The sequence below is a fragment of the Emys orbicularis genome, chromosome 8 (genome assembly GCF_028017835.1).
Source record: "Emys orbicularis isolate rEmyOrb1 chromosome 8, rEmyOrb1.hap1, whole genome shotgun sequence".
In the NCBI taxonomy this organism is placed as follows: Eukaryota; Metazoa; Chordata; order Testudines; family Emydidae; genus Emys; species Emys orbicularis.
The window spans coordinates 88,075,306-88,219,484 of record NC_088690.1 but is presented as its reverse complement, the minus strand read 5'-3'; the positions used below and the strand labels follow the sequence as shown (position 1 = coordinate 88,219,484).

At 43.0% G+C, this 144,179-nt stretch overlaps 4 protein-coding genes across 4 annotated transcripts in view; 3 read left to right on the top strand and 1 right to left on the bottom strand.

Annotated features, from left to right (window-relative positions):
* The first annotated feature begins 51,849 nt into the window (after positions 1 to 51,849).
* Positions 51,850 to 61,123, top strand: CCNG1 (cyclin G1). Its single transcript, XM_065409173.1, has 7 exons — positions 51,850 to 51,935; positions 53,083 to 53,346; positions 54,842 to 55,095; positions 56,157 to 56,235; positions 56,329 to 56,427; positions 57,541 to 57,735; positions 59,334 to 61,123. The coding sequence occupies exons 2-6, from the start codon at positions 53,083 to 53,085 to the stop codon at positions 57,730 to 57,732; spliced, it is 888 nt and encodes a 295-aa protein (XP_065265245.1). The 5' UTR covers positions 51,850 to 51,935; the 3' UTR covers positions 57,733 to 57,735; positions 59,334 to 61,123.
* Positions 61,124 to 63,457: 2,334 nt separating this feature from the next.
* NUDCD2 (NudC domain containing 2) lies at positions 63,458 to 73,275 on the bottom strand. Its single transcript, XM_065409636.1, has 4 exons — positions 73,033 to 73,275; positions 69,987 to 70,035; positions 65,626 to 65,777; positions 63,458 to 64,500 (listed from the first exon to the last, which is right to left on the bottom strand). The coding sequence occupies exons 1-4, from the start codon at positions 73,219 to 73,221 to the stop codon at positions 64,417 to 64,419; spliced, it is 474 nt and encodes a 157-aa protein (XP_065265708.1). The 5' UTR covers positions 73,222 to 73,275; the 3' UTR covers positions 63,458 to 64,416.
* A 282-nt stretch (positions 73,276 to 73,557) lies between these two features.
* HMMR (hyaluronan mediated motility receptor) lies at positions 73,558 to 100,172 on the top strand. Its single transcript, XM_065409575.1, has 18 exons — positions 73,558 to 73,603; positions 77,613 to 77,735; positions 78,577 to 78,665; positions 79,509 to 79,559; positions 80,190 to 80,378; positions 81,653 to 81,739; positions 86,958 to 87,058; positions 88,900 to 88,974; positions 90,218 to 90,396; positions 91,115 to 91,263; positions 91,538 to 91,752; positions 93,409 to 93,525; positions 96,382 to 96,540; positions 98,021 to 98,173; positions 98,313 to 98,412; positions 98,730 to 98,906; positions 99,471 to 99,633; positions 100,153 to 100,172. Exons 1-18 carry the CDS (start codon positions 73,558 to 73,560, stop codon positions 100,170 to 100,172), a joined length of 2,193 nt encoding a protein of 730 aa, XP_065265647.1.
* Positions 100,173 to 130,272: 30,100 nt separating this feature from the next.
* MAT2B (methionine adenosyltransferase 2 non-catalytic beta subunit) overlaps positions 130,273 to 144,179 on the top strand; it is an 18,395-nt gene continuing 4,488 nt past the window's right edge. Inside the window, exons 1-5 of the mRNA XM_065408959.1 lie at positions 130,273 to 130,413; positions 135,852 to 136,046; positions 137,005 to 137,119; positions 137,538 to 137,690; positions 143,210 to 143,403. Of these exons, the coding sequence (XP_065265031.1) occupies positions 130,351 to 130,413; positions 135,852 to 136,046; positions 137,005 to 137,119; positions 137,538 to 137,690; positions 143,210 to 143,403 (720 nt within the window). The 5' untranslated portion in view covers positions 130,273 to 130,350. The remainder of the gene's footprint in view (positions 130,414 to 135,851; positions 136,047 to 137,004; positions 137,120 to 137,537; positions 137,691 to 143,209; positions 143,404 to 144,179) is intronic.

The following is a 144,179-nucleotide window of genomic DNA, read 5'->3' as shown; positions in this document are numbered from 1 at the left end:
ACTTCCCTTAATGGGAGCTGGCATGACAGAGGGCTGGCTCAGCAGTCCCAGCCTGGCACCTTGTCACAGTACCCCTATCTGGACATGGATTTTGATAAGACAGGAAAACATCAGGTAAGGTACTGGTCCAGCAGGGAAAGGGTTACATTCTGTGTTTATGAATCTTGACAAAGTCTCTTGAAATAAAAGAAATCAAAAGTAAAAAACCATTCTGAACTTACAATGCAGATTTGCCAACTCTACTTGTCCAGTGAGCTGTTGTACTTCCTTGGAATTTGAAAATCTTTTTAGTGGATGGTTAAAGTGAAAGTCTTTTTTATAAAAATATCTTCCTTCACCGTCTTTTCTGGTTCTTTTGTCAGCCCTGGTATTATATGTAAAAATAATTTTGCAACACATTCTCTGAAATGCCTAATATAAATATACTGAAACTCTCAGTCTTTAATGAGTGCTACATTCAATATGAAAAAAGATAATATAAGTCCTGTACCAACAGTGCCCCCATTTGGAAAAACTTTAAATCTGAATCTAGCATTTTCCTCTTGCTTTTTAAATTAAAAAGTTTGTTTTTTGCTTCTTATTTTGGTGCTATCTCAATATTCTGACACTTGCAATATAGTCAGTCATGTGTGATTTCAACAGCTAACTGAGATCACAACTCAAGAGGTGCATTCAACTTATTCTTTATGAGACGTCACTTTGACAGATAAAAAGGAATTGAATTAGTGGTTACTTAGGTGCAAGTGAGCACAACTTGATTACATTTCTTGTGTGCAAACACAATAAAGTCCAAACCAGTAAAGTATGACTTAGAAACTATTAGCTTAAAACTGCCAGTTTTACAAAGCTGAAAACAATTATAAGCTGTAAGAAAGAATTTAAAAAGAAAAATGTGAATTATAACTGGGAGCTGTTTAAGAATATTTTACCAGATGCCCAAAAAACTACAGTCCCACAATCAAAAAGAAAGGCTATGCACGTTAAAAAGCCAGCTTGGCTTAGAGGAGAATTAAACACTGTTATCAAAATAAAACCATATATAGCAAATAGAAGGAAGTGGAAGATTGTAGTGATGAATATAAATAAGAAGCTAGGAATTGTATATAATTGATAAAGGAAGTAAAAGGGACACAAAGAGGAATCTATGGCCAGCGGAGCCAAGGACAATAAGGAGTTTAAATATATTAGGAATACAGGAATCCCAACAGTAGTACTGGTTCATTACTAGACAGAGATGGTAAAATTGTCAATAATAATGCGAAAATCACAGAAGTATTCAGTATTTCTATTCATCTGTTTTTTTTCCAAATAGAGATGATGTCATCTTATCCTATGATGAAATACTTTTCATTTCAACAGTAACACAAGAAGATGTTAAACAGCAGCTACCAAGTCCGACATTTTTAAATCAGCAGGTGTATATAACTTGCATTTGAGAGTTTTAAAAAGGAGCTAGCCAAGAAGATCTCTGGAGCATTAATGTTGATTTTCAAGGAGCTTTGCAATACTGGAAAAAAGCTAATGTTGTGCCAATATTTTAAAAGGGTAAATGGAATGACTCAGGTGAGTATAGGCCTGTCACCATGGCATCAGTAAAATAAATCAAATGGCTGGTACAGGATTCAATTAATAAAGAATTAAAGAAGGGTATTATAATTAATGTCGAACAATATGATTTTGGAAAATAGATTTTGTCAGACTAACAATATCTTTTTGACGAGATTACAGGTTAGGTTGATAAAGGCAATAGTGTTGATGCAATATACTTCTGGAAGGCATTGGACTTGGTGCCACACATTCTGATTAATAACCCTCCTAGAATGATACACAATCAACATGGCAGCCATTAAATTGATTAAAACCTGGTTAACTGGCACATCTCCAAAAAGAATAGTAAATGGGAAATCATCATCAAACTGTTGGGTTTCTACTGAGGTCCCGCAAGGACTGGTTCTGGCCCAGTTGGCCTATTTAACATTTTTTCAGTGACCTGGCAGAAAACATGAAATCATCACAGATAATGTTGTGGGTGACACAAAAATTGGAGGGGAAAAGTGGTAAATAATGTAGAGGACAGGTCAGCAACACAGAGGAATCTGAATCTGCTGGTAAACTGGAAACAAGCAAACACCATGTGTTTCAATACAGCTAAAGGTAAAGGTATACATCTAGGAACAAAGAATGCAGGCCATATTTATAGGATGGGAAACTCTATCATAGGAAGCAGTGAGTCTGAAAAGGACTTGGCAGTCTTAGTGGATAGTCAGCCGAACATGAGCTCCCAGTGCGACGCTGTGGCCAAAAGGGCCAATGCTATCCTTGAATGTATAAACAGGGGAATGTCAAGTAGGAGTACAGAGGTTACATTACCTCTGTATTTAGCACTGGTATGACTGCTCCTGGAATAGTGTGTCCATAATTCAAGAAGGATGTTTAAAAATTGGAGAGAGTTCACAGAACAGCCACAAGAATCATTAAAGGATTGGAATACGTGCTTTCTAATGGAAAAACTCAAGGAGCAAAATCAGTTTAGCTTATCCAAGAGAAGGTTAAAGGGTCACTTGAGCACACTCTGTAGATACTTACATAGGGAAGAGAAAACTGATAACAGCAATCTGGCAAACAAAGATGTAGCAAGATGCAATGGCTGGAAATTGAAGTTACACAAATTCACACCAAATATAAGACAATTTTTTTAATAGGGAGGGTGGTTAATCATTGGAGCAACTTACCAAAGATCATGGTAGATACTCCATCACTAGCAATTTTTAAAATCATGATTGGATTTTTTTTCCCTATAAGATATGTCCTATTTCTAACGGGAATTAATTCAAGGAAGTCCTATGGCCTGTATTATATAGAAGGTCAGCCTAGATAGTCACAATTATCCCTTCTGGACTTTAAATCTATGAATCTATGGTAATACACTCATTTTTTAAAAAGCAAAATTTCCAATATTAAAATTTCCAATTTTTGTCAGAACAATATGAGTAACAGCCCAGAATCTAGGTGAGTTATCTGAAAACTCAAAGTTATTGTATGGGTGATGACTAAGGCTACAATTTTGGTGTGGAGGTCACTGTGTTAGTGGTAATCATGAACTTAAATAAAGTTCAGGACCCTCTCAACAGTGGCTCCTTTCTCTTCCAGGCGTTAGGACCTGGCTCATGTGGTCCCAGCACCCCTCAGGTTTGTCACATCTGCCCCTCTGTAGATGGAGACAGAGCAGTGGAGGGCCAAATTGGATAACTACTGTGACCTCGCGTGCTGGGTCACAACGCCACTCAGGTTTGGCACGTCTGCCTCTCCGTCTCCATCTACAGATGGGCAGATGCACCAAATCTGAGTGGCATTGCAACCACATGGGGCAGGTCGTAATGCCTAGAGTGGGGAACCAGGCCCACAAGACAGGAGCTGCCACTGCTGGGTTAGTCCTGGGTGAGCTTGCTGTCCACCAGCCCATTTCCCTACAGGCCCTCTGCTTTCCCTCTTTCTGTGGCATATCCTTGTATTCCCACACCTCGGTCATGAAATTTATTGAATTTTTCCATGAAAAAAATCATAGCCTTAGTGATGACCTGCAAACAATATTAAAGAAGTAGGGTACAAGTGTTCACTGTTTTCTACAACTGTAACATTATCATACAACTAAAGAACACCTTTCCCTTGCTGGAATTTTCTATCTCCTCTTCTGTGTGTGGGAGGAGGAGTCTTCCCCCCTCCCCACCCCCTCTTTTTAAAAGGGGTATCAGATAAATTTACAAAATTTAGAGTCCTTGAAAGTGAAGAGTTGGTAGCCATAGAACAAGAAGACATGTGCATCATATGGATGCACTCTACAAAGCTCCTTACGCCCTTCTAACAATGCACCTGAATCCTGACTCTGCTGCTCCAGTCCTGGGCTTCTCCTGAGCACAGACTGCCAGTTGCACCAAATTATGTTGCATTTTTCAAGACATGGTCAAGTATCAACTCAATTTTCCTCCCAATAGGGGAAAACAAAAGGGATCGAATATCAGCTCTGCTGCATCATTGCCACTTACTTGTGGACACTCCACTGATTGGACCGTATGGGAAACAGCTCCATGAGATTCATAGGAAGAAAAAAAAAAAACAGCCAATGTGTGTCACAGATTCTAAAGCAAGAATCCAATCAGCATTAACACCTGTTTGGCCCTTCCATAACTGCTATTCCACAGTAGTGGGGAGATTCCACCAATAGCTCCCTGTGGAACCATATCACCAAGGGGAAAGTGAGATGACAGACCAGCTCAGAGGAGTCAGCCATCCTTGATGACAAAAAGTTGCTTCTACCTGAGAAGAAAATTACTTGGCAATGCTGCAAGGGGAACCTCAGATTCCTAGCTCCTTTATTATAATCCCTTACTCCCCACCCTGAACAACAAAGCTTGGAACTACAGAGGTGAATTTTAACTAGTTTCATACAAATATTGTCCATAATTTTGCTTTGCTAGAATTTCTACAGGATTGGTGGTTAAAACGATCCTTGTGACAGTTGCATTCTCTCACAGCAGAACCTGGCATCTTTGGCCAGCTGTACTCATGCATTAGGGAATTGCAGGGCATCTACAATACCATGTAATTATTCAGTGCTTCTGTGGTTATTTGTACCTAAATTAAGTGATATCAAAGAGGCCAGTGACAAGAAAGCTTTGAACTTTGAATACTATAATTTGAGAAAATTGTGCCAAAAATAAGCAGAAACATTTCTAGAGCTGAGGTGTGGGAGGGAAGGGGGATTTTCATGAAACATTTTGGTTTGCCAATTTTCAGAGGTGCCTTAAGTGTTTCTTAAGTAATTACAGCACACAAACCCTATATCTCTTCTCTCTGGAATCTGTGGTATAATTATGTACCATGCACATGAACAGTGTAAACAGGGCTACGGTTTACCTGGGGGACTGTATTGTCACTTAGGTTACATTCGCCTGGCCTTTTACATTCACACATTAGAAGATGACTATTTCTGGACTGCAAAATACTAACTGAAGGACAGAGAGATTATATAGTATGCATTCTAAAGTGGCAGGTTGCTATGGTTTCCTACTGCAGGAACAAAATTATCTTCATTAGGTTATCTAAAATCTGTTGTATTGCACCAAAATGGCCAGTCAGGGAAACAGACTGTCCTTTAATCACAGCTCTGCCTGGTCAAAAACTGCCCATTTTCCTCACAAAACAGATTTTAAAAAGGAGAAATAGGTGGCTTTGCAAGAACTGTTTATTTAATGGGCTGAGATGTTTCAGTGCTTCACATAAGAAAACCTGTGCACTTCCAGCAATGGCTGGATTCCGTTGACAGCTTGGGCAGTAACTGGTTTACAGACTGCAATTCTTGGAGTTAATGGTTTTGATCAAAACAACTTAGCTTTCTCTTAATTTAAAATAATGACTACCGGGCTGTTGACCCATCCATTCTGCCACGTACATTCACAGCTACAGGCACCTAATGGATTATTTTCTTGAATACAGGACACATTCAGAAAGTGAACTACTCTGTTCTATTCAGGTCCTTATATCTCGCCCATCTGTGTTTGATCTGGGCAGTGAAGTGTTCCAGTGCCATTTGAAGAAATGTACTCTATACACCCAGCAGATTATACTGGGGATGTTTTACACGGTGATGTCTGAAGTTTGCTTTTCAGTGGAGTGGCACAAGGGTAATTGAGGGCAGAATTTGGCTTGCTGTGGACCTGATTTTGCAGAGTGCTGGGCACTCTCAGTTCCCATTGAAGACAGAGGCACTCAGCCCCTTGCAAGATCAAGACAAAAATTGTTTAATGAGACTAAATGTTGAGATTCAAAAAGTTAAAGCTTTGTAACAATTAACACACATTGCAAATATCACATGTCAAAATATGCAAAATAAATATTCTTAAATTAAACTCTAATAAGTTATCAAGCAGAATTTCTTACTTTGCCTATCTATACATTTTGCTTATTATTAATGGAAATATTTTTAATCAGTTTGCATGTGTATGGTGAAATTGACATTTACCAACAAAAATCTAATCCTGCCAAGCCTATTTATACAATAGGAGTAGAGCTGGTTGTGAATTTTCCCCATCAAATTTATTTTTAATGGAAAATGCAGTTTCTGCAATATTGAAATTTTCTGCAGGAAAATTTTGATTTTGCCAAAAAATTTCAATTTTCCATCAGTTCAACTCAAATCAAATATTTTGGTTTGTTGAATTGACCCAATGTATTTCATTGAACCATTTCAACATTAAACTGCATTTCCTTGTGGGGCCACACTGTCACATGGAAGTTCTACTTTGGGTGGCCCATGCCCCCATTCTTTTCTATGAGCCAAGTTCTGTCATCAGACTCCATATCCCAGGATGCAACATGGTCTCTCCCTGACGGAGCTGTGTGATTCATCATGGGATTCTCATGAATCCTGGCCCATAGAAGATAATGCAGGTATCAGGTACCTGAACTACAATTCCCATGAAGTAAAGCAGATTCACACAACAACACAGTTTAACGTGGAACTGACTTGAAACAAAATGTTTCAGGTCTTTTCAACAAACCAAAAACATTTTGATTTTGCAATATCAAAATGTTTCAATCAGAAGTGCCAAGAATGTTGCCATTTTTTAAAAAAATTGTAAAAAAAACACTTTGTTCTGTGAAAAATTTCAACTTTTCATCCTACTTTTGGACAAAAATTGTAAAATGCCAGTATTTCCCACAGGATTTAAATTCCAATATTTGCTAAGCTCTAAGTAGACAAAATAGCCTATAGATTACTTCTGCACTATGCACATGAGAGTTGCACAGTGAGCCTGTGAGCAAGTTTCTGTACTCAAGAACGCCCCTGCAAATTCTCTATATCTGTGAGTTGCAGGACCATAACCAAACACAAGAATTTGTCCTTATATCCATACTGCATACCTATGCAATCATTCTTCACAAGTGATATCAGAATGACTGGTTTGCCAAAGAAAATAAAATAAATAGTCTTTTCTCTTCAATCCACAAAATCATCAAATTAGTGCTCAGGATTCCATTACCAGATAGGGTTACTTCATAACAACTGGTTATTTTAACAAACCTGGTCCTCAGAATTACACCACACCAGTGTCCTTATATGTTTATGAAACCAGTATTATGCATATTCTCCTCAGTAGAAGAGGGAGACTTTTTTTCTTCTCTTCTACTGAGGAGAAGAAAAAAATTCTCCCTCTTCTATTTGTAGCAGCTGTATGTGGTTTAAAATCCAATTGACTCTGAAAGTGACTAAAAATATCATGGAGTTCCTTGGTTACTCTGTCTGACTTAAAAATCTAAAGGAGTTCAGTTTGCAAGCAAAACCATAGTCTGACCATCCTGCCAACTCAACTTGAGTTGCTAAACTCAATCTGGGTTCTTTCTAATTTATGCAGCATCACCAGTAAGAGTCTGAAGGCTAAATGTTGCTATCACATTCACCTCTGCAATTCCACTGTTCTAAGAGTCTGACCTCAGTAGCACCTGTGAAATCCCATTATCTTCAGTGAAGTTGTTTGGAATTTTGACCCCAATCCTGCAAACGTATGCTTAAGAATTAATTTTGTGGCTAATGCACAAGACAAAAAAAAAAAGTGAATCCAGGTCCCTTTCCCATAGCTGTGTTGTCTCTGCAGTACTTGGGGGAAAACGCAAAAAGTAGTAAAACATTTTAAATATGCACGGGGAACAGATCTATTGGGTATGAATGTGCCATTTGTACACAGCCATTCTCAGAACAGAATTGTGCTTTAACTCTGGAAAGCACCTTGGAATACAGGCTGTAAAAAAGACACCATTAAATAAAATTATAGTCCAGCATTTTAGAGTAGTACTATAGTAACACAGCTTCCTGTAGTGTCATATTTGGGCTCTTACTACAATCTACTGTAGTAATTGGGGCCAATATAAAAACAGTTTTTTGATAAGCGAAGAATTTTTTTAAATCTTGTGTATAGAATCTGAAACCCTACTATCAATGTACAAAGTAGAAATTGATGAGTTCAAAGGCATAAGTGACTTTTTCATCATTCAGGGCTCATGTCTTCTTGAAGTCAACCTCTAAATGGTTTCACCTTGAGACTACTTTCAAAAATAAGACAAAAGGCAATTGCATAGAACCATCAGAGCCACAAAACTGTAACTATGTGGAGTACAATACACAGATTGCCTTTTCTCTAAGATGTAGGCAACTCTATAGATGTCTGAGAATATTTCATTTACTTTTCCAAATCTACGTTCACCTAGGGCTGATCTGGTAAGGTAACATTTGTAGTGCAAGCATTGACAGGTGAGCTATTAATTTGCAATTAACAGAGAAATGTGTTCCTGGTGAGTAATACAACAAAATAAATCCAATTTACTATTTTCCCCACACAGATTACCCATCACTCAGTTATTTCAGATTCCAACTTAATTAGTGGTCCAATTAATTACCCCATCACATTCAGAAGCTAATGATTAAGTATTTCACTGATTATAAGTTATTTCTCCTCTCCTGTTGAGAAACAATGACTTGCGGGTTTTTAATCAGTTCTGGCTGGTGGGGGAGGAAGCTAAGATTATTTGAAATGTTAGAAGGTCTGTGTCTTAATAAAAAAAATTACTTAATTCAGAAATGTGGAACTGACAACAGCTGCTGGGCAAGTCAAAGAAGGGGCAGATGTTATTCCAGCAAAGGTCTTTTGGCTCATAGAAATACAGAAGTGGAACGCTCCCTTTAGGAAAGATACATGTGTAACTTTATACCAAATTTAGCTGTAAATTTAAGTATGTACATTTTAAAAATCATTTAATCTGAGACAGGTTTTGACCTCAGATGAGTACCCAGGATTCCTGGTGAAAACAGTGGGCCAGATCCACAGTTGTCCTTTGGACCCTGTGTGACAGTACCAGAGGTAGAGGTCATCTACACACCACCAGGGAGTGGTGCAGAGGGCTCATGGAGTATGCATGTAGCTGGTTCCACCTGCTCTGACCCACTGCTGCAGCAACACCTAGTGCAGGAGCATGTTGGGACAGAGATGAGGTAAGCTAGAAGAGGAGGGAGCAGGAAGGAGTGACTAGGGTGGCCCATCAGACTCCCTAGCCTACTCTAGGAAGCTAACAGGCAGCTGAGTAGAAGTGCAAGCTGCCTGAGCTCTGCAGTAGTACAGGAATGAATCTGGGAGCTACAGAGGCTCTCCACCGCTGAAAGTCAGGCCATGTGTGTGGATGCCTAAATATGCATTTAGGTATCAAAAAGTCAAACATTTTTTGCCTTAATCTCTCTTCCTCAGTTTCTCCAACTGTAAAAAAGTGTCATTTACCCATAGTTCCACATACTGTGTTTTGGTGCTTCAGCGTTCAGATTGTTACTGTGATGGCACTCATGAAACAGCATAGGGACTGTGCAAGATATTCCCTGGAATAAGTGGGTGACCCTTGGGAAAAGCAACATTTTGTTGCCTATAGCAGTGTTTACTACACTATCCCTTCAGTTATCCAGTACCCCTATACCCAGCCCCCTCCCTCACAGCTAGAGGGTTTAACGTTTCCCCATGTAAGCAACCTGCTGTGTGCTGTTGAACAGTTGTGAAGCAAGTGGTAGTGAGTGTGAGCCTGTCCTTTTTTAGTGCAGCTGTATCAGGGAAAATTTTAAGGAGTTGTGTCACTTATCTTTTGATGTCTGATAACCAGGGCCGTCCTTAGCCATAGGCAGAACAGGCAGCCGCCTAGGGCACCACGCTACCTGGGGGCACCGCTCTGCCCGGAGCCCGGACAGACGAGAAGCAGTGGAGCATGTAAGAGCAGGGCTGCTGGGTCCTAGAGAGAGCCGAATGCAGCAGAGTCTGAGGGAGGGGTTTGGCTGCTGGGGTCTCTGGGAAGGGTACGGGTACGGGTGGGGGAAGGAACTCACCTGTGAGTGTGACTTTCCCCCAGTGTGAGCGGCTCTGGCACCAGTATCCTTTGTTATCCCCCATAACGTCCATTCTTCTCCCCCCCCCCACCCCCCAGATAGCATGTGCGAAAAATCAGGACGGGGGTTGGGGTAGGGTGAGCAGATGTCCCACTTTTATAGGGACAGTCCCAAGTTTTGGGTCTTTTTCTTATATAGGCTCCTATTACCCCCCCACCCCCTGTCCTGATTTTTCACACTTGCTGTTTGGTGACCCTAGGTGGGAGTAATTGGTGCCTATATAAGACAAAGCCCCAAATATCGGGACTGGGCCTATAAAATCAGGACATCTGGTCACCCTAGCTGGGGAGCGCGTCTCTCCCCTGGGCTGGCAGCGATCCATCTCATCCGGGGGGAGCTGCACAGGGCAGGATGAGCTGCTGTGGCTCCATGTGTGCCCCGTCCCTGAGATCAGATGCTGGGCTAACTTCACCATAGTCCATTGGGCTGGCGATGGTGCCCATTGGCGTGTGATCGGACCTGAGGGTTTTCTGCTGCTGTTGCTACTATGCACCCCAAGAGGTGGATTTTGGGGTCCTGCAGTTTTCCACCTATCTCCTCCTCTACTGCAGCTGTTGGACCAGCAGGCTGGGGGGTGAGCCAAGCATGAAAGCAGGACTGTGTTGCCATTTAGATTGTCATTTAACAACTTTGTTTGCCAAAAATGCTTGCTAACAATCCTGAATTCAATTTCAATATTTTTTTTAAAAAAAATCAATATCTTAGCCAAAACCAGAAAATTAAGTTGTTGACAATTATTTGTGACAAGTTTGGTTTGGGGCAGGGAGTGGGCCAATTTTCATCAGAGAAACAAAAAATGTTGACTGACTTTCCTATAGCCCTGTTACTGCTAAATAGAGCCCTCCAATAACTGTAATATGCTCATCTCCTTACTAGTGTATAGAGCAGGGGTCGGCAACCTACGGCATACGTGCCAAAGGTGGCATGTGAGCTGATTTTTGATGGCACGCAGCGGCGGGCTGAGTGGCTCAGCCCACCTCTGCTCTGGGGTTCCGGCTGCTGCCCCATTGCCAGCCGGGGTCCCAGCCGCCGGCCCCACTCAGCGCCCGCTGCTGGCCTGGGGACCCCCAAGGAACCCCAGGCTGTCAGCGGGCTGAGCAGGCCGGCGGCTGAGACCCCGGCTGAGCCACTCAACCCACTGCCGGCCTGGGGTTCCATTCACTCAGCCGGCAGCGGGCTGAGCAGGGCTGGTGGGGGGCTGAGCGGGGCCGGTGGGGGGTTGAGCGGGGCCAGCGGCTGGGACCCCGACTGGCAAGGGGCCAGCAGGCGGAATCCCAGAGCGGCAGCAGGCTGAGTGCTGCCGGCACCCCAGACTGGCAACGGACTGAGCCACTCAGCCCCCCCGCCGGCCCTGCTCAGTCCCCCGCCGGCTGAGTGAATGGAATCCCAGACCAGCAGTGGGCTGAGCGGGGCTGGTGGCTGGAACCCCAGACTAGCAGTGGGCTGAGCGGGGCTGGTGGCTGGAACCCCAGACAAGGATCCCAGGCAAGGATCACACTAAATTGATAAGATCTGCATTTTAATTTTATTTTAAATGAAGCTTAAATATTTTAAAAACCTTATTTACTTTAAATACAACAATAGTTTATTTATATAATATAGACATAGAGAGAGACCTTCTACAAACGTTAAAATGTATTACTGGCATGGGAAACCTTAAATTACAGTGAACTTGGCACACCACTTCTGAAAGGTTGCCGACCCCTGGTAGAGAGTGACCATATGTTGTACTAAGATTCTCTTGCTTTTTTTCCCAGTGAGTCAGTATAGCTTTTGCCAGCCCAGAGGTTGGGCAGCCAATGTCTTACGTTTTCACAATGTTTTGTCCAACTTTCATAAAGTAAATACATGGTTAATATGAGTTTAAAAGGCCAGGGACACTTCCTTGTGAAGAATCTGTGCAGCAGATCATGCTAAAGCTGTGAAAATGTCAGTTTCTGATGGAACTTTAGAGGCAGTGATTTATCATGTATTTCTGGCAGTGCCCAAAATGTGCTGCTATTGCTAATGTCTTTCCAAACAAAAATAAGGCACAATAGGATTTCTGTAACATTTCTGTGCTACCTTAATCTAGAAGAGATGATTCTGTGCTGACTTCATTTTGGTCACTTTGTGCTTTACCTAGGAGTAAAACTAGGGTTATATTTTCCCACTGCTTGGAAACCCAGCTTATTAAACTTGATAATGCCATTGATCTATTTACAGTATAAGGTTGATATAGAGTTGTAACTAACATTAAGACTGATGCCCACTATACATTTAAAACTAAAAAGTGGCTTTGTAAAAATGACATGGGTTTCCAACTCTACTGTGTCTCAGTCAGGGCAGAGAGCCTTGTGAGGTGTCTTCACAATAGCTCAAGGTCACAGTGCAAGAACCTAGAGAGCCTCCTGAAGCATGGTGATACTTTTGATTTAAATGGACTTGAACTGAATGAAGAATTGAATACACTGTCACCAATGTTGCCACATGCAAAATCGGTGATGGACATTGTACAGTTTATTCATACCACCAAACTTGTTGACATGTATCCTAATGTGTACATTGCCACTCGTATTCTACTGACAATTCCTGTAACAGTAGCATCAGGAGAACGGAGTTTCTCAAAACTAAAGCTCATTAAAAACTATCTCCGCTCTACAATGAGTCAGGAACGCTTGACTGGTCTTGCTATTCTTGCAATCGAACAAGACATCACTTTGTTTTTGTCATGCAATGACATTATTACTGATTTTACAGCCAAAAAATCCAGAAAGATTGCTTTTAATTAAAACCAAATCCTTGTTTCAATACCTCTTCATATAAATTTCCAATAAAATGTTGACAAATTAAAAAAATTATATTATTTGCATAATTCTGTCAAATCAGAATTTTTTCTATAGCACTACTTCTTTAGTGCTAGTCCATCAGCATTACAGTGTGCTTAATTAAGTTAAACTGGGTTTAATAACGTGCATGTGGCAAGTTTTCCAATACTGTAAGCTTATGTTTGTGTTGCTAAGAGCAAGTCAGGCATAGGGGCACCAGTTTAATAATCCCGCCTAGGGCACCATAAATCCTAAGGACGGCCCTGCTGATAACCCCCTTCAATCTAACAACGGTTGTCTGCTTTTTTTATCAGTGACCTCGACTGGGGTACCCTTGAAGCCCATCTTTTCTACACATGCAGAGAAACTGATCATGATAAGGAAGAAAAAAGAAACAGGCAAGGGAAGATATGGTCTCAGAACTGGTTAAAACTACCAAGTCAGGGGCCCATGAGACCAGGGAATTGAGCAAGGACAGAAGGACCAAGTGGCAAGACAAAAGGATTGAAAGGAGCACCAAGATATCATGCAGTTCATTAGACAATGAACTCAGATGCATTATGGAGCAAAACACCCAGAGGCCTAAATCCCAGCAGCCATTACACTGTATGGACATAATTCCTTCTTCCCAGAGCCAAGATCATATACCCTCCTCCTCTTCAAGGCAACAGTATTCTACTAAACTCAGTGAACAGTAAGGAAAATTTCTATACATACTCTACATTGGCTGTGATGCAGCCCAGAGTAAACAGCACCTGGCACTTTCTTTTTTTATCAGTGAATGTGTTGTATTACTGCATAATAAAGTTCTATTTTTTTAAAAGTATGATTTATTTTCTTTGTCTCAAAATAGAGATGCAACCCTCCAAGTCGTTAACACCCCCCCCCCCCCCCCATCAGTTCATAACAATTTATAAGCCAGCTAAGTACAATATATTCACTAAGCAACACAAAACAACACGCTGTCTGGCTATGGTAAACTATTAAAGTGTGCCCTCAAGGCTTCTCTCAATTGCACAGCTCTTCCAAGGGTTCTTGTGTCAGCAGACAGCCTGTACCTGTCTCCCTCCCCCATCCCAGTACTAATTCCTCATTGGCCTCATAGATATGTGAGCAGAGTCAGGATGAGCTCTACCCTGACATCTGGTGGTGAATTGTGGCAAGTTGTGGAAAAGAACTTCAGGGGCTGATCTTGTTTGCATAGGCACACCCACCCCACCTAGCATGAGCCCACAGCAGCCCAAATGGTCACTTTGAGCTGCTATGGCATCCCCAGTTTCTCTGTTATTGGGTCAGGAAGAATAAAGTGTTGTTACCCTGATTATGTGAATCAAGTACAGTGGAACTGTTTTATGACAGAGGGACTCGCCATCAACTAAGTAGCACTCGCTAGACCAGGGACATGGGTTCCACAACCCAGTGAATAGAGAGAGACTGGGGACAGGTATTTGCATCTGATGATATGGGCCCCTTTTGAGGGTCTGAAACATCAACTGTACCCCTTTCTCCCTCTCCCCTACCACTGTGGAATATCAGAGCTAATTTTGATTCAATTAGTTACAGCCTGCTGAACTGAATTCACTTTGGGCCAATGGTACACCAGCACTGAGGCTTCCCTACTACAAGCTGAAATCACTGAGTGCTGTGTTAAGTAGTGGGGGAGGGGCTGAAGATATATTGTGGAGCAGCTGGCAGAGCAATTTGTGGGATGACTGGTAGAGCGGAGTAGCTGGCGGAACAGAGCAGTTTGTGGAATGGCTGGAGCGGCTCACGGGACGGCGGAGTGGCTTGCGGTGAAGGCTGCAGCAGAACCCCATGGAGAGGTGGGGCAGTTGGCCTTGGACCATGTAAGGTGCCCCCTTCCCCATTGACACCAGGCTGGGAGGTAAAACTCTGCAGATAAACTTTTGAACTCTGGGGCTGCATCTGACAAAGTGGGTATTCACCCACGAAAGTTTATGCTCCAATACATCTGTTAGTCTATAAGGTGCCACAGGACTCTTTGTCGCTTTTTATAGATCCAGACTAACACGGCTACCCCTCTGATTCTTGACCAGGGACAGAGACTTTTGGGTTGTTGGACTTACTTAAGACCCTGAGGGGAAAAGGTCATTGCCAAACTTACTCAGGGATGGGTCTTTTGCTTGTGGTTTGTGTTATGAATCCTGTTTGTGGTGTTTTCCCCAACATAATGCCGCATTGTTTCCCTCCTTCATTAGGGATTTTGCTACACTCAGACTCCGTGCTTGCGAGAGGGGAAGTATTGCCTCTTAGAGGCGCCCGGGGGGGTGATATGTAATTGTCCTAGGTCACTGGGTGGGGGCTCGAGCCGGTTTTGCATTGTGTTATTGAAATGGAACTCCTAGATACTGAACCCGGCCCTTGCTGCTGCCAACTCAGACGGGCAAAAGGGTTACAGATATTATCCAAAAAACCCACAACATGCAGCAACAATAAGAACATTTGGCTCATTGAGCTCAAGCCTGGTCATACAACATCTCCACCAGCACCTTAATCTGCCAGAAACACATTCCACGGTCATCCTGCACTTGCTCAGGTGATGGCTAAATCAGTCTTTGCTGCTGTCCAGGTGCCTGATATATGGCTTCATGAGCCAGGAAAACAAAGGGGAGGCTGGGTCCCAGAGAATAATAGTTGGCATTACAACCTTACCAACATGACGTCTAACATAGTGAATGCCAGTGAAAATGAGGTAGGATCAGAGTCTAAAATAGAGAAAGAACAAGTCAAAAATTACTTAGACAAGTTAGATGTCTTCAAATCACCAGAGCCTGATGAAATGCATCCTAGAATACTCAAGGAGCTGACTGAGGAGATATCTGAGCCATTAGCAATTATTTCTGAAAAGTCATGGAAGATGGGAGACATTCCAGAAGACTGGAAAAGGGCAAATATAGTGCCCATCTATAAAAAGGGAAATAAGGACAACCCGGGGAATTACAGACCAGTCAGCTTAACTTCTGTACTCGGAAAGCTAATGGAGCAAATAATTAAGCAATCAATTTGCAAACACATAGAAGATGATAATAAGGTGATAAATAACAGTCAGCATGGATTTGTCAAGAACAAATCATGTCAAACCAACCTGATAGCTTTCTTTGACAGGGTAACAAGCCTTGTGGCTGGGGGGAAGCAGTAGATGTGGTATATCTTGACTTTAGTAAGGCTTTTGATACTCTCTCATAAACAAACTAGGGAAATACAACCTAGATGGAGCTACTATAAGGTGAGTGCATAACTGGTTGGAAAATCGTTCCCAGAGAGTAGTTATCAGTGGTTCACAGTCATGCTGGAAGGGCATAACGAGTGGGGTCCCACAGGGATCGGTTCTGGGTCCAGTTCTGTTCAATATCTTCATCAATGATTTAGATAATGGCATAGAGAGTACACTTATAAAGTTTGCGGACGATACCAATCTGGGAGGGGTTGCAAGTGCTCTGGAAGATAGGATTAAAATTCAAAATGATCTGGACAAACTGGAGAAATGGTCTAAAGTAAATAGGATGAAATTCAATAAGGACAATTGCAAAGTACTCCACTTAGGAAGGAACAATCAGTTGCACACATACAAAATGGGAAATGACTGCCTAGGAGGGAGTACTGCAGAAATGGATCTGGGGGTCATAGTGGACCACAAGCTAAATATGAGTCAACAGTACAACGCTGTTGCAAAAAAAGCAAACATCATTCTGGGATGTATTAGCAGGAGTATTGTAAGCAAGACATGAGAAGTAATTCTTCCGCTCTACTCTGTGCTGATTAGGCCTCAACTGGAGTATTGTGTCCACTTCTGGGCACTTCATTTCAGGAAAGATGTGGACAAATTGGAGAAAGTCCAGAGAAGAACAACAAAAATGATTAAAGGTCTAGAAAACATGACCTATGAGGGAAGATTGAAAAAATTGGGTTTGTTTAGTCTGGAGAAGAGAAGACTGAGGGGGGACATGATAAGTTTTCAAGTACATAAAAGGTTGTTACAAGGAGGAGGGAGAAAAAATATTCTTCTTAACCTCTTAGGATAGGACAAGAAGCAATGGGCTTAAATTGCAGCAAGGGCAGTTTAGGTTGGACATTAGGAAAAACTTCCTGTCAGAGTGGTTAAACACTGGAATAAATTGCCTAGGGAGGTTGTGGAATCTCCATCATTGGGGATTTTTAAGAGCAGGTTGGACAAACACCAGGAGGGATGGTCTCTAGATAATACTTAGTCCTGCCATAAGTGCAGGGGACTGGACTAGATGACCTCTCGAGGTCCCTTCCAGTTCTATGATTCTATGAATATGTCACTCTCAATCCCTGATTGCAGCTTGTCAAAAAGTCCTGTATTGATAGAGAAGTTGCACTGTGAGGAAGAATATTATTCCAATTCAAATAGCTGAAATAATAGCAAAGGCAATTCAGAAAAAGGCTGGACAGGTACATTTCTTTTCTGGATACTGCAAGTGTTCTCTGATTGAAAACTTGTTCCAATTGAATAATTACTCTTTAAACTAAATAATCCAGATAAACCAAACAGAACAACTTCCTGATAACCAACTTCCTTTTTCCTTGAGGTGTATTACATGCACAAACATTACATGATTTTATATGTTTAGAGTACATGGGCTTAATCTTGCATAATACACATTCAGAGACAAGATGCTGTCCTGTGATTTGATTGCACTCGATAGGTTATACAATGAAAAGGGGCACAATTTTAAAACTGATGCAATTTCTTCTTGATGGACCCCACAACACTACCACCATTCTTTTAAGAAACACCTCCCTCCCTTTTTTAAAAAAAAAGTCAGTGAAAATGTGGATGGGTGTTTGCAGAGGATCAAGTTTAGAACAATACAACACAATGACTATAAGATGAGTGCATAACTAATTGGAAGCCCACACTCAAAGAGTAGTTAGCAATGGTTTGCTGTCAAATTGGGGGATGCATCTAGTGGGGATCCTGGGTCTGGTAACATTCAACTTTTTCGTTAATGACTTGGACAATAGCATAGAAAATATGTTTATAGAACTTACAGAGGACACAAAGCTGTGAGCAGTTGCAAGCACTTTGGAGGACAGGATTAGAATTCAAAAAGCCCTTAATAATTTGAAGAATTGGTCTGAATTCAACAAGATGAAATTCAATAAAGACGAATGCAAAGTACTACCCTTAGGAAGGAAAAATTATCAAATGCACAACTACAAAATGGGGAATAACTGGCTAGACAGCACTACTGCTGAAAAGGATCTGGGAGTTATAGTGGATCAGAAATCAAAGTATGAAACAATGTGATACAGTTTCAAAAAAGGGCTAATATCAAGCTGGGGTGTATGAACAGGAGTGTCATATGTAAGACACGGGAGGCAATTGTCCCACTCTACTCAACATTGGTGAGGACTCAGCTAGATACTGTGTCTAATTCTGGGCACCACCACTTTAAGAAAAATGTGGAGGAGAGCAATTAGTCACAGTGGATGGAAATTTCGGTGTGTTCCTAACTAAATGTGTCATACGGTAAATTAAATTTAAGAAGTTTTTTTGCAGTCTATTCAAATCTCTCTCTAATAATCACTCAGTGATGACTCCATATTAGAGCAGCCTGGATGCTTTTGGCCAGGATTGAAGTATATTGATGGGGTGTGCAGAATGACAAGAACAATGCCTATTCACATGAGATGAAATGCACATTACCTATGTAGAAAGCCAGCACGAGGCCTATGTGACACTGGTCTCACTTAAGACCACTACCTTGTCCCTGCTCAACATTTTAAAACCAGCTCTTTTACTGATTATGATTATCAAATACCAATGTTTCACTTGTCAACTAAACCCTAAGCCAACCTCTGACAATATTTCAAGAAGGATTTTTAACAGCTTTTACTCAAAACTATATAACAAGTTTTTCTGACACATTTGCATTTGCTGTAATGCTGCTCTGGTTTTCTGGGTAGCTAACATTTATTCAAGGATATTCTATGAAATCAGCTTTATGTACAAACAATGAATTATCCAGTTAGACAAGTTTACAAGCAGTCACAGCAGCTGGAATGACAATCACAGTCTCTTTGCTACTTTTGATTTCTGAAGATTGTTTCCTCTATAAAACTAGAAGGATCTCATTCTCATGTGAATTGTTTTTTTCTTAGGATTTTCCATGGAAGAATAGTCCTGGAATCAATGAACAAAAACCATGATGGGTCAGATCTTCAGGTTGTGACTTCAATGGAGGTTCACTGATTTACACCAACTGAAAATCTGGCCTACTGCTTTATTTAGAGCTTCCTCAGTCTATTCTTAACTGTGGTTTTAAAGGACTAAAAGATATTTAAAACAAGGAACATTAAAAAGAAAACATCATTTGCCTCAGATTATTATGTGCACAGTAATGGCAGAAAGACTTTATTGCATGATGTTTTCCCAACTATTCAAATAAAAAAAAAAAACAGTAAAGAACACTTCCTTTACAATATATGATTTTATATTTAATGTAGATAATTCAGATTTACTAGCAAGTATTTCTAAAGAGAATAAAATGCATATTCATGAGGTTTGATTTACTGTAATAATTATTTCTGATTGTCTGCATCTGTTAATACGTTAAGTATTGAGTTCATATTCGCAGGAAATTATATAGGAATCTCAAAGAAGCAACAGATTGATTTATAGTTATGAGAGTTTTGCAGTTGAGAAAGTGAGTTTATTTTTATTGTTAGATGGGCTGCGGCCTCAGATTTGAGACTGACCTTTTTCCTCTTTCAAGTGTACACAAGCACTCAAAGTAGTCACAGTGACTGGTCAAAATGGCACCTGGTAATGTCATATCAATGGTTGGTGGAAATATAAGAAGGAAGAATTCAGGAAAGAGACCAAGTGAATATACAAGTATAGAACAGAAAGAGTTAGAATTGACATGGAGAGAGAAAAATGGAGTTTTTAAAAAAACTGCACCATGGCATTTCAATCATTCCCATCCCTGGTAGAGGGCTCTCTCCAAGTCTCCTGCACTGTGTTCCATTGAATATCCTGAAACCATGTGACTACTCTAGGTAAGACAGTACACTTTCAAACCTCTTCACCATCCTATCAATCTTCTCTTTAGGATCCACTAGTAAGATAAAGAAAGGGATAATAAACTATACCTCTTCATAGCATAAAAATGTTCTCTAATAACTGAACTTCATTGAAGTTTAAAAGGTAAACCTTCAGGAGAGCAGGAAGAACAAATTAATTGATAGCACAGAAATGGAGAAGAAAGCAAGATGAAAGCACACACAGGGAACAAATCTTGCCCTCGGATATGCCTGCAGGCAATCTCATTGATTTCAACTGGAACTGTGTTTACAAATTCAAAGACAGAATTTGCACCAGTATTGGGCTAATTCTTTCATACATCAGCCAATTTTACTTACATAATCAACAGCCACTGAAATCCAGATATTTGCTATTGGTGTAATGCTGCATTCTGGCAGTGAACAAACAGCCCACTTAGGTCTAGGATAAGGAGGATAAAATTTGTTATTTTTCCCTATAAAATAGTTGAGGGAATGTATTATTAAGAGGCTTTAAATAAATCTTTTTTAAGTATGGAATGTACCTATTTGCTATATCCCAGACCATGGTAACCTACATTTTCATGTTGATGTAAAAGGGTTGTAAAAACCCATAAGATCAGTGTCAGTAATTGGATATGGAATTTTAATGTTTTACTGTTTCTTTTGTACCTTGAGACCTATGTGATATTCCAAGACACCACCTAAATTACAGTTTATTTCTTGTTCACTGGCTTTTTTTTTAACACAGAAAAAGCATAGATCGATTCATAACCATGTAATTTAGATAGCTTCCCCCCAGCCCTTCCAGTTCCTCTAACAAAAGCGAAGCAGAGCCGACAATCCCATTATAACAACACAGTGTTGCCAATATCGACTGAAGAAAAGCTACTTCACACATTTAATATCAGCTCAATGGTGGTCAAGGTACAAATGAATTGTGCTGCCTCTGTTTTTGTTCTGTAATCACAATGTCAGTGTCTGCTAATCACACAGCTTTGGGCTATTTGAAAGAACACTGCAGTCTGGGTCATTGACAGAAACTTCAGAAATGGTCAGATTTTCTCCTGTGGCCAACCTCCTATTGGCTAGTTATGGTCGGATTCTGGCCCCTTTGAATGGCTTAATGAGACTGATCTCAGAGACTCAGGCCAGAGAGTTCCCTTCCCTCCTTCCCCTCTCCTCACACCTATATATAAAATTCAATTCTTCTAAATAAAAATATTCTTAACACCAAAATATAGGTCCTATCTCACAACCATTTACTATTAGGCATAATACTGTAAGGCCCAGATTCTACTACCCTTCCATCGAGTAGTACCTTACCATTTAAGTAGTCCCACTGAAATCTATAGGTCTACTTGCAGGTTCAGACTCTATAATCTTTCAGTGCTCTCTCTTGCTCGCTCTCTCTAAGTAATTGTGCTGCTACAGGAGTCAGCACTGGAAAAATTTCAATGGTAGGCACTATACTGTGTGGTTGAGTCCCAAACAAGCACATTGCATTTTCCCTTCCAATAATTTTATTTGTTTTAAACAGAGTCTGAACCAGGATAAGATTGCCCTTTCCAAGCTGTGTTTGGGATGTTGCAAAAGAGTAATATACTAGAGCAGTTGCTGTTAAGGAGTTGTGAAGGCAAGCCTTCCAGAGATCATGCTGAAATTCAGTGGAAAGATAGATTCAATGTTTCCTTTAAGACAGGCATCAAGCCTTATCACCAAACATATACCACATTCTGTTCTGTGAGCCATTTCATGAATTCTGCAATCTGTAAGTTTCTTGACCACTCCCTTTACTGGTGCCATGTTTCCCCAACACAGCTATAACATGTTCTAGAAAGTAAATAATATATCATGGGTGACATCCAAGCCCACTTCAAGTCAATAGGAATTTTGCTATTGACTTCAATGGAGCCTGGATTTCACCCCTCATCTGAGGCAAAACTTGGCTTAAAATTCTGGTGTCACACAAGAGATATGTAAGGGGAAATAACTGACTCAAAATATCTGACTTTGCAGTCACTTATTCACTTATCCATTTAAAGTGCCTTTAATGCCTTCCTGACATTTTCCCCCACCTAAAAAGACCGGTTTCCATTTGTGGGGGCGGGGGAAATATCTAACAACTAGCAGGTTCCTGTGAATGGAGGTCAGTGCAACATGTTTCACATGGTAACAAAGATGAAGACAAAAAGACATAAGATAATCACAGTAATTCATATTGTATGAGGAGCAAAAACCACAGTTGTGACAGTTGGGTATCTATTTGGACTCGGGTTTATGTCTTAGACTTCCCTAATATATTTAAGTAACTGCTTACTACTGTGATGCTTTGGATTAATCCAATTCTATTGTAACTCATCATAATGTTACCACTGCCTCTGGCCTACAGAGTAGCAACAAACAAAAATACAATAAGTCATCTTAGTTATTAGGATTTTTTTAAATTACATATAGCACTCACAGGCCCCAATCAGGCTTGTGCTGGAACCTGTAAAAACAAACAAAACAAAACAGTCCCTGCCTCATGGAATTTACAATCTAAACAATCCCTTAAAACTGTTGTTCCTAGCTTCTAAGATAAGGGGCTAAATAAGAAATACAGAACAGACTGCTGCAATTAGTCTTAAATTCCCCATTTAATTCTGTTGGGGTCTACATGGGAATAGTGTGATAACCATCTAATTATTGGTACTTCAGTGCTGAAGTACACCAAATCCCTAAGATACCAGTAGTATGCCAGGTGTATCGCAACTCAGAGGCAACCATTGTAGGTGCTTCAGCAGGTAGGCCTTGTAGATGCTAGCCCTGATGGGTTCCAATAATCACTCAAACACATGGCTAAGGGAAAGGGCTGGCAAGAAACGGAAAGGTTGCAAATATCCTAGGTACAGAGGCTTAATGGTTACGGTTCAAAGTAAACAATATCAGTAATCATTTGGGTCCCAGGGGCAATCCAATCAAGTGTCAGGGCCCTTCAAGTCTAGTGCCTGGAGTGACCACTTCAGTCCAGGCTCCATTCAAGGAAATAGGAGCTTTTGGGTTTCCAGGCCAGGCTCAGTTAGTGTCTCTCATTGGTCCTCCTCTGCACTGGCTCCCTGCCCAGTCACTGATGCTCCCCCATAAGTTCAACACAGATCTGCACACAGCTGTTATGTCCAGTAGTCACAGCCTGCCCCACACACAGCTCTGTCCACACAGTTCCTGTGGATGACACTCTGCATCTGGCTTTGCAACTCCAAGCTAACCATGAGGGTAATGTTTCCAACAGAGACCAGCCTCTTTCTAGTTCAGGGCCCTTTGCCTTACTTGGACAAGGGAAAGGGAAGTGCAGTGGGGAGGGAGCAGATGGGAAATATAGTGCCTGCTTAGCCAGAAGAAAGGGGGCTGATGGGGCTTGTGAGGGATCTGCTTAGCAGATCTGTCACACGACTACAGTAATGTCTATACCTGAAAAACATCAAGATAAATAGTCAGGTCTTCAGCTAATCATAGATGCTGGAACTAGAAGTCCGGGGGGGATGGGGGGGCTGCTGCATCCCCTGGATTGAAGTGGTTTCCATCATATACAGGGTTTACAATTTGGTTCAATGGATCTCAGCACCCCTGCTATACAAATTGTTCCAGCACCCATGCAGCTGTTATTTGGTTCCTGTCCCCACCTCACCCTGCCACAGGGCCACACTACCTCTTCCCCTTTATTTAAGCAATACTGCATTATTAATTTACTTCCCACAAAGTCCTAAAATTAGCTGAATACATTTGTATTAAGTTACATAAACTCATAATCACAGGGAAAGAGTCAGAGACAAACAAACAACAACAAAAACAACCCATCTTTCCGCATGGAACATTCACAGCATTCTACCTCTTCAGAAATAAATATGCACAGACCAGAGGGAGGAAACAAAAACATGAGGACTTTTTGGTAGTGTCCTCCTAAGAGATGCACTTTAAAGAAGTTGCATCTTTTCATCTGCAGCACAAATATTGATTGGCCTGTTTTCTGCTAGGTACTGCAGGCTTCAGGGTTTTCACAGAAAGGGGAATTCTCCAAGGAGATACCAAAGCAAGTAAAGTAGGTTATGCTGAGAACACGAATGGTAAGGAAGAAAGATACTGCAGTGTGTTTGTCTTGCTCTGAATTCTTGACAGTACACTATGAGACTAATTTACCTCTTCCCCTCAATTATTACATTTACTGCCCTTGGTCTGTGTGCTTTGTCAGGAAAATTGATGCTTTTTAAACAATACATTTAGATAACACAGGTGGGCTGGAAATAGCCATACCCATGTGCTCAAATGTGTGGTGTTACTCATGTTTAAAAAAACACACACACACCAAACCACACAGAAATTCCATGAACAAAAGGAAATAAGTGAAGCAGTATTAAACCCAAAGAGGAAGTAGAATTCTCTCCCTCACCCCCATCCCCCCACCCCATATATTCCCTGGGTTTGATCCTGCTCCAGCTGTACTTAAAAGTAAACCTCTTCTTCATTGGTCCATTGTTTGAAATTCCCTTATAGAAATATATCAAAGAAATTGTCCCAAATACTGCAGCATTCAGTAATGTTGCTGGAATGTTTTGGACCATTAGAACACTGATGAACATCTTAAATAAACACACACACACGCACACACCAGCAGCTGACATCTCTGTAAATCTTGTTACACCTGGGCCTTTGGAGAGGATATTTGATTTCATAATTTCCACCTTACTTGAATGATCCAGTATTTAATCTAGACTAGAATCCTGCCTCTGACAGTGACCAATGCCCAGTGCTTCAGAGAAGGACATAAAATTCAACGTAGTGCACCTAAATTCTACAGTATTAGGCACTTCATATGGCATACTGAGAGTATCTACTATTTTGCATTGGCAAATAAGAGTAGAACAAATAATTTCCAAAAATGGAATTTTCATTATTTATGGTATCTATTAAGTTAATTAGTTACCTCTATTATTTTGTGTACCAAAGATACTGTAGCTCCAAAATGCTGTAAATTCTTTCAGTACCTTGGGATACACAATATTAGCCAAGCATCCCAAGCAAGAGCACTTACAGGGCCTTCTGAAATCTACCAGATGTCAACAATCCATTAGTAATAATGGAAACACCTTAAAAATTAATGGACTCAAGAGTCAGGAAATGATTTGCCAATGGATTAATTAAAGCCCTGCCATATGCCTTTAGATCCCATCTTAAAAGTTTCTGATGCTGCTATTGCCACAATTTATGGAATAACTCCAAAGAAGTAGATGTCAAATCTGTACGTGGGCTAGAAAAGTACAAGAGAGCAAGCTTTGTTAAACTCTTCTGCTGAATTTAGATTGATTTCTCACAGCACTAGCAACAATCTGAATGCTGGAACAAGGCTGCCATCTACAGTTAGAATGACAAATGCCACGGAGAAGTTGTATGCAGTATAGTTGTAGCTGTGTGGCTCCCAGGATATTAGAGAGACAAGGTAGTCACAGGCCAGGACATTTCAACTCAAAGCAGCACCAAACCCTGACAGAACAACAGATGCATAACCTGCAACATATCTTCACTGCTACAATGATCAACACACTGACAACACACCTTTCAAGATCATGCCTATGACAACACGTGGTCCAGTGCACTAAATGCCCCAATAACTATGTGGGTACAATCAGACAATCACTATGCTCTCTAATGAACTTACACAGGAAAATGATAAAAGACAGAATACTCTATGACCTGTGGGTGAACACTTTTCACAAAGAGGTTAGATATAGAGTGATCGATGAGTCCACATCTTCAAAGGAAACCTGCACACTTTCAAAATATGAGCCTGGAGCTTAAATTCATTACTCTACTAAATACTAAAAATCATGGACTGAACAGAGATACTAGATTTATGGCTTATTACAACAGTCTGTTACCCACTAACCCTCTTATTTTGTCCCATGACTGCAGAGGTATTAACAGGCCACTCTACCTTGAATGATCCCTTACTATATGTCCTAACTACTTATGCTAAACAATCTGTTCCAGCTTGCATTTTGCTGTGAAACTAGGAGTATCTTTCCCAGGCCTGAAGAAGAGCTCTGTGTGGCTCAAAAGCTTGTTTCTCTAGCCAAACAGAATTTGGTCCAATAAAAGAGATTACCTCACCCACCTTGCCTCTCTAAGGAGAAGTTACAAAGGCAAATATTTTAAACCCAAGAAAGGTAATTTTCTATTATTTTCAATAAGGAGGAAGTTCAGAAATTCCTGCTCCTGAGACTTTTTAACATTCTGCATAAACATTTCAGTGAATAATAGTTTGCAGTTGGATAATAGGTTTCATGGGAGCATCTCAGCATGCTTTACAAACATTAAACCTCACAACACCCTGTGAGGTAGGTAAATACTAGTAAACATATTTATAGAAACAGAGGCATGGAGCAGTCCCTGATTTGTTCAATGCTTGTGGCATGATCAATTCAAGTGTGGTTCATGAAAATGATTCAAAGTGCTTTTAGTTTAGTAATTGTGACCAAAAACATTTCAGACAACCTTTGTTCTGAACCTACATATAGTATCCAGCACTGGCGAGAGCAGGATACCTATATTAGCAAGTGGTTCTGGCAAAACTCCCATTAACAAGAACTATATGATTAACCCCCTGAGTGCTGCTCTGAAAGTTCACCCCAACATGTGATCCATGCGACAGACACTTTGATACAGACAAGATTTTATTGGGAAGATGAGTTATAGAAAGAGAACTCTGAGAGATGTTTACTGATTTCAAACCTCTTTGTTCTCATGGCAACACAGTGACACTTGGGTATGTGTTGCCCATGAAAGCATCACCCTCTTTCCCAATGAAACAATGAATGCTGCTGAGTCATCACTAGAGAAAAATGAAAAGACAAAATTCTGGGTTGATAGGAGAGTCGCCACTTTTCCCATGGCCTTTAGAAACTTCTTAAACTTGAATTTGCTTGGGAATTTTTAGTCAGCATTATGTAACTATATCTAGAAGACTTCATAGCTACCTGTAGTGTTTTTGGCTTCTGATGCAAGCTATCAAGAATAATCTTGGATGACTGGGGGGCATTGTTACTGCCCCAGTAGCCAATAAGAGTGCTTCAGGGCCTAACCAAGATAAGTGATCACTTCTTCCACCAATAAAACTGCTTATTTATTCTTTAGCACTTGTTTAGCTTTCACACAATAGGTTCCTCCTATCGATGCATGATATGATTGCCAGATAGTAATGACATTGGGTGTGGACATGAACTGATGCTTTAGAGATTAAGGGTGCCAATCATGACACACCACATGACACTAATAAAATGCCAACTAGATACTAGGATATCATTTCATTATTTTGTTGATTGTATGTTCATCTTGTTACAGCCCCTATGTTATCCCTGAGCAGTTTTTTAATACAGGGGGGAAAGTGTTTCTTTACATTTAAAGGAAATGTGGGGGATGCCATGGACTCGCTACTTCATGTATCTGACACAGCGAGAAAGAACTCAGCATGGGAAAGTGCTGACAACATTTGATAAGTGTCCTCTCTTACATGGACTCATTGACATAATCGGAGAGCGAGGAAACAGAAATAGAAGCAGCTATTGGGACAGAATTTTAAAACATTTCAAAACTGGGAAAAGTGCATTTTTAAAGCCACATGCTTCAGCACAGCAGGCACCTGAGTGCACTAGGCCTGCTTCCCTTCCACCCATATAGTCTCAGCAGGCAATCCCAACATGGGAAATACAGGTAGGCTTTACTTCCAAGAATGAAGCAATGCAAGCTTCACTAGGTCTGAATGTCCAGGCATTGGATTCAAAGACAGAAATTATTAAGGTAATGAGAATGCTTAATATTCTTGAAGCAATGAAGCAGCTGCTGTAGGGTGAATCAGTTTGACAAAAGTAATGGTGGAGGTCACGGTAGGGGTAAAAATATGTCAGGAAAGAACTTAGGCAAATAGCTGAATTGAACAGTTTAAGAACCAAGTTGAAGGCAAAAGGTTAGACTAGTTTTAGGAGTCACAGAGCGAAGTTATTTGAATAAATCGGAAGACTTAGTGGAACAAAGAACTCATGTGCAGTTGGGCTGATGAAAGAAGGCCATTTGCAGTGAGGTGTTACTAATCCCAAAGAATAGGTGTAAGTATAGCTGTGTGCCTCAGGCCTGGTCTACACCAGTGGTTTTCAAACTGTGGGTCACGACCCAATACTGGTCACGGAATGTAAGGCACTGGGTCACGGCGGCTCTGGTCAGCACTGCCGACCAGGCTGTTAAAAGTCCCGTCGGGGGTGCTGCCCAGCTAAGGCAGGCTAGTCCCTACCTTTTCCCACACCGCGCTGCACCATGGAAGCAGCCAGGAGCAGGTCCGGCTCCTAGGTGGGGGGTCCACAGGGCTCCTCGCGCTGCCCCTGCTCCAAGCACCGGCTCCGTACTCCGGAAACCGGCCAATGGGAGCTGGGGGGACACTGCCTGCAGGCGAGAGCCATACGGAGCCACTTGCGTGACTCTGCTTACGAGCCAGACCTGCTGCTGACTGCTTCTGGGGCGCAGCACAGTCCGCGGTGCCAGGACAGGCAGGAAGCCTGCCTTAGCACCCCCACTGTGCCGCTGACTGGGAGCCACCCGAGGTAACCCCGTGCCCCATCCCCATGCCCAAATCCCCTGCCCCAGCCTGAGCCCCCCCAAACCTGGAGCCCTTTCCTGCACCCCAAACCCCTCATCCCCGGCCCCACCCCAGAGCCTGCACCCCCCAGCCCAGAGCCCTGACCCCCTCCTGCATCCCAACCCCCTGCCCCAGTCCAGAGCCCCCTCCCTTATCCTGAACCCCTCATTCCCAGCCCCACCCTGCAGCCCTCACTCCCACACCCCAACCCTCTGCCCCAGCCCTGAGCCCCTCCCACACCCAAAACCCCTTGTCCCCAGCTCCGTTGGGTCATGGACATCGAAAATTTTCTTCAACTGGGTCGCCATAAAAAAAGTTTGAAAACCACTGGTCTACACTACACAGTTAGGTCGATGAAAGGCAGTTTACACCAACCTAGCTGTGGCTGTGTCTTCACTTAAATTTGGATTCTGCTAACATAAGTCCCCCGCTACACTGACTAAATAACACCACCTCCCCAAGCAGCGTTGAGTCACGGTCAATGTAGTTAGGTCAACACAGTGAGAGCCATTACTAGCCTCCAGCAGCTGTCCCACAATGCCTCACGCTGATCACTCTAGTCACCGTTGTGAACTCTACTGCCCACATAGACAGGAAGCCTCCCCCCCCTTTAAAGCCCTGCACATTTTTGAAATTCCTTTTTCTGGTTTCCCAGCTTGGTGTGCACACCTAGTAACTCTCCATTGTTGAGTGTAACTGCCCAGCTAACCATGCCGGCTACGTGCTCCAGAAGCGCTACTTCCCAGAGTAGACAGGAGATATAGGATCTCCTGTGCCTGTGAGGAGAAGAGGCTGTGCAGGCACAGCTTCAATGCAGCTGTAGAAATGTGAACATTTACAAGCAGATTGCTCAGGGGATGCAGGAGAAGGGCTACAACAGGGACCAGCAGCAGCGCCACGTGAAAGCCAAGGAGCTGCATCAGGCATACCAGAAGGCCAGGGAGGCCAACAATCAATCCAGTGCCAAGGCACAGATCTGCTGCTTTTATAAAGAGCTGCAAGCCGTCCTCAGCACAGACCCTACTAGCACCCTCAAGAGCACAACAGATACTTCCAAGGAGCCAGAGCCACAGGCCCCTACCAGGAACAGTGAGAAGGAGGAGGTGGTGGCTGAGGAAGAAAAGGAGGGGTATGGAACAATATTCATCTTTATTATTTCACAACATATGTTGGCTGGTGCAGAGCAGGTCTGACAGTGACCAGTTACCTGTTACTGCACTCTATCACACAACCCATAACATCATTTACAAACAATATTAATTGGAGCATGGACAATGTTATATTCCTACATACACAGCAATCACTGCAAGATTCCCACTGGGCTGCAAAAGGGCAAGGCCAGGAGGGCACACTACAGCAACACTATTCTAGCTCACTATTAAAATGGTCTTTCAAAGCCTCTCTGAACTGTATAGCTCCGTGTTGAGCTCTTCTAATAGCCCTTGTATCTGGCTGTTCAAATTCACCAGATAGCCGCTCCACCTCCGCCCTCCACCTTGGCAGAAACTTTTCCCCCTTTGCTTCACAGATATTATGCAGGATCCAGCAGGCTGCTATAACCATTGGGATATTTTTCTCACTGAGGTCCAATCTTGTAAGTAAACAACGCCAGCAATCGTTCAAATGAACAAAGGCACGTTGAACTGTCATTCCACCCTTGCTGAGCCTCAGTCTGTAGTTGAAGCACTCCTTGGTGCTGTCAAGGTGCCCGGTGTACGGCTTTAGGAGTCTAAGGCCTGGTCTACACTAGGAGTTTATGTCGAATTTAGCACCATTACATCGAATTAACTCTGCACCCGTCCACACCACGAAGCTATTTAGTTCGACATAGAGGTATCTTAAATTCGACTTCTGTACTCCTCCCCAACGAGGGGAGTAGCGCTAAATTCGACATGGCCATGTCGAATTAGGCTAGGTGTGGATGGAAATCGACGGTAATAGCTCCGGGAGCTATCCCACAGTGCACCACTCTGTTGATGCTCTGGACAGCAGTCCGAGCTCGGATGCTCTGACCAGCCACACAGGAAAAGCCCCGGGAAAATTTGAATTCCTTTTCCTGTCTGGGCAGTTTGAATCTCATTTCCTGTTTGGACATGGTGGCGAGCTCAGCAGCACTGGCAACAATGCAGAGCTCTCCAGCAGAGATGGCCATGCAATCTCAGAATAGAAAGAGGGCCCCAGCATGGACTGATCGGGAAGTCTTGGATCTGATTGCTCTGTGGGGCGATGAGTCCGTGCTTTCCGAGCTGCGATCGAAAAGACGGAATGCAAAGATCTACGAGAAGATCTCTAAAGCCATGGCAGAGAGAGGATACAGCCGGGATGCAACGCAGTGCCGCGTGAAAATCAAGGAGCTGAGACAAGGCTACCAGAAGACCAAAGAGGCAAACGGACGCTCCGGATCACAGCCCCACACATCCCGTTTCTACGAGGCACTGCATTCCATCCTAGGTGCGGCCGCCACCACTACCCCACCACTGACCGTGGACTCTGAGGATGGGATATTGTCGACAGCCGCTTCCTCGGACATGTTAGCGGACGGGGAAGATGAGGAAGGAGATGAGGAGGACGAGGCAGTCGACAGCGCTTACAACGCTGATTTCCCCGACAGCCAGGATCTCTTCATCACCCTTACAGAGATCCCCTACCAACCGTCCCCAGGCATTAACCCGGACACAGAATCAGGGGAAGGATCAGTCAGTAAGTGTTTTAAACATGTAAACATTTATTTTTAACAGAACAGGAATATTAACAATATTAACAATGGGTTTTTCATGATTACTTTGCCCTAGGCGCTTAACGTTTCAGTCCTTGGCAGTGCAACTACTGAAAAAAAATCTAACAATGTCAGGTTTAGCATGATTGTTTTGCCCTAGGCACTCTACTGTTTAGTCCCTGCCAGTGCAGCTACAGTAAAATCCGGTCTATATGTCCGGGGATAGAGCAGAAATCCTCCTGGGACATCTCTACGAAGCTCTCCTGGAGGTAATTGGAAAGCCTTTGCATCAGGTTCCTGGGGAGAGCGGCCTTATTGGGTCCTCCGTGGTAGGAAACGTTTCCGCGCCAGGAGACAAGCAAGTACTCGGGGATCATCGCCTTGCAGAGCATGGCGGCATCCGGCCCTGGTCTTTGCAGGCTTTCCCGAAGCATCCGTTCTTTCTCCGTCTCTGAAATCCTCATCAGAGTGATGTCGCTCATGGTGACCTGCTTTGAATTAGGTAGGGGAATGTTAGTATTGGGACTGCTTGCCTGTTCCTTTACAGAACTGTAACCGGCGGTTTAGAGCCATGCGGTGGAGGCGGGAGAGGAGCAGCATACAGGGATCTTTCCCTGGGACAGCCACGAGAGGGTGGGACAGGGGCAGAGTTCATGCTTGCCGGATTGCTGGCAGCAGGGACTGGCATTGCTTTGAACGTGAAAGGAGGCCAGTGTTATTATTAAAGTTTTAAGCAGCCACAAGTCTACGGCTTACCATGTCAGCCTGTTACCCAAATTCCGTTGTCCTGTCCCGCTTGTCTGATCTGCACTGCAAGACCCCAGGCACTGAATGCAAAGGCCGAAAATTCGACCTTGTCCTGAGTGCGCATGTGATAGGTGCTGTGCATGGTCTTGTTCACAGAGAAAGACTATGTTCTTTGTTCACCCAAAAATTTATCTTTTCTGAGGAATTCACTCCCTTTTTCCCATCCCACAGCTGTGACTGCCTCCCGAACTACCCTGGCATCACACTCCCAGAGGCTAGCGCAGATTAGGCGTAGGAAGAAGAGGACACGGGAGGACATGTTCTCGGAACTTATGGGCTGCTCCCGAGCCCAGGCAGCCCAGCAGACCCAGTGGAGGGAGAACTTGTCCCAAATGCACCGATCACACATGGAATGGGAGGAGAGGTGGCGGCAGGAAGACCAGCAGGCGACTCAAACGCTGCTTGGACTAATGAGGGAGCAAACGGACATGCTCCGGCGCCTTGTGGATGTTCTGCAGGACCGGAGGCAGGAGGACAGAGCCCCGCTGCAGTCTATCTCTAACCGCCCTCCCCCGCCACAAAGTCCCATACCCCCCTCACCCAAAGTCCCAAGAAGGAGGGGCGGCAGAGTCCGTGAAAACTCTCACTCCACCCCTGCAGACTGCTCAAGTACCAGAAGGCTCTCATTCCCCAAAATTTGATAAGTCCTTTCCTTCCCACCTCACCCAAGCCCCCGTCCCAGTTTCATCCCCCAGTTTCATGTGTAGTTGCTAATAAAAAATACGTTTCTGTTAATTACTGTTTCCATCATGTTCTTTTAGAGGAGAGTCTGTTTGAAGGGGGAGGGAAGGGGGTTGGTAATTGGACAGGACAGTAACCTTTACCAGGGTACAGACACGGGGGCAGGTTCAGCAGCAGGGCACACACACATTGCATTCACTAGTTACCCTGGTCAGTCTGGGAGGTGGTTTTCATGTTCTGGGGGGGGGGGCTATGTGACTCTGTGGCGGGGGAGGGCGGTTAGAGATCTTATGCAGCAGTCCTTATCCTGGATCACAGAGCCACGCAGCAGGGGATCTGTAACCGTCCTCCCCCTGCCACAAAGTCACATAGCCCCCACACACAGAGTCCCGAACAGGAGGGTGGCAGGCTCCGTTGAAACAACCAGTCCACCAGTGCGGAGCCTGTCATTCCTGGAGTTTAGAAGCGTCCTTTGCATCACTACACTACACCCGCTCCCCACCACAGTCTGCGTCCCAGGTTCAACACTTTCCCGCGAAAAGAGTAATAAAGAAAACGGTGTTCATTAACAAATTTCAAGTGATTTTATTTTTAAACGTGTGTTGGAAGGGGTGAACGGGGTATGTAACTGCAGAGAATAGTGAACATTTACTGGGTAAAGAAACGGGGGCAGGTTCAGCTTCTCTGTAAACAAACTTAATAGTCACAGGTTACCCTGCTCACTCAGGAACCTAGCTTTCAAAGCCTCCCGGATGCACAGCGCGTTCCGCTGGGCTCTTCTAATCGCCCGGCTGTCTGGCTGGGCGTAATCAGCAGCCAGGCTATTTGCCTCAACCTCCCACCCCGCCATAAAGGTCTCCCCCTTGCTCTCACACAGATTGTGGAGCACACAGCAAGCTGCAATAACAATGGGGATATTGGTTTCGCTGAGATCAGAGCGAGTCAGTAAGGTTCTCCATCTCCCCTTGAGACGGCCAAAAGCACACTCCACCACCATTCTGCACTTGCTCAGCCGGTAGTTGAAGAGTTCTTTTTCAGTGTCCAGGGCGCCTGTATAGGGCTTCATGAGCCAGGGCATTAGTGGGTAGGCTGGGTCCCCGAGGATGACTATAGGCATCTCCACATCCCCAACAGTTATTTTGTGGTCCGGGAAGTAAATACCTTCCTGCAGCCGTCTAAACAGACCAGAGTTCCTGAAAACACGGGCGTCATGAACTTTGCCCGCCCATCCGACGTTGATGTTTGTAAAACGTCCCCTATGGTCCACCAGTGCTTGCAGCACCATTGAAAAGTAGCCCTTTCGGTTAATGTACTGGCTGGCCTGGTGCTCCGGTCCCAGGATAGGGATGTGAGTTCCATCTATAGCCCCACTGCAGTTTGGGAATCCCATTGCGGCGAAGACATCTATGATGACCTCCACGTTTCCCAGGGTCACTACCTTTGAGAGCAGTAGCTCAACGATTGCGTTGGCTACTTGCATCACAACAACCCCCACGGTAGATTTGCCCATGCCAAAGTGGTTCGCGACTGACCGGTAGCTGTCCGGCGTTGCAAGCTTCCAGAGGGCTATGGCCACTCGCTTCTGGACAGTCAGGGCTGCTCGCATCCGGGTGTCCTTGCGCTTCAGGGCAGGGGACAGCAACTCACAAAGTTCAAGGAAAGTTCCCTTACGCATGCGAAAGTTTCGCAGCCACTGTGATTCATCCCAGACCTGAAGCACTATGCGGTCCCACCAGTCCGTGCTTGTTTCCCGGGCCCAGAATCGCCGTTCCACAACATCAACATGACCCATTGCCACCATGATGTCCTCGGCGCGGGGTCCCGTGCTTTGTGACACGTCTGTGCCACTCTCAGACTTCAGGTCCTCACCGCGCTGCCGTAGCCTCCTCGCCCGATGTCTCAGCATCTGCCTCTGGGAAAGGTGGATGATAAGCTGCGAGGTGTTGACAACGGCCATAACTGCAGCGATGGTCGCAGCGGGCTCCATGCTCGCAGTGCTGTGGCGTCCGCGCTGTCACTGACCAGAAAAGTGCGCTAACTGATTTCCCGCCGGCGCTTTCAGGGAGGGAGGGCGGGAGTGACGGTTGTATGACGACAGTTACCCAAAACCACCCTCGACACATTTTTTCCCCAGAAGGCATTGGGGGCTCGACCCAGAATTCCAATGGGCAGCGGGGACTGCGGGAACTGTGGGATAGCTGCCCACAGTGCACCGCTTCCAATGTCGACGCTTGTCCCGTTAGTGTGGACTCACAAAGTCGAATTACTGTCCTTAGTGTGGACACACACGTTCGACTTTGTAATATCGATTCCACATATTCGATTTAAGTAAAATCGAACTACTCTCGTAGTGTAGACATACCCTAAGTGGGCACAAGTTGTCTTTTACATTGCCTTCGTACAGTGTCTAGCACAACAGGATCAAGAGTGAAGCCTTCCATGTGTGACTATAATACAAATAATAAAGGATAACCTCAAGGTGAATATTTCAGTAGATTCCAATGCACGTGTCTGATATTCTTATCTCACAGTTGCACACACAGACTCTGTAAGTCTGTCTGAATTATTATTGTTTGTAATGTTGGTGTAGCCATGTTGAGTTCCAGGATATTAGAGAGACTGGTGGGTGAGGTAATATCTTCTATTGGACCAACATATATTGATGAAAGAGAGATGCTTTCGAGCTACACAGAGCTGTTTCTCTTCAGATTTGTGCTTGAAAGTTTGTCTCTTTCATCAACAGATGTTGGTCCAATAAACTATATATTACCTCACCCAGCTTGTCTCAACCGTTCTTGCTCCTTCACTGCTCTTCTTAGAGAAGGGATAAATTTTGAAATGAGTACATACATGGAAATACATAGTATAGGGCAGCATGTAGGTAAATTAAAATAAAGTACAAGTAGTGCTTAATAAAACTGAGAATTTTTATAAGATACTGGTGTTAGTAAAGATGACAGAATTACACATAGGACAGAGAGAGAGCAGTTGATCCTATACACAAAGTCCTGTACTAAATCAGTTGTAAAAGAACAGACATTTTCCTATCTGTACCTGTGGATAGTAGGTTTCATTAGTGCTCTACTACAGCATGTAGTCAGTTATGGCTAAGGCTGTGAGTCTTTCACGGAGGTCATGGAAGTCTCAGATTCCGTAACTTTCCGGGACCTTCATGAATTCTGCAGCTGCAGTGGCTGGTGCAGCTGGCCATGATTTTTTGGTTATAGCCCATGACCTGTCCATGACTTTTACTAAAAATATCCGTGACTAAATCGTAGCCTTAGTTATGGCTGGTGAAGCAATTGGATTTCTGGCTTCTCTAGTGCTGGAACAAAAATGGCTTCTTCTGCAGTTGCAAACCATTGGTGTGGCATAGCTCATTCAGCATGGGGCTAGGAGAGGCAGCGACTTGTGTTACAATCTTAGCTGTGATACTGGCTCACTTTGTTGCCTTGAGCAAGTCATTTGGGCCCAAGTTTACATGATCCTCTAATGCTGGATACCTAAAATTGTTGGATGCTCACCTTGAGATACTTTATTTCAGAGGTGCTAAGCACCCACACATCTATAACTGAAGTCTATGGGGCTTGCGGGTGCTCAGCCACACTGACAAGTGGGGCCTAGGTTTTGGAGTTTGGCACCCCAAAATGGAGTCTCTGGCCAGGAGGGATTTTATAGTATTGTACACAGGAGGGCTGTTGCCCTTCCCTTTATAGTTATGACAAGGGTATTTTGATATAAAATTTCTTGACATCATTACTTTTAAACCTTTCACCACTCATTCAATGACTGTTACTTTGAAGCAGCTTAAAGGTGTTCAGTTGAACTCAGAACAACAAATAATTCTGTCCAAGCTTAAGCAACTCTATGAATTTGAAAGATGTGACGTTCATTGTACTGCTAAGTAGAAAGTATCTGTCTCTTAAAGCTTCTACAGAGATAGATTTTAGTTTAAAAGCAGACAGGAGATTTAATGGAATGCATAGAAAAGGAAAGTTTGCTCCTCAGATATGTAATTTGATTATGCACAAATCATTCTCTGCATTAAATCAATTCCACCTCCTCAAAAGACTTACATGAAATAAGTAATAATTTCAAAAATTCCCTGTGGGGCTTTGCGCTTTAAAAATATTCTTTATAATGACTCAATTGTACTAGGCTCCATAAGACTACCACACATCTCCTACCAAGATGGAATAGATGGCTTCTTTGGGAGACCATCAGCACCTGACATAATAGCTTGCTGACGGGGAAAATTTACACTTTCCTCTGAAGTATGGTCTGATTAGACACGGGAATGCCTATCAATTTTTAAGGCAGAAAGACAGATAGGATTCTCTGGACATCCATGTGCTGTTTCTGCCAGCAAGCTACAGATTTTCTAGAACAAGGAGTAACAGAGTGTTAAAAAAGACATGTGAAATAGGTATTCAGAGCAGACAGAAGCAAGAAATAAAGTCATACCTGACCAACAAACTTCTAAAAACCGTCAAGACCTGATAGCTTTGTCTAAGGAACAATGCCACCAGGCTGGATCTGATCAGCTAGACACACATAATTAAGAAAAAGTGCAAAACTCATCTGTGGGATTTTGAGACTGTTTCAAGAGTTCTGGTTTTACCAAAACATCACAAATTTGGCAAGACTCTCTGGCTTTGGTCCTTCTATATAGTTTGTCAGGAAACTCCAACACAAATTATACAAACAGAGCAGTCCTTATAACTCCCCAAGTTCCTGTCCAGGCTTCTGGTAGTAACCCACACCCATCCATCGCTCTCAAGTGAAAGTGAAAGTGAATCATCCCCTCTTTAAGGCACTTTGCCTAATTAGGCTCAGTTGCACTTAATCCACTCCTAGCTGGGAGTGCCTCCTTGACCCAATTCTGAACCTTCCTGGGAAAATTTCATTTAAGAATAAAAGTGTTTAGACTGAAAGTATGTTATGGTCTTTTCTATATGGAAGCATAATCTCAAATTAGAGGTTGTACCCCATTAACTCAGTAATAACTATATCCTGGACTAAGAATTAGGGTTTCAGCCTTAGAATTTATGTTCTATAAAAACCTTGACCTTTAGCAGTGGAGTTTGTTTATTTACTTGAAAAACAGGGAGCACCCTCAAATTCATATTTAAGTAACTGTTGTCATCCAAATCACTGTGTTCTGATTGGCTAACTGCAGACTAAAGGCAGTCCTCATACTTATCACACAATTGGTTCCTTACAATTGCGTCGGAACTCGGAATGTCGGAACTCGGAACCGCAATCTATTCCATTGTGGGACTGAGCATCGTAAACTCGAAACCTATAGTCGTAAGTCGAATCAGGGTGTCAATGTAGAAGCGTCATAAGTGCCGTTCGTCACAACTCGAATGTCGTAAAGTTGAGGACTGCCTGTAAAAGAATTTGCATTAATAACTATAGTTATTATGAAAATCAGCCCCACTTAACCAAGGAGAATTGCATAACTGAAAAATAAGCAAATAACTGAACAAAAGCCTTGTACTTTCATTAGGTGAGAAAGTTCATCTTCAGTATAGTTATTAGTTACTTGAGTAAGTCAAAATTTTAAAAACAATTTAAGATTTATACTCATCTGCCAAAACTAAAAGGTAAGATACACAAACTCAAAGAAGTTCAGAAATAAAGGCCGGTTACCACCAACTATAGTACATAGGGCACAATCATCATTTGCCACACTACTTGACATTAATTTTACTAGTACCATTTTACAGCCTTTTATAATCTAGTCCTAGATGGAATCTTGTTAATATATGCATGATGTTTATCTTAACTCTAAAAAATTCTAAAATATTTGTAAAGAGTGTTCAATCTCAGCCATTAAGGAAGAGAAAACATAAAAAAAATACTTACCAGCTGGGAAAAAATAAGAAACATAATCAGCAACTGCTAGCTATAAAATGAGCTTTTTGTGATGAAAGTTGCTTGGCTCTACCAAGTTTAAAGTCAGCCCTCCCACCCCACTCCCAACATAAGGCATGCTGGGGAGAGGGGGGAATAAGATCCTCTAAAAAAGGCAACACTGTGCTACAAACAGTTAGAGCTAGGAACTCACCAAAGAAAATGTTATTGTAGTATGGGCTGTTTTAGGAGTGTGTCACCACTAATTATGCTTTCATAAGTAAAGCAATAGAAATGCAATTACATTCGTTTAGTTTTGTTCTGGTTTTGCATGTATATCAATGTGTTTCCAAGTTATGAATAGATCACACTATAGCACTTACATACAAAAATGTTTCCCTTCATACAATTAAGGGGGGGGGGAAGGCCTTCCTAATTTTCTCCACTCTCCCTTCTTCCCTTTCCCTCTCTTTCCATCATAGGTGCTGGAACTAGGGGTGCTGGCAGTGCTGCCGCACCCCATGGCTTCAAGTGGTTTCTATTATATACAGGGTTTACAGTTTGGTTTAATGGGTCTCAGAACCCCCCACTATACAAATTGTTCCTGCACCTCTGATTTCCATATTTGTTTCCCTTCTCCTCTTGCTCCCTTTTTTAATTTCCTTTTCCAATTCCCTCTCTTATCTTTGTTTCTATTCCCTGTTTCCTCTCCTCTTCTCTCTCCTTTCTCTTCCCTTCCTCCTTCTGTCCCCTTCATCTCCCTTTCTTTCTCTTCTTCCCCTTGGCTATTTTCTGTCTCTTGCTTAAAAAATTAAGTCCCACTTTCTCACATAGCTTGGAAAGATGCTGAATCAATGGAAGAAGGGGCCAGTGAGCTAGTGGCAGCAGAATTTGCAGTAGAAAGATCTTAAAAATACACCACAGATATGAATTTACCTCTCACTGAGTTGAACAACTGTGTGCCCCAAAGGGGACTGCACTGGTGTGGGGGGGGTGGTCTATAATCCTTAAACAACACAATTGGAGAATAAAAATCCTTCTTTGGAATAAAGGAAGCAAAACTTTTCTTCCCCTATGGTATTGCTTAAGCTTCCAGGAAGGGAGCACACTCCTCTTGGTGAAGAAAATGGGTTGACTAAGGGAACAATGGGTTGAGCCAGAGGGAACAATTTTCTCCCACAGGAACAACATTTTATCTGTTGACTAAAGCATCTTCCATTCAGCTTGTGATAACAGTGAATGCCAGTGAAAATGAAGTAGGATCAGAGGCTAAAATAGGGAAAGAACAAGTTAAAAATTACTTAGACAGGTTAGATGTCTTCAAGTCACCAGGGCCTGATAAAATACACCCTAATACTCAAGGAGCTGACTGAGAAGATATCTAAGCCATTAGCAATTATCTTTGAAAAGTCGTGGAAGACAGGAGAGATTCTAGAGGACTAGAAAAGAGAAAATATAGTGCCAATCTATAAAAAGGGAAATAAGGACAACCCTGGGAATTACAGACGAGTCAGCTTAACTTCTATAACCGGAAAGATAATGGAGCACATAATTAAGCAACCAATTTGCAAACTAGAAGATAATAAAGTGATAAGTAACAGTCAGCATGGATTTGTCAAGACAACTCATTTCAAACCAACCTAATTGTGGATGGGGGGAAGAGGTAGATGTGGTATATTTTGACTTTAGTAAAGATTTTGATACTGTCTCGCATGACCGTCTCATAAACAAATTAGGGAAATACAACCTAGATGGAGCTACTATAAGGTGGGTACAAAACTGATTGGAAAACCGTTCCCAAAGAGTAATTATCAGTGGTTCACAGTCAAGCTGGAAGGGCATATCAAGTGGGGTCCCGCAGGGATCAGTTCTGGGTCTGATTCTGTTCAATAGCTTCATCACTTATTTAGATATTGGCATAGAGATACACTTATAAAGTTTGTGGATGATACCAAGCTGGGAGAGGTTGCAAGTGCTTTGTAGGATAGGATTAAAATTCAAAATGATCTGGACAAACTGGAGAAATGGTCTAAAGTAAATAGGATGAAATTCAACAAAGACAAATGCAAAGTACTCCACTTAGGAAGGAACAATCAGTTGCATGCATACAAAATGGGAAATGACTGCCTAGGAAGGAGTACTGCAGAAAGCGATCTGGGGGTCATAGTGGATCACAAGCCAAATATGAGTCTTGAGTCAACAGTGTAACAGTGCAAAAAAAGCAAACATATTTCTGGTATGTATTAGTAGGAGTGTTGTAGGCAAGACACAAGAAGTAATTCTTCAACTCTACTCCATGCTGATACAGCCTCAACTGGAGTATTGTGTCCAGTTCTGGGCACCACATTTCAGCAAAGATGTGGACAAATTGGAGAAAGTCAAGAGAAGAGCAACAAAAATGATTAAAGGTCTAGAAAACATGACCCATGAGGGAAAATTGAAAAAAAATGGGTTTGCTTAGTCTAGAGAAGAAAAGACTGAGGAGGGACATGATAACAGTTTTCAAGTGCATAAAAGGTTGCTACAAGGAGGAGGGAGAAAAATTGTTCTCCTTAGTCTCTGAGGTTAGGACAAGAAGCAATGGGCTTAAATTGCAGCAAGGGCAGTTTAGGTTGGACATTAGGAAAAACTTCCTAACTGTTAAGCACTGGAATTAATTCCCTAGGGAGGTTGTGGAATCTCCTTCACTGGAGATTTTTAAGAGCAGGTTAGACAAACACCTGTCAGGAGATTGGACTAGATGACCTCTCGAGGTCCCCTTCAGTCCTACGATTCTATGATAAATATTGTCTGGGAGTTCCCTCAGGGATCCTGCAAGGTCCTGAGTACCTTACATTCCTCTTGATTTCAGTGGAGGTTAGAGGTGTCCAACCCCTTTCAGGAGGCAAACAGCACCTCAAAGGATCTTAAAGTACAGGCTCTAACCCTTTCTCCATTTGCAAATGATTTAATACAGTCAGCTACTCTGATATCTGTGTATCTATCTTCAGTTTTTTATGACATGGTTATTATCTGCTTTCTGCAAAGCCACTGCATGTGATAATCAGATACTACAGCTGGATTCAGACTATATGTTGATTTTCATGTTTTAAAAATTAAGCTTTATTAAGGTCAGTGTTTTCTGTATGTATGCTTGTCATTGTAAGAAGACTAGACTGCTTTTTGCTGACACAAGCTCTTTAGATAAAATGTAGAGAGACAAAGTTTAGATCCAAACTTCCAGGAACCCTAAGGGTATGTCTACACTACGAGGGTAGTTCGATTTCTCTTAAATCGAAAATGTAGAATCGATATTGCAAAGTTGAACGTGTGTGTCCACACTAAGGACAGTAATTCGACTTTGTGAGTCCACACTAACGGGGAAAGCGTCGACATTGGAAGCGGTGCACTGTGGGCAGCTATCCCACAGTTCCCGCAGTCCCCGCTGCCCATTGGAATTCTGGGTCGAGCCGCCAATGCCTTCTGGGTAAAAAAAAAGGGTCGAGGGTGCTTTTGGGTAATTGTCGTCATCCGTCCGTCACTACCGCCCTCCCTCCCTCCCTGAAAGCGCCGGCGGGAAATCAGTTCGCGCAATTTTCCGGTCAGTGCCAGCGCGGACGCCACAGCACTGCGAGCATGGAGCCCGCTGCGACCATCGCTGCAGTTGTGGCCGTTGTCAACGCCTCGCAGGTTATCATCCACCTTTACCAGAGGCAGATGCAGATAAACCAGGCGAGGAGGCTACGGCACCGCGGTGAGGGCCTGAAGTCTGAGAGTAGCACAGGCCTGTCAGAAAGCACGGGACCCAGCGCCGAGGACATCACGGTGACAATGGGTCATGTGGATGTTGTGGAACGGCGATTCTGGGCACGGGAAACAAGCACGGACTGGTGGGACCGCATAGCGTTGCAGGTCTGGGACGAATCCCAGTGGCTGCGAAACTTTCGCATGCGGAAGGGGACTTTCCTTGAACTTTGTGAGTTGCTGTCCCCTGCCCTGAAGCGCAAGGACACCCGGATGCGAGCAGCCCTGACTGTCCAGAAGCGAGTGGCCATAGCCCTCTGGAAGCTTGCAACGCCGGACAGCTACCGGTCTGTCGCGAACCACTTTGGCGTGGGCAAATCTACCGTGAGGGTTGTTGTGATGCAAGTAGCCAACGGAATCGTTAAGGTACTGCTCTCAAAGGTAGTGACCCTGGGAAACGTGGAGGTCATCATAGATGGCTTCGCCGCGATGGGATTCCCAAACTGCGGTGGGGCTATAGATGGAACTCACATCCCTATCCTGGGACCGGAGCACCAGGCCAGCCAGTACATTAACCGAAAGGGCTACTTTTCAATGGTGCTGCAAGCACTGGTGGACCATCGGGGACGTTTTACAAACATCAACGTCGGATGGCCGGGCAAGGTTCATGACGCTCGCGTGTTCAGGAACTCTGGTCTGTTTAGACGGCTGCAGGAAGGTATTTACTTCCCGGACCACAAAATAAGTCTTGGGGATGTGGAGATGCCTACAGTGATGCTTGGGGACCCAGCCTACCCGCTAATGCCCTGGCTCATGAAGCCCTATACTGGCGCCCTGGACACTGAAAAAAAACTCTTCAACTACCGGCTGAGCAAGTGCAGAATGGTTGTGGAGTGTGCTTTTGGCCGTCTCAAGGGGAGATGGAGAAGCTTACTGACTCGCTGTGATCTCAGTGAAACCAATATCCCCATTGTTATAGCAGCTTGCTGTGTGCTCCACAATCTGTGTGAGAGCAAGGGGGAGACCTTTATGGCGGGGTGGGAGGTTGAGGCAAATAGCTTGGCATCTGATTACGCCCAGCCAGACAGCCGGGCGATTAGAAGAGCCCAGCGGGACGTGCTGTGCATCTGGGAGGCTTTGAAAGCTAGGTTCCACAGTGAGCAGGGTAACCAGTGACTTTTAAGTTTCTGTACAGAGAAGCTGAACCTGCCCCCGTTTCTTTACCCAGTTAATGTTGACTATCCTCTCCAGTTACAGACCCCCTCCACCCCCTTCCAAAAAAATAAAATCAGTTTTATTTTCTTAATGAACACCGTTGTCTTTATTACTGTTTTCGCGGGAATGTTTTAAACCTGGGACGCAGACTGTGGTGGGGAGCGGGTGTAGTGTACTGATGCAAATGATCATTCTAAACTCCAGGAATGACAGGATTCGCAGTGGCGGACTGGTTGTTTCAACGGACCCTGCCAGCCCTCCTGAGCGGGACTGCGTGTATGTGGGGGCTATGTGACTTTATGGCAGGGGGAGGAGGGTTACAGATCCCCTGCTGCGTGGCTCTGTGATCCAGGACAAGGACCGCTGCATAAGATCTGTAACTGCCCTCCCCCGCCACAAAGTCACAGAGCAACCCGCCCCCCCCACGCACAGAACATGAAAACCACCTCCCAGACTGACCAGGGTAACTAGTCACTGCACTGTGTATGTGCCCTGCTGCTGGACCTGCCCCCGCCTCTGTACCCTGCTAAAGGTGACTGTCCTGTCCAATTACCAAGCCCCTTCCCCCCCTTCAGACAGACTGTCCCACAAAAGAACATGATTGAAACAGTAATGAACAGAAACGTATTTTTTATTAACAACCACACATCAAACTGGGGGGTGAAACTTGGACGGGGGCTTGGGTGAGGCGGGCAGGAAAGGACTTTTCAAATTTTGGGGAATGACAGCCTTCTGGTGCTTGAGCAGTCTGCAGGGGTCGAGTGAGAGTTTTCACGGACTCTGCCGCCCCTCCTTCTTTGGACTTTGGGTGAGGGGGGTATGGGACTTGGTGGCGGGGGAGTGCGGTTACTGATAGACTGCAGCGGGGCTCTGTCCTCCTGCCTCCGTTCCTGCAGAACATCAACAAGGCGCCGGAGCGTGTCCGTTTGCTCCCTCAGAAGTCCAAGCAGTGTTTGAGTCGCCTGCTGGTCTTCCTGCCGCCACCTCTCCTCACGTTCCATGTGTGTCCGGTGCATTTGGGACAAATTCTCCCTCCAATGGTTCTGCTGCGCTGCCTGGGCTCGGGAGCAGCCCATTAGTTCTGAGAACATGTCCTCTCTCGTCTTCTTCTTCCTCCGCCTAATGTGCGCTAGCCTCTGGGAGTGTGATGCCAGGCTGGGTTGGGAGACAGTCGCAGATGTGGCTGTGGGAATGAGAAAAAGGTAGTGAATTCCTCCGAAACATAAATGTAGTTGTGAACAAAGAACATAGTCTTTCTCTGTGAACAAGACCATGCACCGCACCTATCACATGCGCACTCAGGACAAGGTCGAATATTCGGACCTCGCCTTCAGTGCATGGGGTCTTGCACTGCCGATCTGGGAAGCGGGGCAGGACACCGGAATTTCTGTAGCATGCAGACATGGTAAGCCGTAGACTTGTGGCTGCTTAAAACTTTAGTAGTACCACTGGCCTCCTTTCACATTGAAAGCAATGCCAGTCTCTGCTGCCAGCAATCGTCCAAGCATGAACTCTGGCCCTGTACCACCCCCTCGCAGATGTCCCAGGGAAAGATCCATGTATGCTGCCCCTCTCCCGCCTCCACCGCGTGGCTGTAAACCAGCGGTTACAATTCTGTAAAGGAACTTGCAAGCAGTCCCAATACTAACAGTCCCCTACCTAATTCAAAGCAGGTCATCATGAGCGACATAACAATAATGAGGATCTCGGACAGCGATAAGGAAAGGATGCTTTGGGAAAGCCTGCAAAGACCAGGGCCCTATGCCGCCATGCTGTGCAAGGCAATGATTCCGGAGTACTTGAGGATCTCCTGGCGCGGGAACGTCTCGTACTTCGGAGGACCCACTAAGGCCGCTCTCCCCAGGAACCTGATGAACAGGCTTTCCCATTACCTCCAGGAGAGCTTCGTCGAGATGTCCCTGGAGGATTTCAGCTCCATCCCCGGTCATATAGACCGCATTTTAATATAGCTGCAGTGGCAGGGACTAAAGAGTGGAGCAGCTTGGGCAGCAGAAGCATGCACAACCGGACACTGTTAGATTTTTTTTAAATAGTTGGAACTGAATACTTAAGCGCCCAGGGTAAAGAAATCATGAAAAACACATTGTTCTTATTGTTAATATTACAGTTCTGTTAAAAATAAATGTTTACATGTTTCAAACACTTACTGCTTGATCCTTCCCCTGACTCTGTGTCCGGGTTAAATGCTGGGGAGGGTTGGTAGGGGATCTCTGTAAGGGTGATGAAGAGCTCCTGGCTGTCGGGGAAATCAGCTTGGTAAGCGCTGTCGACTGCCTCGTCCTCCTCATCTCCTTCCTCATCTTCCCCGTCCGCTACCATGTCCGAGGAACCGGCCGTGGACAATATCCCATCCTCAGAGTCCACGGTCAGTGGTGGGGTAGTGGTGGCGGCCGCACCTAGGATGGAATGCAGTGCCTCGTAGAAACGGGATGTGTGGGGCTGGGATCCGGATCGTCCGTTTGCCTCTTTGGTCTTCTGGTAGCCTTGTCTCAGCTCCTTGATTTTCACGCGGCACTGCGTTGCATCCCGGCTGTATCCTCTCTCTGCCATGGCTTTAGAGATCTTCTCATAGATCTTTGCATTCCGTCTTTTGGAGCACAGCTCGGAAAGCACGGACCCACACAGAGATCAGATCCAAGACTTCCCGATCAGTCCATGCTGGGGCCCTCTTTCTATTCTGGGATTGCACGGCCATCTCTGCTGGAGAGCTCTGCATCATTGCCAGTGCTGCTGAGCTCGCCACGATGTCCAAACAGGAAATGAGATTCAAACTGCCCAGACAGGAAAAGGAATTCAAATTTTCCCGGGGCTTTTCCTGTGTGGCTGGTGAGAGCATCCGAGCTCGGACTGCTGTCCAGAGCGTCAACAGAGTGGTGCACTGTGGGATAGCTCCCGGAGCTATTAGCGTCGATTTCCATCCACACCAAGCCTAATTCGATATGGCCATGTCGAATTTAGCGCTACTCCCCTCGTTGGGGAGGAATACAGAAGTCGAATTTAAGAGACCTCTATGTCGAACTAAATAGCCTCGTGGTGTGGACGGGTGCAGGGTTAATTCGATGTAACGGCGCTAAATTCGACATAAAAGCCTAGTGTAGACCAGGCCTAACAAAACCCAAAGTTTTCTTTGGAAAAGGTGAAGATACATTAAAGGACTGTATTTGCACACACAATTTAGGACGAACACTTCCTAATGCACATTTTAGTTCCTTTGTAGTTAAGGAAAACAATTTATCAGTTTATGATCCACTATGACCCCCTGATCCTTTTCTGCAGTATTCCTTCTTGGGTAGTCATTTCCCATTTTGTATCTGTGCAATTGATTATTCCTTCCTAAATTAGTACTTTATATTTGTCCTTATTGAATTTCATCCTATTTATTTCAGACCATTTCTCCAGTTTGTCAAGATCATTTTGAATTCTAAGCCTCTCCTCCAAAGCGCTTTCAATCCCTCCCATCTTGGTATCATCCACAAACTTTATAAGTGTAAGTTCTATGACATTATCCAAATAATGTATGAAACATATTTATTAGCATAACGTATATTGGGCCAAATTCTGCAGCTCTCAATTGTGTAAAATTCCTGTTGAAGTCAATAGGAGTTTTACACAATTAGGAACTTCAAAATTTGGCCCATAGTTTGTAAAATAATTTGGGGGTCCTTCAATATGATACGCCCATAGTGGAACAGTGCCATAAATGTACATGAGTCTAAGAATTATATCTAGTGGAATGGAGGGACTGCAGGAGCCATACAGACAGCTGACTGGACCAAAAGAAGGTGTGGAATAGGAGAAGGATGTGCTCTAATACAGACTTTTAAATAGTACATCACAGATAGGGCATGGATACCTATCAAAAATGATATCATTAGAAGAATTGTTACAGCTGCCTTGTATAAATGAAAAATATTGTTATTAGTGAAAGAAAGTGATAAGTAACATAAATTGGAATCAACTTGGTTTCTATTCCAATTTTGTTAATGTTAGTAATAATAAATAATAATTTGCACTTATAGTGCTTGTCACCCAAAGATCTCAAAATACTTCTCAACAAATTAATCAATCTAAATAACAATCCTTTGAGGCAGATAAATATTATTAAACCACTAAGAAACATTGTACACAAAAGTAATGTTTGCCAAATATAAAAGAACAATCTGTAGGAAGAGACATTTTGTTTTCTAGGGCAGTTTTACAAACAATGGACATTAAAGCAAATACACTACAAAAATATAGCTGCCAGTTTTCTTCTGAAGGAGAAGGTCGGCAAGGGATTGTTTGTCATTTGTTTATATTGCATGTGAGTTGGTTTGTCTGCTGTGTGTCTAACAGCCAGTTGTAGTCACTTTTTAAATATTCTAAAAGGCAATGTGTAAACACTGATTAACAAATGAAATAAATCCTGAAGGTTATAACTTCACTATGGAACCTCTTTTCATGGTAGATCAATCTGTTTGCCAAACAGCTTTAACTGTGTCTTAGGGCAGAGTTGGGACATAAAAAATTGTGTCAATATAAATATTTGCTTTCAAAATGATATTGCACTATATATACTTTGCAGTTTACAAGTCCATAATTTGCAACTGTAATGACCTAGTGTGGTAAGAACTTTCAGTGACAGCTCTTTGAATGACAGCTAAATAATTAACTAAAATTAAGTCCTGTAATATAAATAACATTTGGCCCTGGGGTGAATAGGTTTCTGAATTCACTCTATCTCAGCTGTCACTCATAAACCTGTTCATGAGGTTGTTCTTGTATACTCTTCAGTATAACTGGTAAGGAAAGATCACTGAATGAATTAACAAATATTTTTGTGACCTTTTTTTCCTCATGCAGGTAACTTTAAAAGGGCTCAGCAGTGAAACTTCAAATGAGAAATGTGTTTATTTATTCCTGCAAAGGTTTCCAACAAAGGAAATTTCAGTGGTACTACTTGTTTTCCAACACATGTAAGTAGTCCCATTGAACAGGTGTGAGCCAGATGGATCTGCTGATGTAATGCCTTAGGGACTATGTAACCCATCTGTGGGATAGACCATAGTAATGAAACAGGACCCTGAAAAGGCTCACCTCAATTGCCCAGTACGTCTGTGTGCCTCGAATAAACATCAAACATGAGCAACATATGTAAGAAATGTGGAGGGAGGGAGAAAGAGTATGCCCAATTAATCAGTCCAATTGGTGCTTTATCCCTAAATTCAAAATTACAATTGGATCAGTCAAAATCATACCTATACCCAAATTTGTTGAACCATTGGTAATACAAAGTCAACCAAGCTTTGGTTCTAAGCCAATTCAGTTTCTCCCTAACTATATAGTACCTAGGCTATTGCTAAATTAAACGTATACCTAAAATCTTTGTTAAAATGAAATATAAATAATTTCTTTCCTATGTGAAAAAAACTGAATACAGTAAATAATCAAATAGACCTGGTGGGATCTAATAAATACAGTTGGGAACATATGGTTGCAGTATTCAGTTTTAAGATATTGTTATGGATACAAGTGTTAATAATTATAGCAATGCTTATAATGTTTTGTAAAATATAGTTTATATTAAAAGACTGGTAAAAAAGGCAAGAAAGAAAACAGGCATTGGAACACACCACCATACTCCACCATGTAAAATAAGTGACACCTTCAAAAATATTGTATTTCCAAGAGTGCCAAAGGAAGGAGTGCTGGGGAATATTGAAACACCATGGCCCTAAACTGAATAAGCACCTCAAAATTCAATAGGCAAAATTGCTGACAGAGCTTTTTATGATTTACAAACATGGTGTGAAAGCTTGCGCAAAATTCACTTGAAAATCCATGTTTAGAAAAGATAAGAATGCACAGGCACTAGGACATGTTGTTCTACATAACTTTGCTATTCAAATAAGAAAAATAAAAGTTATGTAAATGAATAATTTAGGAAGATACACATGCACTGAACTATTATATTAAAATATTACAAAAATTGCTGACTGGTTAGTTTAATGTTAAGACTTTCTGAGAAGGTGTGTTGAATGGTAAGAGGATAGCTGATGTAAAATTATCCAGCAAATTTTTTAATATTATTCCATAACACCAAAAGTCCAATGCCCAGAGTCATCTCTCAGTGTCTTTTTTAAATGCTCAGCTCTCATATCCGTACAAGAGTGTTGATCATATGTTGCATTTCAGCAATCTAGTGCAGATGTGTAGTTTTCACTTTTGACAACACAAGACCTTGAAAATTGTTGAATACATCTTTTGCAAGGGGTATCTTTCTGATTTTTTTGTTCTATCCTACATCTGATGTTATTAGACACCCTAAAAAGGGAAACTACTCACCACTTGACCATCAAGATAAAGGTGCTACCTACCTTGTCCATTGCTAAATTTACTTATTTTTATCCTTTTTGTCTTTCTGACGTTAATTGTCATTCCATATTTCTTGCACTGTCAGCAAACCCCTCTACCTCCCAACCCTCAAGTAACATAGTGCGCACCTCGTAACATAGTGCTGTTTGGACATAGCCAAGCCAGGCTTGGAAGAATTAGATCTTTGTTGATAAATGTTGGTAAACATTGATTGCATAATATGCACACAGACCAATGAAAATTTTTTCCATCGATAATAACAGAAATGTACAGATAGATAAAGTAAGAAAAATGCAGCTTGAGAATTTATAAGAGTTAAAATCAAGTGATTTAGACTTTCAGATTAGGCTTGTTACCAATGAAATAACAAATAAATAGTAAAAATAGGTATGATTTGTTGATTTAAGGATATTTACTTTGTATATTTTGATGTGTAATTGACTATTTGTCTTTTAATGGTTTATAAAGCTTTAACTTTTGAATCTCAGTGTCTACTGTCATTAAATAACTGTCTGATCCCCCCCATAATTTCCTACAACTGTGAAAATTTAAATTGATAAAAATAGAAAAAAATGCTTAAAACACTCATGATTTTCACAAATATGAAAATTTAAATAGATAAAAATCTAAAAAAAAATTAAAAATAAATATCAGTATTATCCTTTTAATTTATTTTTTTAAAATGTATTCTGCCAAGCCTACTCATAATACAATATTGCTTAGATGTAGCCAGGTGAGGTTGGGGCTGTGTTGCCCACATTAGTGATTTCAGCCTGAATCTCTCATTATTTGATAGGTTTCAGAGTAGCAGCCGTGTTAGTCTGTATCCGCAAAAATAACAGGAGTACTTGTGGCACCTTAGAGACTAACAAATTTATTAGAGCATAAGCTTTCGTGGGCTACAACCCACTTCTTCGGATGAAGTGGGTTGTAGCCCACGAAAGCTTATGCTCTAATAAATTTGTTAGTCTCTAAGGTGCCACAAGTACTCCTGTTATTTTTTCATTATTTGATGTTTTTCTTAAAGTCCCAGCTCCTAGAGCTATATAATTAGGTGAGAAACTCAGCTTTCATTAAAAGATAAAGTAAGCTTCAACTCAGATGTTATTTCTACCTTGACATACAGATGTGCAAGCTGGAAATCCACCAAAGTTATAGGCAGCTGTCTAAATGCCTTCAAAAGCAAGGAACATAAATGTATAAATTTATAAATTTAAAACAAAATAGTGTGAGTTCAACAATTTAGCTCTTAAGTTTTCTAGAAGAGAAGACAGAAACATCAAGGACCCTACTATATGAATGAAGCAAGAGCATCAGCTTTTGCGTAGCTGGAGAAACATGTAAAAGGTGCCAACTGAAATAATCCCTCTGTCAAATGGTATCTAGATTGGGGAAAGTTTATGAGACTTAAAGCACGCAAAGAGGAGCCAGCATAAGTAGGTATGGTGCTGACTTATTTGGTGGTGCCGGAAAGATTCAGACTCTAGCTCTCCAGGGCCCATGATGGCTCATGGGCCATTTGACCCCCGGCACAGCCCTAGCAGAAAAGCGCCCAGAAGCCAGGGCCTCTGGGCAGGAGGGAAGCAAGGTGCCTTTGGTGACTTCATCAGGTGCATCTAGGCATGAGCCTGACAGTTCTATGGTGCAAGGAGCTGCCTCTGCCCCTGCTGACCAAAGCAGGCGGCGCCTCGGGTCAGTGACTCCGCCCCTACCCGACCTCCGAGGCTACATCTGAAGCCGGTAAACGCCAGCCTCGGCCTCCCTCTCAGTCAGCGTCTTGATTGGCCAACTGGCTGGTCGATCAGCCCCATAAGCAGCCAACCGGAGGCGACTATGGGCGGCACGCGTCCTCCCCTCTCTACATAAGGGCTGGGGGCGCGAGCCGGTGGGGGCCGGAGGGTGGTAGGGGCAGGCGTCGCCGCGGTGGGGTCCCGGGCAGTCTCGGGGCGGCGACGCGCGGTTATTTATTTTTAAACACGCTGGGGTTTTAAGTAACGTTTTATAAGTATTTATCTGTGAGGTGCCCGCGGCCCCGAGCAGGACCCGGCGCCTGCCCCCGATCGCACGGTAAGGGCTCGGCGGGGGACTATCGTGCGGGGGTTTGGCTGGGGGGCTCCAGGTTGGGTAAGGTGGGAGGATGGATCGTTTATGGGTTTGGGCTGGGGGCGGGGGGGGACGATCCATCGCGTGAGGGTTTGGGGGACCAGAGGCTGCAGGCTGGGCGGTCGGTTCTCTGCCCCACGCCCAGCCGGTCTGTGGAGTTACAGCTTGGGGCTGTCAGGGGTCAAACTGTAATTGCTGGGAGGAGGATTTGAACCCCCCTCCCCCCCACTAAGATTATGTCTCGGGGTCTATAAGCCCGAGTCCCCTCTCTCCCGAGCGGGGCGGACAAGCCCAGGCATGTCACTGTGGAGGGGGAGGTGCTGAGTGACTGGAGGGACTCGGGCAGCTGACGTTGTGCAATGTGTCTGTGCTCTTCAGTCAGCGCTACAGCTCCGCTGTCTGCAAATGCTGACCTCTCTCTTGGAGGAATACTTCTGAACTTGAGGTTGGGTTCCTTGCATACAGAAAATGCCAGCACAGATTCCTGTATAATGTGGGCGTTTCAGGGTGTATACTAAAGGGGAAGGCTGCTTGCTGGCCATAACACACCAACTGAAGGCCATCCAAATCCGTAAATAATAAAATCTTCTGTACAATGTGTACTATAAAATCAAAAGTCTAAGTTCAGAAATATAACGGCAGAAAATGTCTGACTAGAACAGTGGTTCTCCAACTTTTGTACTTGTGACCTCTTTCACATAGCAAGCCTCTAAGTGTGACCCCCTTATAAATTAAAAACACTCTTTAAAATATATTTAACACCATTATAAATGCTGGAAGCAAAGCAGGGTTTGGGGTGGAGGCTGACAGCTCATGACCCTCCCCCTGCCCCCCGTAATAACCTTGTGACCCTGAGGGGTCCTGACCCCCAGTTTAAGAACCCCTGGACTAGAACAATAGAGAGGGAGTCATTATAAATCTAAGTAGAGCTAGCTAATGTTATGATGTAATTCTATCCTCCTGGGGAAGGTTGAAGCGCTTTCATGTGCTTTGAAGAGCATCTTTGCCACTGATTGATGTTGGGGCAAATGTAACTCCCCAGCATATCATAAAGGCATTTTGGGACTCTTTTTAGTAGCTTCTTGCATTAAGTATTTGTGTCTCATTACAGATGATTGAAATGCTTGTAACAACTGAAGCTCAGGAATTGCTATATCAGCTCAATGCTCTGTTGGAACAAGAGTTAAGATATCAGCCAAAGGCTTCTGGCCTGAGACTAATTGAAACTGCTCATGACAATGGCCTCCGAATGACTGCAAGGTTGCGAGACTTTGAAGTAAAAGATCTCCTCAGCTTAACTCAATTCTTTGGCTTCAATACAGAAACGTTTTCTTTAGCTGTGAATTTCTTAGACCGGTTTCTGTCAAAAATGAAGGTATGTTTTGGAAACATAAGCTCTAATGCACTAACTTTCTATGGCCTTGCCTTCACTTAATTAAGGGGGGGGGGAAATGTTAGCTATGCTTCATAGCCTTTAACGTAACCTCCTAACTTATTGAAGACAAGCACTATAGTTTTCACATCAGATTTTAACTCTAGTTAAGAACACCTTTATTCCAAGTGAAGATACAGCCTATGGGCTTGTCTACACTTGGAGTGCTATAATGGCACAGCTGTGCTGCTATAGCACTTCATTGTAAACATACCTATGCTAACAGGTCAGGGTCTCCCATCTGTGCAGGTAATACACATCCCCCCAGAAGTGGTAGCTAGGTTGACTTAAGAATTCTGTTGACCTAGTGATGTCTAAACCAGGGTTAGGTCAGTTCAACTATGGGTTGTTTTGTTTTGTTTTTTGGTGTGTGGTGTTTTGTTTTGTTTTGTTCGGGGGGGGGGGTGGATTTTTCACACCCCTTAGCAATGTAGTTAAGCCTACTTAATTTTCTAGTGTAGATGATGCCTATATCTCAATTTGTGCAGACACGTCAGAGTTTCACTAGTCTTAAACAGCAAACTACTCTTGCTCTCCTGTACGCATGCTTTCTCTTACTCTTTGCAATATAAGATGTACATGTACATTCCTGTAAGCTACTTTTTATTTTACTACTCTAGATCTGTAAGGTTCTTGTCCAAAATGCCAGGTGCTCAACAGACTTCAGATGTTGGTCAGCACTGAGTACTTCAATAGTTTTGGGGAAGGAGGGATTTGGGGACTGAAGAGTACTCCTATAATTGCACAGAGTGACCAGAGGATCTCATTATACCATTGTGTATGCTATCAGAAATAAAAGTTCTCAAAGATACTTGTATAATAATCAAAAGTAAGCAATTCAAAATCTTCCAACTCAGTCTTAAGGCAACTTAAGCATACCACAGTCAGAGACCATGCATATTCCTAAATGGGGGGTGGGGTGGGAGTGGAAAATTACTGAATCCAAAAAATATGCTTTAGAAAATTTTAAAGCTAACCCCATCAGATTAAAAAAGGACTAGACACACTTACTTCTGAGCACATGCCAGTTTCTTTCAGTGTTTTGGAAGAAATGTCCACTAGTTTAAATTATTCATTAATTCTCCTCCAAGGAACTTCTTGTACCTCACTAACTCTCCAATAGGATATTGGATTAGTGACCCTGATCTAACCTGGTATAGCAATGGCTAGATTTCTAATACAATAAGGAAAGCTCAGTATAAGAGAAGGGAATCTCCCAAATGCCCCTATTTGTAGAAAGCAGAGTGAAGTAATTTTGGGCATCTGACATCGTGGTGTATGGATGCGGATGGTCGAGTTACAGTATGCAAAATGATTGCTACCTGCAGAGCTTGGCTTAAAAAGAGAGCCCAACATCTATTTTAGCTGAATACATGTTTATTTTTCTGACTTACTATAAAATGCTTTCATTATAATAAGGAATTTAACTCTCTTTTAGGTGCAGCCTAAACACTTAGGCTGTGTTGGACTAAGCTGCTTCTACCTGGCTGTGAAAGCAACAGAAGAGGAAAGAAACGTTCCCTTAGCCACTGACTTAATTCGAATAAGCCAGTATAGGTTCACTGTATCTGACATGATGAGAATGGAGAAAATTGTGTTAGAGAAGCTATACTGGAGAGTCAAAGCTACAACTGCCTTTCAGTTTCTACAACTCTATCACTTGCTCATCCATGAGAATTTACCTTGTGAAAGGTAAAACAACTATTTCACCATGACTTTGAAGCTTCACTGCCCACTGGAAAGGGCTGGTGGGGGGGAAATCGCTCAAGTAATCTACTTTAATGTATACAATTTAAATCAAAAGTGAGAATGCAAACAGTTACGAACAGGTAAACAGTGGCTGATATGAATCCCTGTGGATTGATACTGTGCTGTAATGAACAGAGCTTTCTCCTACTTCAGGGACAATGTTGTTTACAGCTAAAATAAAAATGACTCTGAGCATAGTTTTAGATCAGGGAAACCGCCTTGCTGAACAGGTGCAGGTTAATGCATTGCTGATCAAGCAGCAGTAGTGTCTGACAGATAGTCTTTCAAAATGTCGTCTCTGAAAAGACAACTGGTTCATGAATATCCTTAGTTACTTCAAGATCAAAACTTGCTTGGTCAACAAATATTGTAAGCACATCAAACCTGTCATACCCCTTAGCTGGGTAAGAACAACTGGGGATATAAAGTCAAAACTGCTTTTACTTTACCATGTTGCCAGTTTTGCAAATGTATATAGAAAAATATCTATGTATAAAACGCAGCTTAATGTGCTATTGCTTTATCACTTAATTTTATAGTACAGAAACTGAGTCCTAAGGTTAGTCTACAATGGGAACTTACATTGGCATACCTACATCTCTCTGGTGTGAAAAATCTCCACCCTGAATGTAGCTATGCCAACCTAACCCCTGGTGTAGACAGCAGAAGTGGGGAGGTGGATTACCTATGCTGACAGGAGAACCCCTGCCACTGACATAGGTTACTGTATACACTGAATTGCGGCAGCAGCACTGCTGTAGCGGTTTAAGTGTAGACATACCCAACACCTCTGAACTTAAAAGAAGCCTGTCATTCTTCTTTCACAAACACTTCTGGAACTGATGGAGCCCTTAAACCGTATCTAAGAGAATGTCTGAGTAATTTTGTATTAAACGCTCAGCAAATTTCTAAGGCTTTTGCAATCTTGATCTGATTTATATACCGAAAAAGAAAATTACATGCTCTCTACAACTAACTAAACTCTTAATCCCATTCTCTTACAGGAGAAAGCATCTTAATTTTGAGAGACTTGAAGCCCAGCTTAAGGCATGTCACTGCAGAATCATGTTCTCTAAAGCCAAGGTAAGTGGTTTCTAATACCATAAGCACACTGAGTTTACTGAAGCTTAACAGTCTCAGCTGTCAGTATTAACGTTTACTTTCTGTTTCCCTTAGCCTTCTGTTTTGGCATTATCTATATTGGCACTGGAGATCGAAGAAAAGAAACTGCTAGAGTTGAAAGAGGCGATAGAATGCCTTCAAATACATTCCAAGGTAGGTCATGGGGAGGGAGGGGGGGAAATGACCCTAACAACAGTGAAGGGTAGAGTCTCTGAACAAGTTTAACATTAGGTTGTTGAACATAATTCTGCTTGTCTTGAAGGCTCCTCCAAAGAAAGGATTCTAGTTTGCTACCGTTAAAAATGGAATAATTCTTTACTTGATCTGACAAATGGGAGTTGACTTTTTTCTCCTGAGATGGAGAGATTTGAAAAACTTGCTTGTAACTTTTTTGCAGCATTCATGTGACTGGCTCATAGGGGATGAAAGCGCACAACAGTCCTTCAAAGTATCCATGATGTAAATCAGGGATTGGCAACCTTTGGCACGCAGCCAGTTAGGGAAATACGCTGCTGGGCCGGTTTGTTTACCTGCAGCGTCCGCAGGTTCGGCCAGTCGCAGCTCCCACTGGCTGCAGTCTCCTATTCCAGGCCAATGGGGGCCGCAGGAAGCGGCGTGGGATGTGCTGGCTGCTGCTTCCCGCAGCCCCATTGGCCTGGAACGGCGAACCGCAGCCAGTGGGAGCTGATGTAAATAAACTGCGAAGGAAAACCAACAAATCAGGTTTCCGCTCAACTTGACTATTACTATCATCCACAACTTATATGGCATCATTCTGTGGAACTATTGTGAAACTTGTTCACAAAGGAACTAGTCCTTTCTGTTGGAGGTGCCCGGTAAAGTAAGTCACAAAAATAATGTGAAGTATTTTGTCCAAGCTCTTGCTCTTTGTAGTTAAAAAAAAAAAAACCTACAATTTTTCAACTTAAATAGTTGCAGAGGCTGCAATAGCTTAGTAAATGAAGGCTGGTTCTGGTTGACGCTTGATTGAGGATAAAGAAACTCATACATGCTGGGGTACAGTGATACTAGTCTCCAGGTCAGGGGTGGCATGGGGGGAGCAGCAAGGCTCCTTTAGTGGAAGTGGGGGGAACCTCTTAATAACTAAGGGCCTTCAGCAGTCTATTGGCACCTAAGCTTGTCCCCTTCACACCTCCCACAATTGGCATGTGGTACAAGGCTTTTCTTAATTTAGCTTGCTTGAGGGTAGATTAAAACAACTGGGAAATGGGTGCTTAATTCTAGCTTCAACCTTTCTTCATTCAGACAAATAGCAGAGACCTAACTTTCTGGAAGGAACTGGTATTAAAGTGCCTTGCAGAATACTCATCAAACAAGTGTTCAAAACCAAATGTTCAGAAGCTGAAGTGGATTGTGTCAGGACGTACAGCACGGCAGCTGAAGCATAGCTACTATAGAATCTCACACCTCCCCACAATCCCAGAGACTGGCTCATAACAGGTAACTTTCTTTAGCTGCTTTCAACTTAGATTTGTGCACAAACAGGAATCCTTAAACAACTAAAACTTTCTTCATGCTTACTAGACTGGAGGAGGTTTCTTCAGCCCCCTAGGCACAGCCTAGATATTCAATTTAGCTGTCAAACAAAGCAACTCATCCATTTAATCAACACATTCCAAGTGGCCTGTCAATTCTTGGACACATTCTGCTGACCTTTAGGTGCATCAACACTAATATCTGAGTCTTAAAATACAAACTGGCAACCCTCCTAATGTCTCCTGTAGCAGAGTACCAGTTCTTTCCCATACTGTGGTGTCCGCCACTTGAATCTCACTCACTGAAGTCCGGAGCACAGCTAGGTGAGCAGAGCAAGTGGTGGAATGTGACAGATGCCAGGTTGTTAACCTGCTTCACATTCTGGTGCTTACAAGGAAAAAGAGGAGAGGAAGAGGAGTGTCTATACTTGAGCAGCAGGTCCAATGTATCAATCAGTGCACCAAAATTTATAGTGAAGGTTGGTTAGCTCATCCTCCAGACACCAAGTTACTGAAATTGGCTTGCCTGTAACAAGTTTCTGGTTGTCCTAGGACTTCAGGACAAATGTTCCTAACATGCGTACAGGCTATGCAATAATGATTCTGAGATAATTGTCATAGAAAAGTCTACAAAGCTGATGTCAGACAATGATTTTCCTACAAAAATACATACTTTGACAGGGTATTTAATGCATTAAGACATTGCTTCCCCTCACACTTCCAAAGGCTCTACAGTAGAAATTCAGTTACAAACACCAGAGTTAAAAACTGACCGGTCAACCACACACTTCATTTGGACCTGAAAGTATGCAGTCAGGCAGCAGAGATTGGGAAAAAAAGCAAATTCTGTACAGTACAGAATTGTGTTAAATGTAAACTGCTAAAAATTAGTGTTTAAAAAAAAAAAAGGTAAGGAAACTGTTTCTGTGCTTGTTTCACTTATTAAGATGGTTAAAAGCAGCATTTTTCTTCTGCATAAAGTTTCAAAGTTGTATTAAATACATGTTCAGTTGTGAACTCTTGAAAGAACAACCATAACGTTTTGTTCAGAGTTACAAACACTTCAGAGTTATTAACAACCTCCATTCCTGAGGTTGTAACTCTGAGGTTCTGCTGTAGCTACATAGTTTAAACATGGTTAAGCTTAATCTGGCAAAACTAGCCTCTAACTGTCCGGTGCACTGACTAGACAAGCTGTTTTCCAACATTTTATTGGAACACTGCTTGTATCTAACTAATGTATGATAAACCATTCTTGCTGAAACAAACTTAAAGGCCTGAAATAAACTTCAGGGGTGGGGAGTCTAAGCAGGACATAAATTAATTGTTTTAGCCTATTATCCAACTAACTTTCACTGCTGAGTTGCTACTTAAAAAAAAAAAAAAAAAAAAATTAAATGACCACCATTAACTGTCTTCCCTGGAGTATCGTTTCCCCCTCCCCCATCCTCTTCCTACTTTCAGGGGCAGAAATTGTCTTGCTGCACTACAGCTGTACAGCACGTAGCCATTTGTAGTAACAGCTGTTTAGTTGACTTAATGTCTCTTATACTGTCTGCACAGGAATCTTAAAATGGAAAGAGGACTATCCTGACGGCTGGTTTACAGAATTCAGCTGTGGAATTGAAAACTCAAGCCTAAAACATGACAGCTGTTCCAGCATCTGAAGTTCAACTCTTGGAAAACTAAAACATCCAGGTTTCTTTAGTAGACCTTTCCAGCAAATGCAGTTGTATTGGTGCTGACTACAGGAGTAATAAGTAGTAAAAAGTTCCTAAAGGATGAATGACTAAAACCTGTCTGAATATTGAAATATGCATATGTAACAGTGAAGCATCATAATGCTGTTTTATAGTAGTGAATAGCCTTAGATAACTTGGTAGTTAACTGATAGAACAGCTAGTGTAGTTTAACCTTGGTTACTGCAACTGTGGCTGTTTAGTTGGATTACTTAACTTCATGCAATTTGATTCTCCACCTCCTAAAACTTTTGTACTTGAAACATAGGGGGCATAATGTGCTTCAGGACTGCTGAGGCTACCAAATAGTCTCAGACAAATCTCCGATACTGTACTGGACAGATAAGAGACTAAGTCAAATGTTTTGTATTCAGTGTCATGTTTTGAGTAGCCATGTCCTCCTGCACAAGGCATTGGTCCTTTGATGCAGTGCAGTCCACTTACTTCACCTCCAGTGCAGAGTTGACAACTCTAGCTAAGATGATAAAATACAAATCAGACAGACACTATGCTGGGAAAGCCTGCAGTTGTTACTCTGCATCATTACTTAACTTAGCCATCCTTCTACCCATATTTTTGTGAAAAGTATAATTTTGTGAACTTTGGTGGAGATTGAAAGCATGGCTTTAACAAGCAAACTGCACCCTATATCAGTTTGCAATGTCAGTAAAACTGCTACTTTGCTATTTCTGTCTAGGTCAGTTGCAGAGCCTGACAATAGTTTTTTCCCTAAGTTCACTTATAGACAAGGGGACAAATTCTGATTATTATGCAGGTGCAGTTTGCATGCCCTCAATAGAAATTGTACCAGTACCACCCTAATGTAAGATGACCATCAGCTTTTGTTGCCCAAATAGGAAACTGCATCTATACCTCTAATAGTTTGAGTTCTGAATCAACTCTGCTACTTCGAACAAATACAACTTCAGTCCTGGTTTGTCACTAAAAGATCTAAACCCTATGTGTCAATGCTAGCTCTTCAGCAATAGAGGAAGGTCAAACATATGAGAGAGTACGCTCTAAAGATGTTCATAAATGGGATGCCTAAGAGCAAGTAAAGCTGCAGTGGTGTTGTAGGCCATGAAATGAATGGCTGAAGCTGGGCTGTAGGCAGTGACTTCTGAATGCTCCACATCACATTGCATGAGAACCTCTTACTGGTCAATCATTAATAACTCCTGCATGCATTCTTAACTTATTTGGGCAATGAGAGAAAAGAACTGTGAATAGTTAAATAAAATGTGGGGCTGGTACACCAACATCTACTTTTTAAAGTCGAACATTGATTTTGGGGAAACGCTCCTCACCTTCCTTCTAATGTAGTAAAAGCATAGTCAAACTTCCTACAGAGCACTTTAAACTAAAGGGGGGGAAAATTCTACTATGAACTTATAGATGAACGTTGTTGCTAGCCTTGCCCATGCAGATAGGTATGCTGTATGTAGTTACCACTGCTAACTGCTGACCGGTGAAAGGGGCAAGGGAAGCAAAGGATAGTACATGCTATGCAAGTTGAATGCAACTGCTGAAGATGCACTGTGCCATTCTTAGCAGAAGTAACATGGTCTCAATTTCATTAAAGAATGTACCTTTCAATAAAACTTATTGAAATGCGGGTATTGGTAATTGTCCTTTTGACACTCTTCCCACTACCTATTACAAAACTCTATCGGTTTCTTTACTATTCTGTGAACAGTAATTAAACTTCCCAAATAAATGCTCTTATGAAAGTAAACTTAAACGGTAGGTGCTAAGAGTCATTGTAGAGATCTCATTGTCATCTGTCTTAAAACAGCGGTCAACTTATTGTTTAAGGGAAAAGATTTTTTTTATATGTGACACCTAAGACTAAACAAACCTAGCAAGATTTATTTAATGTATAGATGAGTAGGGTTGGTTTTCACTTCCTCTCTAGTTTGACTTTAAATGTCAAAGCAGGAGACATATCTGAAATAGACTATCCTGACTTTTTCTAAAGGATTGCTCTGCCTGAAATGTAGGGTATAGTAAAGTCCACAGTGGTTGCAACACCACAGTATTTACTAGTAGGCTACATGTTCCTACACTTTGTGGGGTGTGTGTGTGGTGTGTTTTTTTTTTTTTTTTTTTTTAGAGAGACCTTAGATACCTTCTATGTGTATACTCAGATTTTGAACAGGAGGCTTGAAAACTATCCTCCCCAGGAACTGGGAGTTTGGTATTGGCACCAGTTTCTATAGCAAATAAAATTAGTGTAGGAGGGCTTCAGAACAGCTGTGAGGAGAGCTTTATTGTAGCCCTAAACAAAGTATTATAGTGGCCTTCTTACATAAGCAATTCTTGAGAAAGGACTCCTAAGGGTCTATTACATACCTTTGCTAATGCTTTTACAATTGATTTTGAAGGGTTGACTAAGCAGTTACTTCTCCCTCAGCTGCAGGGGTGATTTCTTGACTGGAGCTGTACAACATGAAAACCTAAATGAAGCTGTTAGATAACTATGCTCCTATCCAGAAAGCTCACATTACCTCTTGGCTTTATGTCTGAGGCATCTGGAGAGAGCGAAAGGGATTTGAACTCAAGTGAAATCATATCCTACATGCACCACTCCATCTCCTCCTTATGAACCCTAGACAGTGTCTTGTATGGATCTGACTACAGTAGAAACCACTTTTAGGCAATAACTGGAAGTGGATGGTAACAGGGCCTCCTTCCACTACATTAAAAAAAAAAAAAAAAGTCTTGTTCCCTAACTTCAAGATACATAATCACAGCTAACTGGCTTTTTCCTCCTCTGTGTTTGGTACAATTCTAAACAGTTGCAGCTTAGATGTAGGTTTGCTGAAAGTTTTGCCATCTCCCATTTATATTGCAGTAAGATGCTCATCTTGGCCTGTCTTTGCAGAACTCTCCCAAAGCATCACAGGGCACCAAATCCAGAGCCTGGACTGCATAGAAATGTTTTCTGTAAGGGTACAAGTTGTCAAACTGAGGCTGTGGAGAATACAGAATTCTATTTTTAATGATGGTCCAGGCTATAAAATTATCATAGTACCCAGGCATCCTACTTAGTACCACTGCTATAAATAGGCAGTTTGCACAAACTCTTTACATATTAACTAAACTTTCGGTTAACTTATTTGTACAGTTCCCCATTGTGGAATTCATTATCACTTGCTGGCACAAAATGTTCACCTCACAGCCCAGATACTTTTTGCCCTTCAGTTTGCCTCCTTTCCCATCCTCTCTTTCCTTGCCCTGGATTTGTCCATACAGCCATACTCAATTTTCATCCTCATGCTATTTGTCAGAAATAAGAACTTGTTATCTGGACATTTTTAGAGTCTCAGCCTTTGGATTAATGCACTAGTGAAATTAGTGGGAATGTGAGATATCTACCCTCTTCTCTGTAATAATGGCTCAGAAGTCTGAACCTCTTCTATAAAAGGAAAAAGATTCTACAGAAAATGAATGCTATCCCAGCACAGGGGATCAGGTAACAGCTGATCTATGTACTGGGAGGTTTGATATGGTTTCAGGGAGTGTTACAAGAATGTAGCTTTACTATATTTGCTCCTAGGTGTAATGGAAGGTATTGACAGTATTTTACAAATGGATTAGGTTCTTGCACCCTACAACAGCTATGGGGGTAGAGAGGAAGAAGTGAGTGATCAGCTGACAGTCTTAATTAAGCCTTAGATTTTAGTGGACTGGTGGCTACTGGCAGATCATTGTCAATGAAGAGACCTCTATTCCGGAATTCACAGCTGGAACTGGTCTATCTGTAAACATGCATAACACAGTGCAAAGCATTCTGCAGGCTTCTTACTCTTTTAGATTGGGAGATGATTTGGCTTTTGTAATTGTATTTGTTGGACATATACTCAGTCTCTGCTGGCTACATTAAGAATTAAAATAGGAAAGTCTTAGAATATGTAACTTTCATATAAAGCACATAATACTAAGTCAAGCACAAGCCAAAACCTGTAATTAAAATTTATATTTTCTTAAATTCAAACTGTACACTAAGTAGGGACAATAGAAATGCATAACTGCACATTTATTTTCTTGCACAATGGTATGTAAGTCAACATTTTGTTCAGTGTGTTAGTCAGGAAGAGGTACAATATGGTAGCTCTCACATGGGAACAGTTTTTTAAATTCTAAAAGGAGTTTTAACTTCTAAGTACACAGAATTGCATCCTACAGGCAAAGTATTCCACCCTTTCAGAAACCAAAACCTCTTCTCCTCCCACAAAGAATATTAAATTACTATACTGTAAGTAGACCTACAAGTACTAGAACCCAGGCTTCAACCTAAACCTTTTGACTTTCTGCTACCACGCTGTTTGTCCTTCAGCAACATTTGGCACAACACTAAAATGTCAAACCTTATTTTCTGCACCTAAGAGTAATAATCTTGTTTCTGCCACTGCGTTTTAAAATTGAATTTACTAACACATCAGAAGGCTGCTAACCAAGTGAGAGCTACAAAAGTACATTTTTAAAATTTAGAAAATATAGGTCTTTCAAAGTTAAGGATAATGGTAGGTGGCTTGCCTGTAGGATTAATTCTCCACAAGAGGATGAGTGCTAACATTTATGTAACATTCTATAACTGTGCCTCTATTTCACTTCATTGTGGAATATTTCCACAAATCCGTACGGCTTAAAAACAGTCATGACACCTTTAAAGTACATTTATCATGTGTGCATATTTTCCATTAATATCAAAGTTAGCACACTTAAAAATGAGCCTCTAACTGCTGTTTGTCTTGATCCTACTGAAAGGAATCCTCTAAACTATCCACGGAGACAGTATTTGATATTCATTCTGTAGACAGGTGAAGTCTTTTTAGCAATGACATATTCCACTCCTTCAGTTTAAACAGACTTTCTCTCTGGTTCTTTGGAACACAGCTGAAAGTTTATTTTTCAAGTTTGGAAAAGTCTGGTCCCCCTTTGCTGTAGTTCCCAGAAATTTCTGCCCCACTGAAGTCAAAGCCAGGATTCTGTACAGAGATAAAAGAAAGATTCATATAAAGGTTAATATTCAATATATCACTGTATAAATCAAAGTTTAACGCTTTCCCAAACTGATAAAAGCACACACCTTCTGCTTGTTATGTTCCTGGGAATTGGCACAGTTGAAATTCTCCAGGGAGAGTGAAAAAATTTTTGCACACATGCATCAGCAATTACACACAAAGGGAGATTGGGATTCTGGTTGGTGGCTTGCCCAGCTACAGAAGTGAGTTTGCAGGCTGTTGCCATCCCAAGTTTAGGAGGCAGCTAGATTTCCATATCAAGAAAATCTTTAAAATGTTATTAGGGAGCGGGGTTAAATATTACAGCTGTTGACTTTTACAATGTCCCTTTAAATTGTTATCTGAAAGGGGAAGTTCCTGCAGTACTGGACAGCTAGTTTTTATAAAAATGCTGCTGTTTTTTGTTAAACAAAAAAATTGTGCTGATTCAGCACTTGCTAACTGTTAAACTCTATTCCCACAGCTCTGCTGAATTACTAATGCTAGTACACAAAGATGGTGAAGTGCTATAAGTAGTAGTCACAGCACTGGGAAACAAGTTTAGCATGAAATCTACTCAAAATAGAGGGAGAAATTATTTGCCCAGTGAGTTTACTCTCCTTTGTCTTCAAAACAAAGTTTTGACTGTGTGTTCTGTATAAATGTACTCAAGGAGACATGATTTTGAAAAATAAACTTTAAATACAGATATGTAATCATTCAGAGAGACTGCCATATACAGGTCCTCTTTCAAGGCTCAATTCTCCTGCTGTTGGGTACTTGCAACTTTCAGTGAAGTCAAATGCCAAGATTCTAAATGAACTATGCATTACTTTCCAAAACTAATGCCTTTTTTCAATTTTAAAAGAAGAGTTTTAGGTTCTCTCATATTACAGAATGGCATCCTATAGGCAAAGTTTGGTATCCTAATGAAGATTCAACCCATTGAGTGACAAATCAACCAGAATGGGTTAAAATAAAATAGTAAAAATGGGTTAACTTTCTGTATCTCTGATGAATGTAAAAGAATTTTTCTCAGTTTCATGGCCATAACCTGTGCATAATATGTATAAATAAGAAACAAACGGTAATTAGCGTCCTCTGACTTGCCTCTCGTTGGAATCTCTCCAGTGTAAGTTTCCTCTGCATCTGGTCCTGTACCCAAGGATCAGCAGCATACTCATTTTCTAACAGAGAGGTCCAACAATTTCCAGCATCTCTATTTGTCTTCATTAGAACAATACGTATCAATTTTCTGTCTTCTTCATAAGAGAAATAGAAATAACAATTGGACTTCTTAAGTGCTATACTCTTTTTCAACCAAATTCAACATTAATATTTCAGTGAATTTTCTGGTGAAACTTCATTCTTAAAGGCTATGCAAAAAGATATTTCATTCACTGAAAATGAAGACAAACTCAGACGTCCTGACCAATGTGCAACAAGAAAACTAAGGAAAAGAAGATCCCTTTATTCATATGTTTAAAACATTGTACATACATATTTCCTCCCTCCAAACTAAGTGGACCCTTTCTAGAGGGACTGACTGATGAAGAAAGATTAATTATATTAATACAGTAACTCCTCACTTAACGTCCTCCAGGTTAACGTTTTGTCGTTACGTCGCTGTTCTATTAGAGAACACGCTCGTTTAAAGTTGCGCAATGTTCCCTTATAACATTTGGCCGCCCGCTTTGTCTACTGCTTGCAGGATTCTCTGGAAGAGCAGCCGGTCCTCATGGGGGCTCGGAACCATGGTGGGTCGGCAGCCCCCACCATCAGCTCCCCTCCACCTCACCAGTGCCTCCCACCCATGGATCAGCACCTCCCTCTCTCTGCCTCCCCGCACCTCCTGCCCCCTGCAATCAGCTGTTTTGCAGGAGTCTGGGGGGAAATGGGGAGGAGTGAGGACACAGCCTGCTTGGGGGAGGGGGTGGAGCGGGAGCAGGCAGAGGCGGGGTGGGGCCTTGGGGGAAGGAGTGGAGTGAGGGCGGGCCTGGGGCGGAGCCAGGGGTTGAGCACCCCTGGGCAAAGTTGGCGCCTGTGCTTGTACCTGAGTTGCAAAGGGGGAATCTGCCGCTGCTGCTACTCAAGGCGCTTCCTAGCCTAACGTGGCACCTTCAGCCTCCTTGCCCACCTCATTGTCTACAGCGGGCTGTGCCTGTGTGGGTAAGGCAGGGGCCCCTCCCTATTACTGTATGTTTGTAAACACACTCTGCGTGCACACTACCCCCCAGTGATTCATCATCGCTTTACGGCCCAACCACCGCCCTCCTCCCTGCTTGGGAATAGGGCGCTACGCCAAGTGCTTGCGGAAGCTCCGCCTGAGGCCATCAGCCACCTGCAAACTCTTCCTTGCTGTCTTGCGCCTGAATACACAACATTCCATTCGCTTCTTCCCCCCCGCTTTTGAAGGAAGGGGGTAAGAACACAGGGTGACAGCTGACCCAAAGCAAGCTAATAGCGTTCCAGCGCCTGCTTCACTCTAGCAAGGGGGAGAAGCTCCGTAGGGATGCACAGAGCCTGGCCCTACTCCCATAAAAATCTGTGAAATCCATGGGAGATTTGCCATTCATTTAAATGCCAGCTGCATCTCTCTGCCCCTGCATGCACACAGCAGGGAGGGGCGCAGCCCTGCAGCAGAGGTTATTTTCCTCCTCTTACAACAGTCACAGCTACATTGGCTGCAGTGCTGCCCTGGTGCTGAGTGCATGGTTACTATAGGAGGTACAGCAGGGCCAGTTTTTCCAGAGCACCCTGGAAGACAGGTCTTTGGTTCTTCCAGCAGGGCTCCTGTGAAAGTAAGAACCTGCAATGAAACTGACTCCATAACTAGTCCTAGCCTAAACCCACAGGGCTTCCAGTAGGGGAGCAGATTACCATGGAGAATGACATGGGTTTTCCAAATTCTTTCCCTTTCAATAGCTGATTGATGCTGCATGACCCCAACCACTCCAGGCTGAAGGGAACAAAGAGTAGCACATGCATGCACCATCCAGAGGAGTATCACCCAGCATCATGAGTCAAAAACGTTCAGCAAGTGATAGTGGAGTGCCTAGCAATACCACTAGCAGTAAGCAAACCAGGAAAACCATTAGTCTGGGTACTAAATTAGATACTTTAAAGCATTTTGATGCAGGCGAGCATGCGGTAGACATTGGCATCGCTCTAGGTCTTACTCCAACCACCGTGAGAACAATACGGAGTAATGCCGACAAGACTAGGGCTAGTGCTCGGTGTGTAACACCACTTAGTGCTACTACAATAAGTCGATCAAGAAGTAGTTTGCTGGAAAATAATGGAGTGTCTTCTCTCAATGTGGATAGAGGACCAAAACTAAGTTTGCTAGTAATACAAGCTAAGGCAAAAAAGTTTGTATGACAATTTGAAGAGAGAGACCAAGGTGAAGGATCACAGACAGAGATGTTCATGGCAAGTCGAGGATGGTTTGATTGGTTCAAGAGGCGCTTCCACCTGCATAACATCACAATGTCTGGTGAGGCAGCTAGTGCCGATACTGCAGCAACTAAAAAATTCCCGGACTATCTCAAGAAAATAATTGAAGAAGGCGGCTATTCCCCTAAGCAAGTCTTCAATGTCGATGAAACGGGCCTCTACTGGAAGAGAATGCCTAAGCTGACTTACATTTCCCGAGAGGAGAAGACAGCGCCCGGATTTAAAGCAGCTAAAGACCGCATAACCTTGCTTTTAGGTGGTAATGCTGCCAGAGATATGAACATGAAACCGCTGACAGTATACCAATCCAAAACACCACGAGCTCTCAAGGGATTTTCAAAGGAACACCTTCCGGTCATTTGGAAATCCAATAAGAAGGCATGGATAACTGGAGCTATTTTTTCAGAATGGCTGATTCTCTATGCTGTCCCTGCATGGAAGGAATACTGTGCCAAGGAAAATCTTGATTTCAAGTTTTTATTACTTATTGATAATGCACCGGCTCATCCAATCAACCTGTACGACCTATGCAAAAACGTCAAAGTTGTCTTTCTGCCACCTAACACCACATCACGCATCCAAACTCATGGACCAAGGAGCCATCACTGCATTTAAGGCGTATTACTCAGGCCATACTTTCGACCAGCTCATCAGAGGCACCGATGGGGAAGGCAAACCTACGATTCAGGAATATTGGCGTGACTACAACATCCTCAAGTGCTTCAATAACATCGGTGAGTCCTGGGCCTAAGTTACTCAGGCATGCATGAATAGTGTGTGGGGGAAGTTGTAGCCCGAATGTTTCAATGACTTAAAAGGATTTAAAGATGTTGTCCCCGCTATCCTCAGCTTGGCCGAGAAAGCAGGTTTTGATGAGGTGGAAGACGCCGATGTTACACAACTTCTGCTCACACAGAGAAGAGCTAAACAACGAAGATCTAATGCAACTAGAGGTGATGAGAGCAATGGAAGAAGAGGGCCAAGAAGTAAAAGAAGAACCAATCCATCAAAGTTTGACTGCCAAACATCCTTCTGAAGCTTTCCAAATGATTGAAGCTGGCTTGCAAATCCTTAGTGATAACGATCCTGACAGGGAATGCAGCTCTAAAGTGATTAGTAATGACTTGCTATAAAGAAATTTACCAAGAAAAAAATAAAAAAGGAAAGCAAAACAACAATCTCTAAATGTGCATTTTCGAGTTGGAAAAGTTCAGCAAGAACAGCAGCCAGACGATCCACCCTCTTACTCGACCACCTCAACCAAGCGTCACAATCATCATTGCTAAGTATAGTATTAAATTGCTTGTTAAAAATAGTTTAAAATTTATACTGTATGTGTATATAATGTCTTTTGTCTAGCAAAAAAAATTTCCCTGGAACCTAACGCCTCCCTATTTACATTAATTCTTATGGGGAAATTGGATTTGCTTAAAGTCGCATTTTTCAGGAACATAACTAGAATTTTAAGTGAGGAGTTACTGTATGTGCATCTTGGCTAAGGGAAAACAATGAAGCTGAGGTCATGGTAACAACTTTCAAAATGGTCAACACTAACGAGGGCAAGTAATTACTTTGGACAGCATACTGAGATATAACAAAGTAATGGGATGAAATTAAGAAAAGGAAAATTTATGCTGAATGTCAAGGGGGAAAAAATCTGGACAACAGTCTTTCAGTGAGGCCTGTTGGCTCACGACTTTTACAACTAGATGAATGGAACCAGCACTCTAAAGTATACTAATGGGAACAATCCTGCATTGGCAGGAAATGGACTAGGTGACTTAATACAGTATTTTCCTTTCATCTCTAATTCTCACTAAAAAAAACAAAGACGTCATTAGGCTGTTTTTGTATTGTGATCCAAGAACTGTATGTTTGAAGAAAGCAGATCATGACACAATTATAGTACACTCTGGTTCTTAAAAAGAAATGAAATGTAATGTGGAGAGAGATTTGAACACACACAGACATTTAACTGTCTTTCAAAATTTCATTTAAAAGAAGCAGATAGTTACCTAACGTCCATGTCCCTTCATCAGCTATTGTGCAGTCAAAGAGTTTACCCTGAAAAAGACATTTACAAAGTTATGTAAAATGGAAGTTTCTCAAAATCTGATTGATATTGAATCTCAAAACATTACTCCCAGTTTATACAGAAGTTTGAAAACTTCCTATGGTTTAAAAAGTAACTATGGGCAACCTGGCACTGAAAAGCTCCAATGATTATTATACCTAAGAAAGTAAGTAAAAATAATTATTAAAAATAATTGCTTAATACAATAAAAATACCTGTCACTGTTTCAGTATCTCCATTCAATGAAAGGGACTGTCTTTCTCAGTGGGGGGATAGGGGGGTTCCCATTTTAATGTGACTTCCCATCAAGGTTCCAGTATGTCTGTAAAGTGCCATGCACACCTATGGCACAATATAAATAAATTATAATGATGCAAAGAATTGCTAATTACCAGCGCCAATGGGAAAGCAAATGGGCTTTCCAATGAGAAAGGAAAGAAAGTCAGAAAGTTTTGAAGTACTAAGATAAATCCTACAGTGTACGCATCTTTTAACTATTGAAACAAAAACTTTTAGACATATACCATAGAATTTGCACTGCAACAACTTTGAAAACTCTCTCATTTCTAATATTTTTTAATTAGAAAGCTGATTCTTTCATTCCTATGGATACTCTACAATGCATCATCATTAAATGTGTTTTACTGTTTGCTAATGCAATACATTAAAGACAAACTTTGTAATATACTGTTTGTAATTAGACACAGTAACTTAAAAATATTAAAGGGACAGTGCCAAGACAAATAAATTTTTAAAAGTCATTACCTATGTTACCAATACATTATTTTTATTATTTATTTGTACAGCACCTTGTACTGAAGGGGAAATGTAAGGTCTCCATCTTCAAATGCTTAAAATCAAATGAAGTCAATTATGCTAATTTGAGGAGTGAAGGAGTGGACCCCTGTGCTTCTATTTCTACTCAAAAAGAACAAGGAGTACTTGTGGCACCTTAGAGACTCAGTTTCACTTAGGTTCTCACTTACTAGTAGAATACTACAGTTTGCATTTCAAGCACTGCAAGGAAGTATTATAATTCCCTCAAAACTGTTTTAACTGCCCCCCCCCCCCCCCCCCAAAAAAAGCAAAACCAAACAAGAAACATGCTAGGAGGTTTTGTAAAAAACCTGTTGCACTAGCAGGTTTTGTAAAAAAGAAAAAAAAATCAAGACCCTGGGCATAAAGTTACTTACTATCTCTCTCTTAAATGGAAAATAATCAACCTCACATTTTGAGAAATGAGGCAATATTCTGAATTTTTTTACAGTGTTGCTGTGGCCGTGTCAGTCCCAGAATGTAGAGAAACAAGGAGGGTGAAGTAATATCTTTTAAGGGTCCAGCTTCTGCTAGTGAAAAGACAAACTTGCGAGCTTACACAGGCCTAGACCAGAAGAGCTGTGTACGGTCAAAAGCTTGTCTCTATATTGCCTCACCCACCTTATCAGTCTAGTATTCTCAATGTTAAACAGCCTACTCCCATTTACCTTGTTTGAAGACTCTGGCAGGTTTGTACAGTAACTCCTCACTTAACGTCCTCCAGCTTCACCTTGCTTCAAAGTTACATCACTGCTCCATTAGGGAAGATACTCGTTTAAAGTTGTGCAATGCTCCCTTATAACGTCGTTGTTTGGCTGACTTTACAAGGGAGCATTGCACAAGTTGCTCTTCTCCGCCTCCTCCCCCTCCGTTCCTCCCTCCCAGCACTTCCGCTGCTGCCAAACAACTGTTTGGCGGCGCTTAGGACTTTCTGGGAGGGAGGGGGAAGCTTCCCCCCCCTCCCCCGAGAGGCAGGGCCACCTGGAACGCAGGGGCTTTAGGGGCTGCAGGGCCCTAGGCTAAGGGGGCCCCGGGGCCCTGGCCTGCAACTCTAAAGCCCCTCTTGGAATGCGGCCCTGCGAGCACGGGCCAGAGGACTCAGGAGGAGCGGGGCAGCCAGCGGCCGGAGAGAAGCGCCGCTTTCCCCTTCAAATCACCGCTTCTCTCCGGCCGGCTTTGAAGGGGAAAGCGCGGCTTCTTTCCGGCCGCTGGCTGCCCCTGCTCCTCCCAAGTCCTCCGGCCCGTGCTCGCATTCCGAAAGCGGCTTTAGAGTTGCAGGCCAGGGCCCTGCAGCCCCTAAATCCCCTGCGTTCCGGGTGGCCCCGCCTGCCGGGGGTGTGGCAGCTCCCAGAATCGCGGCCCTGGGTGCAGTGCCACGCTGAGCCACCTGCACACCCCCTGCACCAAACAGGAGCTGCCCCAGGTAAGTGCTCTGCACCTCCTGCCTGCCCCAGCCCTGAGCCTCCTCTTGCACCCCCACCCTGAACACCCTCCCACCCCTAACTCCCTCCAAGACCCTGCACCCCCAGCCCTGAGCCCCAGGGGTAAGCCAGGGGCACCTCCCCACCACAGTACAGTATATAATGCCTTTTGTCAGCCCCCCCCCAAAATTTCCTTGGAACCTAACCCCCCGCATTTACATTAAATCTAATGGGAAAATTGGATTAATTTAACATTGTTTCACTTAAAGTTGCATTTTTCAGGAACATAACTACAACTTTAAGTGAGGAGTTACTGTATGGAACTTTACAACAAACATAGCGTTTAAATCTGAAATGCCAAACTCTTTACTAACACAGGAGACGGGTCGAAAATGTTCACAGCTCCCTGCAGGAGCTACACCCCAACCACCAGACGCTCTATAGGCAAAGGAGATACCACTCCAAGGGCCACGTCAACGGCACATGGGCCCTCAGCCCCCCGAATCTAATACCACGGCGCTAGAAGCAGCGTCTCCCCCAAGGCTCCCCAGCAGTGCGAGCAAGGGCAGGAAGAAGTTACACGTTCCCTACTGAAGTAAGGATCAAGTGTCAGCGAACCAGCGCCAGAGCAAACGCACCCCGCCGGTCTTGACTGTCTGCAACAACTGCTGCCCCCGCAGCTCTGCGGCCTAAGCCGGGCCCTGCCCCACTGGCAGCCTACTCGGCCAGCCTGCCCCTTCCCAGCGCTACCTTGAGCACCTCCTGCCCGCGCACGGCCAGCGCCAGGTGCCGGCTCTGCAGGCTGCACTGGATGTCCTTCGCCCGGGTGCCCGGCGGGACCTGCACCTCGATGAAGACCTCTTCCAGAGTTTGGTACCAGCATCCCCACGGAGTCGCGCAGGGCACCACCCCGCTCCGCTCCTCAAAGGGGCCCGACATAGGACTCACGGGCCCCACACCGTTCAGCTAACAGCACGCTTCTGCCTTCCGCTCCGAAAACAGCGCGGTACGCATGCGCCGTCGCGGGCTAGGCAGGTTTTGCGCACGCGCCCCGCAGCCCCTCTTTTCCGCTCATGCGCTGGCATCGCTTGTTTCCCGTGGGATCTGGTGCGCATACTCTCGGCAGAGGCGGTGATTGGCTGGGTGGCTCTACAGGCTTGCAGGCGGTGTTCTGTGATTGGCTGTCAGGGTGTGTTAAGAAGGCGGTTGGCAGTTTGAATCTGAAGCTGGTTCTAGGGAGCGTGAGTGGCCATTGGGACCGAGAGCTGTGCAGCTATGGCCTTCCCCAAGGCCCCTCTCAAGCGCTTTAATGAGGCTACTGGTGAGCGTGCGTGCGTGCGTGGGGCCCGTGCCCTGGGCAACTTGAGGGCGGACCTGGCCGTATGCAGTCCCTATCCCTGGGCAGCCATGGGCATTTAGTGGCTCTTACGGGGGAGGGGCTGTGGGAGTGGGGGGGTTAAGAGTGCTCTGTGGCCTTGCAAGGGAGGCCATTTGGGGCAGGGCGGCTGGGCTTGAAGGTGTCCCTGAAGCCTCCCCTTAGGTCCTGTTGCAGCTGCTCGGCTGGGCTGGTGCTCACTGGTCATAGCACCCGGTTGAGTGATGCTGAGTTAAGGTTTCTCTCGTCCCTGAGGCGCCCATAGGCTCCCAGGTTTGCCTGCCTTGATTAACTAGCCTACTGCTAACTCCTGAAGGCTGGCGTTGGTGTAGCGCTGGAAGAAATGGGGTGCTAAGACCCCTGAGTGCTAGCATCCAGGCGGGCAGCTGTCCATGGCCTACAGCCCTTGATCAAAGCTTGTTCTGGCTGTGTGCGATGCTAAAACGTCTGCTCAAAGGGGTCTTAGGTCAACAGTGCTATTCTTGCCAAGTATCAGAGGGGTAGCTGTGTTAGTCTGGAGCTGTAAAAAGCGACAGAGTCCTGTGACACCTTATAGACTAACAGATGTATTGGAGCATAAGCTTTTGTGGGTGAATACCCACTTCGTCAGATGCATGTGGTGGAAATTTCCAGGGGCAGGTATAAATATGCAGGCAAGAATCAGTCTAGAGATAATGAAGTTAGTTCAATCAGGGAGGATGAGGCCCTCTTCTAGCAGTTGAGCTGTGAACACCAAGGGAGGAGAAGCTGCTTTTGTAGTTGGCTAGCCATTCACAGTCTGTTTAATCCTGAGCTGATGGTGTCAAATTTGCAAATGAACTTAAGTTCAGCAGTTTCTTTTTGGAGTCTGGTCCTGAAGTTTTTTTGCTGCAGGATGGCTACCTTTAAATCTGCTATTGTGTGTCCGGGGAGGTTGAAGTGTTCTCCTACAGGTTTTTGTATATTGCCATTCCTAATATCTGACTTGTGTCCATTTATCCTTTTACGTAGGGTTTGGCCAGTTTGGCCAATATACATAGCAAAGGGGCATTGCTGGCACATGATGGCGTATATTACATTAGTGGACGTGCAGGTGAATGGACGGGTGATGATGTGGCTGATCTGGTTAGGTCCTGTGATGGTGTTGCTGGTGTAAATATGTGGGCAGACTTGGATTTTTGTCACCATTAATAGTGTCAGCAGACTTATTTCAGTAAGGTAGCAAGCTCATGCTTATGGATTAAGGTGCACCTCCTTACCCACATCCTCTGTGGACTATGAGCGATGAAATTGCATGCATTGGGACTTGGCCTAACTGTTCAACTTTTTCTAGGGCTGCTCTGTTGTCTTCACTGGAATATAAATGGCCCTATTTATGCCTGGTACAGGGTACTCAGATAGTGTACTATGTGAGTATGTCACCAGGGTTTTGGAGCGGAGCCCAGAGCTGGAGCGCAGAGCAGCTCCGGAGCAGTGGGGCTGCAGGTTTTTGCCTGGAGCGGAGCTGGAGCACAGCTCCAAAGCCCTGTCACAAGTGTACTTGACAGGGACTTCTGTATTACACTGTAAATATTGTGTGTCACTACCACTTGATGCACTGAAAGCTTCATCTTCCTTGTCTGTGGCGTTCCAGTGAGTTGTGAAACTCTGAAAAGATGATGCTGCTTCTATTGAGCTCTGCTTGTGATCTTTCTAAAAATATATGCTTTAATCTGGTTTCTGGGATAAATTCTATGGCCTGTATGTTGGGAGGGGTGGCGGGGGAGGTGTTATTGGATGGCCTTAGTGGTCCCTTCTTGGCCTTGAAATCTGAATCTATGAATCCCCTTTTCATCCACCTCATGGAGAGAACCGGATTTCTTCCCTTGGCCTCAGTAGGCTCCTAACACTTGCAGCTCTACTAATCAACTTTCATGCTTCAGCCGGTTTCCTGCAGGGATCAGGAGAGAATTTTTCCCTACTGTATAACTGGCAACAGGGTTTTTTTTTTTTTGCCTTCTTCTGAGGCATCATCGATTTGTCTGGTGTCCTGTGGCCAGAATAAACTGGTACTCTGAGACAGTACAAATAATTATTTCTTAGATGCCTGGCTGGTATGTCTTGCTCATGTGCTCAAGGTCTGACTGATCAGGAGATCAGTCAAGAAAGAATCTTCTCCCAAGTCAGGTAGGAACGTTTTGGCCTGGATGTCTTCCTCTGCACTTCGGGGCATGGATTGGCAGCTAGGATCATCTGAGCATGTCTCTCCTAATCAATTTCCAGGCATTAGTGTATCTCTGTCTTTTGTTCTCTTCATGTGGCACACAACTGTGTTGTCTCCTGAGGACTAAATTGCTTTGGTCTAACTAAAGTCATTAGACTTAGTATAGGAGTATCTGAAGTGTTATGTCTTGAGATAAAACAAGAGGTAAAACAGATGATCTATGGTCCCTTCTGGCCTTAATCGCTATGAAACAGACTAATAAATCCTAAATTTTAGGACATAACATAACAGTTCCCTCTAACTGGCTGATACATCTAGCCTTGTGGGTAGGATTCGTAGAGTTCTACAGTGGCATTAGCGTCTTGTGAAAACTTTATTCTGATCTTTCCACCAATTAAATTGCATCCTTTTCAATATCCAGATACTCCATGTGTTCTTCATGTATATCTGTGGTTCCCAAACTGTTCCTTGAATCAGCTGGCAAGTCACATGGTGGTGGCTTTTTTTTTTTTTAAGCTGCTAAAATGCCCTTCCATCTCCTGTAGGCAGCTGTTACAGTTGCCACAAATGTTATAACGTGGGCGAGGAGGTGGTCCAAACTATGGAAATAATTTAAGAACTTGTTTTGTAGATCATGCCCATCCAAGGACAGCAGTCCTTCCGTCTCTACTTTTTGGCTTTTTAGTACTTGATGTCCTGAAGCAGTAATGTGTCATTAGCACTGAATATTACTGACTAAAATTTTTCTGTTCAACCAAAGGTCACTGTAACTGTCCAATCCTCCTCTTAGCGTGGAATCTCATTTCTTCTTGAAATGGAAGGCCACCCCCTCACTAATAAAGGGGCACCTAGTTAGATGTGGGTGTGGTTTTTTGTTTTGTTTTTTTTTTAAAACTTTAATACAAGATCTAAGAAAGCAAAGATTATATCCACAAAATCCTAACCGGTGACAGTTTAATGCAGAGCTTTAAGAAATTCACTGTCTAAGATCTGCCTTTCAGAATAGGTCTTGGTGACTGCATCTGTATACAGTCCCACCAACGTATATTTGGAGAGGTCAGAGGGTGGCAATTCATATCCATTCAATCCCTGATCTGTGTCAGTAAATCAGCCTTGGAAACTGAAACAAGTTGACAGACTCGTTTAAAGTAGCTCGCCATACTCTGAGACCACCGAGGGCGGGATATTGCCAGCTGTAAGTGTAAGAGCAATGATGAATCTGTGCCAGTGTGTTCTCCTGTCTTTCCTGTTTCCCTTCAAGGACACTTTTGCAAGCAGTTTTTTAAAATTACACACTTGGAAAAATGGCAGAGTTCAAATGCGCCTCCCTCTTAAAGTGGAAGGACTAACTTTTAAAAGTTTGTGCCATTCAAAGTGCCAACAAAGGTGCTGAAATAGGGCTGATTGTCTTCTAATTGCTCATGTGTTTCCAATAACTACTTGAATAGACTTTAATGCACTAATTTTAAGTCTTTCCATGGTATGAAGGACAGACCACAAATCTAGTTTATGTTGGTGATCCATACACAAACAGGTAAGAATGCTCTGCTATGGGCATAACTTTACTGCTGGTATGATCTGCAGGATGTTTGGACAAGCGATGTCTGTCTTCTGCGCGTTTATTTGGATATCTCTTGTGCAGATTAAAAACTAGGAGATGCAGTATAGGTCTGAACTGCTTGGTGGCAATCAATCCATAAATATAACTCCTCTTTCAGATTCTCATAACTAGTGTTCTCTCCTGTGCTGAACATCTCATTCCCTCATTTCTAGTTTATGCCCCATCCCCGGGGTCCTATGAAGTCAAATCTTCAGAGGCATTGAAGGGACCTGTGTCCTTTGACAAATCCCAACGCTTTAGAAAGCAGAAATCCCGACAGTTTAGAAAGCAGAAAGGTAAGTAGTCCTACAGCTTGACAAACTTGCAAATTACAAAGCTTCAAAGGGCTTGCAATGCTGAAACTATCACTTGGTCTAATACTTAAAAATTAGATCAACCTAGCTACATTGTTCAGGGCTGCTGAAAAATGTTGCATCCTAAGCATCATAGTAAGGTCAACCTAACCTTGTGTAGATGCAAAATAATTCTTCTGTTGACCTAGCTTCCACCTCTCAAAGAGGTGGATTAACTACATACACAGAAAACTTCTTCCATCAGCACAGCTATAGCCCTTTTGCTGCTGTACTATAAACATGGCCTTGGTGCTGATACGGTGCTGCTTTGGCTTGCTTTCTCAGTGCTTGAGATTATGGTCTGTGCTTTGCTTTTGCTTCACATTGGTTCATTGACCACCTGCTTCTATTTTAAGATGGACAGCAATTTGAAAAGTATGCTTATCTGAATTTCCCTCCTCCAGTAATACTGCATTATTTTTATTGAAACATTAGGGACTTCTTTTTTTCACTTCATGCATTCTGTCCACCTACCTACCTAGTCAGTTTCTCCTTCACACTGCAATTGAGGAGCTACTGTAAAGTGGCAATAATATTTCATTTCCTGAGTGTATGTCTCAGGACAGGTGGTAAGTTCAATGGAAGCTGAATAGACCAATTGATTGGTGTCCATCTAACTCTTGTACAGTGCCAGGTATAGAAGATAGTTATATTTTTATCAAACCTTCAGATTTGAGGTGGGCATTCTAACAAAGATCAAAGACTCTATTAAATGTAGTCTTTCTACAAAAACAGTCACTTAACCTTGACCCATTAGTATGGTGAAACTTTGTTGTCTCCACAGGGGAAATGGGAAGTCAACAGAATTTGAATAGTGAAACGAATGACTGCTTGCCCAAAACTGCAAGAAGACTTAAATCTCTGGGATCAACAGTAAGACTCTTCTTGTCTCTGGTATAGCTATGGCCATACTGTTAATTCTTGGCAAACCTATAATTTAGTCTACTCTGAATTTGGGTCTTTAAAACAATGCATTCTCCAAATTTTGAACCATTTGATAGAATGGGCCTTGAAATAAACCCAATTATCCTTATGCCCATCCTGTAGGGACTAAGAAATAAGTCCTTTTTCTTTCCTTGGAATATAGCTTAGTCAGACCTGGAATAATCCACTTGCTCAGGGGCAATAGAAACTCTGCCTGTGGCAGGAGAAGAGAGAGAGAGACAGACTGACTGACTATTGAGTCTCTGCTGCCTTCCCCATAGAATAAAGTGAAAAGCAGAAAGCCCCGATACGGGGACATAAGAGGGTGAGGGCCCCAAATGCTAAGGATGCTTGGGTAGGGAGCAACCCCTGCCCTCTCAATGGAGTCCTGTGAAGAGAAGGGGTAGAACCACTTAGTGTGTGAAAGTCAATTAAATATTTTGTAGTTTTGAGGGAAGAGGGGGTTCGGTGCTGGGTTGTGGGTTTTTTTTTGTTAGTTTGTTTTTAAACAACTTACTAGCCCATGGGATTTTTTTTTAAGTGCTTGTGAAGTGGTAGGAAGTTTTGCTACTTCAGTGTTAGGTTTTCAGTATTATATTATGTAAATCGATATAAAATTCCTTATGATTAGCATACTAGTTCAAATAGCCCAATATCATGGGTCTCATAGTGGCAGTTTATTTGGTCAGTAATTTTTCAAAAAACCCTGCAATGGAAGTACTTAGTACTTAGGTTTTGTGCTCTCAGGTATGAAAATATGTAACCCTTACATGCTTTTTCTCCTATCTAAAGGATACAACCATCATGAAAGAGCTGAAAAAACAAAAGATGCTTGAGAAAGAGGTATGAACAGATTTCTTTTTGGCTTTTTTAAATAATGTGACCACTATTGCCTTGAATATGAATGAGAGAATGAATATGAGAGAAACTGCTTTTTCTTGTCAAATGGTGGGGTATTGTTCTATGTAATAATCACCTGCTGAAGCTGTAGCTTTGGAATTAAGATACAAATTTCAAGTCTGGGCATGTTAAACTTCTCCCTTTTGCCACTAAAACTATATTTTGGCTTCTTGTAAAAATCTCTCAGATGTTAAGGGTGTGGTGTTGACATAAGTGTCTTTCCACCCCTCAATCCAGAGGGCCAGTTTTGCCCACATGGCAAATTAGAGAAACCATGAGATTATTCTGACTTGCACCCCAGTTGAAATAAACTGAGTAGGGCAAAGTAGCCAGATGAAATGCTAAGGATACAAAAGCCACTAAGCCTAATTGCAGGTAAAGATTTTCTGTAGTAACACTCAGAAAAAGGGAAAGGACATCTAACAGCTGAAAGTTGTTATAACAAAGGATAATCTGTCTTCACAGGAGAACAATGGGCATCACTCAAACTGAACTTGTGTTTTTTTTGGGGGGGGGGGGGGGGTTAGAAATTTGAGAAGTGTAATAAATATTCAAACAACTTGTTTCCTCTAGATTCGTGCATTAGTGAGAGAACGTGGTGAGCAGGATAAAAGACTCCAGGCTCTAGAGGAGGATTTCATGAAGTCTGAAGCAAAACTAACTGCAGCAGTCAGGGAGAAAACATCTCTCTCAGCGAATGTTGCTTCCCTGGAAAAACAGCTTCTTGAATTAACAAGAACTAATGAATTTCTAAAATCAAAGGTATTTGTCTGGACCTGGATCCATTTAATCAAATTAGCAGAGACTTGCTATGGTTTTTGTCACTTTCTGTGCAGGTGACATCCTCAAGCTTGTTCACAAGCAACAAAGTTAATGTTTTTAGTCTTCTACAGTTAAGAAAAAAGGTGGGACCTGATCCCTTAGATTGGGGTTAGTAGGTAGACCAGTTGACCAGTAGGGCTAATGCTCAGGCTTGTGTGAATAGAGTACTAGGCTATACTTGTAAATTATATGGCAACTTAAACTTTAATTGTACTGTTGTCTTTCACACTTACTTTGATCCAAATTACAGTGAGAATGTTATAACAAAGTTGAAGTAATACTACCGGGTAGACAGGGATGCTTGGTGTTACCGTCTGCAAAACATCCTCTCATCTTGTGCTTGTGTGGGCTGTACCAAGACAGTGCATAAGAGAGAAGAGGTAAACTTCCTGCTAAACTATCAACCAAGATGCTGTGCAAGGAAAGCTTTGCTTTGGAGGACACTGACAAAGAGCTCATAGGTGGAAGAAGATTAAAGATAATGGGTGAAATTCTGTCCCCATTGAAGTCTATGGAAACTTTGCCACTGACTTCAGTGGGGCCAGGATTTTACCTACTAGCTTTGATTATCTTGACCTAAGCAATTGAGGCATATCCTACCCTCACAATAAAGTCTCATATCAAGTGTGTACTTGTGTGGCTGAGTTCTTTTGATCAAACTTGTTCAACTTGACATGTGGCAAGTTGAAATCTGCTGTTAATCCTAAAGTGCGACTAGAATTTACGCATAGGCAAATGGTAAACTTTCAGTGGAAATGATTAGTGGCTTGTGTAGGAACATTTTTGTTTCTAGAGCTCTAGCTTCATCCCTTCAGGTTCCTGCCCTCACCAGCAATGGGACCTATTATACTGTGTTAAATACATAAAACTGATTCCGTTAAATAAAGTAAAACTTCTCCCAAGCTACATTGCAACACTTCAATGGTAGATACTGTAGAACTTTATAATTTAAGAATATAAAGCCACAAATATGCCTTTTTAATGTACATTTGCCTTGGCTTGTGCACTTTGCAGTTTAAGCAAAGTCAGTTTACAAGTACTTTTTCCCCCTAAGTCTGGTAAGAAATGCAGATATCTTCTTTTGGAGGCAGGATTAAGTGGTGGGAGGGAGGAAATTAATAAGGGTCGTGGAAGGCCCTTATTAAATGAATGTGAGCTGTTCTTCTGTGTACAGCTAATTCTGTGTTAACCAGAAAGTGTTTTATCTCTCCAAGTTTTCTGAAGATGGTACACAGAAAAAAATGAGCAGTCTATGCATGGAGTTAATGAAACTCAGGAACAAGATGGAGGCAAAGAGTAAAGTAAGTTACTGTACTGAAATTGCTCATATGACAGGAACTTGGATCTCCTCCAGAACTAGAAGCAGGGTACTAGCATTTCTACATGGTAGCTTGCAATTGAAATGCCTTTAATTACAAATCAACTTGCAAATAATGGGTTCTTCCAACTCCACTGTCAGAAGTAGCTATTCCAACCTTCTGTTAAATGGGAAGAGTGAGCCAAAAGGCTCAAATGACTTCAAGTTTGCACCGCAAGTCTACAGCAGAGACGAGCAGAACCCAGATAATGAGGCGTCTAGAAATCCTTAGATGTCACAATATCCATGTGTCTGGGATGGACCACACTGAGAATGCCACACTTGAGGCAGACTGCAAGAGACAGGGCAGACATTTCCCCAAATCCATATCAAAAGAGCTTCTGTAGCACCACACTGGCTACCAAGAAGCCAAACACAGTCCCTCTTAGGCATTCCAGCCATTGGTTTCCATCCAGACAAACAAGTCTAGTATAGTGAGAGGTTACTGAAAAACCCAATTCATTATATGCGAGGTTCTACTAATTCCAAAGGATCAGACACTTACATATTGACCTGGGTTATCTCAGATCTTACCCAGATATCAAACTGTCAGTTTACTAAGGATTGGCTAACTAAAGATTTTTATTAAGAAGAGTTACTAAATGGCTAAAGAATCCTATACATACAAGTGATTTTCAGTGTTCATAGATCAGGATCATAGCAGTGATGGAATAGACTGCAGGCTTGCAAAAGTCTCTCTGGTAACTTCCAAAAGATTGGAAGGTCCACAGTCCATAGCTAAAAATACTCATTTTAGTTGTAAACCTATAGTCCAGAGAACTGGAGCAAGAATGAGGCAAAATGGAGATGGCTCTGGCAGTGTTCCCTCAAATTTTTCCCATGCATGTGCAGAATGAATTTTGTTGTCACATATGTGCACCAATATGGAGGAGATGACAAAATTCATGTGGCGGGGGTGGGACCGAGGGGTTTGCAGTGTGGGAGGGAGCAGAGGGTTGGGGATGAGGGGCTCAGGGACAGAGGGTTGGGGGGGGGGGGGGTGAGGGCTCCAGCTGAGGGTGTGGGCTCTGGGGTAGGACCGGGGATGAGGGGTTGGGGGTGCAGGTTGCCCTGGGCTACAGCAGGAAGAGGACCCCCCCTTTCCCACAGTAGCACCTGGGTTTGGGGGGGGGGAAGAGGAGCCTCTCCCTGCTGCAGCAACTCTAGGGTTGGGGGAGGGGCACCTCTTCATCACATGTCCTTACATGATTTGCAAAAACACAGGGTGGCCATAGCCTCCTGGCTGTCTGAGGCATCCACACAGGGGTTGGCAAACTGCAGGCCGGATACCGCTCACCAGCCGTTGTAATCCAGTTCTCAAGCTCCTGCTGGGGAGCAGGGTCAGGGGCTGCCCCACCCAGCTCCCAGAAGCAGGGACATGGCTCCCCAGCAGCTCCTATGTGTAGGGGCAGCCAGGTGGCTTGGCTCTGCATGCTGCTCCTGCCCCAAGCGCCATCCCCGCAGCTCCATTGGCCAGGAACCACGGCCAATGGGAGCTGCAGGTGTGGTGCCTGCGGACAGTGCAGAGCTGCCTGGCCATGCCTCTGTATAGGAGCTGGAGAAGGGACATGCCGCTGCTTCCGGGAGCTGCTTGAGGTGGGAGCTGCTTGAGGTAAGCGCTGCCTGAAGCCTGCACCCCTGAGCCTTCCCCCCCCATCCTCTGCCCCAGCCCTGATCTTCTCTGTCCCTCCCCCTGCCCTCCAAACCCCTCAATCTCCACCCAGAGCACTCTCCAAACTCTCATCGCTGGCTCCACCCCAGAGCCCGCACCCCCAACCTCCCACTCTCTAAACCCCTTGGTCACAGAGCACCCTCCTGCCCCCCAGCCCAGAGCCCTCTCCCGCATCCTGAACTCCTCACTTCTGGCTGCACCCCTAACCACAGCCCTCACCCCCTTCCGCACGCCAACCCCAATTTTGTGAGTATTCATGGCCCGCCATACAACTTCTATTCCCAGATGTGGCCCTCGGGCCACAAAGTTTGCCTATCCCTGCATCCACAGGAAAGGCCTGCCTCTTCAATGGCCCATTGTGAGAGTAGTGTCCTTAATGGGCCACCAACACATAGTTGGCTAGCCCTGATATCAATCTAGCTCTGAGGTATTGTATGCCTGGGTGACACATGTTTGAGATACAGATCTATATCCAATGTTTGTAACTTCAGATACAGTGATGCATGGATTTAACCAGGATAATCATACCTGACAAATTGTAACTTTTTCCATTGACACCTTACATGATACACTTTTTATAAGATTTGTTCCAATTGTATAACAGCAATACAAATGGTCATCTTCAATCATACAGCATCACAATCCAATTATGTATTTAGACCACACTGCCTCTAGAAAGCAAACCAAATAGTGTCCTTTAATTCTGTGAAAATCACTGCCATTAATATACCTTCCTGATATACTTTCTCACGTCATATTCATCTCGAATTCCAAAGTCCTAACACTGCTCTACAGCCAAAATGCTTCTGAAATAATTGTAGTCAAACTTTACTAATTCTGGGTCACTGAGAATGAAAATGATGCTTAAAATTGTTGTTTGGCTCTAGTTTTCAAGATATGCTATTGGGTCAGTATATACGACCCTTGACTTGGGAATGGCGGAGGATAAGTGAGTTATAAAGGGAAGGGATCTCAATTTAAACCAGAAATGACTAAAATACATCTTTGACTGGATCTATGACTAAATCTATGACTGGGTTTGGACAGTACTTGCTTTTTAGGCAAAACAATGAATGATGCAATCTGAAGCTGGTATTGCATCATACATGATACGATGCAATTCATGTTATTCCTAGAAGTCATGGATGATGCAATCATAACGAAGCTTACATCACTCTGCTGAACAAATTGCCCTATATCAGCTCTAGAAATCACAGTGTCGTGCTCTTATTTGTCAGTGTTTGATTTTGCAAAGGGACACATTTCTGTTTAGCCAAAGTGAGCAGAGATGCCTCGTACTTGTGTGAACAGTGCCGATAACTTCTGCTATGTTTGTGGTGAAGTGACTTTTGCATCACAAAAGCGCAGTATATCCACTATGGTTAAGAAAGCCTATCACCTTTATTTTGGCTGCAAAATCGGAGATCAGGACAAGAGGTGGGCCCCACACATATGCTGCAACACTTGTGCAACAAATCTTCGCCAGTGGTTGAACAGGAAAAGGAAATCTATGCCTTTTGCAGTGCCAATGATTTGGAGAGAGCCAACAGATCATACCAGCAATTGTTACTTCTGCATGGTGCCTCCAGTTGGGAAAGGTGTGTCAAAGAAGAAAAAGTGGACTGTGCATTATCCAAACATTCCATCAGCTATACGCCCAGTACCCCACGGAGAAGGACTGCTGGTTCCTGATGCACCCGAATCATTCTCACTTGAGTCAGACGAGGAAGAGGATGAAACTTCTGGTCCTGAACCATCAATGTCACAGGACCCACACTTTCTCCCATCGTCCTCCTCTGAACCACACCTCATAACCCAAGGTGAACTGAATGACCTTGTCAGGGATTTGGAACTACCCAAGAGTAAGGCAGAGCTGTTGGGCTCCAGACTACAGCAGTGGAATCTCCTGGCAGGTGATGTTAGGGTTTCCATGTTCCGTGACCGTCAAAAGGATCTTGTCCCATTCTTCTTCATGGAAGGTGATCTTGTAGCCTGCAACAACATCGATGGTGTGATGGCAGCCCTCAACATCGTTCACGATCCAGATGAGTGGAGACTGTTCATTGATTCATCGAAGACGAGTCTTAAAGCTGTTTTTATTGCATAATGGCAATGTTTTGCCATCAATTCCAGTTGGTCATGCAGTCCATATGAAGGAAACCTATGACAACATGAAACAACTTTTGAGGTGCATAAAGTATGACCAACATCAGTGGCAGCTTTGTGGCGATTTGAAGGTTGTTGCTCTTGCTTGGTCTGCAGACTGGATACACAAAGTACTGCTGTTTTCTCTGCGAATGGGATAGTCGTGCAAGAGATTCCCACTACATCAAGAAAGATTGGCCACGCCGACAGTCATTGGAGCCTGGGAGGAAAAGTGTTCAGCATCCACCACTTGTTGAATCAAGGAAGATTTTGTTACCACCCTTACACATCAAGCTGGGTCTGATGAAGAACTTTGTCAATGGCCTTGACAAAACACAAGCAGCTTTCAAGTACCTCCGTGGAAAATTTCCAAGGTTAAGTGAAGCTAAGATAAAGGAAGATGGCTTTGTTGGTCCTCAGATTCGTGAACTTCGAGATGATGCATTTGACCATGCACTGCGTGGCAAGGAAAAGACGGCCTGGAAAGCCTTCCAGTTAGTGGCAATACATTTTCTCGGAAACAACAAGGCAGACAACTACAGGTTGTTGGTGGAAAACCTCCTCAAGGCATACAAAAGCCTTGGATGCAACATGTCACTAAAGATACATTTTTTGCACTCTCATCTAGACTTTTTTCCACCGAACTGCAGAGCAGTGAGCGACAAGCACGGCGAGCGATTTCACCAGGACATTGCAACAATGGAGAAACGCTATGAGGGCAAATGGAGCCCATCAATGCTTGCAGACTATTGCTGGACAGTGACAAGAGATGCTCCATTTAATGAATACAAGAGACAAGCCAAGAAGCGCCGAGTAGACCCTGAATAGGACTAAACTATGTACGTAATAGTTTTTTGGCTTTTGTTTCATAATAAATTTTATTTATATAACCCTTTTGCTGATTTTTAAAGTGTTACATAAACAGGACAGGTGAAATATGATCATGTAAAGCAACCATAAACACATGAAAAGACCTAGGTTTACAATTTGATTAAAACTCTACTAGCTACACAATATACATAGACATAAAATGTAAAAACTTAAATATCTTAGAAACAGTAGCCAATCAGTTGTTTTAATTGTCATATTTGAATTCAGCACATCAAAATACATAATAAATAGCACATTTTATCTCTGAAGCAGACGACTTCTCAAAAATTGTAAACCAATGTAATTTGACTCCAACTGCACTGGGCTGTACCAATAGTGAATTCTGATTTATGGTGGCAAACTAGCCTGGATAAATAAGCCCACCACAATGCCTAATAGGAATATAACTTGCTGGCTGTATTTTATGCTTATCAAACTTCTATAGCTATTAACTACTGATTATGTTTGTTTTAAGAATGTCCTTGCTAAACAAGAAGACATGGAAATGAAGTTGCAGGCAGTCCAGAGGAATCTAGTGCAGTCCAAAGGAAAAGTAGCACAGCTGGAAGAAAAACTGTAAGTAATAGAGGAATTACCTCTGGTATAAATTGCCAACTTTCATTGTTGCTTATACTTAACTCTAAGGGTGTAATATATGGCAAACTAAATGAGTGTAAGCAGATGCTAAGGAGAAGAGAAGTACTGAAAACAAGGAGTTGACAGGAGCTTGCCAGTGGATTGGAATCTGGTGTAGGAGGAAACCAATACAAAGTGATCCTGCAAATCAGATTTAGGCCCTGTTGTATAGGGTTGTAAGAGGTGCCTAGTATATGACACTGCCCCTTAGTGTCTATTTGTAACAAGACAAATAGCTCCTCTAGTATTCCAGCTGTGACTGGAATTGAAATCAGTCAACCTTGGGTGACTTCCATTCTATAGCAAAAAGAAGGTATTGCATCCTGCAAGATTTCAATTTTTTTTCTATCTAATCAAGCTATTGGTGTACTGTAGGTAACCAGTTGACCAACATTAATATAGTTCAGGTGAGCTAGCATGTATAATATGGTAAGAAGGCTAGTTTAGAGGATAAGGCACTAGACTAGGACTCAAGCCAACTGGATTCAGTTCCTGGCCCAGTCATAGGCTCTTCAGTGAAACTTATGCCTCCATTCTCCAACTAAAAAATGGGGAACAACACTTGTCTCCCTCACAGGTGTTGTGAGAATTTCTGACCTGAAGGTCCAGCTATTCCTCTCCAACTTGCTCGAATACCCGTTGTGGAGAATGTCTTTCTAGAAGCCAACTTTGTTTTACATAAAGACTGCAAATCAAGTGCCTCAGCTTGAGGTGGTGTATCATAAGGGCAGAGAGGCAGGCCCCAGCCATCACCTCGATTGGCTTCAGGGTAGAAGTTAACAACCAGTGTACTTCACCTCACTGTGCAGGCCACTGCTTTTCTACATCAGTGCACATTTCAAAATGGATCTCAAGTATGACCCATACCACCCTGTGCTCAAGCATGTGCGAAGGAGAACGGAATCCTCATTACGCTAAAATATGTTTTAGACACTTTTCAATGTCTCAGCTCAGGCATTTGACTACTAACATTGCACTTTGAGTTTGATAATAAAAGTAAAATTCATGAAACTGTTGGTGATTCTACTGGTAAACTTAGAGCTAATAGTTCCTGCGGAATACAACTAGTCATGGGAGACATTAGTACGTTGACTTTTGAAGAAGGCTACCTGTTTGTTGTACAACTGGTGGCTAGATGCAGCATTTCCCAACTTATGTCCCTAATCATGAAGATCATAGGTAGGCAGAAAAATCTACTTGATTTTTCAGATCCCTAATTACCATGTTCATCAAACATCCCCCTTCCTTCCTTTTTTTGTCATCATCGGATTCGATGGACTACCAAGGAAGGAAGGAATACCATGTTCTCACTGCTACCAGAAGCAGCAGTTACTGACTGGGCAGGATCTCATGCCACCTCCTTCCCAGACTGTAGGATAGAGAGCCCCTAGGCTGGGTATGGAAGAGATTGAATTAACTTATTCTGTGAGTTAGCATGAGCTCTCCTTAAAGTTTGTTTGTTGCTTCCCATGTACATATGAATGGCTGAACATTCAGTATTTGAAACTGACAATGCAAAATCTACTGAAATGCAACTCTAACACATTCATGAAGAAACTTGCCTTAATTTCATATTGTGTGGTACTGAATTACTTGTCATCTAGGTGTCTTCTGGCTCATGATTAGAGGCCTTAATACTAGCAATCCACAGATGAATGCAGAATTTCTGTTAGTTGTCTTCAGGCAGCTACTTATTAACCTCTGGCTCTGTGCTGCTCTTCTTGAGTATCTGGCTTTAGAACTGTCATGTTAAGTGCAGCATCTAAATTTCTTATTTTTAGAACTGCTACTGAGAGAGACAAGGTTGAAGAAAAGTCTGACACTGAGAAACTCTTGGAATATATTACAGAACTCAGGTAACAAGTTTCTATTTGACAAATCAAGTGTTACTTAAGCTTTAGTTGTAGGGGCTTGATCAAGCTTTAGTAGTATTTCTAATTTGAATTGTACAAACATCAGTATTCTGACTCTTCCCTTTATATGGGAGGGGGGTGAAATCTCTAGTCCATTTCTTAGATTTAAAAACCTTCAAACTAGCTTGACTCTTGGTAGTTGAGCAAGGCTTCACCTCTCCATAGTATCATAGGAAAGCTACTTCCATATAAAAAAATGTCTAGTCAACACTACTTATGCAGAGTTTTTATGCTGGATTTTTCCCTCTTAAGCCTTGTCTACACTGCCACTTACAGTGCTGAAACTTTCTTCGCTCAGGGGTGTGAAAAAACACCCCCCTGAGCAATGCAAATTTCAGTGCTGTAAAGTGGCAGTGTAAACAGTGTTACAGCACTGGGAGCTATTCCCCTTGCAGAACTACAATAGTTTTATTACAGCGCTGAGAGCTTTCTCCCAGTGCAACTACACAACCATTTTAAAGTGCTGCCACGGCAGTGCTTTACCATCGGCTGTGTAAACAATACCCTTCAATACAGATGCTTTCCAAGATCAATGGGACAACTAAGTGTATTGCAGATCCCAATATAGAGAAGGCATGTGCACAATTAGTGTGGAATTGGGCTGCAGTAAATTCTGTACCCCTTTCTCTGTTGGGGATCCTCTCTGCTCCTTAAAGGGGCAGAGAGAGATGCACTGTTAGAGATAAAGAGGGGCCCTTAAGCAGAACCTTGTATCTTCATGCAGTGAGTCAGACATTGTGACTTTCTTGGATCTGTGCAGTTCCTGCATAAATCTGAGACTGGTTTCCACTTCTCTCTGGAGAAGGGACAAGCCCCCAACCAGTCCAAGAGGCTGGGGGGGGGGGGGGCACTCAATGGAGAGAATTTCATAGGATTCTTCATGAATATTTTCCATAGGAGGAATGATCTGAGTCTTAGTTAACTTGTATTGAAGATTACTTGTGTTAACTCTCAAAGTGGAAGCTGCATTAAAAGCGAACTATAAAGACCTGATCTCTATCATTGCACATTAATATAGATCTTGTCCTGAGCTCTTCCATCTAGAAATGAATCTTTCCCAAGTCCTGTTTAGATACTTGGGATCTTAATGTTACACAGGATTATGTTGGTGCAAATTGTGACACCAATGTAAAATTAAGCAAAATGTAATGCTGACACATCTGGATTTTTTTTTTTTTTTTCTTAGTGGAGTTGCAGAACAGATAGAGAAGTACAAACTAGATCTTGTCCATATGGAGAAGATACTGGCACAAAAGGACCAGGACATTATGGCCTTGAAAGATTGTTTTACAACAAAAGAAGAAGAACTATCTAAACTAATCAAAGAGCTTAATGAAAGGTGTCAGTTGCTTGAACAAGAAAAAGGTAATTGTTATAGCCTGTGGGCTGAGTCTCTGGACCCATGTCCAAACTGATTTCATTTAGACCCTCTGTTGAAATGTAGGTTAGCGTGTCCCAAGTCAAAACTGTGGTATGTAGTTATACTGAGCTGCTTCTTTACCTATTATTAGCCCAGATTATAGTCAGAAGTATTGTTACTAACAAATACTAAAAATTTCCCCCTCCCCTCCATCTGCTGCTGGGTGAAGTGGGAATGGGGAGCTGTCTGAACCAGTTAGCTTACACTGTGGAATTTCCAGAGTAAGTATGATTCCACTTGAAAAATCACTTGGTTCTAGTTCCATATTCTGATTTGGTGATTGATAGGGTGTGAGCCATTCTCCAGGCAGCAGTGCAGCATTGCATTGTCACAATTCACTGCTGCATACCATGATATCTTCTGGCTCTAGACTCCACTAAGTGACTCTCATCTCTGCACACCCCTCTGTAATCCCAGCAGTTGTTCTGGGAGACGGTAGGAGGAAGCACGACCCCATTTTCTTTGATGCTAAGAGAGATAAAGTCTTAATGGTGCTCTTGTCACCTAGGATGGAAGAATGTTCCTATGATAAACTCAGCTGCTCACCAAGTTGGGGGAAAGTCTACTTAAAAAAAAAAAAGGCACCACAGTGTACTGTAGAGCAAAGCTCTTAATTATTCTGTCCTCAAAGCGTTCTTATATTGGCATCTTTCTCTTCTATAGAGAAACTCTTAACTGAGAACAGAGAAAAAGAGCAAAGTATGAATGCTGAAATAGAAAGCTTGAAAAAGAGACTCCTCCTAGAGGAGCAAGAACACCAAAAACTTCAGCAGAAACAGGAGGAGATCTATTCTCAGCTGCAACAAGAGAAGGTAAACTAAATACAGACTTTATCTACTCTCCTAGCAAATGCTGTTGAATTCTTGCTCTGGTTTAGATCAAACCCATTGTGGATGTATTGATGAATAAGGGCTTGTTTACACAGAGGAAACTGACTGACATAGCTATAGTAGAATAGCTATTAGCTAGTCAACCTCATGTAGACAAGCCCTTACTCTTCTTCATGAAAATTAAGATTACTGTGTAAACTTAAACAAAAACTCCTTTGTACTAATAGCTATGTATTTGTGCTGTCCGTACCTGCAGGAACTTTTCACTTCCATTCATCAAAAGCTGCTAGAGTTTCAAGAGGAGATAACAAATGAGAGGCTCCTTTTGGAGGAAGAACTAGAAGAAGCAATGGATGAGTTGGATAAACTGCATATTAAGGAAGAAAAGGCTGATAAGTTGGTAAAGCACTTGGAACAAGAGAACAAGTCCAGAGCTGAAGAGCTAGCACAGATGGAAGCAAAGCTGAAAGGGTTTGTGAAAAGAGTAACTCTACCTGTTGCTTCCAATGAATTTGGAAATACAGGTCTGTCTCATCTAACGCTGGGGTTACGTTCCGCAGTCAGCGCCTAAAGCGAAAATCGCACATAGTCAAAATTACATTGAGTGTAATGGCGGGCGAAATCGCCCGCACTTCAGAAACTGTATTTAAATTATTTTTCTCTTGTTTTTTGTTTTTGCCGACCGTGTAAAGCTGAAATCGCACATGTTAAATGCGCCTAAGATGCGACAGAGCTGTACAGATGCCAATCCAGGTTCAGTTAAAAAAATTCTCAGCTAGAATACACAGGACTAAATTGACCTGTGGCCACCAGCTCATTTTTCTATAGCAGTTGGATCTAATCCAGTATCTTCAAAAAGCAGCTCTTAAATTTTAGCAGCTCAATCCTATCTGTTATAAATAAGGCCCTACCAAATCTATGGCCATGAAAAATGTGTCACGGACTGTGAAATCTGGTCTATTTTGTGTGTTTTTACCCGATACTATACAGATTCAGGGGATACCAGCGTTTCTCAAATTGTCGGTCCTGACCCAAAAGGGAGTTGCGGGGTGGGAATCGTGGTATTGCCACCCTTACTTCTGTGCTGCCTTCAGAGCTGGGCGGCCGGAGAGTGGTAGCTGCTGACTGAGGGCCCAGCTCTGCAGGCAGAGCTAGTTTCCTGACCAGCAGCCACTGCTCTCCAGTTGCCCAGCTCTGAAGGCAGCACCACTGCTGGTAGCAGTACCACACACACCCCTGCAAGAACCTTGTGACCCCACCCCCACAACTCCTTTTTGGGTCAGGACCCCTACAATTACAACACTGAAATTTTAGATTTAAATAGTAAAATTTCATGGATTCAGCTATTTATAAAATCCTATGACTCTGAAATTGACCAAAATGGACCATGAATTTGGTAGGGCCTTAGTATAAGGACACCAAGTTGCTCAGTAACTAAGGACTGAAGTGTTAGCTTAAAAACACTGGTTGAACAGCAGCTAACTTTGTAGAAAAGGTGTTAAATCAATTCCTATTTTTATTTTTGTATCCAGCATTAGGGTGTCTAATGTACTTTATGAACTGCTAGACAGTTTACTGATTCAGGATAATGAAAAAGTACATAAAGCAAGGTGTTGTGCACAAATGTACTCTATTTTAAGCTCTCTTATTAGACTTGCTAGCTCTAAAGAGAGCTATTTCTCTTCCATATGAAGATAAAATCTAGAATACTCTAGCCCAACTGGATAACCTTGACTTTGGGGTTCTGGAGAAATTAAACTAGCCCGAGGAGACGTGCTGTGAGGACCAGGAAAGAGAAACTGTTTAATCTGAGTTGAGATTAATTGAACTAAGCACCTTACTTGCAGCTCTTCTTCCTGAACTCCAATTCCTTCTACTTCCATGGTAAAAATCCCATCCTACACAGACCACTGAAATTAAAGCACTGGGGAAAGGAAATGATGTAAAATCAAACCTGCTAGGCAGACTCTTGAAAGTGGTATTGAGGAAAGAAATATACTGGTTTGGATCAGAGGTAACAGGAAGCTGATAGAGCAAGTCTGTCATGGCCAGTACAACCACTGCTGTTTGTCCTAGACCAATGCCAAGATTTGGACTCAAGAATGGAATATTAAAATCTATTTTCAGGAAGAATGCTGAGTTGGAGAGAACCAATGAAACACACAGTAAAGCCATTGTTCAGCTGCAAGAAGAGCACAGCAACACGCTACGTAAACTTGGAGAAAGTGTTGCTGAATTTGAAAGGTATGCAAATTCCCTCTAGATGCTGGAGGGAGATATAGAGAAGTGGGCTTTCACAGGCTGACTTTCACTTTTTTTTTTTTTTTTCTTTTTCTTCCAGGTAGGTGCTCTACCTGCTCTCTTCCCCCCCCCCTCCCCCCACCCTGTGCCTCCTACCTGCTGCCAAACAGATGATTGGCGGGTGACCGATGGGTGCTGAGCACCTGCTTTTACCTCTCTTCTCCTCTCCTCTCTCTCTCTTATCCCTTCTCCCTTTTCTTCTCCTTCCTCCTCCTCCCCCCCCCCCTCCCCCTTGGTGGATGTTCTAGCCCTGGAGCACCCATGGAGTCAGCACCTATATGGGCATTTAAATCTTTCAACTTCTTGTGTACGTGATATGTGCCATACACTTGTAACCCAACACTATTAATGTTAGTGGAACACTCTTTCCAAATGATATTCCCATTCCTGAAAACAAAACTACATTAGGATTATGTGCATTGGCAAGTGCAGCTTAACTTTCTGTTAAGATCCAGATGAATATTATGACAGTTAAATTTCTGATCACAGGCTGTTCTCCGATTAGGGATACTGTTGCTTTAATCACTGGAAACTACACATGATGTTGCAAAGTATTTTAAAACTGAACTGGTAATCTTGTACTTTTAAACTCTTAAAACTGGCAGAGGATACAGAAATAGCAAAAACACTCTGCTTGTCTGCCAGTACTTTCCTAACTTTTAAAACAATGTGAGTAATTACGTCAATCTGATTTTATGTAACTGTTTGCTATACAAAAGGGCATTCAGAGAGTTATGTATGACCCCTTAGTGACTTCTGACAGAAATGGAGAGTTTTTTTTGTATTTGGTCATCTGTACTAATTGAAACTTGAAGTTTTGGTACAATTTCAACAGGACTGTAGATGCTGCTTATAATTTGTGCACTCTAGTAGGTATCTGTATACTATATTTGATGAGTCATCAATGACTTGGAGTATGGTTATAAAACTTGCAGATGGTACCACGCTGGGAGGGGTTGCAAACACTTTGGAGGACAGGATTAGAATTCAAAACAACCTTGACAAATTGAGAATTGGTCTGAATTCAACAAGATGCAATTCAATAAAGAGAAGTGCAAAGTACTACACTTGGAAAGGAAAAATCAATGCACAACAAAGATGGGTGTGGGGGGGGAACTAGCTAGGCAGTAATACTGCAGAAAAAGATTTGGGGCTATAGTGGATCACAAACGAAATACGAGTCAACAATGTCATTCTGGGATGTATTCACAGTCTTATATGTAAGACGTGGGAGATAACTGTCCCACTCTACTCAGTGCTGATGAGACCTTAGCTGGAGTCTGTTTCCAATTCTGTGCACCACACATTAGGAAATATGTGGACAAATAGGAAAGGACCGCAACAAATGATAAAAGATTTAAAACACCTGACCTATTAGGAAAGGTATGGCTTTTTTTGTTTTGTTTTAAATCTTCTGTAGTCTAGAAGAGAAGGCTGAGGGAGAACCTGATAAACAATCTCATAATGATCTGGAGGATGGCATGGACTGCACTCTCAGCAAGTTTGCAGATGACACTAAACTGGAAGGAGTGGTAGATACGCTGGAGGGTAGGGATAGGGTACAGAGGGACCTAGACAAATTAGACGATTGGGCCAAAATAAACCTGATGAGGTTCAACGAGGACAAGTGCAGAGTCCTGCACTTAGGCCGGAAGAATCCCATTCACTGTTAAAGATTAGGGACCGAATCCCTAGGAAGCAGTTCTAGGGGTTACAGTGGACGAGAAGCGGGATATGAGTCAACAGTGTGCCCTTGTTGCCAAGAAGGCTAACAGCATTTGGGGCTGTAGAAGTAGGGGCATTGCCAGCAGATGGAGGGACGTGATCATTCCCCTCTATTCGACATTGGTGAGGCCTCATCTGGAGTACTGTGTCCAGTTTGGGGCCCCACACTACAAGAAGAATGTAGAAAAATGGGAAAGTCCAGCGGAGGGCAACAAAAACGATTAGGGGGCTGGAGCACATAACTTATGAGGAGAGGCTGAGGGAACTGGGATTATTTAGTCTGCAGCAGAGAAGAATGAGTGGGGATTTGATGACTGCTTTCAACTACCTGAAAGGGGTTCTAAAGAGGATGGATCTAGACTGTTCTCAGTGGTACCAGATGGCAGAACAAGGAGTAATGGTCTCAAGTTGCAGTGGGGGAGGTTTAGGTTGGATATTAGGGGGAAACTTTTTCACTAGGAGGGTGGTGAAGCACTGGAATGGGTTACCTAGGGAGGTGGTGGAATCTCCTTCCTTGGAGGTTTTTAAGGTTAGGCTTGACAAAGCCCTGGCTGGGATGATTTAGTTGGGGGTTGGTCCTGCTTTGAGCAGGGGGTTGGACTAGATGACCTCCTGAGGTCCCTTCCAACCCTGATATTCTATGAGATGTTAAGGGCTGTCATAAAGAAGAAAGTGATGAATCGTTCTCCAATCCACTGACATTAGGACAAGAAACAATCTGCTTAATCTGGAGCAAGAGAGACTTAGGTTAGATAACAGGAAAAAGTTATAACTACATAAGGATAGTTAAGCACTGAAACAGGAGGCTGTGGAGTCCCTGTCATTGGAGGTCTCTAATACCAGATTAGACACATACCTTTCACAGATGGTCTTGAAATTCTGCCTCAGCATAGGGAGGAAGTATTGACTAGACCACTTGAAGCACCTGGCTCTACATTACTATGATTCTGTGATGGGATCTCCAATACAACTTGCATCAAACTTATGGTCGATTGTTACGGTCTTCAAAAGGACTGAACACTGCAAAATGAAGATTATCATTTAAGTAACGGATGCTAAAACTTTTCCTTCTAGTTACAAGGTATCTATGACTGAAGAAATGGCATGTCTCCGACTGGACAATTCTTCTCTACGGGAGAAAGTTGCTGAGCTGAGAAAAGCAGGCCAGGATACACAACAGCAACTCCAGGAGCTGGAACATGCTAAAGACAAGGCAAAAGAGGAATATGCAAGGTAATGGACCATCTGATTATTCCTTGAAGTGGTTGGGGGGGCACCTCTGACATGGCTATGGCCAGACCATATGGAATATTTCTCCAGTACAACTAGTGTTATGAACTGTTTCTCATTGTTAGAGGAATAGACCTTCAGCTGCAGGGCATTGAAAGGTTGCTGTGCAACATCCACTAGTATATGCAATGCAGGTTAGGAGGTGACTCAATTCAGTTAGATAGCTAACTACAATACCTGGTCTCCTAGTGACACTTAAAATCCCTCATCATAACTTGGTTAATGGACTATCAATTTATTACATTGTATGTAAATGCTTGCCACCCAAAAGCTTCCTGCTATTGGCTTCACAGAAAAGGGAACTTCCAGTCTTCTCTCTTTCTACCCCTACTTACTGCTTCTCCAAATGCCTTGCGTGACCTAAATCTCCCAGCTCTAATTCTGCAGTTTTGGGGTTTGTTACTCAAGATGCCTGCCTTAAAGTCCATCCGGGTCAAATATTTGTGACTAATCTGTGCTACCCAACTTTCTCTTGCTCTTTAATCTGGTACCTCAAGATACACTACAGTGGTATTTAATTGTCTTGAAACTGTCACAAGTTCACTTTATTTAACCTTTATCTCCAGTATTTGACTACAACAGGATATGTCTAGTAAACCAAAGGCTTACCAGTGAATGATGTAGCATTTTTAAAAGCCTTTGGTAAGATTATAAAAGAGCAGTTGGCCTCTTGACATCCAAACTGTGGGGGGTTTTTTTGTTTTTTGTTTTGTTTCTCTCTTCCCCCCCCGCTCTGTGTACTGTGAAGTTTGTAGCTTGGCTAAATAGTAACTTACAGAAATCACTAACTCTTCAGTGTAGAATCTTACAAATAACTTCATTAAAACACTTTCAAGTTCACACCACCTTGAAATATTTAAGGAGACAAAAGTGAGCAATTCCTGCTGGATGTATTTAGGAGCTCTTCTTCTCATTCAGAAGTCTAAGCTTCTACTGCTTACATAAACTGTTCAGTTACACCAGTTTAGTTTAGTTTAGCTTTGCAGGTCTGTCAGCATGAGACGTATCCCTCCTTCAAGTAGCTTGAGTGGGTAATCCATTAATAGATACACCCCAATTTGTGTCCCTGTTTGTGTCCGACAACTACTGGAATAAGACACAAATACCTTGAATTAACTTAATGTGCTAAAACAGATCAATAGGCTTTACAGAAGCTTTCCTTGCACAGAAAGTTATACTGCCTGAACTACTGAAACATTACAAATATTGTAGGCTTAATCTGATAGCCCCTTACTATCTCTCCGTTGGCTGCCTTATGCAACACTGCCAGTGCAAACCTTGCTATTTCAGTCTAACCATTCTTTCTGTAAGTATAGTAGCTGGAATGCTGCAAGCTTTGCTTACTGCTGATTAAATCTGAAACTCCAAATATTTCATGAAGTAACAGTTGTTTTTGTTGTTTTTTAACTTTTCCCTTCCCTAGGATGCTTCTAGATGCCCAGACAAAGCTAGCCCTAAAAGAAGCAGAAATAAGGAGAACCAAGGAATCCTGCATTGCACAGATAACTAAACTTCAGACAAAACTGGAAGAGCAAACTGAAGACTTCAAGAAACAGCTTGAAGTTGAAAGATCAAGGTGACTCCAGATCTCTGACTGGCTTAGTAATGGGAATACATCTAAGACTAGACTGAGTGGCTTTTAAAAGCTTCCTTTGCAAACGCATGCTGTTTAAAAATCTTAAATTTAAACAAACTGCTTGTGTGTTTCTGTTCAGGAAAACTATAGATGAAAAGGTGTCTGCTGGCTTCCAAGAAGAGATACAAACCTGGCGTGCTCTCTATGAAGACTTGCACAACAAAACTAAGCCTTTTCAGGTTAGTCTCTGTGCTAAACACTTTGAAGCAGCATTCATCACCAGTGGGTCAACACTCAACTATTAAGAGTTGGAGTTAACTTGGAAGATATTACTATGCCACTAATTTTCCCCCATCCCTCTTCACTCTTACATATGACTTCCAGTGTCCCAATTTGGGGAAGGATATTAGCTGGTTATCACCAGTTTCTTGTTAAGTTTAGGTTTAAGAGGAACGATTAACAGAAGTGTTGGGGGCATGGCTATTCTTCTTAAAGGAATAGGCAGTGATAGCTCATGTTCCCTTACCTGAAAGATCTCTTCCTCAAACTCTTTCAGCAACAACTAGATGCATTTGAGGCAGAGAAGAATGCTCTCACGAACGAACATGGTGCAGCCCAGGAAGAGCTGAACAAATTAAGTGATGCATATGCTAAGCTACTGGGCCATCAGAATCAGAGGCAGAAAATCAAACATGTTATGAAGCTGAAAGATGAGAATGCCCAGCTCAAACAGGTTTGTCAACTGACATGTCTAATGCATGTATCATGTCCAGCCACTAAGCAACATCATCCTAGTTTAAGATAAACTATCTAGATGCTGACACTAAACATCTGAACTTATTCAGAGTTTAATACTGAAATAATCTGGGACAATTCTCTCTAGCCTGGAGTTGGAATGAGCTGCTTTGGCTCCAGGCATCTACATCTGGGCTAGTGTTTAATGTTTGACAAACCAGATAATAGCTGTGAGAGGACAAATCTCTCCGCTTGACCTCTTGCTAGACCTAATGGAAATGGATCCCAAGATCCATATTGCCACACTGGCCAGAGCCTTGCAAAGAAAGCAGGGGATATTGGTGGTGCTATGAGACACTAATAGACTTCCAGAATGCTATGCTCTTGAGTCAGGTATAAATAATAAAGTTTCCAGCCATCCAAAAATCTTTTGTCTTTCAGTTTTTACAGACTTCTCTTGGCTAGCCTTCTTTAAAATAGCTTAACGTAACTGACTCATGACTGCTTCCTTCATAATGTGGTGACCTCAGAATTATACTAAAGTGTTGGTTTCCTACTTCAGGAGGTTTCAAAACTGCGTGCTCAGGTAGCTAAGGAAAAACAAGCACAGAGAGAGCTTCAGGAGCAACTGAATGAAATTCAGGGAATCGGGCGCTTTGATTCTTCTAAAGCTTTTCAACATGATAGCAAGGAAAATGTTGCTCCCAAAACTCCTTTAAAAGAAGGTAAGTGTGGATGTTAAATCAGGTGAGTGATACTCAAATTGAGGCTCACATGGGTCTCCTGTGGCTCTTTCAGCACATATTAAAACACTGATTGGTTAATAATTACAATCAGGATGCTTTTACTATGTTAACCAATTGTAGTTGATAAAATACTGAGTCAGACATTTTTCTGTGAGAATTATATATTCTGTGAGAATAGTAAACGAAACAATGAATTCACACCACTGTGGCTTGTTTGGGTAACATTGATCGCTAATGTGGCTCCTGAATCACTGAGGTCTGAGTATCAATGGTTCAGATCATGTGTAAGTGTCCACACTTTCCTGCAATTATCCCTCAAATATAGTCAAAACAAGACTTCACATTATATAAACTACTCATTCCATATGGGGAAATGCAGAACCGTAACTTAGTAGCAGGAATTAATAATGTCTTGGGTAATATGTGAACTTTGAGTTACTGTTTATCTACAGTAGTAGAAACATTTACAAGAAGCTCACAGCAGCTTTTCTATTGCAGGCAACAGGAACAAGTGCTGACCTGTTCTTGGATTCAAGAGGATCCTGTTAACTTGCTGGGAAAAGCTAAATGCTGCATTGAAGATTCAAGGGACCATATGTACATTATAAAATCAAGGATTAAGGTTGCACAATGATGGGTCTAGTAAGAGCCCTTAAGGGAAAGGCTTTCTTAAATATTTTTAAAGAACAATGCTAGGTTTATAACCTATTACCCAGCGGGCAATGGATGACTGTGCACTGGAAAGGTTCTCTGGTCAAAGCCTGCTTCACACTGGGACCTAGGGAAATATTTGGCATGTCACTTCCTACTGTGTCTAAACTGTCTAAATTGAAGAGAACAGAATACCAAAAGCAGATTTAAAATCTGTCCATCTCTAGGGCCATTTAATACAACGGGTAACAAATTAACAAGTTTTTAATTCAAGAAATAAAGTTTTTTACTTGGGTTGACTGCACATGATTCTTGTACATTAGGCTAAACTCTTTCACTTTGTTCACGTGTGCGTACTGATGGAAGGAGCATTTTGTGAGACCAGTCATTTATGTTGGCTGTTTCACATGTCATTCCCTAAACCACAGAATAGATGTGAAATCCAGGTTGCAAAGTTGATCTCTGGCCAGTTCCTGGGAGAGTCCAGGCCACCTAAACCACAGTTGACATTCTAACTGACAGTCTTGGAGGTTAGTGACTAAAACAGAAGTCTCTGGTCAGGATTGGCACACACAGACTGAGAATTTTTGTGACTGCCTGTGCTCCTACATCCTGATAGGCTTCCATTTCCAGGTATGTCAGTGACCTTTAATGAATGCTAAACTCACTGGGCTCTTATACAGCTAACACTTCACTTTATCTAGCTCTTTGCACAAAGTCAACACCTGGAAAAACAAGGAACCCGGTCTTCATTGGATGGAAGATGTTCACTGGATAAGTAGGGGTTTCGTGTTATAAGGTTTAGACACTGGCAGTATGGAAAGACAATCCACGTGCTTTGTTAAAATGTTATACTGGTAAATGTGTATAAGGTGTTTTTTGGATGAATAAAAATGGTTTTAGTGAATCTGTCTGAAGTCCTAAATCTTAGTCTTAAGTGGCCCACTTCTTCACTAACTAAGACAGTAAGCAAAATAAACATTAAAGGCACCAAAGAAATAATCTAACACTTTTTTTTTTTTTTTTTTAAATTTCTGACAAGATTGTCTGTCTCTCTCTCGCTCGCTCTCTCTCTCCTCCTTCCCCTCCCCTCCTTATAGCTAGCTATGCCCTCTATTACGGACTGTACCTGTATGACTGTAAGGGTTATTGGAGACTAGAATGCTAAGTTACATACTCCATTCAAGCTAAGGTGAAATCCTAGAATATCAGGGTTGGAAGGGACCTCAGGAGGTCATCTAGTCCAACCCCCTACTCAAAGCAGGACCAATTCCCAACTAAATCATCCCAGCCAGGGCTTTGTCAAATGTTCCACAAGGGACTTGTGGGGTTAGCCGGGGCAAACTTATTGTTTTTTCTATACAAATTTCACCTCTTCAAAAGACTCTTGCTTCACACAGAACACAATCTCATATTGAAAATTTTATCATCTGGGAGAAGCTCAGGGAAAGTTGATCATACCTTTTTGTATAGCCTACCCTAAAGCAAAGAAACACTGTTTGTGGTGTGGGGATGGTTTGTTTTGTTTTTGTTCGTTTGGGGGGGGGGGGGGAGAAGAAGAGTGTCTAAAGGAGAGTCTTGCCCCAAATGCACAAATCTAGTGTGGGAGCAAATGCACCCTTCCTAAACTAGACTATTGCCTTCATACAAGCCACTGCAATCTCAAATATCAGCAGGTACAACTTCAGCTGGAAATGGCTAGGGTATCCTAGCTTTCAGGCTGCAAATTACATAGCCACTCATGCGCTGTGATAACATGTCATGTGTTCTACATGTATTATCTTCTATGTACACTGTCCTTGAGGTTACTACACAGTTTATGGATAGTCATGTACATAATTGAGGGGCGGGGGAGAAGTTTGAAACAGCCTACCTTATCTGGCTTGTGTATGATTCATTCTGTCTATGGTGCTATCTGGGCAAATAGCATCGTTAAAGACACATACTACTTGCTGTCCCAGTTGAGAAAGTAAAACTGAAACTAACAGCAGATAGGATTTCAAATAACTGTACTGTGCAGATGAATGAAACTAAGGATTTGTTTTTTTAGTATACCCATTTATGTTGACTCTGTGAGCTTAATGGTAGATGAAGGGGTGGGAATACCTTCACAATGCGATTGCTATGTTGAAAAGGGTGGCTTGTGACAGAGGTGAGATCTTTGAAGCATGTCATATTGTGGATATGTGGGAATATTCATAGACCCTTGAATTAATAAGAGATGTGTATATATCTTTTGTGTTCCTGGCTTGCTGTAGTACATGCCCAGCCTCCTGAAGCTTTGTAGCTATCCTTTTTCCCCCTACCCCAACCCCCGAAAGGGCACTGATTTGTTTACTACTTTCAGGAGGTCCTAGGAAGGAAGGCTGACTAATACAGATTCAGGGCTTAAGCTCTTTCAGAACAAAGAACTGACAAACTTTGGACAGACCTACCAGGGTCTTCATGTAGAAGATGTGACATCTGGTAAGCTGTGTGTGTGTGTGCAGACAATTTTCATTCTTTGTAATGCTTTTGTCTTCAGCCAGACTTCAAACTGAAATATACTTGTTACTGGTAAACCCTATTAGCCCTTGGGCAATAACAGGATCATGTGTGTCAGTACCATCAGATTTCCTAAAGTGATCACACTTTGGGAGGGGAAATTGCAGCCTAAATGTGTGAAGGGAGAGGAGGCAAGCTCCTGCTCTGAGAGAGGTGACTGTAGAGGTCTAAGACCTGAGGGGGAGGGGGGTGTTACCTCCTCTCACAGCTCAGAGGTGTTCTGAGACCCACAATGGAGGGGTGGGGGGGGGAAAGGGTTTATTAAATTTCAATTGTGTAACAAGCAGTTCAGTGTGGCCTGGAGTTCTGTGTTAAGTTATGGTTGGCAACTCCCATTGTAACATCACCATTAAATCATATAGTTAAAGCATTTTGAAATCAAGATGTTGATTTATTCCCTGTAACGAGGTTTTTAGAAGGAGAGCTGTTTGACATTAACTACTTTCTGAGAAGAAGGTTGGGGGGGGGAGTGTATGTGTATTCACAGTCTAAAGGGGGAGAAAAGGAACAGCAAAGATGGAAAATACAGCTTGTCTTGTGCTGACTTTTTTTTTTTTTTTTTAAACCATCTCCTCATGGCTGGAGAAATAAAGGTACAGTACCTGTATCTTTCTCAGCTACTTCAAGGCCTGGTAAAGGTGTTCCAATACAGTAACTCCTTGCTTAATGTTGTAGTTATGTTCTTTAAAAAATGCTACTTTAAGCAAAATGATGTTAAGCAAATCCAATTTCCCCATAAGAATTAATGTAAATACAGGGGTTAGGGTTTCAGCGAAACTTTTTTTTGCCAGGCAAAAGACATTCTATATGTATATGAAGTATAAGTTAAACAATTTAATACTGTACACAGCAATGATGATTGTGAAGCTTGGTTGAGGTGGTGAAGTCAGAGGGTGGGATATTTCTCAGTGAATACCTTACTGTTAAATGATGAACTAACACTCAGCTGAGCCCTCAAGGGTTAACACATTGTTACGGTAGCCTCACACTCTACAAGGCAGCACGAATGGAGACATGAGTGAGAGAGAGAGAGACAACACCCCCCACACACACTGTCAGTACCATCAGTACTCTCTGTGTGTGTGTGGGGGGGGGGGGGGGGTCTCTGTCTCTCTCACACAGGTGGGGGTGGGGGTGGGGGGGAGGGACAGACACAGTGTTTTGTGAGAGAAGGATGCGCATTGCCCCTTTAAGTACGCTGACCCCACTCTTAAGTACACTGCCTTTTTAAGTAGATTAGCAAGTCGAGGCAGCTGCTGCCAGCAAGCTCCCTCCATCCTGAGCCCTGTCATACACCCCTCACCCTGCTCTGTGGAGATGGGGTAAAGGAGCAGGGGGGAGGGGGACACCCTGACATTAGCACCCCTCTTCTTCCCTCCCCTCCCCCCCCATTGCACAGTAAGCAGGAGGCTCCCCGGAGCAGCTCCAAGGCAGAGGGCAAGAGCAGCGCATGGCAGTGGGGGGAGGGACAGCTGAACTGCCTGGCAATTGCTGCTGGGCAGCTGCCACACAGGGAACTTAGGGGAGCTGCTGGGGGGCTGTCAGTCCACCCTGGTTCCAAGCCCCCACCGGCTAGCTCCAACGGGCTGCTCTTTCTGCAAGCAGTGGACAAAGCAGGCAGCTGCCAAACAATAATATTACAAGGGAGCATTGCACAACTTTAAACGAGCATGTTCTCTAATTGATCTGCAACAAAAGTCCCAATTAACGCAGTTAAGTGAGGAGTTACTGTATTGGGCTGTGCAGGGCATTACTTTTTTGGGTTGAGAGTAGGAACCCATGTCCCATATTCTGAGTGGGGTTCAGGATTTAGCTGAAAGTGGTGCCAGTGCTGTTGTCATCCATTCTCTAGCCTAGAGGTGGGCAAACTATGGCCCATGGGCCACATCCAGCCTGCGGGACCGTTCTGCCCAGCCCCTGAGCTCCTGGCCTGGGAGGCTAGCCCCCAGCCCCTCTCCTGCTGTCCTCCCTCCCCCGCAGCCTCAGCTCACTGCGCCATGGGTCCAATGCTCTGGGCAGCAGGGCTGTGAGCTCCTGGGGTAGCAGAGCCCGGCCTGATCTGGCGCTCTGTGCTGCACGCGGTGTGTGGCTGGCTCCAGCCAGGCAGCACAGCTGTAGCGCTGCCAGCTACCGGTGCTCCAGGCAGGGAGTGGGGGAGAGGGGTTGGATAGAGGGCAGGGGGCGGTCAGAGGGTGGGGAACAAGGGGGTTGAATGAGGGTGGGGGTTCCAGGGGTGGTCAGGGAGAAGGGGTGGTTGGATGGAGCAGGGGTCCTGGGGTGGGGGCAGTCAGGAAGGAGAGCAGGGATTGGATGGGGCAGTGGGGGTCTGTCGGGAGCGGAGGTCCCAGGAGGGCTGTCAGGGAGCAGGGGTCCCCGGGGGGGACATGATAGTCAGGAAGGAAAGGGGTTGGTTAGATGGGGTGGTGGGGGGACAGTTAGGGGTGGGGGGTCTAGGGGTGGACAGGGAGAAGGTGGCTGGATGGGGTAGGGGTCCCGGGAGGGCAGTCAGGAAGGAAGGGGGGGTTGGAGGGGGCAGTAGGGGGCAGTTGGGGAGGGGGGGGTGGTCAGGGGAAGAGAGCAGGAGGGGTGGATGGGGTAGGGGTCCCGGGGGGGGGGGGGGTTGGATAGGGGGCGGGAGCCAGGCCATGCCTGGCTGTTAGGGGAGGCTGTGCCTCCCCAAACTGGCCCTCCATACAATTTCTGAAACCCGATGCAGCCCTTAGGCCAAAAAGTTTGCCCACCCCTGCTTTAGCCTGATTGGTTCAGGATGCCTTTCAGGTTCAGGATGATGAAGCCTCAAAGGTATCCTGATGGATAGCAGGGTCCCAAGAGCCAATGGGTGTGGCAGCCATGATAAAGCTTACTCCTTTCGGGTTACCCATCACCTTGCACCCATTAACTGTCTAGGAAGGGGCAGCAGCCTCATCCCATTAACATTAACCAATCAACACACTGGTGACTTCAACTGTAAATGTTTCCTCCCAGTTCTAGAATTTGAGCTTGCTAGATCAATTAGTGCCTCTACCAATCCTGGAAGACCCCTTATCCCTGTTCTTGTAAGCAATCCAATTTGAACCAGTCTACTTGTTTTTGACTCTTACAAACAATTTTATATAAAGGTTAATTTGGATAGTTTAGAATTTAGGCCTCTGCATGACATCCCTTCTCATTATGAACTAAATTTGTGTAGTAGTTCTGATGTTATATAATTGGTTATGTTTTGGCTATATACAGTGTGTCTTGTAGTAAGAATTAAGGTATTAGAATAAATGAATAGGATAGTGGATGCTAGTATTAGCCATTTTTCTTTTTATTCATGATTTGCAAGTAACAGACAGGATCTTGTCTGTGTCTATGTTAATTAGATTAGAGGAATTTCAAAGGCCTAGGCCCCAGTGTAGGAAAAGATACTAAATCTGTCAACTAAGGCATAATTTACAATGCCTTTTTTGTTTAATATAAAACACTATTTGTTACCTTTTTGAAGGTCTCTGTAAAGAACTGTTTGTGTGAATGAGGAATGCATGCATCAGGAAAAGATAAGGTGTGAAGACCATTTTTGAAGCCAGATGGCCAAGGGAGAAGGACTGAAGAGACACGCATCCATGGTTGAGGAGGGGCAGATTGACAACCCTGAGGTGAAGGCTAGCACCCTTAAAACACAAGATAATAGATTAAATCTAAACCAGACAGGATGACCCTCCCGGAGGTGTTTTGGGCCATCAAAAGCTAACATTCACATAGGAGTAACCACTGACACAGCAAAATCTATAGACTTCAATGGAGAATAAGGACTATCAGAACAGGGTACTTTGCTATGGGGCTTTGGGTTCGTCTTGCCAACAACTCCAGGAGCATCGGATTGCGACCGACAGAGCTCGGCTCCCCTCTGTGACCAATCTGGCTGGCCACTAGATTGATCCAGACTCTGGACTGGTAACTATAACATCGACTGGTGGAACTGTGTGTGTGACTGAATAGCATATGCTAATTGCTGTATTCTCAATAAATGTGACGTGTTGCCTTTCCTTTATTAAAAAAGATCTCGTGTGCTTTGTTTAAGCATAACCATGTTGGTTCATAAATTACAAATATAAAACGAAGTACTTTGTATTTTAAGGTTTGCAGATTTGGTATCCCAAAATTGGAATTTACCTTTTGATTAGATGTTATAAAACTTGTTAGCTCTTTTCAATATTAAAGCTTAAAAATGTATTGCATTTGCAGTAAACAGAACCCCTAACCTGGTGTTGGTAGTGTGTTCATAGATGCATAAAAATATGGTCGGGCTAACCACTTTTTTGTCTGTATGCCTAAAATGGGTAAAGATGGGGGAAGGGGGTGGGAAATAACGCCCTTTCCCTTTTTTAAGCTTGTACAGGTAAAGCTGCACACTTACACAAACTGAGAATTCTATGCAGAAATGGTTAAACTTGCTTACTTGGAGAAATCTCTAGTGTTTAACAGTCTTTTTACCCAAGTATAGTGTTTCAAAAGAAGCAACAAATTCATGATCTTTGGAGCCATTTTTTTGCATTCATCAGCCACTTGCAAAACCAGAGGCAGTAAAAATAGGCAGGCATTTTTATTTCATGACAGATGTTCACCTGTTTTACCCCCAGCATCTGTGTGAGGACACCATGGCAATTTAGCCCATCTCAGGAATCTTAACCTGCAATACTACGCTGACTTACATGCATAAAATAAATAAAGCACATTACAACAACGTTTGGTGCTGCACTAGCCTTTAGTTCAGGTGCTTTGAGTGCAAACAGCATCTCAATGTGGTAGCAGCAGACCTGAATCAAGATGGCATTCTGTTAACAGGAGTTACCTCTGGTGTTAATTTAGTAGGGGTGTAGGGTTTTTTGTTTGTGTTCTGTATTTTTTTTTAAGCAATTTAAGGTTAAGATTTTACCACTTTTTTTTTTTTTTAAGAGCTTATCCTTTACATGAATGTAGGTTCTCTGATTGGCAACAAACTTGAAAATATATGAAAGAAAAACACACAGCATTGGTTAAAAGTAAAATTCCAAAAAATATTAAACCCTTATTTAATGATTTAACATACTCAATGTGTTCAAGAATTTTAAAACAAGGTTTTGTGTAAAGTGGATAATGGTGACAGAGTTTACAATAAAGGGTTCCAGTTTTTATACTGCTGATCCTTTTAATGCTGCATGGTGAATTATGCTGTGTACACCCAGAAAGATTTGGATCTACAATTTTTGGTTTACAAGGGCAGATGTAAAGGCCACAATTTTTGGCTTAGGGAGCCAATTGAAAAAGGGGTGTCTTGGACCCAATAGGAGGCTAATAAAACCCCACACTTAACGTTTCAGTTTTGCATGTCAATTTATGACTAGCAACTCCCATTGTAACAAGCACTATTATAATTTTGTTAACTTTTTATCAAAGACAGAAAAAGAAGGAAAAATAGATAAAGCAGCTGAAATGTAAAATATTTATGACCAATGCACCCCTGTATTCATAGCCAACATAACGATCTTTGTACAAAATAGCCTATAATGCCATGGTGAAATGTGTGTGTCAACATTATATGTAAAGTTACAAATTTCCCCCTGTATGATGTTGGGAGCACATGGTCAAACCCATGTCGCCCTCATTAGGCAGGAGTGGTTAAGCAGGTCTATCTTAAACAAAGAAATGTGTTTACCTCATTTTACATATAAGTAGTAAATGAGGTCCTTGAGACAGCAAAGTGGAGACAAGGCAAATCTGCATTTCAGCAGACACCGGGAAGATGAAAGCCTGGGGCCACTTTCATCCCCAGACTCCACATTGAATAAATGCATTGAATAAACTTTGCCTTGAGGGATAATCCTCTAAGGAATCCACTTTAAATGGGGATTGGACTAAAAAGTGAGAGGCAAAAACAGCCCAGGTATCTCTTCTCACTCTCAAATTCTTTTACCTAAGAAGGCAAAGGAAGCAGCCCTTTGGGGGCAGATGCTGACTTGAGCATTTGGTCCGCTATATTGTTGAGAGCATGTTGTAAGGATTTTTACCTGGAACCAAGTCTAGTTTAAGTCTTAGTTACTAGAAAGTGTTTATCTTGTAATCATTGCTGCCTTTAATGGCTTATACTTGTACTCACTTAAAATCTTTTATTTAAATAAACTTACTTAAACTGCAGCAAGGGAGGTTTAGGTTGGATATTAGGAAAAAGTTCCTAACTGTCAGGGTGGTTAAACACTGGAATAAATTGCCTAGGGATGTTGTGGAATCTCCATCTCTGGAGATATTTAAGAATAGGTTAGATAAATGTCCATCAGGGATGGTCTAGGTCTAGACAGTATTTGGTCCTGCCATGAGGGCAGGGGACTGGACTCGATGACCTCTCGAGGTCCCTTCCAATCCTAGAATCTATGAATAATCCAGTGTTCTGTTTAAACTGAATTGGTTAACTCCAGTTAAAGTAGCAAACTGTTGTACACTGATCCCTTACAGGAGCAACAGACCTCTATCTCCTGTCCAGGAGGGGGCTGGACAGTGCAGAACACACATTTTGTGGAAAATTCTAGACTGGGATTGTGCTGGGGGTCACTCTGCAAGTAGTAACCAAGGCTGCTGGAAGCCAGAGCATGACTGGTGTGTGGCTGTTTGAGAGTGGCCCAGGTTGGGAGCTAGAGCAGAAAAGCATTGTGAGGCATCTAAGGTTACAGGGCAAGTGGTGACACAACTCCTCACTAGTCTGGATTGCACCCTGGAATGTGATAACATTTAATTAAGACAAGGAGGGTGAGATAATATATTTTATTGGACCAACTTCTGTTGGTCATTGTAGCAATGATGTTATGCTACAGCAGGGGTCGGCAACCTCTGGCACGCGGCTCGTCAGGGTAAGCACGCTGGCGGGCCGGGCCAGTTTGTTTACCTGCCGCGTCCGCAGGTTCAGCCAGCCGCGGCCAGCACATCCCTCGGCCCGCGCCGCTTCCCGCAGCCCCCATGGACCTGGAGCGGTGAACCGCGGCCAGTGGGAGCCGCGATCAACTGAACCTGCGGACGCGACAGGTAAACAAACTGGCCCGGCCCGCCAGCGTGCTTACCCTGGCGAGCCGCGTGCCAGAGGTTACCGACCCCTGTGCTACAGGTTTTGCATCTGTTGCTCTGGCAGGGTCTGGTACCACTTTGAGTTGATGTATCCCAATCTGTGGAGAGCTTGCTTCTGATGATGAACTTAGTGAGGCTGGGAAATTGTTTGAAGTCCAGAATACTGGAAAGATTTATTTCTGGATGGGGTCCTGTCAAGGCTGTATCCCCACTTTGAACTTTAGGGTACAAATGTAGGGGCCTGCATGAGGACTTCTAAGCTTAACCAGCTTAGTTCTGGTCCGCTGCCACCATTCCCTACCCTGGGAAGCTTTTAGAAACTTTACACCAATTCCCTGGTGAATACAGATCCAAACTCCTTGGATCTTAAACAAGGAGAAATTGACCCTTCCCCCCTCCTTCCTTTCACCAACTCCTGGTGAATACAGATCCAAACCCCCTTGGATCTTAAAACAAGGAGAAATCAATCAGGTTCTTAAAAAGAAGGCTTTTAATTAAAGAAAAAGTTAAAAATCATCTCTGTAAAATCAGTATGGAAAATAACTTTACAGGGTAATCAAACTTAAAGAGCTCAAAGGACCCCCCTCTGTCTTAGGTTCAAAGTATAGCAAACAAAGATAAACACTCTAGTAAAAGGTACATTTACAAGTTGAGAAAACAAAGTAAATCTAAGACGCCTTGCCTGGCTTTTATTTACAATTTTGAAATAAGAGAGACTTGTTTAGAAAGATGGGGAGAACCTGGATTGATGTCTGGTCCCTCTCAGTCCCAAGAGCGAACCACCCCTTAAAACAAAGAGCACACACAAAAGCCTTTTCTCCTCCCCCCCCCCCCAAGATTTGAAAGTATCTTGTCCCCTTATTGGCCCTTTGGGTCAGGTGTCAGCCAGGTTACCCGAGCTTCTTAACCCTTTACAGATAAAAGGATTTTGGAGTCTCTGGGGCCAGGAGGGATTTTAGTACTGTACACAGGAGAGCTGTTACCCTTCCCTTTATAGTTATGACAGGTCCCCATCAAGTATGGGTTGCAACTGTTGATACTCTGTATGGGTTCCAGTGTGGCACTATACACAAGGACTGAGTGGTCAGCTATGAAGTCTTCATTTTGCAAAGTGAAGAGTTCATGCAGAAGTGAAAGGGGGTGTGTTTTTTGCATGAGAGTTAATTCAAAAGCATAGGGATTGTATGGTTTCACCCCCATAGTAGTTGTTGGGGCATTTTATGCACGTGTGGTGTACCTCATTCTGTGCTATCTCTGGGTGTGTGGTCAGTGGGTATTTTCTGTATTGAAGCAGGTCCTCTCAGGATATGATGGTTGTGACTGGTTGGATCACAGAAACCCCCTTGGGAGCTGCCATCTGATGTGCAAAGGCTACCCCTGCTTCTGTTTTCCCTGCCAGCTCAGGACTCCAGCACCCTGTCTTGCTGAGCCAGACACTCCCCTCTGCTCCAACACAGACCCAGGGTCTGAATCACTTGCCGCAAAGCTGCAAGTTTTCCTGAAAACAGCTCACAGAAGTGTGCTTGTCTTTAGCACTCAGATGCTCAACTCCCAATGGGGTCTAAACGCAAATAAATCCATTTTACCCTGCATAAAGGTTATGCAGGGCAAACTCATAAATTGTTCGCCCTCTATAACACTGATAGAGAGAGATGCACAGTTGTTTACTCCCCCAGCTATTAATACATACTCTGAGTAAATTACTAAATAAGTGATTTTATTAAATACAGACAGTAGGATTCAAGTGGTTCCAAGTAGTAACAGACAGAACAAAGTAAGTCACCAAGCAAAATAAAATAAAATGCGCAAATCTATGTCTAATCAAACTGAACACAGATAATCTCACCTTCAGAGATGCTTCAGTAAGTTTTTTTTTTTTTTTTTTTTTTTTTTTTTTTTTCTCAGACTGGACACCTTCCAGGCCTGGGCACAATTCTTTCCCCTGGTACAGCTCTTGTTCCAGCTCAGGTGACAGCTAGGGGATTCTTCATGATGGCTCCTCTTCCCCTCTGTTCTCTTCCACCCCTTTATATATCTTTTGTATAAGGCGGGAACCTTTTGTCTCTCTGGGTCGCACCACGCGACTCGGCCCCACTTCGGCACTCCAGCCAGGGCGCAGACCGCACCACGTGTGGCTCGGCCCTGCTCTGGTGCTCCAGCTGGGGTGCTGGGTTGGGGGCCGCTCTGACGCACCAGTCGGGGCGCTGGGTCACAGGCCACACCACGCGGCTCGGCTCAGCTCAGGCGCTCCAGCTGGGCGCAGGGTCAGGGCCGCACTACGCGGCTCCTGGAAGCTGCGGCATGGCCCCGCTCCAGATCCTAAGCGCTCCAATGGGAGCTGCAAGGGCGGTGCCTGCTGATGAGGCAGCATGCAGGGCCGCTTGGCCGCGCCTCTGGGTAGGAGCTAGAGAAGGGACATGCCACTGCTTCCTGGAGCTGCTTGAGGTAAGCGCCACTCGGAGCCTGCACCCCTGAGCTTTTCCCCATGCCCCAACCACCTGCCCCAGCCCTGATCCCCTTCCCACTCTCCAATCCCCTTGATCCCAGCCTGGAGCACCCTCCTGCACCCCAAACCTCTCATCCCCAGTCCCACCCCACCCCCAGCTGGAACCTGCACCCCTGCCCCAGTCTTGATCCCCTTCCGCCCTCCAAACCCCTCGGTCCCAGCCCAGAGCATTCTCCTAAACCCCAAACTTCTCCCCAGCCCCACCCCAGAGCCCGCACCCCAAACCCCAATTTTGTGAGTATTCATGGCCCGCTAAACAATTTCTATTCCCTGATGTGGCCCTCAGGCCAAAAAGTTTGCCCACCCCTGGTCTAGTGGTTGGGTGAGAGAAAACTGATGTTCCCTCCACCTTGTGGTGAAAGGCTGTAATAGCCGCTAGGTGTACTTTGATTGAGCTTATAGATAAACCCGATTCTTTGAGTTCCAGTATAATCGGTAGAGGCACCGTGACTGCAGTTAAATTTTTTTGTTGGCACCATAGTGAGAATCTCTTCCATTTTTGGAGGTAGGTATGGTGAGTGGTGGATCTCCTGCTATTTAATAACACCTGTTTCACTCTTTCTGAACAGGCTAATTTGTTGCGTTGGAACCATGTACAAGACATTCTTTGAGGTGAAGTTTCTCCAGATTTGGGTGGAGAGTCTGGCCTTTGTTCTGTGAGAGGAGGTCCTCCCTCAAGGGGAGAACTCGTGGAGCACAAACTGCCAAGAGCATCAGGTAAGGGAAGCAAGTCTGTCTGGGCCACGTTGGAACAATCAGTATAATATGGCCCTGTCGGTCTGTAACTTGTGAATGACTCATCGGATTAGAGGCATCGGTGGGAATGCGTACATGAGTGCTGTGTCCCACGTGTTGAGGAAGGCATCCCCTAGGGATTGGGGTGGTATTCCCTCTCTGGAGCAGAAAAGTGGGCACTCGTGGTTCGTTGCTGACCTACACAGATCTACTGATGGAAAGCCCCATTCTTGGAATATCGCTTGGAGGACACTGTCGTGTATCACTGATAGTGATTGAGGCCCACCATGAATCTTAGAAATCATCATGTGAAAGCCGGATGTATGGTAATATGAAAATAAGCATCTTGGAGGTTGAGGGCTGAAAACCAGTCCCCCTTGTCAAGCGCTAGGATGATAGTGGCCAGTGTGACCATTTTGAATCTGTGATTCCTCACAAATTTGTTGTGGTCTCCATCCACCATTTTTCTTTGTGGTGAGAAAATAATGGGCGTAAAAGCCCTTCTCTTTGTATTGAGTTGGAACTTGTTCCATAGCACCCAATTGTAGAAGATAGTTCACTTCTTGCTGTAAAAGGTGCTCATGAGAGGCGTCCCTGAAGAGGGACGGGAAAGGGATGGCGTAACCCAATTTTATAATCTCCAGTACCTCTTGGTCCGTTGTTATTGCTGCCCAGGCATGATAGAATGGGTGCAGGCAGTGACCATAAGGTTGGGTAGGAGTATCTAACAGTGCTGTATTGTGGGGAAGGTTGTTCATGCCCTTGACCAAGACTTCAAAACTCTGGCTTGGTGGTAGATAGTTGCAAAGACAAGGACTGAGTTTGGAGAGCCCTACATCTTGTGAGTGTTGTTTATTTCTGTTCTGGCCATTACTGTGGGCTATGGAAAGAGGTGTCTCTACCCTTTTGGTATGGTTGATATCGACATTGTTTGTTTTTCATAGATTCTAGGACTGGAAGGGACCTCGAGAGGTCATCGAGTCCAGTCCCCTGCCCGCATGGCAGGACCAAATACTGTCTAGACCATCCCTGATAGACATTTATCTAACCTACTCTTAAATATCTCCAGAGACGGAGATTCCACAACCTCCCTAGGCAATTTATTCCAGTGTTTAACCACCCTGACAGTTAGGAACTTTTTCCTAATGTCCAACCTAGACCTCCCTTGCTGCAGTTTAAACCCATTGCTTCTTGTTCTATCCTTAGAGGCTAAGGTGAACAAGTTTTCTCCCTCCTCCTTATGACACCCTTTTAGATACCTGAAAACTGCTATCATGTCCCCTCTCAGTCTTCTCTTTTCCAAACTAAACAAACCCAATTCTTTCAGCCTTCCTTCATAGGTCATGTTCTCAAGACCTTTAATCATTCTTGTTGCTCTTCTCTGGACCCTTTCCAATTTCTCCACATCTTTTGTGAAATGCGGTGCCCAGAACTGGACACAATACTCCAGCTGAGGCCTAACCAGAGCAGAGTAGAGCGGAAGAATGACTTCTCGTGTCTTGCTCACAACACACCTGTTAATACATCCCAGAATCATGTTTGCTTTTTTTGCAACAGCATCACACTGTTGACTCATATTTAGCTTGTGGTCTACTATAACCCCTAGATCCCTTTCTGCCGTACTCCTTCCTAGACAGTCTCTTCCCATTCTGTATGTGTGAAACTGATTTTTTCTTCCTAAGTGGAGCACTTTGCATTTGTCTTTGTTAAACTTCATCCTGTTTACCTCAGACCATTTCTCCAATTTGTCCAGATCATTTTGAATTATGACCCTGTCCTCCAAAGCAGTTGCAATCCCTCCCAGTTTGGTATCATCCGCAAACTTAATAAGCGTACTTTCTATGCCAATATCTAAGTCGTTGATGAAGATATTGAACAGAGCCGGTCCCAAAACAGACCCCTGCGGTACCCCACTCGTTATGCCTTTCCAGCAGGATTGGGAACCATTAATAACAACTCTCTGACTACGGTTATCCAGCCAGTTATGCACCCACCTTATAGTAGCCCCATCTAAATTGTATTTGCCTAGTTTATCGATAAGAATATCATGCGAGACCGTATCAAATGCCTTACTAAAGTCTAGGTATACCACATCCACAGCTTCACCCTTATCCACAAGGCTCGTTATCCTATCAAAGAAAGCTATCAGATTCGTTTGACATGATTTGTTCTTTACAAATCCATGCTGGCTGTTCCCTATCACCTTACCCCCTTCCAAGTGTTTGCAGATGATTTCCTTAATTACTTGCTTTGGTGGTGTCTATATGCCTAAAGTGCATAGAGTGGCCCAAGAGTTCTTTATCAAGTGAAGAACGTCGTCAGTTTTTAGGGAGAAACTTTTCTCCACAAGGTAGATCCTCCACCTTGAGTTGGAGCTCTTTTGGGATCCCAGACAACTGCAACCACAAGGCCCTGTGCATTATGACAGCTGTCGCCGTCGTTCTTGCAGCACTGTCCGGTATGTCCATTGAAACCTGTAGGGCTGTACGGGCAATTAGTTGCCCCTCTGTCATGATAGCATTGAGTTGAGGATGTTTTTCCTCTGTTAAGACCTCAAGGAATTCTTGCAGGTTACCGTAGTTATCAAAATTGTACTTGGCTAGAAGGGCAGAGTAATTGGCTACCCTGAATTGGAGTGTAGCCGATGAGTATACCTGGACTGGAATTGAGGTTGTTTGCTGCGGTGATTGGTGGCTTCCAGAACTAGGGAATTGGGTTGTGGATAAGAGAAGAGAAAGTCCATCCCCTTAGCTGGGACAAAGTACTTTTCTGTCAGCTCGTTTGCCGGTAAGTGGTATCACTAATTAATAATTTACTAAACTACAGCTAATCTATCTCTTTCTATAGAGAGAAAAAACAAAGAGGCAGCACTGCCACTGAGCTTCATCTGCAGCCGAGGACAGTCAAGAAGGAACAGAAGAGTTGTGTCGGGAGCGCACTACATGAGGTGCCAACAGCACCATGAGATGATGCGTGTCCTGACCGAGCACTGCTATTGAAAATCTCCGATCTGTGGTGCAGGGATGCACCGACACCTAAAGTGGAGCACCTACAGTGACACTACTCAAAGAAGAAAGCTGGGTTTTAAATTTTTCTGCTTGTTATGGACAGCCAGAGAACTAGCATGTTTATGACCATGGAGAAGCCATGCAAATGAAACCTGAACAAGCAAGTTCTATTCAGACTTTTCCCTTACTAGTCTCTTGTGAAAGACGTTGGGGCGCATTTTAAAAGGTATTTAGGCACCTAAAATGCAGCTAGACACCAAATGGGATTTTCAAAAGCACCTACGTGCCATCGATTTCAAAGGCACTTAAGCACTTTTGAAAATCCCACTAGGCACTAATCTGTACCTTTAGGTGCTTAAATACCTTTAAAAATTTGGCCCTTTGACAAAAGCTTTCTGAAATCTCAGATGAATGATATGCCAAATCCTCTGCTCCAGATAAGCTGCTCTTGATGAGACTGGTGCTGGAGGAAGAGTAAAGATGGCTTCTTGCACCTGTAAAATCTTTTGGTGTGCAATCTGACTGGTTGACCACATCAAAATGGCCACACAATCAGCTGAATAACACTGTGCCTGACCCAATTCCTCGTATAAGCCCTAGAACTCCATCACAGACCCAATCTGGTGCTTCTGCTTCAATTTTTATTTTTAAAAAAATAATGCTGCTGCATATTGAAAAAATAGCCCAAAGTGAACTGAACTGAATAAAAAAATAAGGTATTGAAGGGAGGTGGGAATGAAGAGGAGTGGGCTTGGGGGCTGAACAGTGTACAATCTAAGGATTCCTGCCGCTAGTGTAGTGCTGCATGTGACAAAGGGACTTAGCCCTGGTCTACGCTATGAGTTTAGGTTGAATTTAGCAGCGTTAGATCGATTTAACCCTGCACCTGGCCACACGACAAAGCCATTTTTGTCGACTTAAAAGGCTCTTAAAATCAATTTCTGTACTCCTCCCTGATGAGAGGATTAGCGCTGAAATTGACCCTGCTGGGTCGAATTTGGGGTAGTGTGGACGCAATTCGATGGTATTGGCCTCCGGGAGCTATCCCAGAGTGCTCCATTGTGACCACTCTGGACAGCACTCTCAACTCAGATGCACTGGCCAGGTAGACAGGAAAAGCCCCACGAACTTTTGAATTTCATTTTCTGTTTGGCCAGTGTGGCGAGGTCAGAGGTGACCGTGCAGATCTCATCAGCAGAGGTGACCATGGAGTCCCAAAATCTCAAAAGAGCTCCAGCATGGACTGAACGGGAGGTACTGGATCTGATCGCTGTATGGGGAGAGGAATCCGTGCTATCAGAACTCCACTCCAACCCAGAAGGCTGCCCAAGCAACAGAAAGCTGGCATTCAATAAGTTTTGAAGTGCAGTGTGCCTTGTCCTCCCCTCCTCCACCACCCCTCCCGGGCTACCTTGGCAGTTATCCCCACATTTGTGTGATGAATTAATAAAGAATGCATGAATTTGAAACAACAATGACTTTATTGCCTCTGCAAGCGGTGATCCAAGGGGGGAGGGGAGGGCGGTTGGCTTACAGGGAAGTAGAGTGAACCAAGGGGACGGGTTTTCATCAAGGAGAAACAAACAGAACTTTCACACCATAGCCTGGCCAGTCATGAAACTGGTTTTCAAAGCTTCTCTGATGCGCACCACGCCCTGCTGTGCTCTTCTAACCGCCCTGGTGTCTGGCTGCATGTAATCAGCAGCCAGGCGATTTGCCTCAACCTCCCACCCCACCATCAACATCTTCCCCCTTACTCTCACAGATATTGTGGAGCACACAGCAAGCAGTAATAACGATGGGAATATTGGTTTCGCTGAGGTCTAACCGAGTCAGTATACTGCACCAGCAAACGTCCAAATGCACATTCTACCACCATTCTGCACTTGCTCAGCCTATAGTTGAACTGCTCCTTACTACTGTCCAGGCTTCATGAGCCATGGGAGCAAGGGGTAGGCTGGGATAGGTGCGACCGCACGGTGCCCTAGGCTGGGAGAGCAGGCTGAGGCAGAAGCCTCCAGCTTGCATGATATTCCAGGCAGGACTGAATCTCCATGAGACGAAACTTAAAGAAGAGAATGACCTAGAGTCACTCCCATTTATGTCCAGGCGCCCCGACCGACCTCACCAAGGTCTATCAGGAGCACACATGTTTGCTCAGGCACCCCTGACCAACTTCACTGAGCACCCAGGAGATGACGACGACAGCTAGCAGTCGTACTGCACCGTTTGCTGCCGTGAAGGCAAGGAGCTGCTGCTGTGTAGCAATGCAGTACTGCGTCTGCCAGCAGCACCCAGGAGACGTACAGTGACGGTGAGCTGAGCGGGCTTCATGCTTGCCGTGGTATGTCGCCTACCACGGGTAACCCAGGAAAAAAGGTGAGAAACGATTATTTGCTGTTGCTTTCACGGAGGGAGGGAGGGGAGTCTGATGACATGTACCCAAAACCACCCGCGACAATGTTTTTGCCACATCCGGCATTGGGAGCTCAACCCAGAATTCCAATGGGCAGCGGAGACTGCAGGAACTGTGGGATAGCTACCACAGTGCAGCACTCCGGAAGTCGACGCTAGCCTCAGTACTGTGGACGCACTCCGCCGACTTAATGCGCTTAGTGGGGACACACACAATCGACTGTATAAAATCGATTTCTAAAAAATCGACTTCTATAAAATCAACCTAATTTCGTAGTATAGACATACTCCTAGTTAAAGGTAACTTCATTGAACAAATCTTTAAAATGATAAATTAGCAGGAAAAAAACCAGTTGTCAGTAGTATAAATCTAATATATATTTTAAATATTTTGCCTATTAACCATAGGAATTGCTTATTTCCATAGTATAGTATCTGCACAATTTATTGATATAAATACATAGCTTGAAAACAAATGAGATTTTTGACATGTGCTGCAACTTAATTGTACTGTAGTGACATATATGTGATATTTATGGTTACATGTAAGAGATTAGCAACAAGAATTAACTACCTAACCAACTTAGGCCCACCTACTGTTTCTTACAAAAGGGAAATTGTATAAGATCTCAACAGCAAGCTATTTCCTGGAATAATTTCTGTACATAAAATGGTTCTGCTATCTCATACTGGCTTTGGTGAAATCAAAATTTAAGTTCTCACTGTGCATCTTAATTTTTTGCCACAGGGAATCAAGGATATCTTTAATAGAGGGTTGAGAGTCACACATGATCTGGGGCTGGAAATAGCATTTTTATTTCAAAGGTCAAATGAGCTATCACTTATCCCAATCTGTGTGCTCTCTGCAGGCAAAGGCAGACAAAGGAGAGAGGCAATACTCTGACAGTTTGCAAGCCTGATTTGTTCTTTGTATTTGGGACAATGCCTGAAATACTGGTGGAAATGGAACAGGTAAGGTTCTATATATTTATTAAGAAGATGAGCAAAATACTTTCATGTATTGCTGAAACCTGGGGGTAGGGGATGGTCAATGAGGGAGAGAGAGACTTTTTTAACTGCCCTGTCTGTCAGAGTACCATAAAAACAGCCATACTGGGTCAGACCAAAGGTCCATCTAGCCCAGTGTCCTATCTTTTGACAGTGGCCAATGCCAGGTGCCCCAGAGAGAATGAACAGAACAGGTAATGATCAAGTGATCCAAAGATAAATTGAAAGAGCAAGTTGACCAGGTATATCTTGTTTGCTGTATCTCTGGGTGACTATTTTGTAAATTACATTGTAACTGAATGTCAATTGCACTGATTCTGATGTTCCATCTGATCATAGTATGCAAGCACACATACAATGATGTAAACTGGTAGGAAATACAGATTAGATTTATATAAAAGTTACTAAAATTCTGTGCACATTACAAAATAAGTATCATTTCAGGATTCTTTATCCTTCTATGCTTTTTAAAGATCAATTATTAGTTACAGATAAAATTAGTTACATTGTAATGTCATTGTAGTATATTGGTAATGAAAATGCACATAAAAATATCAGACTAATATACCAGGTTAACACTCAATTTAACACCTATTCAGTGTTACTGCTTCCTGGATCACAATAAGTTTGTTATAATAATAATAATAATACTTAATCATTAATCAAGGATTTCAACTTTTGTTCTTTAAGTTTTCAATGTTTAGAAAACTTAAATCCCCAAAAAGACTTCCTCTAATGAAAAATGTATTAAACTCCTGTTGTTTTGTGGTATTTATTGTCTTGTATTATACAGAAGAGTTTACAAAGTGGCTTAAAAGTTGTATATGATCCACTAAATTACTTTTTTTATTAAAAAAATATATAAAGCAATTGCATGTATGTGGATTCTAATTTTAAGAAAAATAATGGAAGTGCTGTAGCAATCATGAGGGAGAAGGTGACTGTAGAAAATCTTGAGGTTGTTTTTGTACACACCTTTTTTTTTTTTTTAAATTTTAAATTTCAATGTCAAGTTGTCAACAGTTTACAATAAACAAATACTGTATCCCTGGATCAATTCAGATTATAGAATCAACAACTTTCCCCCCTAATTATTCTTACCTATACATTTCTATTCAATTTTGTATAGCTTTTTTTTCTTTCTTTCTTAACTTGTCTTTTGCTTTTCAGGTTTGTGTTAGTTCCTAAAACATCAGCTATTTTTCCTCCCTAGATTTGATCAGATCAGCAGATTTGTTATTTGCTGAAGTAATAGTAGGTGAAGACATGATTTGTGTGAGTGTAGCCAAAAGATTGTCTTTGACCTCCATCCTGCAAGCATTTATGCACATCCTTAGCTTTACTACCAACTTAAGCACATGCATAAGTATGTGCAGGATCAGGGACTTAGGCTTTTGTGAGTGCCAGAAGTGTCATGTGATAGCAATACGAATATGTCTTTCATTTCAAAGTTGTTCTCACAAAAGCTATCATAATTTAAGATTTAATTTGTGGTTTTTTAATATAATTTATATAAATAATTATTTTTTGTGCCACCTTGTCATTGTAATGTGGTCTAAGGATGGTTGTAACAATGATCACTTATATATGTTGGCTCATAATATAGCAGACATGAGAAAAACACTACATTACCCTCAGAGAATATGATGGAAATTGTCAGTGATGTGCAATACATTTTGCTTATTTCAGGGTTTTCTCAATTGTTTTAGCAAAAGTGACAATTACTTCTAAAGTTTGTTTCCTTACTTGATTTATTTAAATTATTTTTTGTTCATAATTGTAAGTAGAGAGCTATACTTTATTTGTATCAAGCATCAAATGTTTACAAGAAATGTGTGGATGGTTTTTCTTAGGTGTGAAATGAGTTAATAGTTGTATGTTGGCCTGGAATTTCAAGACCTCTTTTTATTAGATAACTGTAGGCCATGATCCTAAAAACACGTACATACATGTTTAATTTTACGCAAATGAGTAGTCTCATTGACTTCACTGAAATTTAGAACTCTACAAAAGAATATAATTATGATTTAAACTGGGTTAAACATTCTTATCCAAGTTACTCAGTAACATAAATTATAACATAAGAAAAATAAATATTAAAAATAACCAATAGATTTTTTTCCAAATTACCAGGATCCAAGTTTCACAACTTCTATAAAGCACAGAACCCAATTATCTACACACCTGGATAGAATTTTTCTTAAGAGTGATAGAAGACAGAACATTATTTACTATTTATCATGGAATTCAGTAAAAGAGTTTTTCTCGGTTGTAAATTTTGGGATAGAGTCAGAGAGCAACTGACCTTCATCCATTCTATAAGGTTTTAAACTTCCCTATGCCAAAAAAGAATCTTTAATGTCTGTTTGTTATAATTAACAATTATTCCTGGGATTTGCTGGGTAATGTCAAGGCAATACAACTGAATTCTTACCTTCAGAAATACTAAGGCCCTGTGACTATCAGTTTATTTTTGCTTAACTATGCAAAAGCAAATGATACAACCAAACCTATAAATTCATAAAACTGAATACATGCCTGTAAATAGTAGAATGTCCAGCATTTTCTAACAAAACATTTTTTGTCAGGAAATGTCACTTCATCGAAACTGAAATTGTTTATGGGAAAGTACACCTCTACCCCGATATAACGCGACCCGATATAATATGAATTCAGATATAACGCGGTAAAGTAGTGCTCCGGGGGGGGAGGCGAGGCTGTGCACTCCGGTGGATCAAAGCAAGTTCGATATAACGTGGTTTCACCTATAACGTGGTAAGATTTTTTGGCTCCTGAGGACAGTGTTATATCGAGGTAGAGGTGTATCTACTTCAATTAACCTCCCAAGTAGAAAAATATTTGAAAAAAAAAAAGTTTAGAAATTGCCAAAACATTCCATTTTGACATTTTCAAAATGAAAAGTTTAATTTTCTGGTTCAAAATGACTTTTTTTGTTTCAAAATGTTTTACACTAAAAAGATTCAATTTTTAAAGGTTAAAATCAAAATGAAACTTTTCAAAATAATCCAAACAAAATGTTTGTTGACCTAATCCTTTTTTTTTGCTTATTGGTTTGTGAATATCTTTGAAATTGCAAATTTTCATCCTGATTTGGATTAGGTAAAATTTCAATCTTTAAATTTCTCATGGGATGGGAAAACAGTTTCCTATCCAACTCTAGTGAATAGTAAAGGAACCTAATTGTGTGTTTTTTGTTTTTTTTTAAATAAATCCAAAAGGGTAATTCCCCTCCCCACTCTTGGTGTTTGGTAGGAATGTTACACTAATTCTGATTATGATTTTCAGAATGGTAGCATATGTGCACAGATCACATTTATTTAACTGGATTTGTGAAACACTGTATGTTGAGCCCATCTTCAAGGTGTTGGTCACAGACACCCTCAACTCCCACTGGAAACACTGAGAATTGAAGGAGCTCAGCAGCTGTAGAATCTGACTTTCTACTCCTAGTCCTTATGTTTCAGTAGAGACCAGGAGTCTTGTTTGATGAGGCTCTATTTGCTTGAGAAGAGTGATCGTGCTGTCTTACAAGTAAATCTACTTTTGTTTATGAGCAGGAAAGAACTAATCTGTTCCTTATCTAGTTCAGAGTCTGGAGGCTGATTAATTTGTACTATCTGAATAGAGTGGCACCAATCCTTGTCCCTCCCCCATTGTACTATGAGGAGAATGGCCAGCTGTTTCCTGTGGAGAGCTAATTTCTGCAGTTGGAGCCACTGGGGATACAAACAGTTTCTGATATAAACAAGTAGAAGCGAAGTGAAGGCAACAATACTACTTGCAGTGAATTCTAGAAAGAATTCTGACTACAGAATTCATACTTACCAGCATTAGAAAGTCATAAACAGGTACATTTGGGAAGACAAACAGGAACACACATTTAAAAGTAACTTAAATTCATTGGCTTGGGAGAGACTCAAGCCCTGTCTTTGCTAGAAAAACTATCATGAGTCTAGTTTGCAGTGAAAGATTATTCAGTGTAATCCAAGAATAACAAACTCCAAATATTACACATCCCATCTATTCCTTTGGAGTCAGGCTTCAGAATTGTCATCTACAGCAGAGTGGCTAAACCTCAACCAATATTTTCTTCTCACTCTCGCTCACTAGGAATGTCACTTTTATTTATTACTTGTAAAGTCAACAGAGATGGGGCCTCTAAAATGGTGCCAACTCTCTTAATTTTAATGAGTCTCATTATATTTTGTGTTTTTCTTAAAACACTACTCCTGGAGTTGTTTTTCTGTGAATCTTTTACATTTTTTAAAGTTAGTTTCTAGACTTTCTGGTTGCTGAAGGAAGCTTTAAAATGTGACTAAATCAGGGTGGATAAAAATCAATGATTAAAAAAACAACAACCTGATTTTTAATTTAAATCTGATTTTTTTATTTAAATTGGATTTTGTTGATAAAATGCTTTTTGAGGAAAAACCCTATCTAAAGATAGTTTTAATTAAGATACATTATATCTCAAAGATATCTCATCATGAAATAGGGATTATAAATTCTAATTCTATAGTAGGAGACAATATATTCATGTAATGTTTAAAAAAAGTTTTGTAAATGAGTTCCAATAGATCATGGATTAGGGACCCAATCTTATGGAGTTCCAGGGGCTTCTGTATAGATTATTTAGGTTAATCTTTTTATCTACCCAATGGGACTCAGTGCTCAGTCTAGAAGATACCATCAGAGATAATTAGTTTTGCAGTTCTCAAACTGTGGACTTGTGTCTCCAGAGATAACATGCTTGTTAACAGCAAAAATGTTTTGAAATAAATAAATAATATATAGAGGTGAGAAATAACAGACCTCAACCCTCTTGTCTCTCTGCAAATTTGTGTACACAGAGTCAATCCCTTCCCTCTCTCTAAAAGTGCAAAGTTTCTAAAAGTTCAATGAATAGAAGATAGTTGGGGGCAGAATAGATCTGGACAAGGAGAAGAAGTCTGGAGATAAATGTGAGATGGGAGGGACGGGCAGTAGAAACAAAAGTGAAACTTTGAGCAGCATATTCCAGAAGTCTTGAGGTCTGCGTGTAGCCTTCATTGATTTGAGATCTACCATACCATTCTCTCACTAGAAGGGAAAACCTATAATGGGAGCAGGCTGTAAAAGAGACCCAGTTTGTGAATATTTTAATGAAGTTCCTCTACCTGTGGGTAAGACAGGCATGTGTGCAAAATGCAAACAGTGCAACAAAGAAATGCAAGGCCTGGTTGTCCGAATGAAACAACATCATGAGAAGTGTTCAACGCAGCTTCCTCCTGAGAAGGAAGATGATGAAAGAAACATGTCTGAACATGCAGGATCTTCAGGTTGGTAAACTTTTTTTATTTCATACTTCTTTCTTAAGGACTGCCTGTCTTCCTTCTGGACTATTCTTGAATTCTCATGTTTGAGCAAAAAATATAATAGTTGTTCTATGGTACTATAATTTTAGATGCCATTGTGATAAAAAATATATACCTGAAATAGGCAGATCTTCCTTTTACAATTTCACCTGCAATGAGTAATACTAAATGAGCAGTAAGGTAATAATAATTAAATAACTGCATTGACTTATTTTGGTTAGGAGAATCCATCCTCAACATACAGGATTCTGAAGACTATCCACCTTCAAGATCACCATCATTTTCTATAGTTTCAGAGTTATCTACCAATGATAATGTATGTCACATAGCCACAGTATATCCAGAAACAACCATAGATAAGTTTGTGATAAGAATCAGCAGATTACAAGAAGAGGTAATTGATGAAAAAAATTGCCCGGTTTGTTTATGCAACAAACTCTCCTTTCCATATGATTGAGAACCCACACTTCATTAACACTGTTCAGTCATTAAGACCAGGATACAGTCCACCCAACAGAGCAGATGTCGCAGGCAAATTGCTGGATAAAGTGTATGAAAGAGAAATTGAGCAGTGTGCAAAAGGCCTAGAGGGTAAAATTGTCAACTTGAGTCTTGATGGGTGGAGCAATGTCCACAATAATTCTGTTGTATGTGCTTGCGTGACAACAGAAGAAGGGAATGTCTTCCTTGCAGAAACAATTGATACACCAGGAAATGCACGCACAGCAGGATACTTACAAGAAGTAGCAGTAAAAGTTATAACAAACTGTGAAGAAAAATTCAAATGTTTAGTATGCAGCTTGGTCACAGACAATGCTGCAAATGTATCCAAGATGAGAAGAAATTATTTAGAAGAGAGTCCCAAGCTAATAACATACAGTTGCAGTCTCATTTGATGCACCTCCTAGCTAAAGACTTCAGTGTTCCAGAAATAAAGGCTAATGTTGAAATTGCAAAATACTTCCATAACAACCACTTTGCAGCAGCTGCTCTGAAAAAAGTGGGAGGAACCAAGCTAACTCTCCCACAAGACGTGCGATGGAACTCAGTAGTGGACTGTTTTGAGCACTATATCAAGAACTGGCCTAATCTGATGACGGTTTGTGAACAAAATCATGAAAAAATAGATGGCACTGTCACAGCCAAAGTTCTCGACATTGGGCTTAAGAGAAATGTTGAACACATGCTGAGTACCCCGAAGCCTATTTCTGTAGCCTTGAACAAAATGCAAGGATATAGCTGTTTTATTGCTGACGCTGTTGAAATTTGAAAAGAACTGAGTGAGATCTTAAAAAGAGAAATATGCAATGCCAGAGTAAAATGACAAGCATTAAAAAAAACGAATGGGACAAGCACTATCTCCAGCTCATTTTCTTGCAAGTATTCTCAATACTCGGTACAAGGGTCAAACCTTAACTTCTGAAGAAGAGGAGTTGGCTATGACATGGACATCCAGCAATCATCCCTCCATAATGCCAATTATAATAAACATCAGAGCTAAGGGTGAACCATTCAAGAAATATATGTTTGCTGATGAAGTTTTAAAGAAAGTCACACCAATGAACTGGTGGAAGTCACTTAAGCATTTGGATTCAGAAACTGTTGAAGTGATAATCTCACTTTTAACAGCAATAGGTTCTTCTGCCAGTGTAGAAAGAATATTTTCTTCCTTTGGACTAATTCATTCCAAATTGAGAAACCGTTTGGGACCTGAAAAAGCAGGATGGCTTGTTTTTCTTTTCCAGATTATGAACAAACAGGAAAATGAAGTGAAGATGACTGAGTTAGCTGCAGAAGCCAATATTTTAAGTTTCTCAGGTTGACCTGGCTGACATAGGCGATTTAATTTTTGTTTTTTAAATACTTCATTTAACTATTTTCATTACAAACAATTTTAACAAAAACAAACCTGATTTTAAAAAACTTGAATGTTTAACTAAATTCAAAAATTCATATGCTTGTTTTGTTAAAATATTATGTGTTTGCTGTTGAAGAAAAAATTCCAGAATACATAACGTTGTTGTTTTAGTTAAATAAAACAATTTAAATGTCTGTCTGGTGATGTTCTCCTCCTAATACAGCATGGCAAGAAAATCCTCCAAATATTAATGATTAACCTGTTGAACTGGAGATAGTTCACTTCCCAGTGACTTTATAAATATCTGCTTCAATTACCTTTGGTAAATGAAATAACCAAACAATCAGTCATTTTCTGATATAGCTGTAAAACGAATCTGAAAAGTTTTCAAAATTTCAAACTTTAAAAATGTATCTATCTCTGAGTTGTGAAGAATATGTATTAAGGTTATAACAAGCAACAAGAATGCACTTTTATGTAGAAATCCATGATTAAATCAAGTCTTCCTGACTAGTGATTTAAATCAATTTGATTTAAATCAAATCCACCCTGGCCCAAATGCTCAAAAACCAGAAAGCAAATAAAAAATAAACAAATGGTATAATGGGGGGAAAAAAAAACACCTCATGATTTTTAAGCCAGTTTTATGACTGTTGGAGGCCTGATAATTTTTGAATGCTTGAAGTTGGCAATACTGCTATTAACATTAATCAGGTCTACCATGGCTGCAACAATAGTGATATGCTGGAGAGTCATCACTATCTTTTTTTGTAAAGAAAAATAGTTACTGTCTTTCCTTTTTGGCTCGGTCTTCACTAGTCCATTCCCGATGAGTATCAGCAACGGATGCAGGTGAACATCACATAGTTCAGCTAAAATGTAGACAAGGAACAACCAGCTTCCACACTGATTCAGTATCTTTTTACTGTCAAGAATGGGTAACTTTTCCAGTCTAGAAATAGCAAAATAGGTACCCCAGCCTAATGCACTAAATAACCTTGCCTTACACGGATTCAAGGTCCTGTGGGGAAAAATTACATCGCTTAAGTCACATAAGGAGGCAGAGTGAAGGTTACACAGGCAACCTTAATTTTGACACTTCCTGATTCTTTTTTTTTATAGCCTCACTTTCCAATCTTAACACACTTAATATTTTAAAATATTTAATATATTTTAATTGAATTTCATATAAAAGGCCGAGTTCTGTGCATAAGTGAGTTAAGTGATTCTAGTTACGTTCAGAGATTCTTCTTCATTGAAGCACGGGTATATTTAAGGACACCCAGCTACACTGGCCATCTCTGAAATCCTCATAATTAGAAAACCAGTGCCAAAGACTCTAATTGTTCAGCCACTATTTTGATAGGAGAATTTTGTTCCTGGGATTACAGGTATCGGGGTGGCACTGCCAATCTGTATGCAGCTTGAGAGTGGTTTGAGAAAGTAGCATTAGGGTAACAGCTCCATGTGCAAGGCGGCAGATGTACTATCACAGCACAAGCTGCGATGGACTGGGGCATCAGAAACCCCCAGGACACTTGAAGTACTGTAGAGCAGCAGTTCCCAAACTTCATTGCATTGTGACCCCTTTCTGACAACAAAAAATACTATGTGACCCCAGGAGGGGGGGACTGAAGCACTAGCCCGTCTGAGCCCCGCCACCCTGGACTGGGGTGCCAAAGCCTGAGCTCCACTGCCTTGGTCAGGGAGCCAAAGCTGAAGGACTTCAGCCCCGGGCAGGGGAGCACCAGTAATCTGAGCCCTGACAGTGAGGGCTGAAGCCCTTGGGCCCCGGGCAGTGCGGCTTGGGCTTGGGCCCTGGGTGGTGAGGCTCAGGCGTTGGCCCCGTGCCCCAGCAAGTCTAACGCCAGTCCTGATGACCCCATTGAAAGGGGGTGGTGATCTATTTTGGGGTCCTGACCCAGTTTGAAAACCGCTGCTGTAGAGGGTTAATGGAGCTGCAGCATCCAAACAACCCCCTGTGGCTGTGAGGAGACAGGTGGTCTCTGCCACTGCGCACCTCAAACTGGCTCCATTCCCTCCATCCAGGGCTAGGTGGGGGGTAGGGTGACCAGGTGTCTGGTTTTTTACTGGAACATCTGGTCGAAAAGGGACCCTGGCAGTTCCGGTCAGTATCGCCAACCGGGCCGTTAAAAGTCCAATCAGGGCAGCTGGGGAGCTAAGGCAGGCTAATACCTACCGGTCCTGGCTCCGTGCTGCGTCCCAGAAGCGGCCAGCAGAGCGGGCTCCTAGGTGTGGGTCAGGGAGGAGGACAGACGCCATGGGGCTCTGTGTGCTGCCCCCACCCCGAGCACTGGCTCTGCACTCCCATTGGCTGGAAACTGTGGCCAATGGGAGCTGCGGGGGTGGTGCCTGCAGGCAAGAGCTGTATGCAGAGCCTCTTGCTGTACCTCCGCCTAGGAGCCTAACTGCTGCTGGCTGCTTCCAGGGCACAGCGTGGAGTCGGGACAGGCACAAAGCCTGCCTTAGCCGCCCCGCTGACTGGGAGTCGCTGAAGGTAACCCTGCGCCCCATCCCCAAACCCAGAATCCCCTCCTGCACCCCAAAACCCTCATCCCTGGCCCCACCCCAGATGAAGCCCTCCCCCTGGACCCCAGCCCCCTCCCACACCCTGAACCTCTCTATCCCACCCCAAGCTAAAGCCCCCTCCTGCACCCTAAATCCCTCATCCCCAGTCCCACCCCAGAGTTTGCACCCCCACACAGAACCCTCACCCCCTTGCACCCTAACCACCTGCCCCAGCCCAGAGCTCCCTCCCACATCCTGAACCTCTCTGCCTCACCTAGGGTGACCAGATGTCCTGATTTTATAGGGACAGTCCCACTTTTTGGGTCTTTTTCTTATATAGGCTCTAATTACCTCCCACCCCAGAGCCCGCACCCCCAGATGGAGCCCTCAGCCCACTGAAAACGAGTGAGGATGCGGCTGCCTCAGTTAGCAGAGGGGGCTGAGCTCTGGCACGGTGCTGTAGCCTGCCCAAGTCCAGGGACCAGCCCTGTTGGCCCCGATGCCCCCAACCCAGCAGATGGAGGACTTGACCCGGGCCCCACCAGCACCTCCGCCTGCCGCTGGGCCTTGTCTAGACCAGGGTGTAGCTAGCACCAGCCAACTCAGTCTGAGCTAAGCTGGCCTAGGCGGCACCAGCTGCAGCCGAGTCCCACGCTGTCACTGCACCCACACTGGAGAGCAGCGGGGCTGGGCTGGTTCCCCTACCTTCTCCTACTAGTCAAAACAAGCGTAATAAGGCTGCTGCCCCTTTAAGAAGCGTTGTGTGTCTGTGAGGCCCCCGCCGGCCAATGGGCTCCTAACTGAGCCCCGCGCGTGCGCCGGCTGAGAGCGGGGCCAATGAGCTGGCAGGATGGAGCCTTGCGTGCCTCACGTACACCCCATCTCTCCCGGCTGAGGAACCAATCAGCTGCCGAGCTGCGCAGTGAGCTCGGAAGCGGTCGTCGGCCGCACCCGGAGTGAGGGGATCAGTGGCGCAGCGGGAGGCCGGCGGGGATGGTTGGCCGAGAGAAGGAGCTCAAGATCCGCTTCATGCCGGGGCAATGCGAGCTGGTGGAGGTGAGCGGGGTGCCTTGGCGGTCCGAGCGCTGGGGCGGGGGTAGGGCGCGTAGAGCGGCCGGGGGGGCCTTAGGCAGTGGCGGGGGAGGATCGACCTGTCCCCTAGCAACCACTGGCGGGGGCTCTAGCCACCGTGACCGACTCGCCAGATCCCTCCCCCGCGGGCGGCACCTGCGGCCTGTTTCTAGTCCCCCTCCCCCCGATAGGCCATCACTCCGTAGAGCCATCGCCTTGCGTCGGCACCGCATCGGGCAAGCTCCCGGCTGGGTCGTGTGGCGCTGTCTACCCCCACCCCTAGCAGTGGGGCTCGGGGAGCGGGACAACTACCCCCTTGTGGCATGACTCTGACTGGAGACCTGGCTCCCAAGTAGCCTGCGCGCTCATCAGCGGGCCTGCCCAGCCCCACCCCAGCTCTCCAGGCCAGCCAGGGTCACCTAGTGCCCCAAACAAGCAGCCCACTGCACAATGAATCCCCTCGTCTTGAAATAAGTGTTCCTGCTGCCATGTCTGATGTAGCCCTACACCAAACATAGCCAGACAGCAGTGCTCATCAGTACTGCATTATAAACATCACTGGACATAAAGAAGGAAAACAAGTTTAATTAGATTTCTGGGCGGTAAGAGGTAGTTATTTATGAAACTGTTATCAGATAAACTGATGACAAGGTTCTTTCAGGTTCCTGTTCCTGGGGGAGTAATCTCTTTCTGCATTATCTAAAAGTATGTATTCCATTTACTTGAAGATAATGTTACATTTAGTGAGATCCATTACTACCACTTCTGTTGTATATGCTCTTTAATTTGATTTTAATAAATCAGGCGTGTGCCTCATCCAGATGTTCACCTCCGGGGGGGAACAATAGCACTCGTTTTGTGATGGTCCATCCTTTTTAAATTAAATAAATTAAATTAATGGAGATATCCTATCTCCTAGAACTGGAAGGGACCTTGAAAGATCATCGAGTCCAGCCCCCTGCCTTCACTAGCAGGACCAAATACTGATTTTGCCCCAGATCCCTAAGTGGCCCCCTCAAGGATTGAACTCACAACCCTGGGTTTAGCAGGCCAATGCTCAAACCACTGAGCTATCCCTCCCTACTGAGAAAGAAAGGGAGTCATTGTTCACAAGATATTTTCTGTATAACCACATCACCAATAACTTTGCAAACATCTAAAGGTAGACATGGCATACAAAAAGCTCTTGCCACTTGTACAAATGGCTCAGATTTTGTGTCAGAATTTTTTTTTTCTGAATAGTCTAAGGGCACCAGTTATATCATTTGAGTCCCCCGAACTTTGCTGGAGACATTGGCCTGGGATTAGAATTTAGAAATTCTGACTCCTAGTAACTTGCTAGGTAACTGTTGTGGTCATATCTTTTTCTTTAGCTTGAGAGAATTTACAAGCTTCATATACTTGAATGATCTGGGACCCGTCTACCTTTTTATTCCATCACAGCAGTGAAGAACCTAAGGAATGCTTTTACTTTGCAGAAGAATGTTTCCAGTGCAGGCTTCTTATTTGAATTTGCTGCTTTGGAAAATCCACCTGTGCCTATTTGGTCCTGTAGGTTTTCATTGATTGATGGAACATAGGTTAATGACTAATTTTCTCATAATTTTGTTTTATATTCATATTGTAGCAACGTTTTTACTACTGATTATAGGTGTCTTTGTCTTTAATATTTGCATTGTAGTTTTTAAATACTGTTAGAAGTGTTTTTCAAAATTTTGGTAAATAAATGAGATTAAATTTCCTTCTAATCCAGGGGTGGGCAAACTTTTTGGCCCGAGGGCCACATATGGGTAGGGAAATTGTATCCTGGGCCATGATTGTAGGGTTAGGGCAGGGGGGTGTGGTGTGCAGGAAGGGGCTCAGGGTAAGGGTGTGGGGTGCAGGAGGGGGCACAGGGCAGGGAGCTGGGGTGCAGAGTGTGGGAGGGGGCTCAGGGCAGGGGGTTGGGGTGCGGGCTCCAGTCTGGTGCCGCTTACCTCGAGCAGCTCTGAGGTGGCAGCGGCACGCAGTGGGGCTAAGGGGAGGCTCCCTGCCTGCCCTGGCCCCGCGCTGTTCCCGGAAGTGGCCGGCATTTCCGGCAGTGACTCCTGGGGATGGGGTGGGGCAGGCGGCTCCGCCCTGCCCTCGCCTGTGGGTACCAATCCTGAAGCTCCCATTGGCTGCGGTTCCCCGTTCCCAGCCAATGGGAGCTGCAGGGGGTGGTGCCTGCAGGCAAGGGCAGTGCACGGAGCCCTCTGTGCGCCCTCTCCCTTCCCCCCAGGGGCCTCAGGGACATGGTGCCGGCCGCTTCCGGGAGCGGCTTGGAGTCAGGGCAGGCAGGGAGCCTGCTTTAGCCCTGCTGCACCACAGGGCTGACAATCCCGCGGGCCAGATTGAAAGCCCTGATGGGCTAGATCCGGCCCGCTGGCCGTAGTTTGCCCTCCCCCGCTCTAGTCAAATGTTTAGATATGTTCACTTTTCAGTCTTTACAATTCAAATATATCAGTCTTTTAATCACTGTTACTCTTTTCTGAGTTCCCATTCATTTTTGTTGTTGAGGGTGTCCAAAGCTAACTGGATTATTCTGGGGATAGTCTTGATGGTGACTTCCCAGTTCTGATATTTATGTGCATAGTACAGCCCAAAACTGCATTGGTTGCCAATTCATAGCCAATTACTGTGTGTTGTCATCACTAAATTATATTAGCTTTGAAATTTAAAGGATTTTAACAGTTGGATTGCATCATTGTTGTCATGCTGTCAAGCTCATAACTCCTTATGTAGTCTAGATTTCATCTAAAATATTTTTATAACAGTTTCAAGGTGAAAGCTGAAACTTTCCACCTCTTTTGAAAACTCATACTCTTAAATTACATTCAAGTAGTGTCTACAGAGGAATGTTGTCTTTTAAAATATTCTGTTTCTCAGCTTTTTGTGTCATTGCATATTCATTCTTTTCTTTTTATCTGAAAGAGAGATCTCTGATTTAAAGTTCTTTTGATCTTATTTCAGCCTTTACTGTTAAATAACTCAGTTTAACATCCTAGTTTGTGCTTCAAAACTTCCTTTGCCTCTATCCTCAGTGAACACTGAACTTCTAGAAGAGTGAGACATATCTGTACAGTGCTTTATTCTACCACTCAAATAGTGGGTACAGTTGCAAATTAGCTGTTAATGGAACTTTTATATTCATATTTGGAAGTGTTTGAATGCAAGTGACTGCTTCTCAATTATAAAGAGTGCCTGGAAATCCTGGCAACAGTGAGGCTTCCTTGAACAGTAACTTGAATCTGTTAATTTGATAAAACTTGTGTGTAACGGAATGACACTCAAACCATTACAGACTACTCTTTATGTTGCTTTATATTTTTAACTTAAGTCGTATAGAGAGAAATCTTATCGGAAACCTTCATAGCCATAACTAGCTTTTTGGATGTATCCTCTAATCAGGCAGGACTACAGTAAAACTCAGGCCGACATTCAGCAGTCATGTCACAGTTTTAATATTAAAGTCAAAGTATCCACCCTCTTGTAATTTGATATAAAATGGGATTGGTAATTTTAACAAGCTCAAAAAAGAGTTAGCAGACCTGTGCAGTTTAAGTTACCTAGGCACAGCATTTGCCAGACATACCTTGAATATACACCTCTACCCCGATATAACGCGACCCAATATAACACAAATTCGGATATAACGTGGTAAAGCAGTGCTTCGGGGGGATGCTCACTCCAGCGGATCAAAGCAAGTTCGATATAATGTGGTTTCACCTATAACGTGATAAGATTTTTTTGGCTCCCGAAGACAGCGTTATATTGGGGTAGAGATGTATAATATTCACCCCTGCCCCTTTAGCTAGAGAAATGCAGGAGCAAACAGGAATCTTTTCTTACAGAAAGGGGAATGTGGAGCAAAACCAGGAGTTAGGATTTAAGCTTCCATATCTTCTGGTTTTAAAGGAAAATCTTCTGAATGGGTTCAGATAGGGTGTTGTCATTCTGAGTCTGCAGAAAGACCGCTCCAGTACCTCTGTAGCTGATTTCCCAAGGAACCTTAAAATCGACAAGACTTGTTACTTCCATTGGTTCTGTTCACCCTGTCAGTGCTGCTGCTGACACACAAAACCATGAACACCAGCAAAGGCAGCCACTGGATCTGCTTGCAGAGCAAACATTGTTGCTTCAGGGAGGCATTCAATAAAGAATCAATGCAATGCTTATTGTGGATGGGTTATGTATAGAGCTTGGAAAATCTGATCTATTTCATACTTAGAATAAATTTGTTCTGAAACTATGGCAGATGTCTGCTATCTGCTGGCAAGCTGAAAAGACCCATGATTGTTTATCCAAGGCTGTTTGAAATGGTTTCCTGGTCGTAAACTTGCTTACTCATTTGTGCAAGGTAGAGTAACAGAATACAAATTGCATCTACTTAAACTGTTAAAGATTATCATTTTGCTTAGATTTCATCTGATGTGTTCTCCGTTTCTAGTGCAAATTTAAATGAGCATCCAATTTTTGACTTGTAAATTAAGAATGATTCTCTAAAACATCATCCAGTTATTGGACTAAATTTAAGAATACTATATTTTTGCTTATAATTGTAGGGGAAGAGGCTCACAACCCCTATATTGAGGTTACTAGTCACTTTTCATTATTAAAGATTCTTGCACTCTCCATTTTGTATGTAATTTATATAAGTTTATCTGTAGGTAATCTTGTTAAGCACTGAAGTATGCTTTAGTATACCACATGGATATTTGGAGCAGGTTGAATAATCAAAGCATTTTTCTGATACATCTTGTTCAACTAAACATGAATTGTGTGAGTATTTTATTAATTATTTGCCTGAAATATTCAATTTACATCTCAATTCTGCAGTGAGTGTCTCATGGGAATACCTCTGCAGAATCCTTTTGTAGTGAGTGGGACTCTTCCTGGGTACAGAGGCTGCCCAGAAGGAGCTCATTGCAGGATTAGTTCACAACTTTTTCAACGAAACATTCAGAGCCAGATCTTCAGAAGCACTCATCACCCAGCAGTTCCTGTTGTGCAATGGAGCTACTGAATTATGAGCTCCCTTAAATATCTGACCCTTTGTTTTTGATATTTTTTCATTCTTTGTTCACCTCTGCTGAGACAAATAAGTTTATGAATGAAGCTTTGCAGTTCAGATCTCTGAAATGTGTATCTATATTTGCTGCTGTAACATTATCCTATGCTTTCAAGTATTTACATTTTACAAAGCTTTATAGGGCTCCATGTATCACTTAATCATTACATTTTTGAAAACAGTGAAGAAAGCAAACCTGAATGTTTTTCAGGAATAATATGATGACACTCATTCGCGCTGATTATGGTTTTGCATCCAAATAATAAAACATTAACTGAGACATTAAGTATAATGGAAAGAAATAAAAATGTGTGTTCTTTTTTCCCCCCCCCAGGAAGATGTTGATATTCCCAATAGACGTGTTCTGATTACAGGAGCTACTGGGCTTCTTGGCAGAGCTGTGTACAAAGAATTTAATGAAAACTATTGGCATGCAGTTGGCTGTGGATACAGTAGAGCTCGACCCAAATTTGAACGGATTAATCTTCTGAATTCTGTTGAGGTTCATGACATTATCCAGGATTTTCAGGTAAGATTACTGGAAGGCAAGAAGAAGCAGACAACTTGCCATATTGCACTGGAGACTATGTGTATCCTTCATTAAACAAATAAGTTTAAGGTGCCTTACACCATTTAGCTCATATGATCCCAGTGGCACTCTAAAATCCTCTGAGGTAGTAGTTTGGAAGAAGATAGCAGTTTTGTTGTTCCCCTAATTTGTACTCTGTGTTTGCGTAATATCCCTAGATACAAAATCAACAGCAAGTCAGTGTAAACACACACATTTGGTAGTTAAATAAAAAGCTGTTACATTTCTGTAATGATTTGTATGGAGACACTGCAATGTTACAATAAGGTTTCATTGCACTAAAGATACAGAATAATTATTTGTATACCTTGTTTCTCTCATGGCAGAAATCTCCTTGTAACAGTCAATGCTGTGTTTCACAAACTTCCAAGCTGTTTCACAGCTTCCAGGGAATAACTTTTTAAAATGCTTATTCTAGAATAAATAGGGACCTAGCCTAGAAAGAGTTATAAAGCTCTTGTGCCTGGTCTACACCTGCCAAGCAAATCATTTATGAACTCTGCATTAATACCATTTAAATCTAATTTGGTTAGCATTGTTTAATTACCATTGTGGATGATTGGGTATTGAGTCTAACCCATATCATCTTTAACACTCAGATGAGAACAAAACTCCTTGCTGTAAGATAGATATTATTGAGGGTCATGACTGCAAAATTACTGAATGAGATTCTTAGATATTTATTGTAAAATCTTAAGGCAGCTTTATTCTATTGCATTTCCAAAGGAAAGAGAACTCTTTGAGATTTCACAATAAATGATTGTTGTGGAGCAGTGCCACAATTAAATTATAATACTATTTAGTTTCTCTGTAGATGACAGACCTGGTTTCTATGTTGAGGGCACAATTGCTATTTTTTTATTTTGTTCCTCATTAAAATTGAGTCTTTAATTTTCAGCCTCATGTGATAGTGCATTGTGCTGCTGAGAGAAGACCAGATGTTGTAGAAAGTCAAGCAGATGCTGTTTCTCAGCTCAATGTGACTGCTTCAGGGAACTTAGCAAAAGAAGCAGGTAAAGAGACAATGAGATGGATTCATTTTTTTTGCCAGGATACTGCATTAATTTATACAGTGGCATAAGTATGCATAACACTTCACACTTAAACAGCCAAGATCCATCATTGCCTCAACAAGCTTTCTATCTAGCTTATTTAGGTGAAGACAACACATGTGTATGTGTGGAGGATTAGCAAGGTGACAAAGTGAGGGAATGAAGGGGTGAGAAGGCAAGGGGGATAGTATTCAATCTAGAACATGCATTTTTTTTCCATCCATGACTGTAGTTTCGTACTGAAAGTATGAATTATAGTGAATTTGAAATAAACAGAGTACAAATGTCTTTAGGTGCAATGAATAGCAATTTCCCCCTTTATCTCTAAAGGCTCATAGTAAGTTTTCTTTATTTTCCCCCCACACGTCTTTTATCTTAGCTGGAGTTGGAGCATTTCTGATCTACATTAGTACAGACTATGTGTTTGATGGAACAAATCCTCCGTATAAAGAGAGTGATGCACCAAATCCCCTAAATCTTTATGGTAAAACTAAATTAGAAGGAGAAAAGGCAGTCCTTGAAAATAATGAAGGTAAGAATACAATTTAAATACAATTGAAGTTTTTTTCTTCTCACTTTGTTACAGATGAGCTAATAGGTCATATTAAATTAATAAAATCATAGAATCTAGATTTGAAAAAGACCTATTGGAACATCTAATCTAACTTCCTGTCCCTGTGGGATTGTTTCCTCTTTCCTACCAGTGGAATCTAATTTTCTTTGCTGATGTTCCTGAACTCCGTAGCTGCCTTTGTATTATTTCTATTCTAATAGTGTTTGCAAAACCTCCCAATTTAGTATCATCTCTGAATTTTATTAAGATGCTGTTTGCTCCCTCTTCTGGATTGGTAATAAAGGTAAGACTGGACCCAACACTAGACACCTTCCCCAACTCAGTACTTTGCTGTGTTTCATAACCCTTTGGTTATGGTCTTTCAGTCAGTAATCAGTCTGTGGCAGTATTCCTATGTAAGCAGATTTAAGTTGATTTTGAGTAAGATACCATAATACACCGAATCAATTGTTTTACTAAAATCCAAATAGTACATGGATCACTCTTTCAACTATTAAGTTTGTAATTCTATAATAAAAGAAACCAATCAAGTTTGTGTTGCAAGATATTTATATATTTGTATTGTGAATACTTCTATTTACAATTAGGTTTTTAGTGGCTTTTCTTATATTTTTGTTTTTGTTTGTTTGAAGCAGTGCAAGATCACTTTGCTTCCTTTTAAAAAAACAAAAAAACCCAACAACCCAAAATGGTTCTTTGTTCTTTCTTCACTGTCTCAGTTTTGATAACCTTTAAAAACTGAGAGTGTCAAAGCAAATGGTAATTCCCTTGCTACCTTACGCCTTGGCTACACTTGCAGATGTACAGCGCTGTGAGTTAAACCTGACTTCGTGCAGCTGAGTAGGGAAAGCGCTGCAGTCTGTCCACACTGACAGCTGCCCAGCGCACTGTCGTGGCTACATTTGCGGCAATTGCAGCGCTATTGGGAGCGGTACATTATGGGCAGCTATCCCACAGAGCACCTTTTCCCATTCTGGCGCCGTGGGTTGTGGGAAGGGGGCGTGGGTGCGGGGGATTTTGGGTCCTGTCCCAATGCCCCGTGATGCATCGCTTCGCATCCCAGAAATCCCATTGTTTCCGTCCACCTTTGGCGCCATCTTTCAACGGTTTCTGTGCAGCGTGATCTGTCTGCGGGAAATTGAGTCCGAACTGCTGAGGCGTATGCTGACGAGTCTCGCCAGCACTTCATGTTTGGCTGTCGAACTATTCCTTAAGATCCAAAGTGACAGTGAGAGTGAGGGTGAGGAGTCTGACGATGCTATCGAGCCGCGTAACGCGTACGCCACGAAATTGCTTGTGCATTCATGGACATGCTCAGCACCGTGGAATGCCGCTTTTGGGCTCGGGAAACAAGTACCGAGTGGTGGGATCACATCGTCATGGAAGTCTGGGATGACGAGCAGTGGCTGCAGAACTTTCAGATGAGAAAAGCCACTTTCATGGGACTGTGTGAGGAGCTTGCCCCCACCCTGCGGCGCAAGGACACGAGATTGAGAGCTGCCCTGCCAGTGGAGAAGCGGGTGGCTATTGCAATCTGAAAGCTGGCAACTCCAGACAGCTACCGGTCGGTCGCAAACCAGTTTGGAGTGGGAAAGTCGACCGTTGGAATCGTGTTGATGCAAGTTTGCAAGGCCATTAATCGCATCCTACTCAGAAGAACTGGGACTCTGGGTAACGTGCAGGACATTGTGGATGGCTTTGCACAAATGGGTTTCCCTAACTGTGGAGGGGCGATAGATGGGACGCACATTCCTATTCTGGCACCACCCCACCTAGGATCCGAGTACGTTAATCGGAAGGGGTATTTCTCTATGGTTCTCCAGGCGCTTGTGGATCACCGTGGGCGTTTCATTGACATTAACACAGGCTGGCCCAGAAAGGTGCATGATGCACGCATCTTTCGGAACACTTGGCTGTTCAGGAAGATGCAGGCCGGGATTTTTTTCCCAGAGCGGAAGATCACGGTAGGGGAAGTTGAAATGCCCATTGTGATCCTTGGAGATCCCGCTTACCCGTTAATGCCGTGGCTCATGAAACCCTACACAGGGAGCCTTGACAGCAGCAAGGAATGGTTCAACTACAGGCTGAGCCGGTGCCGAATGACCGTGGAGTGTGCCTTTGGCCGTTTAAAGGGCCGCTGGCGATCTCTGTATGGGAAGCTGGACTTGGCCGAAAACAGCATCCCCGCAGTTATATCCGCGTGCTGTGCCCTCCATAATAATTGTGAAGGGAAGGGTGAAAGCTTCACTCAGGCATGGACCTCCGAGGTTCAACACCTGGAGGCTGAATTTGCACAGCCAGAGAGCAGAGCTATTACAGGGGCCCAGCGCGGGGCTGCAAGGATTAGGGATGCCTTGAGGGAGCAATTTGAGGCTGAAAACCAGCAGTGATATCTGGTGCCCTGCACGGGAGTGAAGTGCAGTAGTTCCAATCTTTAGGAATCAGTGTTTGCTAAGCAGACAATCAGACTTGCAGTGCCTGTTTATTTCCTGTGCTAAGGAGTCTTTTACTTTATGCAATAATAAAGAATGTTTTCAAAGCCAAAGAATCCATTTATTGAAAAGAAACAAGGGGGTGGAGTGGGGAACTGTACAATCACAGTTTCGTGTATGTCCTGTCTGGTGTGCTGTGCAGTGAGTGCTGCACTTCAGGACAGCTATACTGCATGGTGATGGGGGTTGAGTGCAGAGGGTAAGGGTCGTGGTTTTCAGGGCTGGGTGGTGAAGATACTGGTGTTGGAGGCAGTGGGTGACGTGAAGAACACGGAAGTTGGGGAAAGTGGGTTGGAGGTGACAGTGGAGCACAACAGAAAGAGTTTTGGGACAAGGGCTGTGGGGGGGGGGTTGGCGTTCGCGGTACTGCTCCTCTTTCTGCATGGCTACCAGCTCCTGGATAGTATCTGCTTGGCGCTCCAGGATGCTTATGAGCCTATCAGTGCTTTGCTGCCGGTGCACGGTGCTTTGCCGCAGGTGCGCTGCGTTTTCCTGGCGGATCCTGCTTTCTCTCTCCCTCCAGTCCTGTGCTTTCTCATTCTCTTTAATAGATTGCTGCATCACTTCTTGCAGCATGTCTTCTTTGCTTTTTCGCGGTCTCTTCCTGAGTCTTTGCAGTCTCTGAGCAGGCGATAAGAGGGACGGCTGAGGTCTCAAGGTTGATTCAGCTGTATAGGCAAAATGCAACATTTAACAGAGGCAGCATTGTTTATACCAGACAGAGTAATGATTTCCCCCGCACTTAAGGAGTAGAAAACACACAGGGTCTACACAATAGCATAATTTTCCCGTCCAAAACAGAGCACACACGGGAGCCTCAAAATGGTGAGTAAGGGGGGACTGATTGTTTCAGGGCTGCACTGTCCTCTGGGTTTCTGTGCCTTGGGGAGAGCCAGCAGCTTCAGGGGGCACCTACACTGAACACTGTCCCAACATTTTCCACAGGAGTTCGTCCTGGACGATATCTCGCTGCTGAGGGTGACCTGGGAAGCAAGGGAGGGTCTTCTACTGCAATGCGGCTTCCGCCCTGGCCCATATGCAGCTTGCCTGTGTGCAGCAATGGTCCCCCCCACCCCTCGCGGCACAGTGGCGCGGACACGTTAGCCTGGCTGGGACAAGGACCACGGTGGCTCTCCCGTTAAACCTGCGCAAGCGCATTGCACACGTTCTGGATGAGACATTCGAGGAGATTACCGAGGCCGATTACCGTGATGTGGTAAACCACATCAATGCACTATTCCGCATCTAGGCATGCATGCCTAACCCTCCTCTCCCAAAGAGCCCGCACCGAAAAAATTCCTTCCCGAAAAAAAACCCCGCTTACTGGGAACCTGCTCTTCTGTTTGTCCTCCACCAAGTACCGGCCGCTGTGACTGGCTACCTTCCTCCTGGCTCGAGAAGAGCTCCTGGCTGCATGGCTCCAGGGATTCTGGGGTGTCTCCGTCCGGCCCACCACCATCACTCCCGTTTTCCTCCTCCTCGCACACCGGCTCTGAAGTGTCCATGGTGGTGCTCGGAGTGGAGGTGGGGTTAACCCCAAGTATCGCATCCAGCTCTGTGTAGAATCGGCAGGTTGTGGGGGGAGCACCCGAGCGGCCGTTTGTGTTGCAGGCTTTGCGGTAGGCACTCCGCAGCTCCTTCACTTTAATCCTGCACTGCAGGGCGTCCCGGTCATGTCCCCTTTCCATCATGTCCTTTGATACCTTCCCGAAGGTATCATAATTCCTACGGCTGGAGCGCAGCTGGGACTGTACAGCTTCCTCCCCCCAAACACTGATGAGGTCCGGCAACTTGCCATTGCTCCATGCTGGGGCTCGCTTGGCGCGTGGAGGCATGGTCACCTGGAAAGATTCGCTGATAGCACTCCACACCACGCCGGGCTGAGCAAACAGGAAGGGGATTTTTAAAATTCCCGGGGAATGTAAAGGGTTGGTCACATGGTTGGTTACCTGAGGGTAGGGCAGTAGAGTTTGAACTGATGACCAGAGTGGCTAGAACAGGCATTGTGGGATACTGCCGAATAATTCTGGAGGCCATTCACAGCGCATTGGGTGGCCACACTGGCGCTGCAGCGGCAGCGCAATACTCGCTATTCCTCTCGGGGACGTGGAGTACATGCAGCGCTGCAACCACGGAGATACAGCGCTGCAAATGCCTTGCCAGTGTGGACGGGGAGTGAGTTACAGCGCTGGGGGAGCCTTTATAGCGCTGTAACTCGCAAGTGTAGCCAAGGCCTTAGGGAGTATATCATCCAGGCAGCAGTCTTGTATATAGTCACGCTTTGCAAGTGTTCGTTAATGAAAAAATTTCTTATACTGTCTCAGCAACTTATATGATGATCTTCACTTCCTAATTGCCTAAATTTACATATTTTCTTTGATGATGATTTTTTTTAAAAGTAGCCACTTGAGTTAATTTAATTCCCTCTGTTTACTAATTTCTCACTTTCTCTGTAATATTGTCCCCCATCCCCTCCTACTCCCCACCATGGTTCCCTTGTGAGATGCCTTTTTTCCCCCCCTCTCATTCTTTTTATGTTGTCCTTATCTTTTCTCTGCAAGTCTTGGGTATTCACCTTTAGGTGTCTCTCCCTGTCCATTAACAGTACAGCTCACTGGCATTATAAACACTTTGAATACAAGTATTAACTATATAAATGTCTGCTTTATACGAAAAGGAATAATGTCTTTTGGTGTAATTTTAGCAACTCTAATTTACTGTATATAAATGTTCTCAGTTCTATATGAAATTTGGAAACTTCATATTGACTAAAAATGAGATGACAGCAGACTGTACACAATCACAGTTAATACTGGTTTTCTTTTAGGAGTGTGAATATATGTAATGTTTACCAAATGTCTAAAACAATTTTTATTCACATTCTGTAATTCTGAAATTCTCTTGGTTATTCTCAAGGGTTCATTAGGTCCTAGCTATTCATAGTTTCCTTTTAACACTTTAAAAAAATATATTTTTCCTCTTTAGGTGCTGCAGTGCTCAGAATTCCTATCTTATATGGGGAAGTAGAAAATCTGGAAGAGAGTGCTGTGACTGTTATGTTTGATAAAGTGCAGTTCAGTAACAAATCAGCCAATATGGACCATTGGCAACAGAGATTTCCCACCAACATCAAGGATGTAGCCTGTGTTTGCCGGCAGCTATCAGAGAAGAGAATGTTGGTGAGAATTTTTGTTTTTTAATTTTCCCCTCCCTGCTGTGGTACAGTTCAGTATCAAATTGAAGGCTCTGGTTCTAATTTTCAGTGCACTGGGCTGATCCTCTGCTACTTCAATAACCGCTTCTCTATCCATGACCCTCCATGAGTGTTGTGCTACTTGGGAAATGATGAAATTGTAAGTTGCAAGGATGAGAGTGGGAGAGCAGGACACACAGCTTTCTTAGCTGTTTGCGCACAAGAAATTATAATGACCATGAATCTTGCTGTCTCCAGGACTAAAAATGCAAGTCATCAGTTCATCACTGTAGTATTTCTACAATAAATTGTACAAAAAAACACAAAGGAAAGAAAATTTAAGATCAACATTGATTAGACTTCATGGTGGACACAGTTCTTTAAGATGCTCATGCAATGGTGCTGAGTGTGGTATAAAAAATACTTGATGGAGCTGCAGAGAGACAGAAGGGGGTGGATATTGATAGGTCGGGGTTTCAGAGAAACTAAATGCTCCAATTTCTCTGAAATGGAGCATGAGCTCTCTACCATCTTGTACATTCTTATACAATCCTCATTAAGCCGCCACTACAGAGCTCTTCCAGCTGAGCTGTCAGAGTAGGACCATGGAGGAGGTATTCATATGTGCAGCTAACCCTGGTAATAACATTTAGCTGCTGTAGACAGACTCCAACTGAGAAGGTAAGAAGGCCAAAGAGAAGCCTGGGGAAGCACTCCCCTGTAACAAGTTTCAAACATGCTGGGCCCAGGAGTGCATTTTGG

Coding starts and splice junctions, on each gene's coding strand:
- CCNG1 (XM_065409173.1), top strand. CDS start 53,083: ATGATTGAAATGCTTGTAACAACTGAAGCTCAGGAATTGCTATATCAG. Junction 56,236..56,328: donor TCATGTTCTCTAAAGCCAAG/GTAAGTGGTTTC, acceptor TGTTTCCCTTAG/CCTTCTGTTTTGGCATTATC. Junction 56,428..57,540: donor GCCTTCAAATACATTCCAAG/GTAGGTCATGGG, acceptor TTCTTCATTCAG/ACAAATAGCAGAGACCTAAC.
- NUDCD2 (XM_065409636.1), bottom strand. CDS start 73,221: ATGTCGGGCCCCTTTGAGGAGCGGAGCGGGGTGGTGCCCTGCGCGACT. Junction 70,036..73,032: donor GCGGGCAGGAGGTGCTCAAG/GTAGCGCTGGGA, acceptor TGTCTTTTTCAG/GGTAAACTCTTTGACTGCAC. Junction 65,778..69,986: donor TGAAGGGACATGGACGTTAG/GTAACTATCTGC, acceptor TCTCTTATGAAG/AAGACAGAAAATTGATACGT.
- HMMR (XM_065409575.1), top strand. CDS start 73,558: ATGGCCTTCCCCAAGGCCCCTCTCAAGCGCTTTAATGAGGCTACTG. Junction 90,397..91,114: donor GTTGCTTGAACAAGAAAAAG/GTAATTGTTATA, acceptor TCTCTTCTATAG/AGAAACTCTTAACTGAGAAC. Junction 98,174..98,312: donor CTTGAAGTTGAAAGATCAAG/GTGACTCCAGAT, acceptor GTTTCTGTTCAG/GAAAACTATAGATGAAAAGG.